The sequence below is a fragment of the Callithrix jacchus genome, chromosome 12, assembly GCF_049354715.1.
Source record: "Callithrix jacchus isolate 240 chromosome 12, calJac240_pri, whole genome shotgun sequence".
In the NCBI taxonomy this organism is placed as follows: domain Eukaryota; kingdom Metazoa; phylum Chordata; class Mammalia; order Primates; family Cebidae; genus Callithrix; species Callithrix jacchus.
Window position 1 is genome coordinate 126,702,666 of NC_133513.1, and position 139,226 is coordinate 126,841,891.

At 51.9% G+C, this 139,226-nt stretch overlaps 6 protein-coding genes and 1 pseudogene across 8 annotated transcripts; 6 read left to right on the forward strand and 1 right to left on the reverse strand.

Moving 5' to 3' along the window:
* The first annotated feature begins 886 nt into the window (after positions 1-886).
* On the forward strand, positions 887-13,190 carry PAOX (polyamine oxidase). Of its 2 annotated transcripts, XM_002756731.6 has the most exons (7): positions 887-1,113; positions 1,513-1,999; positions 2,646-2,845; positions 6,756-7,008; positions 9,172-9,284; positions 9,785-9,942; positions 12,433-13,190. In XM_002756731.6, the coding sequence occupies exons 1-7, from the start codon at positions 933-935 to the stop codon at positions 12,574-12,576; spliced, it is 1,536 nt and encodes a 511-aa protein (XP_002756777.4). In that variant the 5' UTR covers positions 887-932; the 3' UTR covers positions 12,577-13,190. The 2 variants fall into 2 exon arrangements, with proteins under 2 accessions (XP_002756777.4, XP_008977213.4); XM_008978965.5 differs by lacking the exons at positions 6,756-7,008; positions 9,785-9,942; positions 12,433-13,190 and having other exon boundaries at positions 9,172-9,282.
* A 1,542-nt stretch (positions 13,191-14,732) lies between these two features.
* Positions 14,733-15,332, forward strand: LOC144578792 (mitochondrial import inner membrane translocase subunit TIM14 pseudogene; annotated as a pseudogene).
* Positions 15,333-15,495: 163 nt separating this feature from the next.
* On the forward strand, positions 15,496-41,678 carry MTG1 (mitochondrial ribosome associated GTPase 1). Of its 2 annotated transcripts, XM_035269597.3 has the most exons (11): positions 15,496-15,691; positions 16,712-16,776; positions 20,164-20,268; positions 22,766-22,846; positions 23,927-23,983; positions 24,259-24,349; positions 25,917-25,978; positions 26,514-26,610; positions 27,033-27,114; positions 40,640-40,752; positions 41,187-41,678. In XM_035269597.3, exons 1-11 carry the CDS (start codon positions 15,580-15,582, stop codon positions 41,324-41,326), a joined length of 1,005 nt encoding a protein of 334 aa, XP_035125488.2. In that variant the 5' UTR covers positions 15,496-15,579; the 3' UTR covers positions 41,327-41,678. The 2 variants fall into 2 exon arrangements, with proteins under 2 accessions (XP_035125488.2, XP_035125489.2); XM_035269598.3 differs by lacking the exon at positions 20,164-20,268 and having other exon boundaries at positions 16,712-16,833.
* A 131-nt stretch (positions 41,679-41,809) lies between these two features.
* SPRN (shadow of prion protein) lies at positions 41,810-45,642 on the reverse strand. The gene is made up of 3 exons (XM_035269599.3): positions 45,494-45,642; positions 45,197-45,232; positions 41,810-44,750 (listed from the first exon to the last, which is right to left on the reverse strand). Exon 3 carries the CDS (start codon positions 44,732-44,734, stop codon positions 44,291-44,293), a length of 444 nt encoding a protein of 147 aa, XP_035125490.3. The 5' UTR covers positions 44,735-44,750; positions 45,197-45,232; positions 45,494-45,642; the 3' UTR covers positions 41,810-44,290.
* Positions 45,643-50,448: 4,806 nt separating this feature from the next.
* Positions 50,449-53,749, forward strand: LOC144578791 (uncharacterized). The gene is made up of 2 exons (XM_078346838.1): positions 50,449-50,679; positions 51,377-53,749. The coding sequence occupies exons 1-2, from the start codon at positions 50,596-50,598 to the stop codon at positions 51,626-51,628; spliced, it is 336 nt and encodes a 111-aa protein (XP_078202964.1). The 5' UTR covers positions 50,449-50,595; the 3' UTR covers positions 51,629-53,749.
* A 26,457-nt stretch (positions 53,750-80,206) lies between these two features.
* LOC108587815 (scavenger receptor cysteine-rich domain-containing protein SCART1-like) lies at positions 80,207-93,944 on the forward strand. Its single transcript, XM_054243544.2, is given in 13 exon segments — positions 80,207-80,380; positions 82,575-82,892; positions 83,630-83,926; positions 84,753-85,061; positions 85,422-85,727; positions 85,892-86,319; positions 86,321-86,597; positions 90,349-90,480; positions 90,483-90,653; positions 90,861-90,929; positions 91,006-91,320; positions 93,101-93,295; positions 93,769-93,944. Coding segments are annotated over 13 exon segments (2,946 nt in total). The 5' UTR covers positions 80,207-80,313; the 3' UTR covers positions 93,831-93,944.
* Positions 93,945-94,477: 533 nt separating this feature from the next.
* On the forward strand, positions 94,478-110,016 carry LOC100396819 (scavenger receptor cysteine-rich domain-containing protein SCART1). Its single transcript, XM_078346867.1, has 19 exons — positions 94,478-94,534; positions 95,057-95,176; positions 96,387-96,520; positions 96,716-96,843; positions 97,288-97,611; positions 98,075-98,180; positions 98,375-98,544; positions 98,730-99,041; positions 99,160-99,299; positions 99,428-99,968; positions 103,468-103,773; positions 103,938-104,255; positions 104,329-104,643; positions 104,721-105,035; positions 105,512-105,580; positions 105,656-105,970; positions 106,660-106,806; positions 107,519-107,629; positions 108,151-110,016. Exons 1-19 carry the CDS (start codon positions 94,478-94,480, stop codon positions 108,264-108,266), a joined length of 4,044 nt encoding a protein of 1,347 aa, XP_078202993.1. The 3' UTR covers positions 108,267-110,016.
* Positions 110,017-139,226: the final 29,210 nt, after the last annotated feature.

Here is a 139,226-nt window from a genome sequence, read left to right on the forward strand (position 1 = left end):
AAGGGGAAAGCTCACACCAGCAAACTTGAGCGCGCCGCCCCTCCGCAGAGGATGGGGGCTCAGGAGGCGGGGACGCGCCTGAAAATCGGGCAGGAGTTTCCAGCCCCTGCGGACTGCGATGCAGTAGAAAACGCAGCCGCCGGCACCGGGGGAATTCCAGAAATACAGGCGTGCCTGGGCGTGCGCCCAGCTTCTCCAGAAGCTGCGAGGGGCGAGAGGCGTTTCTGCACTTGCTCTTGGCTTCTCCTGAACTCGTGCCTCCTTGTGCGGTCGTCCCTTGTCCCCGCAGGCCTGTGGCCGCCCACGCACAAGCAAACCGAGGGGCGGTGGCCTTGCTGGAGGTTCTCAGGGCGCCCTCTGGCCGCGTCAAGCTCTCCCAGGTCCCACCCCTGACACTGCGGCAGCCCCAGACCCACTGCACCCTCGCTCTAGGCGCAGGTCCCGAGGGTCCCCGGGGAAGCGCTGGCTGCGCCTTAGGCTCCCCTGGAGGAGGCACTGCCCGCCCGGCCCACCGGCTTCTCTCTTCGTGGGGACGCTCGCGCGCACCACCCGGCAGCGCAGGACGCTCCCTGAAGCCCGTCCTCGCGGTTTCTCGGGCCCTCCCCCGAGGGGCGCTTCCCTCTGATACCCGAGCTCAGTAGCTAGGCGCCCGGTGGGGCCGTCCCCTCCCCTCTCCGCCCCGCCCCTCCCCTCTCCGCCCCTCCCCTCCCCTCTCCGCCCCGCCCCTCCCCTCCCCTCTCCGCCCCTCCCCTCTCCGCCCCGCCCCTCCCCTCCCCTCTCCGCCCCTCCCCTCCCCTCTCCACCCCGCCCCTCCCCGCCCCTCTTCCTGCCCTCTCCCCGCCCCTCTCCGCCCCCCGCCCCGCCTCCGGCCTCCTCCGAGAGCTCCAGACCTCTCAGCTACTCCGAACCCCGCCGACTGCCGGGACCGCGCGATGGAGTCGACTGGCGGCGACGGGAAGGCCCCGGGAGGCCCCCGGGTGCTGGTGGTGGGCAGCGGCATCGCGGGGCTGGGCGCGGCGCAGAGACTCTGCGGCCACCCTGCCTTCCCGCACCTGCGCGTCCTGGAGGCCACGGCCCGTGCCGGGGGCCGCATCCGCTCGGAGCGCAGCTTTGGTAACGCCCCTCCCGGAACACCACCAGCTGCGCCCCGCTGACCAGCCCGGCCGCCTCTCCCGGCTCCCCCGGGAATCCCCCGCTTGACCGGCCCGAGTTCACCGCCCCGAAACTCAGGGCACAGTCGGGAGGGCGCCGGCCTGGGAAGGCGACCTACGGCCCCACGCGGCCGCCCTGGTTCTGCCCCTCGGGGAGCGCCCGCAGCCCCGGGTGGCCCACCCTGCACCCCTCCCTCGCGTCCGGACCGCCCGACAGGTGCCCTCCTGCCAGGTGCTCCCCTTACACCGGGTCTGACCGGTCACATCCTACCTGGGAAGGGCAGCAGCTACGTGGCCCAGGATAAGGGCCAGGCTGGCCGTTCTGGGAAAGGGACCAGGTGGCATCTGCTGCCCCTCGCAGGTGGCGTGGTGGAGGTGGGCGCGCACTGGATCCATGGGCCTTCCCGGGGCAACCCCGTCTTCCAGCTGGCTGCTGAGTACGGGCTGCTGGGGGAGAAAGAGCTGTCGGAGGAGAACCAGCTGGTGGAGACCGGGGGTCACGTGGGCCTGCCCTGCGTCAGCTACACCAGCTCCGGGGTCCGTGTGAACCTCCAGCTGGTGGCGGAGATGGCGACTCTGTTCTACGGCCTGATCGACCAGACCCGAGAGTTCCTGCAGGCGGCGGAGACCCCGGTGCCCAGCGTGGGGGAGTTCCTCAGGAAGGAGATCAGGCAGCACGTGGCCGGCTGGACAGAGGACGAGGAGACCAAGAAACTGAAGCTGGCCGTCCTGAACGCCTTCTTCAACCTGGAATGTTGTGTGAGCGGCACCCACAGCATGGACCTGGTGGCCCTGGCGCCCTTCGGGGAGTACACCGTGCTGCCCGGGCTGGACTGCACCTTTTCTAAGTGCGTGCCTGCGCCCCCCACCCCCAACTCCAGGCTCCCCAGGGCCCCGGGGCTGGCCAGACTCTGCTCTCGCTTGGGTGTGGGAGAGATGGGAGACCATTTGCTCTCCCCATTCAGACAGACTGGTTGCTCCTTTCTCTGGTTTTGCTCATTTAAGCCAAAAAAGTTATTTCTGAGAGAGGGTGGTTAGAAGGAAAGGCTTCTCCTGCTCCTGCATTTACTGAGGCCTGTTTTGTGCCTCTGTTTTGGCTGCAGAGGGGGCCAGACGGGCCCTCTCTGTGTGGCAGGGTGGCTGCTGGGTACCAGGTGCAGGTGAGACCCTCACTCTCCCAGGTGTCACCCCTGGTGTTCTCGGCCCCGAGGCTCCTGCCCAGGCGGTGGACATTTGTGAGTTAGGAAGCCCTGGTTCCAGCACATTGCCTTGAGAGCTCTGTGCCCACGGAACCCTCCCGTATGCACGGGAGGGCAGGTATGAGCATCCGTGTGGTGGAAAACCACAGAGTGGAGCTGCTCTCCCTGCTGGCCAGAGCAATGGAGCTCCCAGCAGTGACGGTTGATGCGGGTGGGAACTTGGAGCACGTATTTCCACGAGTTCTGCCCTTCCAGGGACTGGGCCTCTACGAAACCAGCACTTCCATCTTCCTAGGGGCTACCAAGGGCTCACAAACTGCATGATGGCCTCCCTGCCAGAGGACACAGTAGTTTTTGAGAAGCCCGTGAAGACCATTCACTGGAACGGGGCCTTCCAGGAGGCAGCCTTTCCCGGGGAGACCTTTCCAGTGTCGGTAGAGTGTGAGGATGGAGACCGGTTCCCAGCACACCACGTCATTGTCACCGTGCCCTTAGGTAGGCCAGGTGCCCCTTCCTCTGCCCTTATCCTGCTTCTGTTGGCTCTGGGACGTCTGCTTGGGTACAAAGCTCAAAGCTCATGTTTTCATTCTAATAATTTCCAGATAGGTGGAAGAAATGACTCATGTTTTATAGCAATTGCATGCTTTGGAATTAAGGGTTTCACTGTGAGAAAAAATGCAAGTAAGTGTGTGTCCTACTTGTTTGGAGGGAATCGTGAGGGTTGGGATGGGCTTGGTAGTTAACCAGGCTGCACTTTGCTGGAGACAGGAAAAGTCATGAGAAACCCAGTCTCAAGGTCAGGCCTAGGGTGACCTGTTGAAGGAGCCATGTGTATAATTCTATTCAATTCTAGATCTGGTGCTTGAGGGGTGTCCTTGAGTAGAGGTGGTTTGAAGCCGTTTTATAAACGGTGGAGATGGTTGAAAACGGAGTTACTAGGGTAACTGCTGTCAGCTGGACATTTGCTTCTCACGGTTTCACGCCGCTGTCGGTCTCTGCCTGAGTTATCTCATTGACTCCTCAGGCAGCCTTGGCAGGTATCTGGCACCGTCCCCCATTTGACAAATTTGAACATCTAGGCAGACAGAAGTCACTTAACTGCCCAAGTTCACAGAGCTAGCAAGTGCCAGAGCTCACTTGGAGTTCTAGGTGTGATTGAAGGGTGTGTGATGAAAAGCAAGAGCCTCCCCCTTGCTTTTCCTGTCTCCCCCTTGCAACTCCTGTCTCCAAGGGGTGGCTGTGCCCTCCCCACGGCAAGGATGAGCACTCAGACCCCACTGCTGTTCCCCACAGATGCAGTCATGGTCCACATACAAACACCTGCTGCTCGGCCGGATACGGTGGCTCACGTCTGTAATCCTAGCACTTTGGGAGGCTGAGGTGGGCAGACCACCCGAGGTCAGGAGTTTGAGACCAGCCTGGTCAACATGGTGACATCCTGTCTCTACTAAAAATCCAAAAATTCTCTGGGTGTGGTGGCGGGCACCTGTGATCCCAGCTACTCGGGAGGCTAAGGCAGGAGAATTGCTTGAACCTGGGAGACAGAAGTTGTAGTGAGCCAAGATTGTGCCACTGCTCTCCAGCTTGGTTGACAAAGACTCTGTCTCAAAAAAAAAAAAAAATGTGGTACTCAGTTTAACCGTTTTTCCCCCGTAATGGAACTTGTCAGTGTTTCTGAATCAGCACTCTTAGATCTACGGTCTTTTTCATTTCCCTCTGGCGGCTTTGATCATTCAGGTTTGGAGTAGGCACTTCCTGGGCCTGCTAAGTGCTGACCACCAGGGACGTTGCCAGTAGATACACTGTTACAGCTGTGAGCATTTTGTTTACAGGGAGCCAGTTCACAAAAATTAGCTGGTGGGTGCCTGTGATCCCCCTGCTTGGGAGGCTGGGGCTGGAGAATTGCTTGAACTGGAGAGGGGGAGGCTGCAGTGAGCCGAGATGGCACCATTGCACTCCAACTTGGGCAACAAGAGCAAAACTTAGTGTCCAAAAAAAAAAAGGAGCCAGTTCACTTGCCATGAAGTGTTTTCTTGTCATTATTTCATAAGTATTGATGGAAATTTAGGTGGTCTTCACTTTTTCTATATCATGCAGTTTTACATTTGCACATAAAAACACTGCTGGGTTGGGTGAGGTGGCTCACACCTATAATCCCAGCACTTTGGGAGGCTGAGGTGAGCGGATCACAAGGTCAAGAGTTCAAGACCAGCCTGACAAACATGGTGAAACCCCGTCTCTACTAAAAATACAAAAATTAGTCGGGTGTAGTGGCCACACCTGTAATCCGAGCTACTCAGGAGGCCGGGGCAGGAGAATTGCTTGAACCCAGGAGGCAGAGGTTGCAGTGAGCTGAGATCACATCAATGTACTCCAGTTTGGGTGACAGAATGAGAATCCATCTCAAAAACAAAAAACAGAAAACACCTGTGTGAAAGGTGGGGAATGGTGGCTCAGGCCTATAATCCCAGCAGTTTGGGAGGCCAAGGTGGGAGGATTGCTTGAGCCAGGGAGGTCAAGGCTGCAGTGAGCCCTGATCTCGGTGCTGCCTGCACTCTAGACTGGGCAACAGAGTAAGACCCTATCTCAAAAACAAAGAAAAGGAAGTAAAAATGCTTGTGTGAATGTGTCTGTGGGATAAATCCCAGCAGGGGAAATGGCAGGATCTGAGGTCTGCACAGAAAGGCCTTCTATGGAGGGCACGGGGACCCTTCATGGGCACCTGTGGCCACAGCCTGTGGGGCGCCTCCCCACTGGTCTCTGGGCTTTCGTCTTCCTCTGACTGACTTGCCGGTGTCTTAAGACTTGAGATCTGGTGCCGCAGGACTCCGTCCTGTCGTTTGACTTTTGTTCATCTCGTTACTGTCTGCCTTTGGGCGGAATGTGTGTTTTTGCTACACAGATTCGTTTTTATGTAGCTTCTGGATAAAGCCTGTGTATTTAACCACTAGGCTAAGCTAATTCCTGAGCAGCATGTTGTGCAGAGGTTGAGAGGCAGAGGTTGAGGGTGAGTGGCTCCGACATCACAGCTTCTGTGGTGGCCCTGACTGTTCCTGTGTGGCCAGTGGTGACCACTGGGCCATTTTGCCTGCCCCTGTTGCGGTTTGTCTACCCCAGTCTGTGGGTCCTGACAGCCAGAGTGGCCTCAGCTCTGTGTCCCCAGGGCCCTGAGTCAGCCTGGGCCTCACAGGAGGCAGCGTGTCTGGAAGTTTCTTTCTCTGACTTCTCTGGTGGACTCAGGTTGGGCTCCTGGGGGTGTGGGTAACCCCCATATAGGCACCGAGGAATAAGAGCTAAGCAGAACCCTGGCACAGTTAGGGCCTAAGGAATAGCTCACTTTATAGTGTTACCACTCAGCTGTTTCCTTTTATATAATCCTTTACATAATCATATACTAGTTTATAGAATTAGGGCTTGAAGAATCCCTTTATATAATCCTCTACTTATAATCATATAATAGCTGATAGTATGAGTGCCTACAGAATATTTCCCTACATATATACCTATAATTATATCTTAGTTCATAATCGGAGGAATGCCTAGAGCGGACACAGTGCAGAGCATGATTTAAGGGAAGAACAGTTATGCCAGGACAAGAACCCATGGCCCAGGCGGCAGCATTCAGTATCGTAGAGATACCCGCTGTATGGCAGGCTTGGGGCGAGAGCCACTCCTCCTGATAAAGGAGTTGTAGGACCCCGCTCCAGTTCTTGGTGAAGGCCGCCCTCAGACCGGCAATCCACCTTGGTGACTGTGAACTCTCTCAGCTCTTGCTACTGTGCTGCTCGAAAAGCATCTTCCCATAGAACCCACTGGAAGCTGCCAGCAGGTGGTGGTAACCCTGACAGCTCTGTCACTGCTCTGTGACTTAAAGCGTCCTCCTATAAATCTTCTTAGAAGTAGTTTCCCATAGATAGAAGTATTGCACACTGCACCCTCTGCACTGTGCACGGCCCACCTTCAAGCCTCGGTGACCTAATGGGGGTGGACCCCTTACTGCGCACGGCCCTTGCCTTCATGGGAACGGTCCCCTTGCTGCGCACTGTCCACCTCCTGGCCTAGGTGACCTAATGAGGGTGGACCCCATGTTTTATTGCTCACGACCCTATCACTACCCTTGAAGATGACTTCACTCACTGCCCTGCCCCCTAACCTATACACAACAAATACTCAGGCTTCTGGACATTTGGGCCCTCGCCTGACTCCACTTATAGGTGGCGTGGCCCTGAGCCCAGCTGCGTTTTCCTTGTACTTCTGTGTCCTGTCTCTACTTCTCGGACCCTGCGCCTCAGCACAGCATAAGGCTCACCCCACGGCCCTGTGGGGCCCTCAGCCCTACAGTGGGCGCTCCATTCTAGCTGAAGAGCTTTATGTGATGTAAGTCGAGTCCTGTTCTGCATTCCAGGCTTTCTTAAGGAACACCTGGACACCTTCTTTGACCCTCCGCTGCCGGCTGAGAAGGCGGAAGCGATCAGGAAGATCGGCTTTGGGACCAACAACAAGATCTTCCTCGAGTTTGAGGAGCCCTTCTGGGAGCCAGACTGCCAGCTGATCCAGGTGGTGTGGGAGGACACATCCCCGCTGGAGGACCCTGCCCCCGCACTGCGGGACGCCTGGTTCCGGAAGCTCATCGGCTTTGTGGTCCTTCCTGCCTTTGGGTACGTTTGCTCTTGGGAGGCTCCAGGAGGGGCTGGCTTTTTCGACCTTCATCTGATGGAGGATGCAGCAGCGTGTCAGTTCACGGCAGGGCATTTCTGGGGGGTTTAATGGGTAGGGATCTCATGAGCCCCTTCAGGTGCTGGCGGCAGGCACCCTGGGCCTGACCTCTGTGGGGACAGATGGCGCCCTGCTGTATGTTGGTTGTTAGCACCCCTCGGGGCCCAGAATGTGTCCGTGGACTTGCAGGCAGGCTCAGTCTTCCGTCCGTGGGAACGTGTTTATTGGAAGGCTGCAGGGAGCTGGGGCTTATAGATACAGAGGAACTCTGGAACACAATGTGCCCATACCTGGGGAGACGATACTTAAACAGGGATGAAGTAATTGAGGAAGACGTGCCTAGAAGTAATGGGATCAAAGACCCGTAGAGGAAGGGCCCTCCATCTTAGAAACAGCATGTATAGACCACGTGCCAGCTCAGGAGAGAATCCCATGAGTGACGTGGGGGATGGAGGGACTGACTTTTCCAGCCAGATTAAAACACAAAGCCAGCCTGTTGTGTTCCGATGGCAGATCTAATCCCACACTTCCACCGACAGTTGTGGCAGGGGGGACACAGTTCTTGTCATGAAAGACCCAGATGTAGTGGGAGTGCAGGGCACACCTGCCAGATGGTTCATCACTGCTGTCCACTGGGAGCAGGAGGCTGCTGACCAGCCCTGCACCTGTGACCGGGGAAGCCTGTCTGCCTCCTTCACATTAAAGAGGAAACTGGCACTCTGGCTGGGTGTGGTGGCTCACGCCTGTATTCCCTGCACTTTGAGGGGCTGAGGAGGTGGGTGGATCACCTGAGATTAGGAGTTTGAGATCAGCCTGGCCAACATGCTGAAACCCCGTCTCTACTAAAAATACAAAAAATTAGCCGGGCGTGGTGGCAGGTGCCTGTAATCACAGCTACTCAGGAGGCTGAGGCAGGAGAATCGCCTGAACCCAGGAGGTGGAGGTTGCAGTGAGCTGAGATAGTGCCACTGTATTCCAGCCTGGGCAACAAGACCAAAACTCTGTCTAAAAAAAAAAAAAATGGCATTCCAGGTGTTGGGACAGGCCTGGGTTGCTGGTGGGCAGCCGGGTGGGTGACTGTGTGTGTGGCCACCTGCTCCAGGCCCAGCCCCACCGCCTGTGCTCTCTTGCTTAGGACATCAGTGGGATCCCGGGTGCCCTGGTGGGAGCCTGTCTGTGGCACGGGGTGGCAGCTGTCCCATCCTTTCATATGCCTGCAAAGGGTGAGGGATCTCAGAGAGCTTTTGTCAACGTCGCATCTGTAAACTTACCACATGATAAATTATTTATTATTTGAGATGATAGTAAAAAACCTATTCCATGTTAGCATGAATCACATTTTAAAATGAATATTTTCTTAAAATTAAATGAAGGTGGCAGAGTTGTCTCTTTTGCAAGACTCTTTTTTTTCTGATACAAGTTCTCCCTGTGTTGCCCAAGCTGGAATGCATGGAGTGCAGTGGTGGGATCTCGCCTTACTGCAACCTCCGCCTCCTGGGTTCTAGCAATTCTCCCGCCTCAGCCTCCGGAGTAGCTGGGATTACAGGCCTGTGCCACCGTGCCCGGCTAATTTTTGTATTTTAGTCCAGACAGGGTTTTGCCATGTTGGCCAGGCTGGTCCTGAACTCCTGGTCTCAAGTGATCCACCCACTTCAGCCTTCCGAAGTGCTGGGATTACAGGCGTGAGCCACTGCACCCGGCCTGCAAAGCTCTTTAATGTCACACCTAATAGAAGATTCTGGGTTCTCAGGCCTGCCTCTGCATTCATTGTGTTGTGATGTTTTATTTTGGTTGAAACAGAGGAGGCAAGTCTGGGTCGACATGGATAGGTGGGTGGAAGAAGGAGTGATATTTCAATAGCTTTTCAAGTGAGTGTGGGTATTCTTTGAGGCTACACCAAAACTACAGAATCAGTAGTTCCTTAAAGGTTGGCCACATGTGGAATCTGAGACCACACCGGCGAATTCTGTTGTGTTCTGTGACACTGGAACCTGTTTGTCTGTCTTGCCCTGCTGCATCGTTGGCACCTTGCTGAGAACTGCGGGCAGAGCTGGGCTAAGAGCTGGGCTGGATGCCTCGACCCAGGGGTCTCTCTCTCCATGCAGGTCTGTCCATGTTCTCTGTGGGTTCATTGCTGGGCTCGAGTCTGAGTTCATGGAGACTCTGTCGGATGAAGAAGTGCTTCTGTGTCTCACCCAGGTGCTCCAGAGAGTGACAGGTACTGACTGCACATGCCAGCTCCTGCCTCTGCTCGTTACTGGCTGATCTCTAAACAGAAATGAAGCTTTTCAGAACAGGGAAAAACTAAATTTGGCCGAGTCTGTACGTTTCCAGGGACAACCCTTCCTCGTGTCAGCAGGGTCAGTAACAGTTCCTACCTCCAAGGAACCGAAAGGGCTTTACAGACACTTCCTACCTCTGCCACCAAAATAAACGCAGTTGTCTTTGATCAGATTTTTACAGAGGAGGAACCCAGGGCCCGGAAACAGTAGCGTGCTGCTGTCCCAGGCCCTGGTCCCGGGGGTCCCTCGGCCGGCCTGGCGTGGTGGTGCCTGGCACAGAGTCAGCAGGAAGGGCTCCTCCGGACACGCTCTGCTGCTCGATTTTCTCCCGGCGTAGCCTCCTCCACCTTAAACTGCTCAATCTTTAAAACGACGAGAACAGCTGCAGATGTGTGGGTGCGAGTTCTCAGTTAACAGCCGTGTCTCTGCGACTCAGGAAATCCACGGCTTCCTGCACCCAAGAGCGTCCTGCGGTCTCGCTGGCACAGCGCCCCGTACACCAGGGGCTCCTACAGCTACGTGGCCGTGGGCAGCACGGGGGACGACCTGGACCTGCTGGCTCAGCCCCTCCCTGCAGATGGCACCGACGCCCAGGTGCGTGGCCTACCTGGTGTTGGAGGGGGCGCGGGCGCGGGTCTGGCTGCAGAGGCCCCCCTCGGAGCCTCAGAGCTGCAGGAGCATGAGCCAGGGAGGGGTGGGCTGGGACCCCAGACTCAGAAACCATTTTCTTTTTGAAACTAAGAATAGTTTTTAAATGTATTATTTTTGTGAGAATTATATACATACACAGCTTAAAGAGTCAGAGAATTCTGCAGTTCTCACTAACAAACACAATAAACAAACAGCAGGTGGAGCCCCATTTGCCCTTCCCGGGCTGTGCTCGCAGCTGATTCTGATCGATAAATTTACCGCATGTCTAAAAACATGTTTCTTCAGCCACGTTTTAAGAAACGTTTCCTATGTAAAATGCCAAACACACAAAAGTAGGTAGAACCTTTAAGTGCCCAGCAGACTCCCCCTAAGCCAAGCTTGCTCCCCCCACCCCCCATTCCTGTTAAGCATGTCTCACACAGGACATCGTTTCACCTGGGGGCATTTCGGTGCATGTCTCTAAAAATAAAGACATCCTTGCAAATACTTAACTACGATGCTGAGGGCTGAGGCTCACACCTGTAATCCTAGTGCTTTGGGAGGCTGAGGCAGAAGGTTTGCTGAGGCCAAGAGTTTGAGACCAGCCCGGGCAACATAGTGTAACATAGTGAGACTTGGGCTCCACAAAATAAATAAAGGTAGCCAGGCATGGTAGCGGGCACCTGCAGTCCCAGTGGCTTGGGTTTGGCCCAGGAGGTTGAGGCTGGAGTGAACTGTGACTGTGCCGCTGTACTCCAGCCTGGGTGTCAGAGCAAGACCCTGTCCCAGAAAATATAAAAGTAAGGGGGCGGGTGGATCACGAGGTCAAGAGATCAAGACCATCCTGGTCAATATGGTGAAACCCCGTCTCTACTAAAAATACAAAAAATTAGCTGGGCATGGTGGTGCGTGCCTGTAGTCCCAGCTACTCAGGAGGCTGAGGCAGGAGAATTGCCTGAACCCAGGAGGCGGAGGTTGCAGTGAGCTGAGATCGCGCCATTGCACTCCAGCCTGGGTAACAAGAGCAAAACTCCGTCTCAGAAAAAAAAAAAGTAAAGCATGTATCCAGGATACTGTTTACCCAGTTAAAAATTGACTGGGTAAAAAGTGATTCCTCAGGGTTGCCCAGTATTTAGTCAGTGCTCGGTTTTCCGATCAGCTCATGAGCTTTTTTCAGCTAGCCTGCTTGGAAATGTTACTCTTGACTTTTCAGTTTCCGGTGTTACTGATTGACTTCTCATGATGTGGGATAAGATTTAGCTACTTTCCACCCCTCAGGGCTCTCCCCGCCCTCCTCATTTGTCATTCAGGAGCTGTGGCCAGATCACTCCTCAGTGTTTACAAGATGTTGTTTTCTCTAAACATGTTTACACCTGCGCTCCAGGGTGGAGTAGCTTCTTTTCCCGCCTGCTGGTGGATGCGTGTGAGCTGTGTTTTCCCGTCTGCTGGTGGATGCGTGTGAGCTGTGTTTTCCCGCCTGCTGGTGGATGCGTGTGAGCTGTGTTTTCCCGCCTGCTGGTGGATGAGTGTGAGCTGTGTTTTCCCGCCTGCTGGTGGATGAGTGTGAGCTGTGTTTTCCCGCCTGCTGGTGGATGCGTGTGAGCTGTGTTTTCCCGCCTGCTGGTGGATGCGTGTGAGCTGTGTTTTCCCGTCTGCTGGTGGATGCGTGTGAGCTGTGTTTTCCCGCCTCCTGGTGGATGCGTGTGAGCTGTTCTCCGCCTGCTGGTGGATGCGTGTGAGCTGTTCTCCCGCCTGCTGGTGGATGCGTGTGAGCTGTTCTCCCGCCTGCTGGTGGATGCGTGTGAGCTGTTCTCCCGCCTGCTGGTGGATACGTGTGAGCTGTTCTCCCGCCTGCTGGTGGATGCGTGTGAGCTGAGCTGTGTTTTCCTGCCTGCTGGTGGATGCGTGTGAGCTGTTCTCCCGCCTGCTGGTGGATGCGTGTGAGCTGTGTTTTCCTGTCTGCTGGTGGATGTGTGTGAGCTGAGCTGTGTTTTCCCTCCTGCTGGTGGATGTGTGTGAGCTGTGTTTTCCTGCCTGCTGGTGGATGCGTGTGAGCTGTGTTTTCCTGCCTGCTGGTGGATGCGTGTGAGCTGTGTTTTCCTGCCTGCTGGTGGATGCGTGTGAGCTGTGTTTTCCTGCCTGCTGGTGGATGCGTGTGAGCTGTGTTTTCCTGCCTGCTGGTGGATGTGTGTGAGCTGAGCTGTGTTTTCCTGCCTGCTAGTGGATGCGTGTGAGCTGTTCTCCCGCCTGCTGGTGGATGCGTGTGAGCTGAGCTGTGTTCTCCTGCCTGCTGGTGGATGTGTGTGAGCTGTTCTCCCGCCTGCTGATGGATGCGTGTGAGCTGTGTTTCTCTGCCTCTTGGTGGATGTGTATGAGCTGTTTTTTGTGTGTTTCTCTGCGCAGGCCCAGCTGTCTCAATCGCGGCCCAATTCTAACCCTAGCTCTTCTTTGCAGCTCCAGATCCTGTTTGCAGGGGAAGCCACACATCGGACGTTTTACTCCACGACGCATGGGGCTCTGCTGTCGGGATGGAGGGAGGCTGACCGCCTCCTCGGTCTGTGGGCCCCGCAGGCGCAGCAGCCCAGGCCGAGGCTCTAGCAGGCCAGCCTGCGCTGCTCCTCCGGTGCTGGGGGAGGCTGGGACTCTCGTTTCCTCTGATGATTTCAGCCTGGATTGAGATTTGAGGATGTTAATGAGAGCCTTCTGGTTTTGGTGACTTTCTCAGTTCTTGTGTCTGTCACTGGAGTCTGGTCGGCGCTGACTTGAGCTGAGATGCCGGATGCTCAGAGATGCCGGCACAGAAGGCATTTTGGACCACAGCATCCAGAGCCGCCTTCCCTGCCTCTGCTGCCTTCCATCCTTCCTGCCTTGGGGCTCCTGCATCTGCTGCTGTTGTCTTTGCCTTGCTCCAGGCCCAGGTTGCACAAGGCCCTGTGTCTCCAGCCCCCACAACTACACGTGGCCCCGAATTCTGGGTTCCGTGAACTCTGGGTTCCCTGAACTCTGGGTCCTGTATTGCTTCTCATCCCGCTGCATTCTCATGGCTGCTGCCTGGGATAGCGTAGCTGACAACCCTCCTCTTGCTCATCGACCGATGCTGCATCAGGCACCCACTTCGCAGGGCACTGGGAACATGAGGGGTGCCCTGCTCTGCCCTGAGGCCGGGGGTTTTCTGGCGGAAGTGAATAGATAATAAGGCTTGAAGTGAGAAACAGGGTGCCTGGCCCAGTGGAGTGTGTGGGGTGTGGGCAGTGCTGGGGTGCTGGACCGTGTTGGGGTGAGTGTGCTGGGGTGCTGGGCAGTGTGGGGTGTGGGCAGTGCTGGGGTGCTGGGCCGTGTTGGGGTGAGTGTGCTGGGGTGCTCGGCCGTGTTGGGGTGAGTGTTGAGGTGCTGGGCTGTGTTGGGGTGTGGGCAGTGCTGCGGTACTGGGTGGTGGTGTGAGTGTGCTGGGAGGCCAGGTCCCTGTCTGGCCCCTTCTCACCCTCCTTCCTTCTCACCCTCTGGTCTCCGTTCAAATCGCCCCTTCTAGGGTGTTCCCTGACCCTGAACCTCCCTCCAGAGCCCCAGCCTCCCTCTGCAGCCAGCAGCCCCACCTGCCGATGCTGCGTCACTAGATTGATCTCTCAGGGGTTACCTGCCCATTAGATGCCTGCGAGAGAAATTCAGATTTCACAGGTTGTATTGTGGTTTTATGCTCCTGGGACCATGAGGGAATGCAGCTTCCTTCATTCAAGTACAAAAATCTTTATCATTGACAGTTAGGGTTTCATCAATTCTGTATCCCAGGGACAAAGGCAGCAAGACCCAGGCTGCCCCCTCTGGGTGTGAGGGACTGGCTTGGTGAGGAGGGGGCTGGGAGGCACTGACCTAGCAGGAGGTCCTGACCGTCTTGCTCATCCCAGAAACCACCTGGGCGTCTTCTGTCTTCCCTGGAGGGGCCACGTCTCTCATGCCCAGGAATGTTGACAGCTGGGCCTTAGGGTATTAGGTGGTTTGAGAACATCGAAACCATGGCAATACTTTTTACTTAGAATTTGAGCATGTTTGCTATTTCAGTAGCTTGTTTAAAAAATTCCAGTAGAGTAATACTCTCGTAAAGCAGTGTGCAATTGAGGAGTTGCTGACTGCTGATTTAAAGTTGAAATCTGCCTACATTTATGTCTAGTCTTGGGCAGTGGAGAATATTTCAGACTCATCGTATTAGTTTACTTTAGCAGAACTGCAGTCAGTATTTGGAAATGGTTTGTTATATTAAACCCTGAAGTACTTGAGGCCGTGCATGGTGGCTCATGCCTGTAATCCCAGCACTTTGAGAGGCTGAGGTGGATGGATCACTTGAGGTCAGGAGTTTGAGACCAGCGTGGCCATCATGTTGGAACCCCATCTCTACTAAAAACACAAAATTAGCCAGGTGTGATGGTGGGTTCCTGTAATCCCAGCTACTTGCAAGGCTGAGGTGGGAGAATCCCTTGAACTCCGGAGGTGGAGGTTGCAGTGAGTGAGATGGAGCCACTGTACTCCTGGGCAACAGAGTGAGACTGTCTCAAATAAAACAAAAACCCTGATGTACTTAAAAAGAAAATGAAGAGATTACATTTGTAAGGTAAACTTAAAGTAAATGAAAGATTTTAAGCAAATTTATAAAAAGATTGCTAAATTTTGTTATACTTACTCAGGATATGCTTAAGGGAGAACGAGGATTTTTAAAATTTAATGAAAATAAATCTGCAAATTACCTAAAACCCCCACAGGCGTAGGGCCGCCTTTGCTCGGCAGTTCTCGCTTGCAGTCACGGGTGTCCCTCTGTGGTCCAGGCCTGCAGGTGTTGGCTGTGACCTCCGTGCTGGGATGAGCCGTGCTCCCGGTGCAAGCAAGGGTGCCCAGCAGGGGCCATGGCCAGCACCGTGGTAGCAGACGACTGGCCACTGCAGCTGCAGGATTTGCAGGCCGTCACGCTTTGCCAGCCATGAAGCATAAGGAGCCTGAAGTAAAGCAAGTTTTTCAAGTCTGCCAAAATGTGCCTTCAGTGGTGGCTATTACGGAGGTGGGTTTGAACCCAGTGACAATACTAGGTGTAAGCCCTACTGCCAATAAAGGGAAAATAAGACGCTCATCAACAAATTATGCTTTTAAATCATCCTGACAAAGGACGGCCTCCTCATATAGCAGCCAGAATCAGTGAGGCTCAAGATCTACTAGAAGGTCAAGCTAAAAAATGAAGTAAATGTATGATGAATTTTAGGTTCATATTAGTTTATGTAAATGGACCCTAAGTTTTTATAGTAAAATAAAAACTTAAGAGCTAAAAGAAAACCCCACAAAACCCAGGAACCCTGGGAACTCCCGGGTCCTAGCCCCGCCTCCTAGCCCCGCCCCGGCGCCCTGGCGTCCCGCCCACCATTCACCCCTCCCCCTGGCGGCGAGGGTCACGCCTACTCCGGGCTGAGCAGAGGGCGGGGGCAACGTCGTGCGCACGCGCGGGCCGTGCCGCGGGATCCTGGAGAGCCGGAAGCCGGCAGAACCGGAAGCCCCGTGGCGAGTCGCGGCGCTGCCGAGGAAGTCCGCCTCCGCCGCGGGAGAGTTTCCGTGGACTGCGCCGCCATGAGGCTGGCCCCGCGCGCGCTGTGCAGCGCCGCCCAGGCCGCCTGGCGGGAGAATTTCCCTGTGCTTGGTCGCGACGTGGCGCGGTGGTTCCCGGGCCACATGGCCAAAGGTGAGGCCCGGCGGGAAGGGGCAGGGTCCCGCCCACCCCCGTTTCGGTCCTGGGCTGCCCCGCTCGGCCTTGGCTGGCCCCGCCCCTCTGCCTCGGTTTCCCCTCCTTCCCCGCTTTCCGCGGCTCCCGGAGCCACCCGGGCCTCTTCCCCTGCGCAGCTGCGGGAAAGGCCCTTTCCCGAGAGTGCCCCCGCGGAGCCGCCCCGGCGCTCTTGTCCTCGGCGGTGCGGGCCCCGGGCCTGCTTGACCCTGACCTCTGGCCCGCCGCCCGGTACTCTGTTCCAGCAAGTGCCTTCTGCCCCTTTAATCCCCCGAAGCCTCCGTTTCCACAAGTTCTTGACAACTTGTGGGCTTTTCTGAGGTTTGTGGGGACTGAATGAAATAATCGGTGTGAAGGCACCTGTTCAGCTTTGACTCATGTTGAGTCGTTCTTTTCTTCTGCTTAAACGTCCTTGGTAATTTCTTAGTGTTTTGTTTTTTTTTTTTGTCACAATTCGGCCCCAAGAAGACCTCTGGGGCCGGCCCAGCCCCTCTGGGTGTTGAGATGGCCACTCCTGCGTCGGCTCCGCGTGCACTGAGGGCCGAGGAGGAAGAAGGGCCGGCGTGGCTGTCCTCGGTCCTCCGAGAGCACTGGAGGGGAAGGAGCTTTGTTATCTTGGTTGTATTCCTGCTTAGGGGACCCTACAAGGTGGCAGGGGCGAGTCACTCTATTTTATAGCCCAGATTAAGACCCCTGGAAGTTAAATATTTCACCTGTTGTCACCCACGAGTCAGGTGGTGGAGACTGCATCTGCGTTTTGACACAAGGCCCACCGTCGGGCAGGGCACCAGTCCATCTCCCATTCCAAGGGTGTGGAACTTGGAGGAGGAGCTCAGCGGAGGTCATTACTGAGTGCGCTTCACCCAGATGTAGTCTTTTTAGGTTATTTATGGCGGCATGTCATTCTGGACGATTCACCTTGAATTGATCACTCTTGAAAGGTGGTGAGCTCCTTTGCTGAGGCATCCTTCTGTTTTCCAGGGCTGAAGAAGATGCAGAGCAGCCTGAAGCTGGTAGACTGTATCATCGAGGTCCACGATGCCCGGATATCCTTTCACAGCAGGGAAGGCTGTGTAGGGATGAGGGCCCCACAGGGTCGTGGGGTGAGCCTTATGCTGTGCTGAGGCGCAGGATCCGAGAAAGAGATAGGACACAGAAGTACAAGGAAATCGCAGCTGGGCTCGGGGCCACGCCACCTGTAAGCAGAGTCAGGCGAGGCCCCGAATGGCCAGAAGCCTGAGTATTTATTGTGTATAGGTTAGGGGGCAGGGCAGTGAGTGAAGTCATCTTTAAGGGTAGTGATAGGGCGTGAGCAATAAAACATGGGGTCCACCGCCATTAGGTCACCTAGGCCAGGAGGTGGACAGTGCGCAGCAAGAGGCCCGTTCCCATGAAGGCAAGGGCCGTGCGCAGTAAGGTGTCCACCCCCATTAGGTTACTTAGGCATGGAGGTGGGCTGTGTGCAGTGAAGAGGATGCTTTAAGTCACACAGCAGTGACAGAGCTGTCAGGGTTACCGCCACCTGCTGGCAGCTTCCAGTGGGTTCTGTGGGGAGATGCTTTTCGAGCAGCACAGTAGCAAGAGCTGATAGAGTTCACAGTCACCAAGGTGGATTGCCGGTCTGAGGGCGGCCTTCCACAAGAACTGGAGCAGGGTCCTACAACTCCTTTACCAGGAGGAGTGGCTCTCGCCCCAAGCCTGCCATACAGCGGGTATCTCTTCGATACTGAATGCTGCCGCCTGGGCCGTGGGTTCTTGTCCTGGCATAACTGTTTTCCCTTAAATCATGCTCTGCACTGTGTCCGCTCTAGGCATTCCTCCGATTATGAACTAAGATATAATTATAGGTATATATGTAGGGAAATATTCTGTAGGCACTCATACTATCAGCTATTATATGATTATAAGTAGAGGATTGTATAAAGGGATTCTTCAAGCCCTAATTCTATAAACTAATACAAGATTATGTAAAGGATTATATAAAAGGAAACAGCTGAGTGGTAACACTATAAAGTGAGCTATTCCTCAGGCCCTAACTGTGCCAGGGTTCTGCTTAGCTCTTATTCCCTGGTGCCTAAAAGGGGGGTTACCCACAGGCTGGACGCGGTCTCACACCTGTAATCCCAGCACTCTGGGAGGCCGAGTTGGTTGGATTGAGAAGTCAGGAGATCGAGACCATCCTGGCCAACGTGGTGAAAGCTCATCTCTACAGAAAATACAAAAATTAGGCATGGTGGTGTGGCCCTGTAGTCCCAGCTACTCAGGAGGCTGAGGCAGGAGAAATGCTTGAATCTGGGAGGCGGAGGTTGTAGTGGGCCAAGATCATGCTACTGTCCTCCAGCCTGAGTGACAGAGTGAGACTGTCTGAAAAAAAAAATTATCTGGGGAGACTTTTAAAAATACCAATTGCTAGGCCCCTTTCTAGACCAGTTAATCAGAATCCGTGGTGTGGGGCCAGGCTGCCTGTGTGAAACTTCCTTGTTAATACATACGTCTGGGTCACTCGAGCCAGCAGTGGAATTCTCCAGATAGGCTGTGAAACCGTTGTTTAAATGTTCCTGCCAACTGGGACTTTCCTCCTATACTTGAGGAATGAATTGGCAATATGTGATGGTTTGTTCATTGATGGGTGTTCTTTGCAGAGCTGTATTTTGCTATAATTGAGTGATGTTTAGATTCTCTTTATATGATGAAGGGTTGCTGGGACCTCTGCAGTAAAGCATTGGGTTTCTTTGCTGTGGGGTATAAATGTATCAGTTCATATAATATGCCAGTCCTATGTTTTATTTTTAAAAAATAATGGAGTGTAGTGTATGATGAGTGTATATGATTAGAAGGCATTTCATTTCCCCTCTAGCCTGGTCTGCCTTCCTATCTAAGGTGTGCCGAGAAGCCAGAAGGCTGTTGTTGGCCTCTCACATCCAAGAAGAGTCCAGAGGAGGGGGTTCTTTTGCATGGGCTCAGGGTTGGCTGGCCTCTGAGGGAAGAGTGATTTACATCAAGTTTCTCTACATGGATGTGGACACACTGGCTTGACTGGGTGCTCAGACAGGACATGCCAGAGCCTTGGGAATCTCACAGCTAGACTCAGTAGGAAAGATGAAGTGCCAGGCAGGGCAGAGAGTGAAGGAGGTGAAGGTGACAGTCCCCATTCTGCCTGTGTTAGTGCGGCAGGAGATGCGTCCTCACGGCGAGGCCCAGGTCCCTGGCTGAGGGGAGGAGGCCTGAGGATGGTCGTAAGGAGGCAGGCCTGCCGTCTGCAGGTGCAGCTGCAGGGCCCTGGGCTGCTGGCACCCTTTGTGTTCTTGGTGGTCACAGGGTGGCAGTGGTGGTTTGAAATAATCTATTAGGATTTTATGGGGGGCATGTTTTATTTGAATGATTATTCACTTTGAATATATGTACCATGGCAACTAAGCGATAACTTAGCTATAAAATCATCTTCTGAGCTTTGGGTTTTTAATTTTTTTGAGTCATGGTCTTGCTGTGTCATCTAGGGTGCTGTGATGTGATCATAGTTCAGTGCAGCCTCGAACTCCTGGGCCCAAGCAGTCTTGCTGCCTGATATTTTCTTTTTAAATCATCACAAGTGCTTTCACTAGTCGCTGCTTTTAAGTGATATCAGTGGTTGCTTCTGCCTGTAAAATTATGACTCTTTTTAGACTGGTAGTTGACTGTCTAGTATAGGGGTACAGCAGTGTCTCACCTGGTCTGAAAAATGCCAGTGCTTGTGAAGAATTGTGAGAGAGGTTCACTTGTCCTTGGATGGCCCTGTTTCTGCCTCCCCAAGTGGGGACACTTGAGTGCGTTTACCACCCAGAGGCAGCCTCAAACTCCTGGGCCCAAGCAATCTTGCTGCCTTAGCCTCCTGAGTAGCTGGGACTACAGGTGTGTGCCACCACACCCAGCTAATTTTTTTATTTTGTAGAGATGGAGTCTTGCTGTGTTGCCTAGGTTGGCCTCAGACTCCTGGCCTCCAGTGTGTTCCTCCCGCCTTGGCCTCCCAGTGTGCTGGGATGGCAGGTGTGAACCTCTGTGCCCAGCCTGGGCTTTGTGTTTTGCCACTATCATTCCTGTCTGGGAAGCCATGTGACAGGCCTGCCCTTGTGGCCTTCGAACCTGTGGTGGTGGGTGGGGGTGCACCCTTTCCCCAGCGAGAGGGTGAGCTTGGGGACAGTCTGAGGTCAGGTTATCCATCCACCTCGGCTTCCCGGAGTGCTGGGATTACAGGCATGAGCCACTGCGTGTGCGCCCCTACCCCAGTCTTAAAACCAAAGGAAAGTACATTGTCTCATCTGAGTTCCTTTCTCTGAGACTGCTTCCTCCTCACCGTCAGCTCCTTCTTACAGTGGTCCCAGTCTGCACCACAAGACGAGAAAACAAGCTGATTGGCTGGCAGAGCTTTGGAGGAATTTTTGCCTTAATTTTGCCACATCCCACTTTCAGGCCGCAACCCTCTGTTTCAGGAAACCCTTGGGCTTAAGCCTCACTTGCTGGTCCTCAACAAGATGGACCTGGCGGATCTTACAGAGCAGCAGGTGAGGCCTTTCTCTCGGGTGCCTTCAGCAGTGTGGCTGTGCTTTCCCCAGGTCGCTTGTTCTAACTGAAGAGTTGCTGGACTTAACACTGAGTGTGAGTTTACCCAGACAGGCTCTGCTTTGGAAATAGCCCTTTGCTCTGCAGAAGTGTACCAGCATCGTTTCTTATATGGCGTGCCTCCCTCTAACGTTTGGGTCGTGATCCAGATACTCTGCGCGCCTCCCGTGGGACGTGGCCAGGTTGTGATCCAGACACTCGGTGTGTGTGCCTCCCATGGGACGTGGTCAGGTTGTCCTGCCAGAGCCCAAGTGATGGCCACAGTGGTGCTGTGGACCTTTCCTTGCTGGTGGGGGTCTCTGCTCTGTCTCACGTGGTGGCCACCTGTGAGCACCTGACTTGTGACTTTCACATTTTGCTTGATTAGTTTTAGTATCTACATTCAGCCAGTCTGGTCTGAGGTCTTCGGTGGTGACTGTGGTGCCCCTGGGTGTCTGGCTTGCCACTGTGACCCAAGGGCTTGTCTGCCAGCTGCCTTATGCACACCGTGGGATTCAGAAGCCGAGATTGCTGTTGGGAGGCCCAGAGGAGCTAAAGGGTTTCTCCAAAACAGACTGAGTCGGGTACAGGTGACCCTGGGCAAGGTGTGTGGAGTAAAAAGCACAGATATGGAACTGGACCGTTGTCCCACACAGCTGATATTTATGGTTTCTTTTTAATAAACAAAGAAATGGACCCCCTGCCATTTTTTTTTAGACAGAGTTTTGCTGTTGTCACCTAGGCTAGGGTGCAGTGATGAGATCTTGGCTCACTGCAACTCTACCTCCTGGATTCAAGAAACTCTCCTGCTTCAGCCTCCCAAGTAGCTGGGATTACAGGTGCCTGCCCCCATACCCAGCTACTTTTTGTATTTTTAGTAGACAGGGTTTTACCATGTTGGCCAGGCTGGTCTCAAACTCCTGACTTCTGGTGATCCACCCGCCTCGGCCTCCCAGAGTGTTGGGATTACAGGGATCAGCCACTGCATCTGCCCCACACCCCAGTCTTAAAACCCAAGGAAGGTACGTTTGTCTTATCTGAGTTCCTTTGTCTGGAAACCAATCATTAGGTCCCCCAGATAACGTCAAGGAGCTGAAACTTCCCAGGTCACCGTGCTTGGACAGTGAGACTCCAGACCTCTTTGTTTGTCGTGACTGCTCTCATGCCTTCCCTAATTCCTGTTTTCCTGACTGACCAACTCTTTTTCTTTACTCCTTCTTTGTTTTCCTGCACATAGCTGCACTCCTTCACCGCTGTATAAACCCTGACTTCTGTGGCTGGGGAGATGGATTTCAGATTGGTCTCCCATCTCCCCAGCTACAGCCCCTGAATAAAGTCTTCATCTCTGGCAGTGCTCGTTGTCTCAGTGATTGGCTTTATGTGCAGTGACAGCAGGACCCAGACTGAACCCCTGGTGTTTCGGTAAAAAAGACTGGAAGTGTTGCTTTGAGGTGCTCATATCTGCTTCTCTTGCTCTGTTGGCAAATCCTGAAAGAGTAGGTTTCAGAATCTTTTGACTTCAAGCCATTTTTTTTAAGTTGTTAATGATGCAAACGTTTTCTGTCTGTCGCAGCAGCAGTAATGCCTTTCAGTGTCTTAGTTGACTCTGGTACTAAATCCCAACCACAAGACTCTCCCATGGGTTTCCAGGAAAATGCTACCTACCAAAGTCACCAGAGTTGCTTTGTTCATTAAGAATCCAAGCCATAGGCATCTTCCCATCATGAGAGCCCATGTCCACTGCACGCCTGCAGGTCTGACTGTTCCTAACCCCTGCTGTGCAAAGGGAAGCAGAATGGTGGTTTTACCTGCATTTACATCTTTCTTTCTTTTTTTTTTTTTTAAATAATCACAAGTGCTTTAACCAGTTGCTACTTTTAAGTTGTATCAGTGGTTATTTCTGCCTCTAAAAATGTGACTTTTTGTAGACTGGTGGGTGACCATCTAGTATGGGGGCACAGCAGTGTCTTACCTGGTCTGAGACATGCCAGTGCTTCTGAGGAATCGGGGGAGAGGAGTAGACTTGCCCCTGTGTGGCCCAGCTTTCCTCCTCCTGGAGCGGAGATAGCCGAGTGCATTGCCACCCAGACTGTGGCTTCAGGGGTGTTGTGCTTTATCTCGCTGTCCATGTCACCTTGATGGACAACTAAATAAAACCAATAGTGCTGGTGATATTTTAGGGTAGCTGGTTACACAACACTGATTTTTTGAATTATGATATAGTTTTACACTGGTTTCACTGCATGTTACAGCTAGTAAATTAAAAAATTAACTGGGTGTGGTGGCACACACTTGTAATGCCCGCTACTTGGGAGGCTGAGGGCTGAGAATCCCTTGAACCAGGGAGGTGGAGGAAGCAGGGAGCTGAGATCGTGCGACTGCACTGTAGCCTGGGTGTCAGAGTGAGACTCTGCCTAAAAAAATAAAAAATGTAAAATGGAAATGTTTTGTCTCTTTCAGAAAATTATGCAACGCTTAGAAGGAGAAGGCCTAAAAAACGTCATTTTTACCAATTGTGTGAAGGATGAAAATGTCAAGCAGGTAGGCTTTTTGTCTGTGCTGTTTCTGCCTCCGCAGGTTCAAGGAGTATTGTAAACTCATGCTTTAGTGAGAAGCAGAGCTTTGGAGAAGATCCTGGCGTTGGTTTCCAGCTGCCACACGTGGATGTGGTCTCCCAGCAAGCGCTTCCTGCCACACGTGGATGTGGTCTCCCGGCAAGCGCTTCCTGCCACACGTGGATGTGGTCTCCCGGCAAGCGCTTCCTGCCACACGTGGATGTGGTCTCCCGGCAAGCGCTTCCTGCCACACGTGGATGTGGTCTCCCGGCAAGCGCTTCCTGCCACACGTGGATGTGGTCTCCCGGCAAGCGCTTCCTGCCACACGTGGATGTGGTCTCTCGGCAAGCGCTTCCTGCCACACGTGGATGTGGTCTCCCGGCAAGCGCTTCCTGCCACACGTGGATGTGGTCTCCCGGCAAGCGCTTCCTGCCACATGTGGATGTGGTCTCTCGGCAAGCGCTTCCTGCCACATGTGGATGTAGTCTCCCGGCAAGCGCTTCTCCCTGTCCTGAGGGCACAGGGTCAGTCAGGCTCTAGCACGTTCCAGGGCCGTGGGTGGTCAGAGTCTTTTGGAGACTCACAGATCGTGTTTCTAGTTGTATGTGGCAGAATTTTCTGGCTTCTTCATTAGAAGGTAGTTACAGCCACAGCTGTCACTGAAGCCCCGGGCCTGCCTTGCTTGTGTTTGATGTGGGGGCGGGCACCGGCAGTCCCCGGGCCCCAGAGCTCAGTCTGACATCTGTGACCTGGACTTCCAGCACCTCCACATTAAGGATGGCGCTCCCTTTGCCTGTGAAATGTTGGTTAGAATTCCGGATATGAGGCCTCTGTTTTCCTAACCAATGTGTGGAAGTGGAGACATTGGAGTCCCTAATCCTGTTCGGAGGTGGCAGGAGGAGCGGGTCTGCATGCGAGTCAGGCCTGGGGCGGCTCCGTGTTCTGAGGTGGGGGCGGGGGTCCGCGTGGCGTCAGGCCGGGGGCAGGTCCGTGTTCTGAGGTGGGAGGAGGGGGTTCCGCGTGGCGTCAGGCCGGGGGCGGCTCCGTGAATGGGTGTTTGTTGCAGATCATCCCGATGGCCACTGAACTGATTGAGAGCAGCCACCGCTACCACCGAGGAGAGGTTGGTTGTGGGACCCGGAGCTGGGAAGTGGTCGTGGGATGGGCGAGCCCATCCTGCCGGGACTCTGTGGAGAAGGTGCTGTGCCCCAGACGGGGAGGCCCCTCCTTTGTCCTCTCATTCTCTACAGTGGAAAGGACTGGGGCCGTCCCCGCTGGGTGGGTTAATCTCCCTTCCCTGAGCTGGCCTGGCCTGGGGTCCGCTTGCCTGGGTGGGATTGGGAAATCTCAGGCTGCAGTGGCCGGGGTGGTCCCTGTGACCCATCTCTGCCCCCGCAGAACCTGGAGTACTGCATCATGGTCATCGGGGTCCCCAACGTGGGCAAGTCCTCCCTCATCAACTCCCTCCGGAGGCAGCACCTCAGGAAAGGTACTGGCGCTTGTGGCTGGTGTGTGACGCCTCATCTTGGGGACGTGCCCTGTGCCCGAGGAGTGCAGTCAGTCTCCTGCTGACCCCGCAGCCCCACAGCGCTTGGGGCTTGTCTCGTTAGTTCAGTTCACAGGAGGGCTCAATAGTGGGACGGGGTCATTCTGCTGTGATTTTCACACACAAGTTTTCTCTTTTTGAAAATCTTTAATATGAGGATGACTTTTATAAACTTTGATACTTTTTCATTCATTTAAATCCCTTTGATCCAGAGATTTCAAAGTGTGTGAAGTCGTAGGCAGGGAGGCTGAGCAAGGCCTTCCTGAGATGGCGCCTCTGTTGCTGTTTTGGAGGCTTCCTGGACTCTGGGGTCACAGGCGCGCCTCTCCTCCCTCCCCTCCATGCCTGTTCTCAGACTCTGGTTCAAAGCAGAACCCCACCACCCCTCACTGTGCCCCGTGTTAATGTGTTATTTTGAGTGTTTTAAAGTTGAATTCATTCTTTCCTGGCTTCATTTTCCACATTAATCAGGTGTTTATTAACAAGCCCATTGTTGATGTGCAAATCTGAAGGCTTTAAACTACGGGGACGGTTACTTTACGAAGAGGGTGTTTTCGGTGCTGATTGGAGAGTTGTTACAGTCATTTATTCTTTCTTTTAATTTTTATTTTTTTCTTTTGAACATCAGGAGGAATATTCTTTTATTTTTAATCAGTGGCATTAAGTACATTTATAGGGTTATGCGACCAGCACCACTATTTTCAGATATTTTGGTTACCTGAAAATGAAACTGTAAATACAAAGAGTCAGTCCCCAGCCCCTACACCCCTCGTTCCACGTTCTCTCTGAGTTTGGCGACGGTAACTGCCTCCTACCAGTGGACTCTCAGTACTTGGCCTTTTGTGACTGGCTGATGTCACTGATCTTGAAGTTCTCAGGGTTTGTCTGTGTTGTCGTGAGTGTCAGAATTTTATTCCTTTTTAAGGTTGATCACCCCGTTGTATGTACAGACCACATCTTGTCCATTCATCTGGCTGGACACTTGTGTTTTTTAGTCTTGAGTCATTTGTCCACAGTAGAGTGGTCAGACTCTTGGGATGCACCCTGAGCTGGGTCCTAGAGAAGCCACGGGGTTCAGAGCCCAGGTGGGCTCCTAGTCAACCCTCTGTGGGCAGTGCTGTGGGAGGCAGGCTGACCCGGGTGCAGGGGTGGGTCCAGGAGGGAGATGGGGGACTGTGTGGAAGGAGCAGCTCTGGTCTGACCGCCAGGCTGACGGTGCCTTTCCAGTCCTGGAGAGGCAAGTTGTGGTGCATTTGTTGAAGACGGTCAGCCTCTGTGTGGCTTGGAAAGTGCCCCTGCTGTGAGCTGGTTTGGGACTGAAAGTGGAACACATTAGAGCCTTTGGAAGCTCATTTGGCGTTTAGGTTCTCCATTTTGCTGTCCAGTTGTGCTAGTTATATAGGTTCTCCATTTTGCTGTCCAGTTGTGCTACTTATATGTATCTCCCTGCTTGTTCTGCAGTTTATGTGTTTAGTAAATATCTGAGCCGCCTTTTCTCCTTTTCCTACAGGAAAAGCCACCAAGGTGGGCGGTGAGCCTGGGATCACCAGAGCTGTGATGTCCAGAATTCAGGTGGAGTCCTCAGGGGCCAGGTCCAGCACTCTGTTGAGAGCTGTGCAGGCTTCTGGTACTTGCTGACCTCTGTGTGGCTTCCTGTCGCTGACCATGCTTCCCTCCCCTCCACTCAGTGTCCCCGCCAAGCACCCCCGTGGCAGGCAGTGCCCCCATCCTGACATCGTGGCTTAGAGTCTTTATGTCAGACCTTTGGGGAAGGCGCTCTCTTTTCCCCATTTCCAGATGAGGAGGCCACTGTCCAGGGCCACACAGTGGTCATGGCAGAGCTGAGCGGCCCCCTAACCCCCACTCACTCTCCTGTATTCTTCTCAGGAGTAGAAGACAAGCTGTTGGGACCTAATGCTTTTATTTATTCTCCAAATTAAGTGGGAATTAGGAACCCTAGAGCTTGGTGAGAGTGCTGCTGCCTTGGGGTTGGATCCCAGAGGCCTCCCTTGGAACACTGGGTGTCAGGGGCTGTCCAGGCTTCCTGAGCAGCCTGCCTGGCTGCGAGGCTGCCACTGTGCCTGATTGCGCCCTTTGTGCCACACAGGTCTCTGAGCGGCCCCTGATATTCCTGCTGGACACTCCTGGTGTGCTGGCTCCTCGGATCCAAAGTGTGGAGACAGGCCTGAAGCTGGCCCTGTGTGGTGAGCCGGGCTGGGACAGGGGCCCCTGTCTCCCCGTGTTTGGGGCTGACTGACATGGGCCTCTAGACTGGAGTTGTTACTGCCTTTGACCTGGTTGCTGCCAGACCTTCCCTGAAGCTTTGTGTGAGAACTGTGGTAGTGCGCAGCTGACAGGCACTGGTCACCACTGGACCCTGCCCCACGAGTGGCTTTTGCTTTCCCCATTTGATGGACCAGGGCAGGTCGGTCACAGATGCTAGGCCGGAGTTGGGGCTGGGAGCACAGCCGAGTGCCACCCTTTGGCAGAGTGCCTTTGTCGCTGGGTGGCCTCTTCCTCAAGAGCATGGTGTCTTTGGGCTGAGACTGGAAGGGATGTGTTTGAGCTTGATGGGAGCACAGATGTGGGCTGTTTCCAGTGCTCACCTCGGCTGCTGCTTCCACAGGAACAGTGCTGGACCACCTGGTGGGGGAGGAGACCATGGCCGATTACCTGCTGTACACCCTCAACAAATACCAGCGCTTTGGGTGAGTGCGGTGAATGCAGGGCGGCTGGGGCCCCTCCTCCTAGTCACCTTATTAAAAAAACAAGAACAAAAACAAACCAGCATTATAAAGGTATTATGAACACAGTAACCTGCACAGTATTTAAAGTGTCCAGTTGGACGAGTTTGGGAGTACGGTCACATCTGTGAAAGCAACACACGGTCACAAAAATGAGTGTTCCCGTCACCCCAAGTCCCTTGCGCTCCCTTGTGATTGCTCCTTCCTGCCCAGGCAGCCGTTTCCTGGAAATCCACATAGATGGAATTGTGCAGGATGTGCACTCCTGTCGAGCTCGTCACTCGGCACAGTTGTGTGATCCTGTGTGTTAGGGTTGGGTTATCGTTTTATTGATACAAAACAGATATTTTCAGGGCACATAGGATATTTTGATACATTCATATGTGTAATGATCAAATCAGGGTAATTGGGATATCGATCATCTCAAACATTTATCTCTATGCTGGAAACATTTGAATTGCTTTCTTCTGGCATTTGAAATAACACTGTAGAATCCTTTTAGCTGTAGTCACCTTACCGCCTTTCGAACAGTGACTCCCCCTTCCTAACTGTTCATTAACCAACCTCTGTGTGTCTCCTCTCCCCGTCACCTCTGGTAATCACCGTCTACTCTCTGTCTTCATGAAGTCCACTTCTTCAGCTCCCACGTTTGAATCAGTGCGTGCATTATTTGTCTTTCTGTGCGTGCTTATTTCACTTACCCTCCAGTTCCTTTTGTGTTGGTGCAAATGACGAGATGTCATCCTTTTTTATGGCCAAATAACATTTCCTTGGGTTCTGTGTACCACATTTTCTTTACCCCTCATCCTTTGGCGGACACTTAGGTGGACTGCATATCTTGGCCATTGTGAGTGGTACCGCAGTGGACATGGGAGTGCAGGTATTTCTTCATTATGTCCATTTCCTTTCTTCTGGATCTGTACCCAGTAGTGGGATTGCTGGATCATATGGTAGTTCTGTTTGTAGTGTTTCGAAGAACCTCCATACCGTTTTCTGTAGTAGCTGTACTAACTCACCTGCCCACCAACGGTGTATGACGGCTCCCCTCTCTGCACGCCCTCAACAGCATCTGCTATTCCTTGCCTTTTTGAGAAAAGCCGTTTTAACTAGGGTGAGATGAAATCTCATTGTGGTTTTGATTTGCATTCTCTGGGGATTAGTCATGTTGAGCGTTTTTCATACACTTGGCCATTTGTATGCCTTCTTCTTCTAAATGTTATTCAGGTCTTCTGTCCATTTTTTAATCAGCTCGTTTTTTTTGCTATTGAGTTGTTTGAGTTCCTTGTATGATCTGGCTATTAATTCCTTGTTGGGTGGATAGTTCGTAGATCTTTTCTCCTGTCCTGTAGATGGTCTCATCATTGCTTTGATAGTTTTGTTGTTTGCTTCGGGTCTTGCTGTGTCGTCCAGGCTGCAGTGCAATGGTGCGTCATAGCCCACTGCAGCCTCAAACTCCTGGGCTCAGGAGAGCCTCCTGCCTCAGCCTTCCAGGTGCTGGGACTGCAGGCATCCCCGTGCCCGGCCACTTCATTCATTGTCTCCTTTGCTGCACAGACACTTTTCAGCTTCATGTACACTTTTTAAATTTGCCTTTTTTTTTTTTTTTTTTTTTTTTTGCTTTTGTAGCCTTTGCTTTTGAGGTCTTATACAAAAAATCCGGCCCAGACCAATTTCCAGAAGCGTTTCCCCCGTTTTCTTCTCGTGGTTTCATCGTTTTCAGTCTTAAATTCAAGCGTTTAATCCCTTGTGCTTTGGTTTTGCGTATCGTGAGAGGTGGGGTCGAGTTTCATCCTTCTGCCTGCGGTTACCCAGTCTTCCCAGCACCCTTTGTGGGAGGGGCCGTCTTTTCCTCAGTGCATGCTCTGAGGAGCCAATCCTCTGTTGAGCGTGACTTGGTTATCAATGTGTGGATCTATTTCTGGCTTCTCTAGTCTGTTCCATTGGCCTGTGTATGTGTTTTATGCCAGTCACTCCCATGCTGTTTTGGTTACTACAACTTTGTAGTATATTTTAAAGTCAGGTGGTGTGATGCCTCCAGCCTTGTTCTTTTTGCTTCAGGTTTACTTTGGCTATTTGGGGCCTTCAGTGGTGCCATACAAATTTTAGGGTTGTTTTTCTGTTTCTTTGCAGTGTCATTGCTGTTTTGATAATAATTGCATTAAATCTGTAAATTATTTTGTGTGGTATTAATAATTTAACAGTATTCTTCCAACTGATGAGCATGAAATCTAGGTATTTTATATTTTTGTAACTATTGTAAATGGGATTTTCTTGATTGTTTTTCTGATTATTTGCTCTTGGCATGTGTATGTGCTACTGATTTTTTTAAGTTGGTTTTGAATTCTGGAACTTTACTGAAACCTTTTCATTAGTTGTAATAGTTTCTTTGGCGGAGTCTTTCAGTTTTTCCAAATATAAGATTATGTCATCTGTGAATAAGGATGATTCTGACTTCTTCCTCTCCAATTTGGGTGACTTTTCTTTCTTTCTCTTGCTCTGGGTAGGACTTCCAGTATTATGTTGAATAAAAGTGGTAGAAATGGGCATCTGTGTCTTGTTCTAGATCTTAGAGAAAAGCTTCTTTTCCTTGTTCCTGTGGGTTTGTCATATATGGCCTTTATTGTTTTTTAAGGTATGTTTCTTCTGTACTCAGTTTGCTGAGAGCTTTTATCATAAAGGGATGCTGAATTTTATTGACTGCTTTTCCAGCATCTATTGAAATGATCGATCTCTTTCCCCCTTGGTTCTGTGTAATATTATATGTTCATTGATATGCACATGTTAAACTGTCCTTGCAACCTTGGGACGCATCCCACTTGATCATGGTGAATGATCTTTCTAATGTGTTGTTGAATTTGGTTTGCTCGTCACTTGTGGAGGATTTTTGCGTCTGTGTTCATCAGGGATATTGACCTTTCATTTTCTTTTTCTGCTGTGTCCTTGTCTGATTTCTGTAGCAGGATAATGCCTTCTGCAATGACTTTGGAAGTATTCCCCACTTCAGTTTTTTAAAATAGTTTGAGTACAGTTGACACTAGTTCTTCCTTAAATGTTTGATAGTTCAGCAGTGAAGCCATCAGGACCTAGGATTTTCTTTGATGAAAGAGTTTTTATTTAATTAATTAATTTATTTGAGATAGAGTTTCACTCTTGTTGCCCAGGCTGGAGTGCAATGGCATGATCTCAGCTCACTGCAGCTTCTACCACCTGGGTTCAAGAGATTCTCCTGCCTCAGCCTCCCGAGCACCTGGGATTATAGACATGCACCACCACACCCGGCTACTTTTGTATTTTTAGTAGAGATGGGGTTTCTCCATGTTGGTCAGGCTGGTCTCGAACTCCTGACCTCAGGTGATCTGTCCGCCTCAGCCTCCCAAAGTGCTGGGATTATAAGTGTGAGCCACTGTGCCTGGGGATGAGAGTTTTTATTACTGCTCTGATCTTGTTACTTACTCTTGGTCTGTTCAGGTTTTCCATTTCTTCATGGTTCCGTCTTGTAGGGTGTTTGCATGCAGAAATGTGTCAGTTTCTTCTTGGTTTTCCAGTTTGTTGGTGTGTAGTTGTTCATGTTAGTCTCTAATGATCCTTTTTATTTCTGTAGTATTGGTTGTAATGTTTCCTTTTTGTTTTCTGATTTTATTTATTTTGATCTTCTCTTTTTAAAATTCTAGCTAAATGTGAATTTTGTTTATATTTTTGAAATAATTTTTTGTTTTATTGGTCTTTGGTATTTTTTTTTTAGTCTCAATTTCATTTATTTCTGCTCTGATCTCCTGATCTCTATTAATTCTTTTCTTCTACTGAATTTGGGTTTGGTTTGTTCTTGCTTTTCTGGTACCTTGAGGTTCTTGCTTAGGTTATTTAAAGTCTTCTGCTTCTTTTGGTGTAGCTGTTTATTGCTGTGAACTTCTGTCATAGCACTGCTGTTGCTGTATCCCATAGATTTGGATATATTGTGTTTCCATTTCCATTTGTTTAAAGAAATTTGAAGATTTTCTTTTTCATGTCTTTATTAACACATTGATTATTCAGGAACATGTTTCATGTCCATGTGTTTGTGTAGTCTTTGAAGTTCCTCTTACTGATTTCTAGTTTCGTTTAATTGTAGTCAGAAAAGATACTCAATATGGTTTCAGCTTTTTTGAATCTGTTGAAACCTGTTTTGTGGCCTAACCTATGGTCTCTTCTGGAGAACGTTCCATGTGCTGATGAGAAGTGTGTTCTGCAGCAGCTGGGCGAAATGTTGCGTAAATGTCCGTTAGACCTGTTTGATGTAGTGCGTAGTTCACTCCAGGGTTTCTGTTGATTTCTGGCTGGAAACACCCTACCGAGAGGGGGCGTTGTAGCTCCCAGCTACTATTGTGTTGCAGTCTGTGTCTCACTTTCAGTCTCTCAGTGTTTGCTTTAGATATCTGGGTGCTCTGGTGTTGGGTGCATAGATACTGAGTACAGTTGACACTAGTTCTTCCTAGATAATTGTTGTATCTTCTTGCTGAATTGACCCTTGTAACATCATATGGTGACTTTCTCTGTGTCTTTCTACAGTCTGACCTGTAGTCTGTTTTGTCTTGTATAAGTATAGCTGCTCCTGCTCTTTTCACAGTCTTTGACTTGTAGTCTCTCTTGTCTTCTATATCTACTCTGCTCTTTTTTTTTTGGTTTCCATTTACATGGAATATGTTTTTCTACACTCTGACTTTCAGTCTGTGTGTTTATTTATAGGTAAAGTGGGTTTCTTTTTATTTGAAATGGAGTTTCACTCTTGCTGCCCAGGCTGGAGTGCAATGGTGCGATCTCAGCTCACTGCAGCCTCCGCCACGCAGGTTCAAGCAGTTCTCCTGCTTCAGCCTCCTGAGTAGCTGGGATTACAGGCATGCACCACCACGCCTGGCTAACTTTGTATTTTTAGTAGAGATGGGGTTTCTCCATGTTGGTCAGGCTGGTCTCAAACTCCTGACCTCAGGTGATCCACCTGTCTCGACCTCCCGAAGTGCTGGGATTACAGGCATGAGCCACCATGCCTGGCCAATAAAGTGGGTGTCTTATAGGTAGCATATAGTTTGATCTTGTTTTTGTTATCCATTTAGCCACTGTATGTTTTTTGTTTGTTTTTGAGACAGGGTCTCACTCTGTTGCCCAGGCTAGAGTGCAGTGGCGTGATCATAGCTCACTGTAGCCTTGAGCTCCTGGGCTCAAGCAGTCTTCTCACCTCAGCCTCCTGATAGTTAGGGTTACAGGCATGTGCCACCACACCTGTTTTTTTTTTTTTTTTTTGTAGAGAAGAGGTCTTGCTTTGCTTCCCAGGCTGGTCTTGAACTCCTGGCCCCAAATGATCCTTCCACCTTGGCCTCCCATAGTTCTGGGATTCCAAACGTTGAGTCACTGTGGTTGGCCTACTCTATGTCTTTTAGTTGGAGAATTTAGTACATTTGCTTTCAATATTATTGTTGATAGATAAAGACTTACTGTTGTCATTTTGTTGCTTGTTTTCTGATTGTAACTCCTCTCTTCTCTCTTCTCACCATCTTCCTTCCTGTGTGGTTAAGAGATTTTCTCTGTTGGGATGTTTTAATTTGTTCCTTTGTATTTTTAGTGTATATATTATATGTAGTGTACCATCAGGCTTACAAAAGGCATCTTGTATTTATAACAAGTTGTTTAGTTATTTTAGCTGGCCACGGTACTCTGTGACTGTACCCAGGTACTCAGCAGGCTGAGATAGGAGGGCTTGAGCCCAGGAGTTTGAGGCTGCAGTGAGCTATGATCATGTCATCACAGTGCAGCCTGGATGACAGAGTGAGACCCCCTCTCTTAAAAAAAAATTATTTTAAACACATGACACCTTAACTTTGATCACAGAGGAAAGAATAGAAACCAAGGAAAAACTGAACAACTCTATACTTTAACTCCATCTTTCCCCAACATTTGCACTTTCTGTTATCTCAATTTATTTGTTTTTATATTGTCTATCTCTTTATAGGTTGCTGCAGTTACTATTTTTGATGCATTTTTCTTTTAGTTTTCATACTAGAGATGTGAATGAATGCACCACAGTCACAGTATTATTCAGAGTCTATTTACTTTTCTCAGTGGGTTTTATACCTTCACACGTCTTCTTTTTGTACGTTAGTGTCCTTTTCTTTCCGAGAGAACTTTTTTTTAGCATTTCTTGTAAGCTGGGTCTGATGAATTGCCTCAGCTTTTGTCTGTCTAGGAAAGACTTTGTCTGTCTCAGTTTGAAGGATAGCTTTGCTGGGTACAGTGTCCTCAGTTGACAGTCTCATTTTTTTTTTCTTCAACACTTTGTATCATCCCATTTCCTCCTGGCCTCTGGTTTGCCTAGACAAGTCTGTTGCCAGATACATTGGAGGTCTCTTATACATATATTTGCTGCTTTTCTCTTACTACTTGTAGGATTCTTTGTCCTTGATTTTGAGGTTGATGATGATATTCCTTAGGATAGTTTTATTTAGATTAAATTTGTTGGGTGATCTCTGATCTACCTGTACCTGGACATTTATGTCTTTCTGAAGGTTTGAAAATTTTTTCTGTAATTATTTGTTTGAATAAGCTTTCTGCCCCTTCCTTTTTCTCAATTCCTTCTTGAACCATAGTAATTCTTAGGTTTGCTCTCCTGAGGCAGTTTTCTGTATCTTGCAGGTGTTCTTCATTCCTTTTCATTCTTTTTTCTTTTTTCTCTTCTGTATATTTTCTAATAGCCAGTCTTCAAACTTACTGATTCTTTCTTCTACTTGATCCATTCTGCTGTTGAAAGCCTCTAATACGTTTTTCAGATCAGCAAATGTATTTTTTAGTTCCAGGATTTCTGTTTGATTTTTTTTTTTAATTAAATCTCTGACAAATTTGTGATTGTTTTTCTGTTTTATTGGAGTTTTCTGAGTTTTTCTTTTTTTTGAGACGGAGTTTTGCTCTGTAGCCCAGGCTGGAGTACAGTGGCACCATCTTGGCTTACTGCAACCTCTGCCTCTTGGGTCCCAGTTCAAGCAGTTCTCCTGCCTCAGCCTCTGAAATAGCTGGGATTACAGGCACGTGCCACCATGCCCAGCTAATTTTTTTGTATTAGTAGAGATGGGGTTTCACCATGTTGGCCAGACTGGTCTTGAACTTCTGACCTCATGATCTGCCTGCCTTGGCCTCCCAAAGTGTTGAGATTACAGGCGTGAGCCACCACACCTGACCAAGTTTTTTTTTTTTAAACTGTCATCTTGAATTCTTGATTTGAGAGCTCACACATTGCCATCTCATTAGGGTCAGTCACTGGCTCTTTGTCTGTTTGAGGAGGTCATGGTTTTCTGTTAGCTGCTGTTTCTTGTGCACATATGTCTATGGTTTTGCATTGAAGGATTTGTTATCCAGGTCTTTTCTATCTGGCTTGTTTTATTTTTTCTTGGATGTTTGCTTAAGGGTTCTTTGTAACTTACTATCTGGAGTTCTTCCACTTCTCTGGTCTCATCCTCAGATTTGAGTTCTGGAATATTGCTGGGGATGTTCTTGGTGCTGGATATTTGGTTTTGGTTTTCTTTGGGCTGGTGAGTGAAGCCAGATTGCTTCTACTTCTCTATTTTGGTTAAGTCATTCCCTCTATCAACTCTTTAATATTTTTGCTGCTATTGTAAATGGTATTGTTTTTATTTCCATTTTTGATTTTTATTGCTAGTACATAGAAATAGAATTGATTTTTGTGTATTGATCTTGTATCCTGTAACCCTGCTAAATTTATTCATTCCAGTAGTTCTTCGAAGATTCCAATTCCATTTTCTACCTAGATGATTACGTCATTTGCAAATAAAGATCCTCTTTCTTACTCTTTTCCAGTCCAGATGCCCTATTTTGTTTTCTTGCTTTACTGCACTGACTACAGTCTTCAGCACAATTGACATTTTTTTTTTAGTACTTGAGATGTAGTGAGAACAGACATCTTTTTTTTGTTCCTGATCTAAGGTAGGAAGCTTTTAGTCTCTTACCATTCAGTGCGATATTAGGCGTGGGTGTTTCTTAGATGCCCTTTATCAGGTTGAAGAGAACAATCTGGCTAGAGGCTTATTAATTTTATTGATTTTTCCCAAATAATCAGCTTTTGGTTTCATTGACTTTCTGTTGTCCTCATTTTTATGTCATTGATTTCTGTTTGATATTTACTTCTACTTTGCTGACTTTCTGTTTGTACTATCAGTTATTGCGAGAGGGGTATTGAAATTTCCCACTAAAGCTGGATTTCTGTCTTCCTCCTTGCTGTTCACTCAGTCTCGGCTCTGTGTGTTTTGAAGCTATCCTGTTAGGCACAGAAACTTTCAGGAGAGCATGTCCTTTTGATTTGATGCCTTTATCATTATGAAGTGGCCTTTTGTTTAACCTTCAGAACATTCTCTGTTATGAAATTTGTCTTGTCTGATGCTCATATAGCCACTCCAGGTTTTTTTGAGATGGAGTCTCACTCCTGCCCAGGCTGGAGTGCAACAATAGTGCAATCTCAGCTCCCCGCAATCTTTGCTTCCTGGGTTCAGGCGATTCTCATGCCCCAGCCTCGCGAGTAGCTGGGATTACAGGCATGCGCTGTCGTCATGCCTGGCTGCTTTTTGTATTTGTGGTAGAGATGGGGTTTCCCCTCCTGGCTGCAAGTGATCTGCCTGCCTCGGCCTCCCAAAGTGCGGGGAAGATAGGTATGAGCCGCGCTGCCTAGCCCACTCCAGCTTAGTGTGATCAACAGTAGCAGGGTACATGTTTTTCTGTCCTTTTATTTTTAGCGTGTTTGTGTCCATATTTAAAATGTGTTTCTTACAGTCTGCATATCATTGGGTTTTGCCTCTTATCCAGTCTGACAGTCTCTTTTAGGTAGACTATTTACATTTAATCATTTATGAGATTATTTATAGGTTTAAATTTATAAATCTATAAATAAAAGCTTTGCTATTTTTTTTATTACCTTGCTATTTGTTTTTCATTTGTCTCAAAAATTTTTTTTTTGAGATGGAGTTTTGCTCGTGTCACCCAGGCTGGAGTGCAGTGGTGCAATTTTGGCTCACTGCATCCTCTACCTCTGGGTTCAAGTGATTCTCCTGCCTCAGCCCCCTGAGTAGCTGGGGTTACAGGCACATGCCACTATGCCTGGCTAATTGCTTTTGTATTTTTAGTAGAGACGGGATTTCAACATGTTGACCAGGCTGGTCTTGAACTCCTGACCTCAGGTCATCTACCTCGGCCTCCCAAAGTGCTGGTATTACAGGTGTGAGCCACTGCGCCCGGCCCATTTGTCTCAGTTTTTGTTTTCTTTTTTCGTCTCTTGTACCTCTTTAGGATTGAATATTTAAAAATGATTCTACTGTATCTCCTCTGTTAGCTTATTGTCTGCAGCTTTTGGGAGAGGTTGCTTTAGGGTCTGCAGTGTGTCTCAGGGACAACCTTACAACAGTGTGTTTGATCATTCTGCCATCATCATCATGATGTATTTACCTTTACATATTTATAACCCCACTTACACTTTTTTTCATCCATACAGCTATCTTTTAAATACAAAATACAGAAAAGTTTTATATGTTTTCCCATCAGTTTACCATCCACACCTTTTCATTTCTTTGTGTAGGTCCAGGTTTCCTTCTGCTGTGATTTTACTTCTGTCTGAAGGACTTCCTTTAACATTTACTGTGAGGCGGACCTGCTGGTGATGAATTCCTTCCTTACATTTACTGTGAGGCGGGCCTGCTGGTGATGAATTCCTTCCTTACATTTACTGTGAGGCGGGCCTGCTGGTGATGAATTCCTTCCTTACATTTACTATGAGGCGGGCCTGCTGGTGATGAATTCTTTCAGCTTTTGTTTGACTGAAGACATGTATATTTCACCTTTGTTTTCAAAGATATTTTCTCTATGTGTGGAATTACAGATGGAGGGCTCACCCTGTCACTCCGATGGTGTCTGATGAGCTGCCCTCATGTTTGTTTTTGTTCCTCTGCTTCTTCTAGGATTTCTTCTCAGTGCTTTTGAGCAACTTGATCACGACAGACCTTGGAATGGTTTTCTGTATGTTCCCTGTGCTTGTAGTTCATTGAGAGTTTTGGATCTGGGGCTTTGTAGTTTTCATGTAATTTGGATCATTTTGAACCTTTATTTCTGCAAATGTTTTTTCTGCTCCTCTCTGCTCCTCCAGGACCCCAGGCACACAGGTACAGGCTGCTTGGCTTGGTCCCACCACGGCTCAGGAAAGCTTTGTGCTTGCTTTGCGGTTTCTGTTGCTGTGTCTTCAGGTTCGCTCATCTTTTCTTCTGCAGTGTCCAGTTTGCTGTTCATCCCATGCAGTGGTTTTCACGGTTCTCACTTCTGCACATTCAGTTTGGATCATTTAAAAAATATCTTTCGTGTCTCAGCTGAGATTTAATATTTTGTCTGTTAATTATAACATTGGGTCAGTTTCAGTTGACTGATTTTTCTTCTCATTAGGGGTCTGTTTTCTTGCTTTGTAGGTCTGGTAATTTTTGGATGTCATAAATATATACATACATACACATAGACACACATACATACACATATATATAAACACATACATATAGACATACACATATATAGAGACACATACACATATAGACATACACATATAGACACATACACATATATAGACACACAGACATACACATATAGGCACACATACATACATATATAGACACACATAACATGTACACGTAGACACACATATATAGACACACACACACATATAGACACACATACACATATAACACATACGTATACATAGACACACATAAAAACAGACACACATAAACACACACATAGACACATATATAGATACACATGCATACATATATAGATACATGTACACACATACACACATACACAAACACATACACATAGACACATACGTAGACACATATACATATAGATACACATGCATACATATATAGACACACACATATAACATGTACATATATACACATACACATACATATAGACACATACACATATATAAACACAGACACATATATAGACATACACATATAGACACATACACATATATAAACACATGCATATACATATAGACACATGCATACACATACAGACTCACACATACACATAGACACACATAGACACAGACATATATAGACACATACACATAGACATACACATAGACAGACATACATATATAGACACATGCACATATATAAACACATACACACATATAGACATACACATACATATACACATACACATATAGACACACATGCATACACATATAGACTCATACACATAGACACAGACACACAGACATACACAGACACACACATAGACATGCACACATATAGACGCACACATACACACATATACACATATATAGACACACACAGACACACAGACACATATGTAGACACACACACATACATATATATATATATTTTTGTTGTTGTTGGTTTTTGTTTGGTTTTTTCTTTTTTTGAGATGGCGTCTCACTCTGTCACCCGGGCTGCAGTGCAGTGGTATGATCTCAGCTCACTGCAGCCTCCACATCCTGGGTTCAAGTGATTCTCCTGCCTCAGTCTCCCAAGTAGCTGAGATTACAAGTGTGTGCTATCGCACCTGGCTAATATTTTTTTTTTTTTTGAAATGGAGTCTTGTTATGCCAGCCAGGCTGGAGTGCAGTGGCTCAATCTCCGCTCGCTGCAGTATCCACCTCCCAGGTTCAAGCAATTCTCTGCCTCAGCCTCCTGAGTAGCTGGGATTATAGGTGCCTGCCACCATGCCTGGCTAATTTTTGTACTTTTTTGTAGAGACGGGGTTTCACCATCTTGGCCAGGCTGGTCTTGAACTTCTGACATCATGATCCATGTACCTCAGCCTACCAAAGTGCTGGGATTAGTTTTGTTTTTTTTTGTTTGTTTTTTTTTTTTAAGACAGAGTTTCGCTTTTGTCTCCCAGGCTGGAGTGCAGTAGCGTGATCTTGGCTCACCTTAGCCTCCGCCTCCTGGGTTCAAGTGATTCTTCTGCTTCAGCCTCCTGAGTAGCTGGGATTACAGGCATGTGCTACCACGTTCGGCTAATTTTGTATTGTTAGTAGAGACAGGGTTTCTCCATGTTGGTCAGGCTGGTCTCAAACTCCTGACCTCAGGTGATCTGCCCATCTTGGCTTCCCAAAGTGCTGGAATTATGGGTGTGAACCACCCCTGGCCCACACCCAACTAATTTTTGTATTTTTAGTAGAGATGAGGTTTCTCCATGTTGGTGAACAGGCTGGTCTTGAACTCCTGACCTTAAGTGATCCACCCACCTTGGGCCTCCCAAACTGCTGAGATTACAGGTGTGAGCCACTGTGGCTGGCTGGATGCAGTATATTTTGAGTTTCATCTTGTTAGGTGGTGGACAGCTACATTCCTGTCAAATTTTTGAGCTTTGCTCTGAGCAGTTAGGTTATTTGGAAACAGTCTTGTCCTTTGGGGAGTTCTTACCATTGGAGGTCTGGGGTGTGGTCAGGGGCATCTTCTCCAGGATTGCTCCTCTTTCCTGGGACAGCTTTTCTGGAGCACCAGCGCCCTTGAAGCTGCTGATTCAGAGCTCACACTTGGTGGCTCCCACCTGCGTCCCTCAGGGTTCTCATGCTCCCATGGGCTCTGAGCTCATGTCTTGTTTTGCTGGGCTTTGGTGTGAGTCCTGTGTTGCTGGATCATGCTGTGACCAGGTCCGAGGGCAACAGCCTCCTTAAGGCTGAGCCTGTCCTCGTGGGAGCCGCGAGACAGGTTCCCCTCACCCCTGCCAGTCAGGAAGGTTGGGAGGGTGTTGGGTCTAGGTTAGTCAGGCTCCTAAGGCTCAGGGCGGTGTTTGTCTCTGTGAGTTGCTGCTTTGTGTTGGCTTTTCCCTCCAGGCCTGTCTGCCCAGAGCCTGCACTGAGAGGAGTCAGGGCGCCCATGAGAATCACCGGGTGGTGCTCAGCAGTGGTGGGTGGCTAGTCAGCCCATGCTGGTCTGTGTGCTATGAAAACACCATTCAGACATCTGGCCGGGTGGGAAGGATGCAGGTGGACTGGCTGCCTGGAGTCACCGAGTGCCATCCTTAGCGGCAAACGGGGTGGGTTGGCAGGTGTTCTGTGCTGCCCTTTTGGTTTCCAGGAGCTGGGCCTGCACAGAGACCTGCCTGTCCCCGCTTCTGGATAGGGAGGCTGAAGCCTGCATGTGAACAGCTGTTACTCTTTCCGTTGCAGCAAGGGCTCTAGTGGTGGGAGCTGCCCTCTGTGCTGCTGGTCATGGCCACACAGGACACAGCTCAGGGATTCTTAGACAGTGGCTCTCCCCTGGTGCCCAATCTATCACCCCTGGTTTCATCTCGGTCATCCACAGTGCCATAGTCACTGTTATCCACAGGAAGTGCCTGGCCATGGCCTTGGTGGCATTCAGGAGGGAGGGAGGCTCTGGCCTGGCTGTCTGCGCAGTGTTGGTGCTGGGCCCCTTGGCACTGACCTGCAGCTTGTGTGCAGGTACGTGCAGCACTACAGCCTGGGCAGTGCCTGTGACAACATAGAGCGCGTGCTGAAGAGTGTGGCTGTGAAGCTGGGGAAGACGCAGAAGGTGAAGATACTCACAGGCACCGGTGAGTGAGGCTGCTGATGCAGGCACTGGAGCCTCACCACTTTCCCCAGGGGGACCCGACTGTCCCGGAGGAGACAGGGAGGAGAGGAGAACATGTCGAGGAGTATGCGGGTGGCTCTTCTGGGAATGCGTTTCAGGGCAGGGGAGCTACAGAAAATTGTGGAGAGGAAGGGCTCGTAGTCCAGGCTTCCAAGGGCGGGACCGGCCCTGCCCCGTGCTGGGCAGTGCTAGGTGGACACCTGCAGGCCCCGCATGCCTGGCCTTGGAGGCTCCAGGCAGTGCAGCTCAAGCTGTTTTGTTTCTGAGTGTGATCCCGTTTCCCAGGCTTCCCTGATGCTACCCTAGGGTCTCTTAGGGCTGGTCCCTTGGGTGGGTGGGGGCTGGGCCCATCCTGCTGTGAAGGCTCCTTCCTCACTGAACCCTCCCATCCCCTAGGTGACGTGAACGTTATTCAGCCTGACTATGCTGCGGCAGCCCGTGACTTCCTCCACACTTTCCGCCGTGGGCTGCTGGGCCCCGTGATGCTGGACCTCGACGTCCTGTGGGGCCACCCCCCGGCTGAGACTGTACCCTGAACCTGTTGTGTGGGGAGGGCACCTGAGGCCTGTGGCCTCCCAGACCTCCTGACCGGGGTGGTTGAGTCTCAAGACAGCTCACCTGGTCCAGAAGCTCCACGCTGGCCACTCGGGTGCTGTGCTCTCTGGCACCCCCATGGCCTGGTCAGCTCTAGGGGCCTTGGTTCCAGGGGCGTAGCGGGTGGGAGTGGACACCAGGCTTCCCAGTCGGCTCCCGAGCAGCCCCACATGCTTGGTTCTCCCGGAGCTTCTTGCCCAGTGCCTCCGTCTCAGGAGTTCAAGCTATGACCTGTAACCTTTAAAATCTCCAATTAAAGGGCCTGTTTGCTATTGGCCAGGGAGGTGCACCATAGTCCTTTGGGCCTGTGTGTGGAAGTTGGTCTCACCAGTGGAACCTAAGAAACGAGCAGGTTGGCAACTGGGGCTTGTGTTGGAGGCTTTCAGTCCGGTTTCCTGCAGTCCTGCAATAAGGAAGAGGCTCACTGCCAGCAGAGGGGTTTATTTCACACTTAAAGGCGCACACAGACAAGGACAAGAGACTCCCAGCAGCAGAGCCTGAGCGCTGGCTTTGCCCCTCGGTGCCCTGGGTCTTATTCCAGGGCAGGGCTGAGGGGGACGCCCTGTACATGGCTTTGCTGTGCCCAGACTGGAAGGTGCCCGGCGTGGGCAGCAGAGACCCCTGGCCTCTGAGTACCTTCTAGCCCATGGGGTAGTGGGATTCTGCAGTAGTGGGGCTGAGGGGGGTGGGGAAGAGGAAGGAAGGCTGGTGGGGCTGGTGCTGCAGGGCCTGGGGCCAGGGACATCCTGTGCAGAAGCTCTGGCCGCCTCTTTCCAGTGGTGGCCTAACCTTCCCACAGCAGCCTCCACCATGGCCCTGGTGCTCAGTGGCCCCTCCTTGCTGGCTGGTCGCCTCTGCTGCCCCAATCCCATACACTCGGCAGCCTGAAGTTAGCCCCTGAGTTCCACCTGCATCCTGCTGTTACCCTGACCACCCCTGACAGGAAGTATTGAGGAGAGTGGATGTGTCAGATGCTCATGTGCTGAATAATGAGCATGGTGTGTCCACATCTGGAACGTTCCATCAGCTTGCGGCGCTGTGGTGTGTGAGGATCTGGTGCAGCACAGCTCATTTTCCAAGTGGGTGTCTGCAAAGTCAAGGGGGGGCTCTGGTGGCTTTCCCTTCCTTCAGAAGACTCAGACCACTCCCTGCCTCCTGGGGGAGATGGCAGAAGGGCTCCTGCCTGTGAGGCTCTGCTGGCCTTGGTGCATTGAGCTGGATCTGAAAGGGTGGAGGCGCATCGGGCCAGGGGCATTGCTGGCAGTGTGGATGGGAGGCTGCAGGGTGCTGCCTCCTGTGGCTTAGTGCCCCTGTGCTAGAGAGCAGTGCTTGGTCCAGAGTCCTGCCAGCAGCTTCCAGATCCTCACCTTGGCTGGAACCCAGGCCAGCTGGGGAAGGCAGAGGCCAGTAGGGCCTGTGGCAGGTGCTGGTCTCGACTTTCATGTCTACTGAGGCCAGGGGCTCAGGTCAGGAGGCTGCAGCCTGCTGTGGTGAGGCTCTCACCAGGGTATGGTGAGGGTGAGATCCCAAGGCCACGGGGGGCCAGGGGGAACCCATGCTACCTTGGATGAGTCGGGCGGCTGGAGAGCTAGATAATGTGGCAGACCTGAGACCCCTCAGTGCTGAGCCCATGGAGGATGCTCCAGGCTGGCAGGACTGGGAAGCAGGGGGTCGGTCTTACACATAAGTGTCCAGTGCCAGAGGCAAGTCTTTGTCAGGATGCCCAGTGCCTCCTGGAGGCCACTCTGTGTCCCTCGTGTCCTTGGATGGCCAGAGACCTTGGAGATGTTGGGGGGCTCAGCCTCTTGCATGGGTGTCCTGTGGGGCGCTGGGCCTCGCTGCTGGCCTCCTGCTCGCTCTGTGGTAGTTGGCTCCTGGCTCCACTGAGCAGACCGTCAGCTGCTGTCCTCCCACGCTGACACCCAGGCCCCTGTCCCGAGGCCTAAAGCAGCTGCTTCCGAGGAAGGGGCTGCCTGCAGGGAAATCCGGAATGGTGCAGCCTGAGCTGTGCCCAGGGAGGGCTCTTCAGCGGCATGGATGAGTGCCACTCATCTGTGCCAGTCATCATTCAGGGCAGTTGCCGTGCCCTGAGTACAGGCAGAATGTGTGATCCCTGAAGGTGAACCTAAAGTTCAAAGGAATTGGAAAACTCTGGAATGTGTCGGGATTTTTTCCCCCAAAATGAGAGTAAATGACTGGTTTCAAGTTGCTGGAGCAAAATGGGTCTCAGGGATCTCTGCCTGAGGTGTGGGGGACAAGGCCTGGGCAGCCCCTCTGGGGCAAGGTATGTCCTCCCACGAGGGAGAGAGCCAGGATGGACGTTCCTGGGATGGACCCGTTTCCTGCTTGGGAATGTTCCTGGGTTGTGAGAGCCTCAGGGTCTTGTCTTGTGGGCAGGTGGTTAGCACCTAGCGTGTTCCCCTAACTTCCCCCCCCAAATCCCAAAGTCCTTTGGTCCATTTCATTGCTGCTTTTGGGGAGGGCCGTGGTCCTCAGGGCCTCAGTGGCAAAACCAGCCTGAGGTCGCCTCCCTGCCATGGGTCACCAGGGCCCCTGGGCAGGGGAGGGGAGCAGGGGTGGCTTGGATGCCTGGTCTGGCACCTCCTTTTGGGTGGCTCTGGAGCATGGCTGGGCCGATGATACAGGAGCCACCGGCAGCTGCCTTTCTGGCCGGGGGGGACCCTAATATCCTGGAGCTGGTGGGGCAGGACGCATGGTCCCCTGGAGGTGGGAGATGGGGGCGGCGTAGGCAGGACGGTGGATGGCGGGTCCACAGGGACAGCCTGCAGCTCCTGTCCCCACTGGGGCTCAAGGCTGTGGGCAAGGGAGGGAGTGGAGTCCCGGCCTGAGAACTTGGGGAACGGCATGGGCCGGGAACCAGATGTGATCCCCGTGCCCAGCCTGGCTTAGGGCCGCAGCAGCCCCAGGAGGGTGCCGCCCAGCACGAGGCAGAGGCGCGGGTGGCACGTGGGCCCAGCGCCCGAAGTCCACGCCCGGTAGCTGTAGATGCCGGTCCCGTTGCTTCCGGGAACCCCGTCCTCGTCGTCCTCCAGGCCGCGCTCCCCGGGCCCTGCGGCCCTTCTCCAGCCCGAGCCCGTCGCCAGGCCCGCGGCAGCTCCCGCCGCCGCCCCCGCCGCCGCCCCTGCTGCAGCCACGCGCAGGGAGGAGCCCGGAGCACCGTAGCGTGGTGCTGGCCTCACGCGCACCCTCGAGGCCCCACGCGCCCCCCCGCGGAGTCCTCCCCGGGCGCTGCCTCGCGCCCCTCCGCGGCCGCCCTTGGCCGCGCCGCTGTCGCAGAGGAAGGCGGCTGCCAGCAGCAGAGCCCAGCACGTCGCGGGTGCCCAGTTCATCTTCGTGGGGCAAAACCTGCGAGAAGACAGGGAAAGGGCCCTCAGCGTCCATGAAGATCGGGTGCCCGGGGCCTGGGGCGGAGGGACCTTCGGCTTTTGTGGGGTCAGGGAACCCCCAGCATCTTGGAGGACTGCTCAGGCCTGGGGTGGGGCTGGGGGCGCAGTTGAACCTTTAGCGTCAGGGACTGAGGCCTCCGTGGAGGCGCTGGGAAGTGGCGGGTGGGGCGGGAGGGTTTTGCGCCTGAAGGTTGTGCACCTGGGTGGGAGCGTCCAGGCCCTGGCGCGGGGGGGGAAATACCTGGGGAGGGTGGCGCCATGCTCCTGGGTTCTGCGCGCGGTGCTGGGGTGCGGGGTAGCACGGGGGGAGGGGTGATGTGTTTGGAGGACGCGGTTGCGGAGACCAGGGGCTGCCTCAGATCAGGTCTGGGGCAGGGACGGGCCGTGCCTGGGCCCGGCGCGCACCTTAGGGTCCAGAGCCTGGTGCGGACCTTGCTGGGGCTGTGGAGGACGCGCGGCTGCTGACCCCGTGCGGACCCTGCCCCCGCAAGCCGGTACCCCGGCGCGCGCCCCGTGCTCGGCGCCTTCCCCGGCCGCCCGGTTCAGCAGCTGGCGGGGGACAGGCCTGGGTCGAGTCTCCGGGCCGCCTCCGGGCGCAGCTATTCGGGCGACCGCTGGATCCCTCCTGGCCCCGCCCGGCGCTCCCGGCCTTGCATCCGCACCTGCACCCGCCCCGCACCCGCCCCGGCCTCCCGGCCTTACCCGCCACAGGCCTCTGTCGGAACCTCACACCGGAGTATCCGCCCCAGGGGCCGCGGCCGAGCGGGAGGGAGCAGGCGGTGGCGCAGACCCTCAGCCGGAGCGCGGAGCCGCGGCGCCTGGGTTTTGCGCGAGGCCTCCGCCCTGGGATTGGGGCGGGCAGTCGCGGAGGCTGGTGGGAGGGGAGAAGGCAGGCTCCATCCTGGCCCCCTCCTCGCAGCCTCCCATCCTCCGTCACCGGCCACCTCTGTCTCCCACCTCGCAAGGCCCCTCGCCCCGTCCCGGCTGTCCTCCGCCCCCGGCCCCGCTCCAGCCTCCCCGCTTCCCCCCTCCCACCTGGACCCATCCACCTGTGCGCCCCAGTGCCCTGGGACGAGGCCTGAGGTCCCGAGAGGAGAGGGCGCCAGCGCCGGCCCCACGCGGCCGGAGCCCACCCTGCGGCCCCTCGCCAGGCCTGCGCCGCTTCTCCACTGGCTGAACGCTGTGGGGTCGCGCGAGGACCTCCTCAACTTCCCGCCTTGTTTTAGTGCGGATGGGGTCGACCCTTGTGGCTCCCGTGGCTTCCGATGCCCTCGGGGTCTTCCCAGCCCTAAGCGACGGCGCGAGGCCAGCTCCGAGCCTGGCTCTGGGGGCAGCGGCCTCTGCTGTCGGTGTGGGGGCGCCCACAGTGTTTTTAGAGCCTTCGGCAAGAAGGGCTGGAAAGAAGGTGTATTTGAAAGTGATTGATGGGTTCTGGCCGGAGGCGCCGCCCGAGCAGGTCCACCCAGCGTCCCTCCAAGACCTGATGAAAACCTCAGAAAGTAAATTGACAAGGAGAGCCGGAAGGGCCCTAGGTGCTGCCCATCAGTCAGAAGGAGCTTGGAGGGGAGGGGCCGCGGCAATGGCGCGTGGAGGTGGAAGCAGGGGTCCTCATAGGTGTGCACACACTGGTCGAGCCCCCTCCCTGTTCACACACAGAACAGCCAGCAGTGAGCTGCTTACCCCAAGGAGTCAAGGGGGTTCTGTGCAACCCCTGGTGCTGGAGCTGGCAGTGGACAGCGCTCAGACCTCCCTTAGTTTTGGCTCGTGGGGAGTGTCTGTGGCCGTTCCCTCCCCTGCCTAGGAGGGGATTTTCAGCTCAAGATGGCTGTGCAGCTCCATCCCTCCATCCCTCCCAGCACAGGCCCAGGACTGCCAGCCCAGCGGCTGGGAGGGGCCCCTCACCCCTAGACTCTGCAGTGTGAGGCCAAGTGTGCAGCCTCACAGGGAATCTGAGATGGGAGCAGCCAGAAGGGACAGGACCCAGTGGGAGAAGAGGTCCTGGTGACGCTGGGGATCTGGATCCAGCGTGCCAGAGCCGAGCTTCTGGGGTGAAACGCCTCCTTTCATGGAAGCACTAGTCTTTCTGTCACCTGCGGTTAACAGCCCCCAGCCCGTGGCTGGTTCCCTACCTCCTAGTCCTAGGGCCCAAATACAGAGCGCTCCCAAGCAGCACCCCCAGTGGCTTCATTTTAAAGGATGAAAATTTATCATACATTCAAGGAGAGCTGCATCAAGTAAAAGAAAGAGCAGGCAAAGAAACAAAACAAATGGATCTAGATAAGTGAATGAATCGGAGGAAAACTTAAAAAATACTGAGTCCATAGACTCAGACTGGGTCGATACATTTATATAATAAGAACAGGAAATCATGAAGATGGAAAGACAAAAAAGGCAATTTTGAAATTAAAAAATTGTTGCAAAAAAGAAAAACAGAAGGATAGAATTGTACATGTCAGGAAATCTTTCTGGCAACAAGACAGCAAATATGAAAGAAGCGGATACACCCGGGGGATGCATTTTGGGCTCTAACATCTGACAGCTGTTCTGAGACCACAGAACAGGAGGAGGAAGGGGGAGGTGGGGCTCTGGCTGATTGCATGATTCTGGAGGCCTCCTGTCTTTTTTTTTGTTTTAATTAAAAAAAATTTTTTTTTTGAGACAGAGTTTCACTCTTCTTACCCAGCCTGGAGTGCAATGATGCGATCTCGGCTCACCGCAACCTCCGCCTCCTGGGTTCAGGCAATTCTCCTGCCTCAGCCTCCCGAGTAGCTGGGATTACAGGCACGCACCACCGTGCCCAGCTAATTCTTTGTATTTTTAGTAGAGACGGGGTTTCACCATGTTGGTCAGGCTGGTCTCGAACTCCTGACCTCGGCTTCCCAAGGGAGCCACCGTGCCTGGCCTGCCTCCTATCTTAACATGCGCAGGATGTTTCTAGGGAGCATAAGAGAAGCACGAGGGAAACATTTAGGCTGTTTTATGTTTGAATAGAGACATGATAGTTTTAAATAAAGTCGTAGCAAAATGAATTCAGCGGCACATCAGAAAGCAAATCACCATGATCAAGTCAGGCTCGGGGTGGTTTTATGTCAATGTGCTTTACCCATTGGTGAACCAAAGGCAAAAAATACGGTTTCCACCGAGGAAGACAAGGCCTTTGATTTCAGTCAGCCTTCTTTTGTGGTGAAACGCGTCGAGAAAATTGGTCACAGAAGTAGTTTTTTCCTTGACAAAGGCTAATCTCAGAAGACATAGGTAGTGGAGAGCTTTTAAATGTGTGTTTAAAAATATGAACCAAGAAAAGTGCCTACTTTTACCACTTCTATTTAACACAGCAATGGCAGAACTGCCAGTGAGAACACAGACATTGAAGGTGCAGTGGCTCCTGCAGCGGCAGCCCTGACCCTGTTTCTGCAGCCAGCAGAGGCCAAGGCATAGGCGTAGCTGTTGAAACCTGCAGCCGAGGGTGCCAGGGTGCCGGGGGTTCCTGGGAGAGCCTCTGTCCCTGCTAAGCTGGGGGCGGGGAGGTGCGTGCAGAACCTGTGTGCTCCTGTCCTTTTCCCCATTTTCCTGCCTGGACTTGGGGACTTGGTGCCGAGGGTGGCTCCTGCCATCAGAAGACCCCAGGATATTGGGTCAGGTCGGGGGGGCGGGAAGGCCTGTCATCCCTGGCACATGGGGCTGCTCTGTGCTCTGCACTGCTGGGTGCCCTCCCTCTTGTCCCTGTATTAAGCAGTTACTCCCTGGACTGGCAGCCAGATGTGTACTTTAGACTTAAAAGATTGTAGAATTTCTCTACCAGAACAAGAAATAGCTTTAGAAAATATAAAATAAAAAGCCATTTATAGCTGGGCATGGTGGCTCACACCTGTAATCCTAGCACTTTGGGAGGCCGAGGTGGACTAGTCAACACGGTGAAACCCTGTCGCTACTAAAAATACAAAAATTAGACAGTCGTGGTGGCGTGTGCCTATAGTCCCAGCTATACGGGAGGCTGAGGCACAAGAATCACTTGAGCACAGGAGGTGGAGGTTGCAGTGAGCTGAGATTGCGCCACTGCACTCCAGCCTGGGCAACAGAGTGAGATTCCCTGTCCAAAAAAAGAAAAAAAAAAAAAAAGAAAAAGCTGTTTACCACAGCCCACAATGTAGAAGACCTCTATGGAGAACATAAAAAAATTATTAAAGAATATAAAAGAAAATCTGCATAAATGGAGGAGGACCAGGATATTGTGAAGGTGACAGTTCCCTACAAATTGATTCATAAATTTAATGAAATTACAATAAAAACCTTGGCATAATTTTTAAAAGACTGTTATGAGCAGAACTGTGTCTCCCTCATATTCATGCATTGAAGTCTTAAGCCCCAGTACCTTTGGGGGTGGGTGCATTTGGAAGTAGGACCTTACAGAGGTGACTAAGGTTAAGTTAGCCGGGGCAAGCCTGATGTCCTTAACAAGAGGAGCTTAGGACCCAGACACCCACTGAGGGACCGCCCTGGGAAGGCATAGGGAGAATACAGTGTCTACAAGCCAAGAAGAGAGGCTGCAAGAGAAAGCATTTCTGCCAAACTGTGAGAAAACAGATTTCTGTTGTTTAAGCCACCCCATCTGTGGCACCTTGTTATGGTAGTAACAAAATAACACAGAACCCAAAAGTTTCTGAAGTCTATAGGGAAAAATAAAGGCATAAAATAACTATTTATAACATAATTTTGAGAAAGAAGATCAAAGAGCAACTCACCATGTCATCTTAAGACTCTGTAGAAAGCCAGAGTAATAACCCAGTCTTGGCAAGGAATAGACAGAGACCACCACAATAGAGCAAGGGTAACATTAAGAAACGCATGTAGGAACCTGTACATGTCTACAGAATTTTGGTAGAGAATGGGAAACCAAAAAAGAACAAAAAGGAAATTCTAGAATCAAAAAATACATTTTAAAACACAGAAGATTAGACATGGTTAGAGAGAGAATTAGTAACCTGGAAGGTCAGAAAATATCCAGAAGAAAAAGAGCATGTGGAATAGGCTGTTTGGAGGCAGGGGGTTCACTATCAGGGGGTCTGACATGCCGTAAGGAAATAATCACTAATGATTTCGAAAAACTGATGAAAGAAATTAAATAATGAATTCCAGAAGCCTTACACACTCTCAAGTGCAATAGATACAAAAAGAAGCATACCTAGGTAAGACGGTTGTAAACAAAACAACTTCCAAATGCAGGGGAAACTCAAATTACCTACAAAAGAGTAGAAGTCAGTCTGGCAGCTGACTTCTCAACAGAAAGAGGGAGTTGGTGGCGAAGAAGAAATGTGGTTTGTCAAGTCCCTGTTCCAGCATCACAGAGCTGGCTGTGAAGCGTGGTTAGAAGCTAAGAGACAGCAGGTTAATAATTGGCGTAGATTAAAAAACAGATACCATGTAAGAACTAACTCAAAGGAGGCTGGTGCAGCTATGCTAATGCCAGACAAACTAGACTTGACTTAAAGGTTGAAGTAAAGGATTCCTAGGGACAAAGAGTCATGTTTCTTAGTGATGAAAGGTTACATTTACCAAGATGGTAAAACGTTTCTAAATCTGTATGCACTTCACGACATAACCTCAAAATATACAAAACAAAAATAGTAAGAAAGGAGATTTATTGACATAAATTTAGAACTCACACACGACACGATGTATCAGTTGAGTAACCCTCTCTCCAAGGACACATGCTGGACACATCACCCTGGGTGGCTGTGATGAGGGAGGTGAGATCGGAGCATGGAAAACCGTGAAACCAACTGAGGGATGCCTCCCCATGACCAATGCTGCAGCCCAATAGAAAGAGACGTGCTCAGTCAACTTCGTTTCTGCCCTCAAGCACCAGAGAGAAAAGGCAGAGAAACCAGGTAAGGGTTTCTATTCAAGGTCGTCTGTTCATTAGACCCATCAAGTTTTCAATAAAAGGACACAAAATGACGTTCTTGTTTCTGAGGAAAGGGGCACCTGTGTCTGATGGTGCTGCCTGGATGTGCCAGAGCCCTTTGCCCGCCTGGCCTCAGGCTCTGCTCAGAGGAGCTGGGATCTCAATGCAAGGCCACCATCCTGTGGGCCCAGGGAGCCTGGCGGAGTGGCTGCCTCCACAGCAACTGTCCATCTGAGGGGTCAGGGGAGCGGGCGTGGAGAGGGGCTTCCTGTGAGCTCCAGGGCCGCTTCTCCCAGCTGTCGTGGCGAGGAGCTTTCCTGGCAGTGCTGAGCCCAGGTCTGGTGTCTCTACCTGTCCCCTGCTCATGGGGATGCTTGCCCATGGCCACTCTGTGCTCTTGGCAGCTCTGACTCTGGGTGATGTGGGCGAGGGCAGGGCTTGCTGACTGCGCTGGTGGGAGAGGGCTGTGGGTGCCCTGGGTGGCGGCCAGTGGCTGTGAGCACAGGGAAGGAGGAAGAGGGACTGGGCAGCTCTCCTGCAGCTGGTGCTCCGAGGGGGCGGGGCCTGGAGGAGTTTGGCCAGGGCCTCGAGGATGTTGTGGTTCCCCAGGCAGTAGATGTTGGGTTTAAGCAGAGGGATCCCAACAAGGAGACCTCTGACACCAGTTCCATGCCGCCCAGGTGGGAGACCCCCAACACCAGCTCAAGGCTGCCCAGGTGGGAGACCCCCAACACCAGCTCGATGCCGCCCAGGTGGGAGACCCCCAACACCAGCTCGATGCCGCCCAGGTGGGAGACCCCCAACACCAGCTCGATGCCGCCCAGGTGGGAGACCCCCAACACCAGCTCGATGCCACCCAGATGGGAGACCCCCAACACCAGCTCGATGCCGCCCAGATGGGAGACCCCCAACACCAGCTCGATGCCGCCTAGGTGGGAGACCCCCAACACCAGCTCAAGGCTGCCCAGGTGGGAGGCGTGGGTGAGGAAGGCCTTTGGCCTGGAATCCTCAGCATCATGGCCAGGATGTGGGTGTAGGAGACTGTGGCTGCCTGCTGGGAGGCCGCGAGATAGCCAGGGCTGCCTCGGAGTCCAGCATTTTTATGGCGGTGGTGCTGGAGCGAGACAGACATAGTAGGAGTTAGATAGGGGTTGGGGACGTTGGGGCTGCAGAGCCTCAGGCTGGAGTTGAGAGCCATGGACACAAAGGAGGCCGGGAAGCCGCTGAGCCAGGCGCTGAGGGCCGGGTGCAGGCAGAGCCTGCAGTCCATGAAGGGCTGGGTCCCAGTCACAGGCCATGGTGGCCGGGAGGAAGCACTCAGAGGAGCTGAGTGAGAGGAAGAGGAGAAGCCGGGTGAAGGGCCCCAAGAAGGACATAGATGGTTCTCACTCATGCCAGGAGGCCAGCCAGCAGCTTCAGGATGGTGACTGAGGTGTACAGGGTCTCCAACACCAAGAGGTTGGCCAGGAAGATGGGCATGGATGTGTGCAGGTGGTGGCTGGCTGCGCTGGTCCCCACAATGGCCAGGTCCTCTAGGACGGTCACTGAATAGATGATGAGGAATGGCTGAATAGCAGCCCCGGAAGGTGGCCCAGCTGTGGGAAGCCCAGAAAGACAAACTGTCACCATAGTATCGTTGAGTTGCACATGGTTCTCTGGCCACGGAGGTCACTTCTGAGCACTCTGGAACAGTGGAAAGACTGGATGTGATGTGTGATGGGGTCAGAGCCCTGCCTCACCGGTGAGAGCTAGGTAAGAGCATGGTAGCCCCTCCTGGGATCTTAGGGGAGGGACTCAGGCTCACAGGCAGGGAGGGTGACCTTTGGGACCTGCTGCCATACCTACCTGTTCATCTCCACCTCTCAGCCCAACATGCACACTTACCCAGAGCTAAGCCTGGCCAAGAGGCCTTGGGACCTGTACACACTCATGTGATCAGATATACCCTCTCACACCTATTCGCCCTGAGGTGCATAATCTTCCCTGCCCCAACACACAGGTCCATACCCAGCACATGTCCCTCCCCTGGTGCACACCCACACCCCGGTGCACACACACAGTGCAAGGGAAGACCCATTCTGCCTGGCGTGCCTTCTCAGGGGCTATGTGCCCTGGGGCCTTGCCTGGGCCTCATTCCAGCTGGCTGCCAGGGGCCAGGGGCCAGGGGCACCCTGTACGGGTGAACAAAGCTTCCAGGGGTTTTGCAGAGGGAATGGAGGCTCCTCCCCACCTTTTGGGTCCTGACATCTTTATCTTGTACTTTCTGAGCTGCAAAGGGGTGATGAGGGAAGGGTGGGAGCTGTCCACTGAGAGCTTCGCATGGGTCTGTGAGGGGTGGGTTTTGGTTCCCAGATGTGCCTGTAGTTGGGTGTCTGAGGGCAGGTGGGCAGGTTGTCGGGGGTGAGCTGGGACAGTGGTGGGGGAAGGAGCTCCGCAGAGCCGCTGCAGCAGCTACTCTGGGAGGTCACCACCCCTCTCAGGGGGAGTGAGCCCCCAGACCCCGACCTTGCAGTCTGCCTCCGGGTCAGCCTGCGCCTGGACAGTGGAGGGTTCCCCGTGGACAAGTGAAATTCCCAGGTGACCCTTGACCCAGCCTTCTTCCAACCCCTCCTCGCTGGCATTCTGGGTTTGGAGCTGGTGCTGCCCCAGGCTCACCTGGTGAGGCAGCTTTAGAGACCCTCACCCACGGTGGCGGCCAGGACAAAGCGCTGGGGGGTCTTGGGGGCCCCATGGGCAGCCTTGGGAGGTGCATGGGCTGCGCTCCAGGGAGGAGCTGGGCTGATCACATCTCTGTGCTGAGGAACGTCTGCAGCCCCCCAGTGCCTTGGGCGATGTGGAATGGTCATCGAGGCAGCTCAGGGCTCAGGGCCGGGGACTGGGCCCAGGTTTGGTCCTCACAGCCTCCCCCAGGCCTTTGCTGGAGATCAAGGTTGCAGCGGGCCCGCCTTCCTCACAGGTGCACCTCCCCCAGCCCCCCTGCACCCGCCGCTGGTGTCTTTTATTCAGCTCCTGTGTGACCTTGCCCTCCCCACCCTGTAGCTGCTCCCCATCCCAGAAGGCTCTAATTGCAAATTTTCACTCCAGTGGAACTCCCAGAGCAATGTGTAACTCGCTCTGCAGGCCCATGGAGGGGCCTGGGCTGAGCTGGGAGGCCCCCAACCTCCACTGTGCTCAGCGGCAAATAGGCCTTTCATGCCACCTGCCTCCCACTGCCCCGGCCCGGAACAGGTCTCAGACTCTGGGCCTTTCTCTGATGCTGCCCAGTAGCCTTCGGAACACCCATTTCATTTTATTTTTTTTTGGATGCACGGCATTTATTCACCGATTTACAAAGTTATACAGGGAGCACATGAACCTCCCCTCCACACTGGACTGAGCCGATTGCCAACCAATGAGCTCAGTTCCTCCCCCTCCCACCCTCAGAGGAAACGTTTGTTGGAATTCTCTGGCTGCTGAAAGAGGTTTGGTGGATTTGAGCTTCAGAACCCTCGGGCTTGTCCTCTAGGTCCTGCTCTTTTCTGTCACAGCAGCTGCCCCTCACCCACTCGGACACCTGTGTAATACTCTACGGCGTGACTGCACCACATGTCACAAACACTTCCTTTGTCCACGGGCACTTGGAGCGATTCCCAGTCCTCTGTCACTGTGAATGGCACTGGCGACGTTCCTGTGCCTAGTTCCTGGTTGTCGTGTGTGTGTGAATATTTCTCTTGAATCCACCTGTAAGAATGGGAATGCTGAGGTCAAACCAGCCTGGCCAACATGGTGAAACCCCGTCTCTAATGGAAATACAAAATTAGCCAGCTGTGGTGGTCCCAGCTCCTCGGAAGGCTGAGGCAGGAGAATTGCTTGAACCCGGGAGGCAGAGGTTGCAGCGAGCCGGGATCTCGCCACTGACTGCACTCCAGCCTGGGCGACAGAGCGAGACTCCGTCTCAAAGAAAAAGGAAAGTACTTTTCCTGTGTCCAGAATTCTAGATGGATAGTTTCTTCCTCGTAGTCTTTAAAAGATGCGGCTCCACCGTGTTCTCACTGCATTACTTCTCGAGCCACCTGTGGTCATATTGACTTCTGTTTCTCTGGCTGCTTTTTAGGTTTTCCCTTCATCACTGGTACCGAGCAATGTAACTATGATGTGCCTCAGTGTTCTTTGTGTTTCTTATCTTGACATTCATTGATGTCAAGATGGACTTATGAGTTTGTAGTTTCCATCAAAGTTAGAAACATTTTGGCTGTGATTTTTTCAAATATCCCTGTTCTCTCTTCTTCTTAGTGGATTCAGTTACATGAATATGAATTTTTCTTGATTCAATTCAATTCAATGTATATAAATCTTAGTTGATCCAGTTACATGTTTATAAATCTTATAAACATGTTGTTGACCCAGTTACATGTTTATAGTTGTCCAGCAGTTGTCACTGATGCTCTGTTTCACTTCAGACGTTATTCTCTTGTCTCTCTGTTTCATTTTTCAGTAGTTTCTATTGCTATGCCTTTAATTTATCTATCCTTCTGCAATCTCTGATCCGTTGGGTTTTTGTTGTTGTTTTGAGATAGAGTCTTACTCTGTCACCCAGGCTGGAGTGCAGTGGTGCGATCTTGGCTCACTGCAACCTCTGCCTTCCAGGTTCAAGCGATTCTCCTGGGATTACAGGTGCCCACCACCACACCTAGCTAATTTTTGTGTTTTTGTGTTTTTAGTAGAGACGGGGTTTCACCATGTTGGCCAGGCTGGTCTTGAACTCCTGACCTCAGGTGATCTGCCCGTCTTGGCCTCTGAATGTGCTGGGACTACAGGCGTGAGCCACTGTACCTGGCCTCAATTTCACTGATATTTTCAAAGAACCAGCTTTTGGTTTTGTTGATTTTCTCTACTGCCATTTTTGTTTTTTATTTTGTTGATTTCTGCTCTGATCTTTATTATTTCCGTTGATTATTTTGTGCTTGTTGTATTTCCAGTTTCTTAGGGTGGAAACCGAGGTGATTGATTTGAGACCTTTCTTCTTTTTTATTGGTTTGGTGTGACACATTTTCCTCGAAGTACTGCATTAGTAAAATGCAATAATTTTTTGATATGTTGTGTTTATTTTCATTTCAAAACATTTACTAACTTCTTTTTTGGTTTCTTCGACTAATGCGTTATTTAGAACTGTATTTTTCCCACATATTGAAATATTTCCCATAAATCTTTTTCTTCTATTGATTTCCATTTTGATTACTGTGTATTACTTTCAATTCTTTTAAGTTCGAGACGCCTTTCTTGGCCTAGAATATGGGTCTGTCTGGGTTAGGGTTCCATAACTGCTTGAAAAGAAGGCACACCCTGCTGTTAGAGGCGGACCGTCCTGTAAACATCACCTAGGCCAAGGTGGCGGCCGTTCTGCCTTCCATTCCCTTCTGACTTGTTGCTTGTCCTGCCTCCTTGGATCTTGTAAGTGCCGTGGTCTCGAGTCTGTCTGTGGCGGCCGGTGCCTGCTCTTCCCGCCGTCTCTAGGCCTCCTTATCCTCCGCTGTGTGCTGAGCACTGGGCTTGAAGACTTCCCGGAGGGGCTGGGTGGAGCTGGCTTTGATGCTCTTCCTCGAGTATTTTTGCTTGTTTTTCCTTCTTCCGGACACATGGTGGCGGTAGTTGTCCAGCACCATGTGACTCAATTCAGTCTACACTTCATGTTCCAGCTGAGGGTTCAGCGTTGTCCTGGACCCAGGGGCGGGGGCTTGTCGGGTTCATCCTCGTTCCCCCGGGGCATAGATGTGGGTTTTCAGGGCTGCTGTGTGGGCAGGACCTGGGCTGCAGGAGCTGGCCCTGGACCTGAGTGCTGGGTGCCCGTTGGCTGCTGCCCCAGCCCAGCAGCTCCTCACTCATGTCTACCCCTTGGCTGCTTTTAAGAAGGTAAGACTTGCCGGGCGCGATGGCTCACACCTGTAATCCCAGCACTTTGGGAGGACGAGGCGGGCAGGTCACAAGGTCAGGAGTTCAAGACCAGCCTGGCCAAGATGGTGTAACCCCATCTCTACTAAAAGTACAAAAATTAGCTGGGCATGGCGGTGGGCGTCTGTAGTCCCAGCTACTCGACAGCTGAGGCAGAGAATTGCTTGCACCCGGGAGGCAGAGGTTGCAATGAGCCGAGATCGTGCCACTGCATTCCAGCCTGGCAATATAGCGAAACTCTGTCTAAAAATAAAAAGTTAAAAAAGACGATTAGACTCATCCCATTGTCTTCCAGGAAAGGGAGGCTCCGGATGACTAAGTATTCTCCGGACGTCCGGAACTCTCTCCTGCTTAGATATTGGACCTACTGGGTGAATTCTCTGATCTGAAGACATATTTAGTCTCCATTTTCCATATCACATTTTGGGTTAACTTTTGGAGTGAGTTCTTCCCGTCCTTCTTCAGTTTATTTCTGGTGTCCTGTTTCTGATTTGTGAGTTTCGGTCTGTCTTTCTCTGACCCTTTCCTTTTCTCTTGGTGTTCTGTTGTTTCAAGGGTGCATGCAAAATCAGCAGCACACACACAAAAGGGTGCAAGCAAAATCAGCAGCACACACACAAAAGGGTGCAAACTCCATGTTCTGCTGTCCATGAGGATATTCATGATTTCACCGCCCTCCAGCCTCTCCTCATTCTCTCAGCCTCTGTCTGTCTCCCCTGTTGGAGGCCTTCTGCAGATGCTGCCCCGCAGTGGGGTTGAAGTGTATTTGCCTGGAAGAATGGCTCAAGTCCAGCGGCTCCTTTCGCTGTAGTCAGGGGGACTGCTAGGGAGGGCGGCGGGGAGGGGCCTAAGGGTGGGGCACCATGTGTGAATCCCTGTGGGGACCCCTGGTGCCTGGGACAGGGTCCATGAGTGCCTGGGTCAGTGTCCACTGGGGTCTGGATCAGTGTCTGTCAGGGCCTGGGTTAGTGTCCACTGGGGTCTGAGTCAGGGTCTGTGGCGGTCTGGGTCACTGTCCATCGTGGTCTGGGTCGGGTCGGTCGGGGTCTGGGTCGGGGTCCATCAGGGTCTGGGTCAGGGTCTGTGGGGGTCTAGATCGGGATCCGTCGGGATCTGGGTCACTGTCTGTCATGGTCTGGGTTGGGTCCGTTGGGGTCTGGTTGCGGTCTGTTGGGGTCTGGGTCAGGGTCTGGGTCGGGTCCGTCGGGGTCTGGGTCGGGGTCTGTTGTGGTCTGGGTCAGGTCCATCGGGGTCTGGGTCGGGGTCTGTTGTGGTCTGGGTCAGGTCCGTCGGGGACTGAGTCGGGGTCTGTTGTGGTCTGGGTCAGGTCCGTTAGGGTCTGGGTCGGGGTCTGAGTCAGGGTCTGTGGGGGTCTGGGTCGGGGTCTGTCAGGGTCTGGGTCAGGTCCGTCAGGGTCTGGGTCAGGGTCTGAGTCAGGGTCTGTGGGGGTCTGGGTCGGGGTCTGTCGGGGTCTGGGTCAGGGTCTGAGTCAGGGTCTGTGGGGGTCTGGGTCGGGGTCTGTCGGGGTCTGGGTCAGGTCCGTCAGGGTCTGGGTCGGGGTCCGTCGGGGCTGTGAGCTCAGGTTCCAGCCTCCCTTACCCACTGGCTCTCTCCAGCCGTCCGTGGAGATGGGTCACAGGTGGGCAGGGGGTGGCCCAGCAGCTTTGTTTTTGTTTGGGACGTTCTTGGCCACCCGAGTCCTATGTCCTATTTTTCTCTTTTTTCTCCTCCCCACCCCCTGGTCCCTTGTTTTAAAGTGAGTGTATTGGTGTGTAGTGTGGTTGGGCTTTTCCTGCTTATTTATCTGCACAGTAAGTGCCTCTGGTGAGCCCTCCATGCATCCTCCACTTAACCTCAAGGTGAAGCTCAGCCAGTTTGGTAAATGAGCTGGGCCAGGAATGGCTGACGACGAACCTGCAGAGCTGAACTTGGGGCATGGCAGGTGGTGTGGGGTGACCCCTCCACCCCTGGGCCATGGGGGCCTCTGAGGCTGGCCAGCTAGTAGGTCGCTATGAGGGGTGGCTCACCCTGCCACTCCCCAAGGAGCCCCCGGACCAAGAACCCTGCAGGATGACTTGGGAGCGCGGCCCCAGCCCCGGCCCCCACCCGCACCTGCCCTGTGCGTCCACTGCCTCTCCTGCCTCTGCGCCTGGGCTGCCCAGACCCCTGTGCCGTTCCCGCGCCAGCCTGCTTGGTGCCTGAAAATACTATGGGAGGAGCAGAGCTCTTCAGAGTGTGGGTTCCGAGGCAGGGGCTCCAGTTCAAATCCTGGATCCACCCTTGCTTTGTGACCTTGGACCTTGGAGTGGGAGAGGTCAGTAGACTGTGAAATTGAGGCCAGGTGTGGTGGCTCAAGCCTGTAATCCCAGCCCACCCCTGTGCTGGTCCCCCATGCATGAGCTCGCTCTGGGGCTTCGGGTGTCTGTCGGGGGTGGTGTGAGGCTGCGCCCCAGGAGGTTTCAGGTCAGGTCTTACTGAGGTCAGACCCAGTGTGGCCAAAGCCCTCAGCTTTGCACCACCCCCATCCCTGATGCTCCGGTCTCCCAGGTGAGCTGGGTTGGGTGAAGTGCAGCCTGGGCCCCTCACCGCCTGCGGCTCCTGTGGCAGGTGACCACTGGCTTCCTCTCAGAGCTGCCCTTCCGCAGCTGTGGGGTGGGAGGCACACATCTGCCTCTTTCAGTCCCAGGCTCCCTCTCCGAAAGATACAGCCAGTGTTGCCTTATCTGATAGAATTTGAGGATAGATCTACAGTGGAGACCAAGTTCTCCACTTGAGGCAAACTGGAAGGTCCCTGTGCTTTGCTGCCCTGGGGCCATGAGGCCATGGGGTGTGGGGGATCCCAGCTGCTGCCGAGTGTGGAGCAGGAGAGCTTCATGCCCTATACACCGAGGTGCCCAGGAGAGCCTGGCATGCAGGCCCTGAAGAGATGCTCTCCCACAACACATTTGCTCCTGCACACCCAACTGAAGTGCAGAATCACATGCCCTGACCCACACCTGGCTTCACTCGCAGGGCACCCAGGTACCTGCATCAGAGCCACACCCATCCACACCCAGACACATGTGCCCCCCACGCAGACAGCAGGCTCCCAGCAGGCAAACGAAAACATACACACAACAGATCCAGACCCGGCACACAGATGTCCACGCAGACATGCTGCCCCTGCCCGGGAGACAGGCAGGCACCACCCTCCCCTGCCCGGGTGACAGGCAGGCACCACCCTCCCCTGCCCGGGAGACAGGCAGGCACCACCCTCCCCTGCCCGAGAGACAGGCAGGCACCACCCTCCCCTGCCCGGGAGACAGGCAGGCACCACCCTCCCCTGCCCGGGAGACAGGCAGGCACCACCCTCCCCGGCCTCTGAGGCCCTGTGCTTTCCACAGAAGCAAGTGGACAAACAAGGCCATGAAACACATGTGAAGCCACAGACATGCTGCCACTCCACGTGGCCGCCTGCTTCAGGGAAGCTTGTTGACCAGCACACCCCAGACAGCTCACTGCCCAATGCAGTTATAGGCAGAGGTATGTGAAGATGTACTTTGGTGACACAGTTATACACAGGAGTTCACACAAGCACTCAGACACACAGGAGCTCACACAGGCACTCACAGACACACACAGGAGCTCACACAGGCACTCAAAGACACACACAGGTGCTCACACAGGCACTGACAGACACACAGGTGCTCACAAAGTCACTCACAGACACAGGAGCTCACACAGGCACTCACAGACACACAGGAGCTCACACAGGCACAGACACACAGGAGCTCACACAGGCACTCACAGAAACACAGGAGCTCACACAGGCACTCACAGACACAGAGGAGCTCACACAGGCACTCACAGACACACAGGAGCTCACACAGGCACTCACAGACACACAGGAGCTCACACAGGCACTGACAGACACACAGGAGCGCACACAGGCACTCACAGACACACAGTAGCTCACACAGGCACTCACAGACACACAGGAGCTCACACAGGCACTGACAGACACACAGGTGCTCACACAGGTACTCAGAGACACACAGGAGCTCACACAGGCACTCACAGACACACAGGAGCTCACACAGGCACTCACAGACACACAGGAGCTCACACAGGCACTCACAGACACACAGGTGCTCACACAGGCACTCAGACACACAGGAGCTCACACAGGTACTCACAGACACACAGGAGCTCACACAGACACTCACAGACACAGGAGCTCACACAGGCACTCACAGACACACAGGAGCTCACACAGGCACTCACAGACACACAGGTGCTCACACAGGCACTCAGAGACACACAGGAGCTCACACAGGCACTGACAGACACACAGGTGCTCACACAGGCACTCAGAGACACACAGGAGCTCACACAGGCACTCACAGACACACCGGAGCTCACAGACACACAGGAGCTCACACAGGCACTCACAGACACACAGGAGCTCACACAGGCACTCACAGACACACAGGAGCTCACACAGGCACTCACAGACACGCACAGGAGCTCACACAGGCACAGATACACAGGAGCTCACACAGGCACTCACAGACACACAGGTGCTCACACAGGCACTCAGAGACACACAGTAGCTCACACAGGCACTCACAGACACACAGGAGCTCACACAGGCACTCACAGACACACAAGTGCTCAAACAGGCACTCAGACACACAGGAGCTCACACAGGCACTCACAGACACACAGGAGCTCACACAGGCACTCACAGACACACAGGAGCTCACAGAGGCACTCACAGACACACAGGAGCTCACAGAGGCACTCACAGACACAGGAGCTCACAGAGGCACTCACAGACACACAGGAGCTCGCACAGGCACTCACAGACACACAGGAGCTCACACAGGCACTCACAGACACAGGAGCTCACACAGGCACTCAGACACAGAGGAGCTCACACAGGCACTCACAGACACACAGGAGCTCACACAGGCACTCACAGACACACAGGAGCTCACACAGGCACTCACAGACACACACACGAGCTCACACAGGGACTCACAGACACACACAGGAGCTGACAGAGGCACTCACAGACACAAAGGAGCTGACACAGGCACTCACGGACACACAGGAGCTGACACAGGCACTCAGAGACACACAGGAGCTGACACAGGCACTCAGACACACAGGAGCTCACAGAGGCACTCACAGACACACAGGAGCTGACACAGGCACTCAGACACACAGGAGCTGACACAGGCACTCAGACACACAGGAGCTCACACAGGCACTCAGACACACAGGAGCTCACACAGGCACTCAGAGGCACACAGGAGCTCGCACAGGCACTCACAGACACACAGGAGCTCACACAGGCACTCACAGACACACACAGGAGCTCACACAGGCACTCACAGACACACAGGAGCTCACAGACACACAGGAGCTCACACAGGCACTCACAGACACAGGAGCTCACACAGGCACTCAGACACACAGGAGCTCACACAGGCACTCACAGACACACAGGAGCTCACACAGGCACTCACAGACACACAGGAGCTCACACATGTACTCACAGACACACTCAGGCATTTACAGAGGTCATTTACAGACAGACACACAGGCGCTCACAGACACACAGACACACACAGGTGCTCACACAGGCACTCACAGACAGACCCAGATACACAGGCCGTCACAGACACATAGACAGGTGCTTACACAGGCACTCAGAGACAGACACACACAGGTGCCTGTTCAGACAGGGACACATGAGTACACATAGGTGCACATGTAGACAAACAGGTGAGCACACAGGCACACACAAGTATCCCCAGGTGCACATAACCAAACACAGGTGCATACACAGGGACACACAGGTATACCTGCCGTTGTACAGACACTCGGATATGTCCAGATGCATGTCCAGGTGATCATGGACATGCATATGCACACAGACACACACAGATATATACAGGCACACACACAGGTGGGTGCACAGATATACACAGGCATACACAGGTGCAAACACAAGTGGACACACAGAGACACACAGGTGCACCTCATGTACACAAAGCACTCACAGCTTCACGCCTCACCTGTGCAGAGGATGATGTGGTTTGTAGGTGGTGGACCTGGGTTGCTCTGCTCTGACCTGGTAGCCCATTTCCTCACCTGTGAGGTGCTGAGTCGGGGAGTTTGGAGTTTGCTCTTGGATGAAGCAGGGCTCCCTATGACCACTCAGGTCAACAAGATCAGGGCTTGGAAGATGCAAAACCAGAGGAGCCTGGCTGCGAAGATGACCTCCCCAGTAAAAGAAGCCCCACAACATAAGAGAAGCAGCAGCTGCCGGGGCCGAGCAGGCCCCTCTGTTCTTCAGAGGGTGGGAGTCAGGGTGTGTGGAGAAGCCTGCCTGCCTGGCAGGTCCACGTGGGTCCGGTCCTCTTGTTGTGGGGGGCTGACGGGAGCTGACACCTGTCTGGACCAGAATCAACTGTCCTCCACCCTTACTTATACCCATCTCAGAAGAACTCACAGAAGACAGAAGCTGTTCAGATGGGGCTTCTCTCTGGGGGTGCTGAGTGAGGGAGCAGAGGCTCTTCCCATCTGTCTGGGGGTGGCGCACACAGGTCCCCCTCACCTGCCCAAGGGACCTGCCTCCCCTGTGACCAGGCTCATCAGCCAGACTGGCTGGAATCGGAATGGGAGGCCAAAGGGAAACCTGCCTGCCGGCCCTGCCGAGCTGTCTCCATAGGACAGGCCAGGTGTGATCTGCCTGAGCAGGCTGTGGGGTGCTGACGAACACCCTCACACCCCAGGGCAGCCAGAGGAGCAGAGGGAGCCCTGCATGCCCCCCAGACTCCGCAAGCCCAGAGCAGAGGTGCTGGTCCCTCGGGGCTTCCCACAGGCGGGCTCCACCTGCCTGCTCAGAGCAGTCGGGGCTGGAGGTTGATGTCTGTCTCCCACCTCCTGATCTCTGACCAGGCCACTGTGAGGGGCATAGGGTTGACTGAGGAAACCCATTCACGAGCTGTGAAAGGGGCAAAGGCACCAGGACCTTCTGCCCTCCTCACTGAGACTTGCGAGGACCACAGCCCTGGGGAATAGCACTCCCCTGGACACCAAGGTCCTCTGGCTGCTCCCACCTGGCTGGCTGAGCCTGGCTGATGCTCCCCAGAGGGGTGGTCCAGGTTGGACAGCTCAAGGTGGCACGGGGCAGTGGAAGGTGAGGAGAAGGTGCCCAGGACCCACCGAGAGGGCTTTGGCCCCGCCTTCTGCATATGGTTGGAGAAGGGACTTCATTGGCCCTGGAACAGCTGATCAGTCCATCCAGCCTGGTGGGGGTCCTGGTCCACACACAGCGCAGACCTCCAGGGTTGCTGGGGGCAGGTGTATGACTCTGTGTTCCCGTGTCCCAAAGCCACATTCATAAATGTCACATCTATTCACATTCAGCCATGTCTGCAGGTCCTCATTGGGCCTCAGCACTGGCTCCTGACCCAGCAGTGGATGGATGGGTTTTTGCCTGGGGGATCAGGTTCTACAGCATGTGGGTGGTGCGTGGCATGGAGAGGAAGGCACTAGAAGGAAGGTGTGGGAGCAGGGCCACTCTCACACACAACACCAAAGGCCAGGGTCGACCCTGCAGGTGTCAGGGAGGAGAGTGACAGGGAAGGGGACAGTGGCTGCAGAGGCAAGGGTGGGCATGGGCCCTGCATGGCAGAGGACCCAGCAGTGGGCAGGAAAGGCTGAGCTCAGCGGTGGTGGTGGCACACGGGCCTGGGATGGGTCCTTGGCTGTCACCGACCGAGTGGCTGCGGGGCGGTGAGGAGAATGGGGATTGATAGGGCTCTGCTTTCCAGGAGGCCCCTTGACCTCTGGGTGCTGGGGGGAGCATAGGGCAGGGTCCAGCTGGGGTCTGCCCTTGTAGCCGAAATCATGAAGACCCCGCCCGCGTGCAGCTGGATGGATTTGCTGATGGATTGGATGCGGGTGTGGAACTCAGAAAAGTCCAAGGCTCTGGGGTCAGCGGGATTTTGGGGGTGGGGGAAATCCCAAGTAAGGTTTTGTGGGTGGGCGGAGGTGTGGACCCAGGCGTGCCAGCGGGGGCCTGGGCTGGAGGTGGGCACTGGGGGACATCAGGACAGAGCCTGGGCCTCCAAAGGGCGGGCTGTGGGTGGGTGGGGGAGCTGTGGGTGGGGGAGAGAGCTGTGGGTGAGGGGGGAGCTGTGGGTGAGGGGGAGCTGTGGGTGGGGGGGAGCTGTGGGTCGGGGGAGCTGTGGGTGAGTGGGGGAGCTGTGGGTGAGGGGGAGCTGTGGGTGGGGGGAGCTGTGGGTGGGGGGGAGCTTTGGGTGGGGGGAGCTGTGGGTGAGGGGGAGCTGTGGGTGGGGGGGAGCTGTGGGTGAGGGGGAGCTGTGGGTGAGGGGGAGCTGTGGGTGGGGGGAGCTGTGGGTGGGGGAGAGCTGTGGGTGGGGGGGGAGCTGTGGGTGGGGGTCTCCATCGCTGAAGGCGCCATTCTCATCTCGTTTCGTGCCTGGGGCAGCCCGGGAGGTCTTCTGGGCCTGTGGCGGCGGCAGCTCCACTCCGCTCTGCGGTGCCCACAGGAGGCTTTGTGCGGGCGCCAGGACCCTCAAGGGTACCTACACTGCCCACTCCTGCCAGCCCGGCCCTGGAGCGGCCCCATCTCTCGAAGCAGCTTCGAAGCGCGACCACCCGCCCCATGCAGAGCACCCCATCTGGAGGCCACGGGCTGAGGCATCTGCAAGCGCCGGAGACTCTTCCGGGACCCAGCGCGCCCCCCACGCCCCTGTGCCCCCGCGTCCTCGAGCGCCCCCCACCCCCGCGCTCCCGCAACCCCCCGGGCGCCCCCCACATGACCCCCCGCCCCCCACATGCCCCCCCGCCCCCCGCAATTCCCTAAGCCTCCCGCCCCTGCGCGGGCCACCAGCCCCTCTGCGCTTCCACAACACCCCGGGCGCCCCCCCACGTGCCCCCCACACCCCGCAATTCCCCGAGGCCCCCACTCCCGGCGCCCCGCCTCGGGCCAGTGCAGACCCCAGGTCCTGCCGGTTTCTCGCGGTCGCCGTCCCCAGGACCCAGGCCCGCACAGCGCTCGCGTCCACAGGGCCTGGGCCCGGCAGCCTCCTGCCTGCGGTCCGGTCCACGCGGGTCCCCTCCCCCCACGCCGGGCTGTCAGGGAGGAGCCCACTCCCAACACGGCCCTGCGCCCCCATCACACCGTGCCCGGGAGGACCCACGAGCACGGGTGTGAAACCCGCAGCCTCCTCCGCTCTGCGCCGTGGCCGAATTTCCACGTAAATCTGAGGTCAGTTGGTCACGTCCCGTCTCCCCTACATTTGCCTCGGGGGAAATTTCACGTCTTGACCACAGGAAGGTTCCCACCCAGAAACCTGGTGCGTTTCCACGGACTGAGATCTTCCTTCCGCCTTCACTTCTCACATCTTTCGCTGGATTCATCCTGGATATTTGGTATCTTTGTTGCCTTCGTAAGTGGTAGCTATTTAAACAAGTCATTTTCTGTTCATCGCTTCTGTGTAGAAAAACAAGTGACTTTTGTGTACTGATACATTCAGTAAACTCGCAAACTCCACGTCCTGCCTCCTCCGGGGTCCCGCGGATTTGCATTCCCCGCGGCCTGAGGCAGGAGGGTCGTGAGTGTCACTCGTGGAGCATCGGCCCTTTTCGGCTTCATCCGCCTGTGCTGGGTCTGCCCCTCCCCCGCCCCGCCCCAGTGCAAAGCGGACCGCAGGTGGTGGGAGTGGGAATGCGGGTTCTGTGCTCCCCTTATCAGATTAAGGAAGCTCTGTCCTATTTCTAGTTTGCAAACACTTTATTATCATAAATGGTTACTGAATTTTATATTAAATTTTACGTCTCTTAAGATGATAAAATGATCGTTCCCCATTAGCGTTTGAGTGTGGAAACTGCAGCGGTTGGTTTTCTAGTGTTAACTTTTCCCTAATGCAGCTCTTGAGACCTGGAGAAAACCAGGGTTCGCATCACTGCCGCGCTGATTCTGTGACTCCTGCGTCTGCGGTTTCCTCTGTGGGAACTTTTTCTTTCTTTAGAAATAGCTTCGTTAAGAAAACAGAAGAAGAACAACAAAAAGGAAAGAGCTTCATTGCAGTATAATTGATGTGCAGTGGACCGCGGTTTTTAAAGCGTTCCGGTTGATGGGTTTTGATGGGCACGAGTCAGTGAAGCCGTCACCGCAGTCAAGACAGCGGACGTCTCATCGTCCGGTTTCCGCTGCCTGCCCCACTTTTACCCTCCTTCCTGCCCCTCCCCACATCCCGTCTCCCGGGACCTCGGATGCGCCTCTGTTACCGGAGCTGTCTGCACTCTCTGGAGTTCATATACACAGGATCGCCGCCTACACCCTTTCCTCCGGCTTTCACTCCAGAGATTCATCCGTGTGGCTGTTGTGTCGCTGCTTCATTCTGCCATCTCCGCGTTGCATGCGTTCCACGGTCTGGATGCCCCACAGTGTGTTTAATCCACCCACCTGTTGGTGGACATTGGAGTTGAATTATTATTATTTTTTTGAGGCGGAGTTTCGCTCTTGTTACCCAGGCTGGAGTGCAGTGGCGTGATCTCGGCTCACCGTAACCTCTGCCTCCTGGGTTCAGGCAGTTCTCCCCCCTCAGCCTCCTGAGTAGCTGGGACTACAGGCACGCGCCACCATGCCCAGCTAATTTTTTGTATTTTTAGTAGAGACGGGGTTTCACCATGTTGACCAGGATGGTCTCGATCTCTTGACCTCGTGATCCACCCGCCTCGGCCTCCCAAAGAGCTGGGATTACAGCTTGAGCCACCGCGCCCGTCCTGTTTGGGTTTTTGACTGTTGTCAGTAAGGCCGCTGTGAACGTTCAGGTAAAGTCTTTTTAGACGCAGATGTCTCCGTTTTCTTGGGTAAATACCTAGGAGTACAATGGCTGGATCATATGGGAGGCGCATGTTTAGCTACTTATGAAACCTCCAAACCATTTTCCAAAGTGCATTTGCTATTTTGAGTTCCATATTCTCCACATCCTCTCCAACAACCGGTGTGGTCCATGTTTTAATTTTAGCCACTGCGATAGAAGTGCAGTGGTTTTAATTTGCATTTCCCTAGACTAATGACCCTCACCTCGTTGCCATTCATGTGTCTTCCTTGGTGAAGCTCAGATATTTTGCCTGTTATTTTACTGGGTTCTTTCCTTATTCCTGAGCGTGAGCATTCATAATATTTTATGAATATAAGTCCTTTATTAGATACATAACGTGCACATTTTTTTCCCAGCCGATGGCTTATCTTTTTGTTCTCTCAGCAGTCTATTTCGGGAGTAGGTAGGTTTTCATTTTGATGAAATACAGCCCATCTATTTGTTCTTTTATAGTTTGTGTTTTTGGTGCTCTATTCAAAAAAATCCCATAATCTAAGATCACAAAGATTTTCTCCCATATTTTCTTCTAGAAGTTGTATAATTTTAGCTTTTCCATTTAGGTCCATGACATAGTTTGAGTTAATTTTTGCATATGGTATGAGACATGGCTCAGAGTTATTTTTTCTCTACTGAATTGTCTTTGTCCCTTTCACAAAAATCAGTAATCCATATTTTTGTGAGTCAATTTCTGGTCTGTCTATTTAGTTCCATTAGTCTATTTGTTTATCTTGACGCCAGTGCCATATTTTCTTGGTAACAATGGCATTATAAGTCTTTAAATCTCGTGGTGTGAATCCTCTGAATTTGCTATTCCTTTTCAAAGTTGTTTTGGCTATTTTAGGTCTTTTGAATTTCCATATGCATTTTATAATGTTTGTCAATTTCCACAAAAAAACTTCTGGGGTTTTGATTGGCACTGAATTTAATCTGTGGATCAGTCATATGAGAATCGATTTATTAATATTATTTCTTCCTATCCACAAACATGGTGTATCTCTCCATTTATTTAGGTCTCTGATTAGTCTCAGCAGGCACTGGTAGTTTTTGGTGTATAGGTAGAGCTTTCATGCCTTTTGTTGGATGTATCCCCTAAGTATTTCCTATTTTTGGTGGCATTGATGCAGGACAGGCAAGCCCCAAAACTGGGGCTTAGCCTGGGAGGGTTCTTGGCTTTGCCCAGGAAAGAATTCAAGATTATCACAACTGATGTGGGAAATGCATGTGACAAAATTCAATACCTATTCATGCTGAATCTAAGATTTACATGGACATACAAAGAACCTAGAATGGCCACAGAAAAATCTTGGAAAAGAACAAAATCTCAAGACTTAGAATATTTAATTTTAGTGTTTATCATACAGCAACACGAGCAATGGCAGTGTGGTGTTGGCGTAAAGAGAGACGAGCAGACAATGGAACAAGCGGAGGGTCCGTGAATGAGCTCATGAGGGACACCAGGCGGTTTCCAGCCAGGAGCAGGTGAAAGGAGAGACTCGGACACGTTGTGTTAGATATCCACATGGGAAAACAGAAGCCCTGACATCCACGTCACACCAAGCACAAAAATGAACTTGAGATGGATCCTAGACCTGAATGGAAAGGCTGACACTGGAGAGTATCTAGGAGAAAACGTGGGAGAACACCTTCACAACCTCAGGAAGGCCAAGCTTTCTTAAAGAAAAGATGAAAACAGCTGACAAATTGCATACTTCTTGTGCATTGGGTTTGGGATAAATTATACCTCAGTTAAAAAACACTTTGTGAGGTACTGTTGTTTCTGTATTTCCAGGCACATGGGAGTTTTCTTGTTATCTGTTGTTGATTTCTCACTTAACTGCATTGCAGTCAGAAACTATATTCTGTATGATTTCAAAGCCTGACAGTTTGAGACTCTTGCCTGATGACACTGTGCTGTGGTTCTTTTATTAACATCCGCTTGAGTCTGAGATGAATGTGTATCTGCAGGTGCTGGATTCCATGTTCACAAACATTACTCATTCTTAATCGCTCTTTCAAATCTTTTGAAAATCTATGATTTTTTTCTGTGCCTGCTGTGGGTAACTTGCTGATAGATGTGTTAAAATCTCCCACTATGACTGCCTCTTTGTGTTTCTGTCAGTGTTTAACATACACATAAACACACATACACAAACACATACACAAATACACAAACATAAAAACATAATGCACACAAACACACAAGCACACATACACACACAAACACATACACAAATATAAAAACAATACACACAAACACAAACACACACACACAAACATAATACACAAACATAAAAACATACATGCACACACACAAGCACATACACACACAAACACATAAATACACAAACAAAAACATGCACACAAACACAAGCACACATACACACACAAACACATACACAAATACACAAACACATAAAAACAATGCACACAAACACACACAAGCACACATACACACACAAACACATACACAAACACATAAAAACAATGCACACAAACACACAAGCACACATACACACACAAACACATAAATACACAAACACATAAAAACATACATGCACACAGACACACGTACAAGCCCACAAACATTTTGGGTCATTTCCGTATGTGCTTGTAACAATACAACAATCACCTCTGAGAATTGAACCTTTATATTATTATAAAATAATTCTTTTATCCCTAGTAATGCTTTTAAATTGCTTTCTATGATATTAGTATCTGTACAAATTAACAGCTCTCCGTTATATCTGATTAGAGCATCTGGCTAGTCCGATGTTAAAGTCTCTGCTGTGCTGGGTGAGGCTCCGTCCTAATCGCCTTCTCTGCGTTCCTGGGACACATTCACTCCATGACTGGGCCCTGACTTAGATTCCATTGTTACCACAGTTAAACATGTTTAAATGTATTTGTTTTTATTGATATATCACAGTTTTTATTGATATATACTTGGAAGCCAAGTGTGATATTTTGGAACAGGTGTACAATGTGTCATTATCTCATCAGGACAATGGGGCATCCGTCCCCTCAGCCGTTTATCTTTCCTTTGTGTTGAAAACATTACAATTCTTTTCTTTTCTTTCTTTCTTTCTTTTTTTTTTGAGACGGAGTTTTGCTTGTTACCCAGGCTGGAGTGCAATGGCGTGATCTTGGCTCACCGCAACCTCCACCTCCTGGGTTCAAGCAATTTTCCCGCCTCAGCCTCCTGAGTAGCTGGGATTACAGGCACGCGCCACCGTGCCCAGCTAATTTTTTGTATTTTTAGTAGAGACGGGTTTCACCATGTTGACCAGGATGGTCTTGATCTCTTGACCTCGTGATCCACCCTCCTTGGCCTCCCAAAGTGCTGGGATTACAGGCTTAAGCCACCGCGCCTGGCCCTACAATTCTTTTCTAATTATTTTGCGTTATCACATATTTTTATTTTTATTTTTTTTGAGACAGAGTTTCGCTCTTGTTGCCCAGACTGAAGTGCAATGGTGCGATCTTGGCTCACCTCAACCTCCGCCTCCCGGGTTCAAGCAATTCTCCTGCCTCAGCCTCCTGAGTAGCTGGGATTACAGGCACACGCCACCATGCTAATTTTTTGTATTTTTAGTAGAGATGAAGTATCTCCATATTGGTCTGGCTGGTCTTGAACTCAGACCTCAGGTGATCTGCCCACCTCTACCTCCCAAAGTGCTGGGATTACAGGCATGAGCCACCATGCCTGAGTTATCACGTATTTTTAAATCACACATTTTCATGTTCTAGAGATTTCAAACCCTGCAACACATAAGTATTATTGTTCCAGATGGTCCTTGTTCACTTTGATTTACTTACTCATCTACTGCAGGAAGAGGGGATGCTGCTCTAAATGCAACACCCTGAAACCCTGAGGGTGAGACACACTGAGAATGTTCACAGTAGGTGCAGGCAGGGCTGCCTCCTGACACCCAGAGGGCCCAGCTTCTCCCTGCCCCACTTGCACAGGCAGAGAGCCGCCTAGGGGAGATCCTCCAGCCCAAGGTTTGGCCCTCTCCCTGAGCCTCCTGCCCCGAGGCCTGGCCCTCTCCCCGGGTGTCCAGCCCCGAGGCCTGGCCCTCTCCCTGGGCCTCCTGCCTCCAGCCCTGAGGCCTGGGCATCTCCTGTGCAGGACCCCGGTGGTCGCACCTGGGGGTGGACGGTGGCCACCTCTGCCTGCTATGTTGCACTGGGGGCTGCCCAGAGGGTACCAGGGCTGTCCTTTGGCAGTGTAGGTGTATTCCAGTCCCACCCAGCCCTGCCGTGGGACAGCTGCATGTCTAGAGTGGGTGAAGCTGCCGAGCAAGTGTCTGTGGCATCATGGTGCTGGGGCCGTGTGGGCCCTGGCCTGGCCTGGCTCTGATGGAAGTGTCCAGGTTTGATGCCTCTTGCCCAGAGGGCATGGGACTGGATGGACAAGGGCCTTCCTGCATCCTCCACTCCACTGGGCTGGGTGCCACAGAGGGGCTGAGGGGCTCACACTTTGGATGTGGGAGGATGCCCCCATCCGGCCATTGTGCCACGCATGGTGAAGGGGGCTGCTTGGGTGACTCCTGGCTGCCTGCCGCCCGTTCGTCCCCACTCGCACTGACGGAAAGAAAGCTCACCCTCGTAAAGGCTGCAGAGTCAGTGCTTACTGAAAACATTCCCGGCCATGGGAGACACAATCTTTGTGAGGTGCAAGAGGAAGGGCCTTGCTGAGTCGGGACATCAGTGGCAACCATGGCCCAGGGTCCACCTGCCGCAAGCATGCAGCGACAGAGGGAGAAGGCCTTGGCGTGGCCCCCTCAGAGGCCCTGGTGGCTCAGGTGGCACTCGCCTTCTGGGAGTGTCTTGGGTGTCTCTTGGCAGCACAAGACCGCAAATGCCTGGGGCCAGCGTGGGGTCTCTTTGTCACTGTGCAAAGCTGGAGTCTCTTTGCAACTGGCCCCGTCGTCCCATAGAATTGATGTTTGTGGATTCTTTTAAATGAACATAGTGACTGACCCTCCAAGTCTAAGCTCGAGAAACTTACGTTTGTCTTATCTGAGTTCCTTTCTCAGGAAACTGACCGACCATCAGGCCCCGCAGCTGGCATCAAGGAGCTGAAATTCCCCAGATCACTGCAGCTGGACAGTGAGACTCTGGACCCCTCGCCCTCAGGGCTGCCTGCTGACGACCCCTCTTCCTCACCCTCCTTGGTTCCTGTTCTCTTACACGTTGTTACATTGTTTCCCGGCTACATAAGCCCCTGATTCTAGCTGGCTGAGGAGATGGATTTGAGGCTGAGCTGGCGTCCCCTCCGCTGCAGTGCCTGAGTCAAGCCTGCCTTCCTGGAGTGCCCGTTTTTCAGTGACTGGCTTTCTGTGCAGTGAGCTCCAGGGAGAGCGGGCTGGGGGTTCTCCTGGAGAATATTGACAAGAGTCGGTGAAATTCACTCTTTTAGGTGTCCCGTTCCAGGACTTTTGACAAAGGCAGAGTCGTGTAACCACTTCCACAGTGTTTGGGTCTGAGAGGGCTCTGGTCTCAGGGTCTCAAGGGAAACCGTCCTGGAGTGGTGGTGACTCCAGGCCTAATGCACACATGCCGGCCTCGTGTGTGTGAGTGTATGTGTGTGATACATGCACACCAGCCTCGTGTGTGAGTGTGATACATGCACGCCGGCCTTGTGTGTGTGTGTGAGAGATACATGCACACTGGCCTTGTGTGTGTGTGTGAGATACATGCACGTCAGCCTCGTGTGTGTGTGTGAGAGATACATGCACGCCGGCCTCGTGTGTGTGTGATACATGCACGCCAGCCGTGTGTGTGTGTGAGATACATGCACGCTGGCCTCGTGTGTGTGTGATACATGCACGCCAGCCTTGTGTGTGTGTGTGAGATACATGCACGCCGGCCTCGTGTGTGTGTGATACATGCACGCCAGCCTTGTGTGTGTGAGATACATGCACGCCAGCCTCGTGTGTGAGTGTGATACATGCATGCTGGCCTTGTGTGTGTGTGTGAGAGATACATGCACACTGGCCTTGTGTGTGTGTGTGAGATACATGCACGTCGGCCTCATGTGTGTGTGTGTGAGAGATACATGCACGCTGGCCTCATGTGTGTGTGATACATGCACGCCAGCCTTGTGTGTGTGAGATATATGCACGTCGGCCTCGTGTGTGTGAGTGTGTGTGATACATACATGCCGGCCCCATGTGTGTGATACATGCACGCCGGCCTTGTGTGTGTGTGATACATGCACGCCGGCCTTGTGTGTGTGTGTGTGATACATGCACACTGGCCTTGTGTGTGTGTGAGATACATGCACGCTGGCCTCGTGTGTGTGTGATACATGCACGCTGGCCTTGTGTGTGTGTGTGAGATACATGCACACCAGCCTCGTGTCTGTGTGTGATACATGCACGCCAGCCTCGTGTGTGTGTGATACATGCACACCAGCTCGTGTGTGATACATGCACGCTGGCCTCGTGTGTGTGCGCGATACATGCACACCAGCTCATGTGTGTGAGATACATACACACCAGCTCATGTGTGTGTGTGATACATGCACACCAGCTCGTGTGTGTGAGATACATGCACACCAGCTCGTGTGTGTGATACACACCAGCTCGTGTGTGTAACACGTGCACACCTGTGTGTGTGATACATGCACACCAGCTCATGTGTGTGTGTGACACGTGCACACCTGCTGTGTGTGTGATACATGCACACCAGCTTGTGTGTGTGATACATACACACCAGCTCGTGTGTGTGTGACACGTGCACACCTGCTGTGTGTGTATAACTGTGAGTGTGTAAGACATCAGTCCAGAACTAGCTGGGCGCAGCTTTGGCACTTTTCCTGCCTGGACGCGGTTATTTACCACTCCATTCTGCATTAAATGCTGCGGTTGCTGCTGCCACACTGGGCTGAGTGAGCCAGCGAATTTCCTGGTGGCCTGCTCCATGTGCCTGGCACAGTAGAGACTAGAAATGTGCACAGTTATTTCTGCCATGACAACGTGAGCCCAAGACGGAGAGGCATGGAGGTTGATAACACTGTTGTTAGTGGGTTTGCATTTGGAAAAATCAACTCTGACCAAACCTCACTGCAAAAAGAGTGCCTAGTGAATCAAATGTCTAAATACAAAAAGAAAACACTGAAAAGTTAGTAGAAAATATAAAACTTATGTGGAGGAATGGTAATTTTCTTAATTTCAAAATTATGAACGCCACAAAAATGTCAACACGTTTGACTAGAGAAAAACTTAAAAAATGTTCAGTGATGAAAAAAATTCACAACTAAAGCCAAAATGAAAAGATGCTGGTAGTAAAAGTCTGGTTATAGGTGGTACAGATGCCAGAGGCAGGGATGTGTGCCCGTGACATCCGAGCAGAGGGAGAGGAGGGCCTGGCTGCTCCCACCCACAGAAACGCTGCCCGTGAGCAGGAACGAGAGAGAACAGTGCAGAGTGCGTGCCGCCCACCTGAAGTGAAGATAAGAACCAGTGTTGAAAAAGTTGTGTTGATAACCTTTTTGGGTATTCAAAAAATATTTTTAAAATTTAGAGTCAGTAAAATTCACTCTTTTTGGTGTCCAGTTCCAGGACTTTTGACAAAGGCAGAGTCGTGTAAACACTCCCACAGCCAAGACGCAGACCAGCAGCCTCAGCTCTGCTCTCCATCCCTGCGATGCGCCTTTGCCAGAAGTCGCAGAAATGGGATTGTTCTGACATAGCCTTTTAAGGCTGGCTCCTTTTATGTATGATAGAAAAACACATCTGGGGGTCGCCATCCAATGCCTGTCCACAGTTTACGGAAGTGAAGGGCATCTGCAGTGTTTTCAGGTTTTGGTGATTATGGATACGGCTGTCATAAACATTTGCATACAAGTTTCTGCGTGAACGTAAGTTTTCATTTCTCTTGAGGTGTGGGATTCCTGGGTCGTATGGTGTACTTTTAACTTTCCCAGACACTGCCAAGCTGTTTTCCACAGTGGCTGGTCAAGTTTTTCATTCCCACCTTAATATAGGAGGGTCCCAGTTGTTCTGTGTGCCTGTTACCACCTGATATTGTCAGGTGTTTTTTTTCTTTTTTTGCGTTGGAATAGATGTGTCGTTGTTTTAATTGGCATTTCCCCAAAGGGTGAAAATGTTGGGCATCTTTTCATGTGTTTATTTGCTGCCTGTATGTCTTCTTCCGTGAAGCATCTGTTTAAATTTTTGGCCCATTTTGCTTTCGGGTTTTTCTTATTCAGTGTTGAGGCTTCTTTACTCAGTCTTTTGTCAGATATCTGTGTAATATTCAAATGTTTTCTTTCTCTCTTTGTTTCCCCTTTTGATTCACCTTGAGGGTGTCCCTTGTACAACGAAAGTTTTAATTTTGATAAAGTGAATTTGGATTCATTTTCTTTTCTTCTTTTTTGAGATGGAGTCTCCCTCGGCCACACAGACTAGAGTGCAATGGTGCAGTCTCTGCTGACTGCGACCTCTGCCTCCCGGGTTCAAGTGATTCTCCTGCCTCATCACTTGAATCTGGGAGGCAGAGGTTGCAGTGAGCAGTGATTCTCCTGGGATTACAGGAGTGTGCCACCACACCCAGCTAATTTTGTATTTTTAGTACACATGGATTTTTGCCATGTTGGCCAGGCTGGTCCTGAACTCCTGGCTTCAAGTGACCTGCCCGCCCCGGCCTCCCAAAGTGCTGGGATTACAAGTGTGAGCCACTGTGCCTGGCTGATTTTTTTTTACTTCATTTTCAACTGTTGCACAGCCTTTTATTCTTGAGATAAATCCCACTTGGTCATAATGCATCATTTATTTATTTTAATTTATCATAATGTATCATTTATCTGTATCCCAGACATTTTGATATGCTGTATTTTCATTTTTACTTAGTTCAAAAGGTTTTCTGATTTTTCCTGACACTTCACTTTTGACCCATGGATTATTTAGAGGTGAGTGCTTCAAATACCTGGGGATTCAGCAGACATCTTAGATTTATTGCAATATGAATTACACACCACAGTTCGTCAGTTTTTTCGCTTGTGGATGATGCCTTGGGGTCACAACTAACAAGTGTTTGCCTAATCCACGGTCACAGATATTTCTCTCGTATTTTATCCTAAAATCTCAATCTTTGTGTCAATTTTTGTAGAAAATGTGAATTATGAATAGTTTTATCTGCATACAGACGTACAGTTGTTCCAGCGCCATTTGTTGAAAAGACTGTCACTCCCACTGAACCAACTTTGCACCTTTAAAACAACCGGTATCCTATAGTTGTATGGGTCTACTTCTGGTCTCCATATGTTTCGTTTCCTTACGGGTTCATTCATTTACCAATTCAGCAGGGCCTCGGTGCTGTAGCGTTATGGGAAACCTTGAAATCAGGCAGTGCAAGCCCGTTAGCTTTGTTATTCTTACTCAGATTTATGTAGAATACCCTAGTTCCTTTGCCATTCCGTAGAAAGGTTAGAACCAGCTCACTGGTGTCTATGAAAAACCCTGCTAGAATTTTGGGTGGGACTGTGTTACATCTGCAGGTCACTTTGGGGAGAGCAGGCATCTTAATTAACTGTCTGTGGCTTCCATGTGGCCCAGTCGATGAACCTGCTGTGTTGTCTGCATGTTTTTGATTTATTTTATCAGGGGTTTATAGATTTCCACATACAGATCTTGCACATACGCTGTTAGATTTACCCCTCATGGTTCATTATTAAGTGCTATTGTAAATGGCACTTGAAGCAATTTCGTTCTTAGGGCGTAGAAGCAAAATGGCTTTTTCTGTTCTGATCTTGCATTCTGTGAGCTTCTAAACTCAGTTATTAATTCCAGGAGTTTTTCTGTAGTTTCCTTGAGATTTCCTACTTAATTATTTTGTCTGGGAATAAAACGTTTAATTCCTGACTTTCCAATCTGTACGTTTTCATTTTTTCCTCCCTGTTTTGTGCTGTTTGGGACTTCCGCTAAGACTGACGAGTGATGAGTGGCTGTCCTTGCCTCGTTCCTTATTTTATGTGGGAGCGTTCCGGCTTCCACCATCGGGATGTCGGCTGTAGATTTTTGTAGTCGCTCTTTGTCGGACTGAGTTCGTTCCCTTCTGTTCCTTGGTTGCTGACGGGTTTTTCTCAGAAGTCCACGGTGAACTTTGTCAAGTGCCTTCCTCACATCTGTTGAGATGTCCATTGCTTTTTCTTTTTCAGTCTGCTGGTGTGTTGAATGACGTTGATTCATTTTCAGTTCTGCTGAAATTGCTTTCGATTGCTGCCCAGACTTTCATTCCTGGGCTCATTCCCACTCGGTAGCATTGGATCATTTTCTTTATTCAAAAAAGGACTTATTGCAGTATAAGTTACATACCATAAAACTCACCCATTTAGGTGTCCAAGTCAATGATTTTTGAAGTAAAGGTATTGAGTCACGCGTCATTGCCTCAGTCCAGCTTTAGAACATGTAATACTGGACTTGGTTTGCTCATATTTTGTCAAAGATTCTTACATCTCTGTTCATCACGGATAATATCTCTTTTCCTTGTAATATTTCTGTCTGCTTTTAGTATTAGAGTAACGATGGCTCATAAAATAGGTAAGAATTATTCTATCTTGTCATATTTTCTGGAAGAGATTGTGTGAAATTGGTATTTCCTTTCTAAATATGTGATTAGAATTAACCAGTGAAACAATGTGGGCTGATTTTTGGAAGGTTTTTAGCTAAGCATTCAAGTTTGTAATAGATATGGGACTATTCAGGAAACATATTTTTTCTTTAGTGACTTTTGTTAGTTTGCTTCTTTTAAGGAATTGGTGTATTTCTTCTAAGGTGTCAAATTTATGGGCACAGAATCGTTCCTGGTATTTCCTTACTACTTTTAAGTGTCTGTAGACTCTGAAGCGATTTCATCTTCTTAATTTCTGATGTTGGTAATTTGCGTCTCCTCTCTCTTTTTTTTTTTTTTCTGTTCAACATTCTGGCTAAAGATATGTCCACTTTATAGATCTTCCTTAAGAACTGGTTATGTCTCATCAGTTTTCTCTATTCTATGGTTTTCAGGGTTACAAACCTCTGCTCTTATGCTTATTATTTACTCTCTTGTACTTGCTCTTGTTTTTCTAGTTGTTTAAAGGAGGAAGTTAAATTATTGATTTGAGAAGTTTCTTCTTTTTGAATATAATTATTTAATGCTATGAATTTTCTACTAACCCTGCTTTATCTGTGCCCCACACATTTTGATATGCTGTATTTTCATTTTTACTTAGTTCGAAAGGTTTTCTGATTTTCCCTAACGCTTCACTTTTGGCCCATGGATTATTTGGAGGCGAGTGGTTTAATTTTCAAATATTTGGGGGATTCATCAGATTTTTTTTTGTTATTGAGTTTAATTCTGATAGGATCAGAGAACACACTTTATACAATTTCTATTTCTAAAAATGTGTTTTTTAACTTTTGTTAAGACTTATTTTGTGGCCTAGAGGATGTTCTCTGCTGGCGAACGTTTTATGTACACTTGCAAGGAAGCGTATTCTGATGTCGTTAGTGAATGATTTGACCAAATTAAGCCAAATTGAGTGGCTGTGTGGTCAGGTTTTCTGTATTCCAGCTGCACGAACATTCACGTGGAGATCTGTGTGTGGACATATGTTTACGTCGCTCTTAGATATGTACTTAAGAGTGGACTTGCTCTTCCTGGCCTCAAGTGGTGTCTTCTGGAAATCTCCGTTGAACATTTTGACAAACGGCCAAACTTTCTCAAAGCAGTTGCGCCATTTTCCAGTCTATCAGCAAAACCCGAGAGTTCCCATTTCTCCACATCCTCACCACTTTTTCATTTTTTAAAGACAGAGTCTTGCTCTGTTGCCCAGGCTGGAATGCGGTGGTGCCATCTCAGCTCACTGCAACCTCTGCCTCCCGGGTTCAAGTGATTCTCCTGCCTCAGCCTCATAAGTAGCTGGGATTACAGGTGGGTGACACCACGCCCGGTAGTTTTTGTATTTTTAATAGAGATGGGGTTTCACCATGTTGGCCAGACTAGTCTCGAACTCCTGACCTCAGGTGATCTGCCTGCCTCAGCCTTCCAAAGTGCTACGATTACACTGCACCTAGCCTGTTTCGTTTTTATAACTTCTGTTTCTTTGCTGAGATTTCTATTTTTCCATTTATTTCAAGAGGATTTGTCTTCCTAGTGCTGGCTTCAGTCGACTGTCTCTTACTGAAATGCTGGTGTCCCTGGGTCTTCTTGTGATGAGTGATTCTTAACTCTTATCTTCTTTCACGGGCTTTAGTTCCAATGACAGTTCAGTTCTTGCAAAGCTCTTCTGTGTCATTCTTCTGGTGCTGCTGGGACTCCCACTGAAACCTAACCCTACCCCTAACTCTGTTAGTGCCACCTGCCGGCGCCGAAGACGCCTTCCTGGCTGTCTGGTGTCGCTGCCTTCTGTGGTGGTAGCACAGCTCGGCCGACGGGCCCAGGTGGAGGGCAGAGACGCAGGGCTTCTCTGAGGCCCTGCGATGAGCAGGTTGGACCACCTGCCTGATGGCTGGGTCTAGTCCCATCAGCAGCTATCAGTGTGGGAGGAAACCCACAGCCTCCACCCTCCCCATGTCTGGTGATGCTCAGGCTGGCAAGGCATTGGCTGCTCTGCTCACCGCTGAGAGGCGGAGATGCTGATTCGCTCTGGAAAGACTGTGACTGGCCCCATTGGCCCCAGGAGGTCCTTGGCAGCTCCCACCTCTGTATATGTGACTCTGGGCTGTGACCTCCGCCATTGCCCCAGCTAAGCAGTGAGAGCTTGCTGAAGTCCAGAAGGCTGTGGGACCATGAGGGCAGCTCTCTGGATCCTGGGACTTGGGCCTCTTCTTCTCAATCTCTGGGCAGTCCCCACTGGTAAGTTTCTCCTTCCTTCATCCATGGACTCTTGGGAGGCGGCGGCTCTGTTGAGGCCCAGGCCCTTGGGCATGAGTGTGTCCTCTACTGTGAATGTTTTATGACCCGCCGTCTGCCTGGGTCTCACTCAGCCCAGAGTGGGTGGGACATGCTGGGCCAGGAAGCGGGTGGCTCCACATGGCTGGATCCCTGTGAGCTCAGGGCCCCCAGCCGCTAACCCACTGCTTGGAACCCAGGGTGCAGGGCTGTGTCACACCCTGGACAGGCCCAGTGTCTGGTCCCAATGACCCCGATCAAGAGTCCTGATGGGTCCTGTGGGGGCTGCTCCATCTGTGTCCCCTGCAGCAGGGCTGGGATCCCAGGAAGGACATGAGAGGGCTGGCTGCATCTGGCAGTGAGGTTGGGCATGGGGTCCCATGGAGATACAGCACCCAGTTGGGGACACTGCAGTCTGGGGCAATGTGGAAGGGCTGCTGGGTCAGGGGCAGGCAGTTGTAGAGACAGGGTGTAGCCAGAAGGAACAGCAGGAGAGGATGGAGGTGAGAGGGAGCCCTGGGGACCTGCATACGTGGGCATGGAGCCATGACAGGGTGGGCATGTGAGTGAAGGGCTGGGCGGGAGGCAGGGGAGGGTGTTCTCGAGGCCCAGGAACACTTCACTGGCAGGGTGGGGCCAAGGTGTGCAGCAGGGTGGTGACCCAGGGCTGGACAGAGCTGCACCCCCCATGGTGGGGTGGGAGACTGTGGGCAGCTGCAGAAAGGGCGGAGGGATTTGGAGAAAAGGCAGCAGTGTAGTCACAGCTGGGATCTCTGGGGTTGAAGGGATTTGCTTTTGTGTTGAAGATCGAAAGCACAAGGGCCAGAATTCTCTACAACAAGAAATAGCTTTAGAAAATATAAAATAAAAAGCTATTCACAGCTGGGTGTGGTGGCTCATGCCTGTAATCCCAGCACTTTGGGAGGCTGAGACGAGTGGATCACCTGAGGTCAGGAGTTCAAGACCAGCCTGGCCAAGATGGTGAAACTGAGTCTCTATTAAAAATACAAAAATTAGCCAGGCATGGTGGTGGGTGCCTGTAATCCCAGCTACACCGGAGGCTGAGGCAGGAGAATCACTTTGAACCCTGGAGGTGGAGGTTGCAGTGAGCTGAGATCGTGCCATTGCACTCCAGCTTGGGTAACAGAGTAAGACTCTGTCTTAAAAAAAAAAAAAAAAAAAAAAAAAGATGGCAGACACCAGTACACATCCATGTCCTGAGAGGACGCAGGTGGGAGGGAGGTGAGGAGGATGGGGGTGTGCAGGGACAGATGAAGACTGAGGCAGGGGATTTAAGGCTCCCCGGGAGGTGGGAGGGAAAGGTCTTTGTCTTGGACCAGGCGGGGTCCCCCCTGCCACCGACTGCCATTTGGGAGGCTGTCTCCTGGGGTCCTCCAGGGGCCTGGAGGCTGCTCTGGGACCACATGGCTCCACCCACATGGACTCCTTCCTAGTGGTTGCTTCATTTCCCTCGGGTGGGAGTGAGGCAGGAGGGAAGGAAAGGGGCTGTTTTGATGTAGGGGTGCAGAGGCCTGGAGAGGGCGGTTAGAGGTGCCTCCCTGGGGGGTGGGAGAGATGGTGCTGGGGCAGCTGAGATGCTGAGACCGTGGGGGGTGAGATCCTGGCTGGAAGCCCATATGGGTCGGTAGGGGGGCTGGGTTTGGTTGTAGTGGGAGGGCAGGCATGGGAGGTTTTCCTGGATGCTCCGGGTTGCAGAGGACAGGAGGGAGGGGTGAGCAGCCCTGGACAAGGGGTGTGGACAGCCACATGGGCGGGGCAGGGGGTGACAGTGGTGGGCTGGAGACCACAGGGCCTGCAGTGGAAATGGGGGAATGATGCTTGGGAGGCAGAGGGTGGGTGGGAGCTGCGGACCCAGGAGGACAGGGGACTTCCATGGCTGGGGGTGGGGTCCTCCAGGATGTTGGGGCTCCAGAGGGCCAGGGAGGGGAGCAGCCCCAGGGAAGACACATGGAGTGAAGGTTTCTCTCTTCTGAGAGCCTCACCTATCGCCTCTCTGGGACCGCTTAAGCTTGGTGGGTGAGAGGAACCCGACTTGCTGCTGAGGCCTTGCAGGCCGTTCACAGGGCTGTTGTGCTGTCATCCTCCTCCTGAGCCTGGGTTGGTTCTGGCCCCTCTAACTGGACCTGTCTGTCTGAAGGTGGACCAGGTGCTCTGAGGCTGGCGTACAGACCCAGCACATGCGACGGAGTGGTGATGGTCCGACACCAAGGGACGTGGGGACATGTGTGCAGCCAGGACTGGTCGCTGGCAGAGGCCTCTGTGGTGTGCAGGCAACTGGGCTGCGGCTCTGCCGTGGGCGCCCCCAAGTACGTCCCGCTGCCTGGAGAGATGGCCCCGCCCTGGCTCCACAACGTGTCCTGCCAGGGCAATGAGCCCTCTCTCTGGGAGTGCAGCCTTGGCTCATGGAGCCAGAGCCCATGCCCCCACGCATGGGTGGTGGTCGCTCTGTGCTCCAGTAAGTAGGGCGGAGTGAAGGGGTGGGGCTGGGGGAGGAGGAGGGGGAGGACAGGGAGGGTCTTGGAGGGGGTGGGGGCAGGGGGTGTGGAGCTCTCTCTGGCAGGGACTCCTTGCTGGGCACTGGAATCATCCTGACTGTAAGATTCAGCTCTGAAAAAACCACTGCCAGGGAGATTCAGAGAGTGGACTAGGGAAGCAGAGGGCAGCCCAGGCTCGGAGAGGTATCAGCCGAGGTGAGCCTGGGGTCTATGGATGCCCGAGGCCCACGCAGGCAGCTGGTAGTGATTTCTTACACAATATCAGAAAGCTACATGCTTTTCCGTCCAGGTCTGGCTGGAGGGTCCTCAGCTGTCCCTGGGCACTTTATGTGGCTGTGAGGACTCCCTCATAGTGTCCTGCCTCTGAAGCTGAGCCACCTGGCCAGGACCTCCTATTTTAGGGTCCAGTATGAAGGGACCCTGCAGGGACCCTAGTTTCAGGAGACCCACAGCAGAGCATGAAGCTGGGCACAGGGGCCTCTCTCAGCCCGTGCCCTGTGTGACGGCCCGGTCACCTGCCCCTGAAGCTGGCCCTGACTCAGCCCAGCACTGCCCTCCCTGAAAAAAGGAGCTGCCTGGTCTCAGGCCCAGGGTGGACTGCCATGGCCAAATGGAAACATCTGGAGTCACCCAGGCTCCAAGCGACCATGTGGCCAGCTGGGTCCACACCTTATGGCAGGCGGCCTGTACTCCGCAGATGGCACTTTTCGGGAGCTTCGGCTGGTGCAGGGCCAGAGTCCCTGCGCAGGACTCCCCGAGATCAGAAACGTGAATGGGGTGGACCGCCTCTGTGGCCTGCATGTGGAGGAGGCCATGGTGTTCTGCCGGGAGCTGGGGTGTGGCCCTGTGCTCCAGGCCCCCCGCCGGGATGTGGGCGTCGTCACAAAGTACCTGGCCTGCAAGGGTACCGAGCCCACCATCCGCAGCTGCAGACTGGACAACAACTTCCGCAGCGGCTGCGACCCACGGCTGGACGCAGAGGTGGTCTGCTCAGGTGAGGCCACCACCCGACGCTTCCAGTGACCCCTGGGTAATGCTGGGCCTGGATGTGCTGGGGCTGGACTTGGGGAGAGCAGGGGGAAGTGGGGTGGGTGTTCCCACGGACGGGCCCCCTGTTCTGCCTGAGACATTGGGTGTAGACGTGGTGCACCTGTACGCTGGAGGGAAAGGGCCTCAGTTCTCATGGTGGGTTCTCAGGAGAGTGGAGCTGAGTTTCTGGTGGCCCCACAGAGGAGTCCTGGCTCAGAACCCGCAGGCCATCTGGGGGTCCTGGCTGCTGGGGCAAGTGTGAGCTGTTTCAGCTGTGATTGCTGCACGTCTAACATGGATCTGGGGTGGGTAGAAGACACTTCCTCCCAGCCCTGCCTCCGTTGTGTGTAAGCTGCCCTGGCTGCACAGCTCCTGGCCTTGTAAGTATGAGGAGCAGCTGAAATGAGGTGGACAGTCACCTGTGGCAGAGGTGGTGCTCCAGAGGTCACCACCAGAGAGGGTGGTGCTCAGTGGACCAAGGGGTGCCTTGACCTGGCCTCAGGGATTGCAGAAGGTGTGGATGTCATGGCCGTGAACAGAGGCTGTGAAACAGGTTTGCACCTGCAGAAGGTGACCCTGACCCTGACCTTGGTGATGCGGCTGAGGGCGCTTCTCTGCTCTGGGTGCAGGATGGAAGGGCCTCTGGCTGCAAGTTCCTCCCTGTGCTCGGTAGACCCTCTGCCTAGATGCAGATGGTTTTTCCTGGTGGAACCCTTCAACAGATTGAGGCTCAGAGCCGAGCTATCACCTGATGACACGTGTCTTCTGCCTGAGAGAATGTCTGCCCCCAGGACACACCGAAGCCCGGCTGGTGGGCGGTGAGCACCCCTGCACCGGGCGCCTGGAGGTGAGGCGGGGCCTGACGTGGGGCACTGTCTGCGACATGGACCTGGACTTGGCCACAGCCCACGTAGTGTGCCGAGAGCTGCAGTGTGGGGTGGCCGTGTCCACACCTGGGGGCGCCCGCTTTGGCCAGGGCTCCGGGCCGGTGTGGACAGAGGCCTTCCACTGTGCGGGCAATGAGTCACTGCTGTTCTACTGCCCACGGGGGCGCGGGAGCCAGTGTGGGACCGGCCACAACGCGGGGCTCAGGTGCTCAGGTGAGGTCCTGTGTGTGGGCTCTGAGGGCTCAGCCCTGCCTTATTCTCTGCCAGATCCCTTCCTGCCCTAAAGGTGCCTCTGGCCAGTAGGTGTGGGTGCTTTTGATGTTTGCTTCTGTTGGTTGAAAGAAGCGGAGTGAAGAGGCTGGGTGTAGGGTGAAGTGCCCAGGCAGCAGCTCAGATCAGATTCTTCTGCAGAGCTGTGTGGGCTGGATGCTGACACAGAGGAGGGCGGGGGAGCTGGAGAGAGCAAGGCTGGGCTCTGTGCCCATCCCACTGGGTGTGAAGGAAGGAAATGACCACAGACAGCCATGTACCAGGTCTGTGTCCCCAGCCACACTGACTCCTCCTCTCCCCCAGAGTTCAGGCTGGTCAACGGCAGCAGCAGCTGTGAGGGCCGCGTGGAGCTCCAGGTGCAGGGGTCCTGGGCGCCCCTCTGTGCCACCCACTGGGACATAGCAGACGCCACCGTCCTCTGCCACCAGCTCAACTGTGGCAACGCGGTGGCCGCACCTCGAGGAGGCCATTTTGGGGGCGGGGACGCTGCCATCTGGCCTGACGCATTTCACTGTGAGGGGACAGAGTCCTACTTGTGGAATTGCCCAGTAAGCACCCTGGGGGCCCCGGCCTGTGGCCCGGGAAACTCAGCCTCCACAGTGTGCTCAGGTGGGTGCAGCCAGGACTGTGGAGGAGGAGGAGGGTGAGCGAGAGCTGTGGACAGAGGGTGCAAGGAAGGACAGAGGGGCTGAGAGGGACCGGCCTGCCTGGGGGTGGTGGTCCGGGGTCCCTCCTCCTGACACCCTGAGGCCCCCGTGCGTCCCCATCCCCAGGTCTCCCCCACGCCCTGAGGCTGAGGGAAGGACAGAGCCGCTGTGACGGCCGCGTGGAGGTCTCCCTGGACGGCGTGTGGGGCCGCGTCCTGGACGACGCCTGGGACCTGCGCGGCGCGGGCGTGGTGTGCCGGCAGCTGGGGTGCGGAGGGGCCCAGAGAGCCTACGACGCGCCTGCCCCCAGCCGCGGGTCCGTCCAGGTGGCGCTGAGCCGCGCGCGCTGTGTGGGCACCGAGACCCGCCTGACCCAGTGCAACGTGTCCGCGACGCTGCGGGAGCCCGCGGGGACCTCGCGGGACGCCGGCGTGGTGTGCTCGGGTGAGGGTGGAACCGCGTCCCCCTTGGGCCGTGGCCGCGCGGCGCGGGGCGCCCTGACTCTGTCTCTCCGCAGGGAGCCTCGGGGTGCGGCTGGCCGCGGGGCCGGGGCGCTGTGCGGGGCGCGTGGAGGTGCTGCGCGGGGGCGCGTGGGGCACCGTGTGTGACGACGCCTGGGACCTGCGGGACGCGCACGTGGTCTGCAGGCAGCTGGGCTGTGGCCGCGCCCTGAGCGCCCCGGGGGCCGCGCACTTCGGAGCCGGGGCAGGGCGCATCTGGCTGGACGAGCTGGGCTGCCAGGGCCACGAGTCTGCGCTGTGGCAGTGCCCGTCGGCGGGCTGGGGCCAGCATGACTGCAGCCACAAGGAGGACGCCGGCGTCTTCTGCTCAGGTGTGCGGCCGGACATCAGATCTGCTGCTTTACTACATGTGATCACGTGCACCTGAGCTCCAGAATTCCTTTAAAATACCAGGAGCTGTTCTCTTCCTTGAACGCAGAACTTCCTCGGTGTATTGGGCGGGCTTCCTCTTGCTGGCAAAGGGCAGGACACAGCGCTTTGGGTCCTGTGCCTGGACCTGGTCAGCTCCCTGCTGCTGGTTGTCCCTGGAAAAGCCCTGGCTGGGCTCATTTTCTGCTGTTGCCAGCTTAAGCGTGCTTGGTCTCTATCCGGGATTCCCGGGTATAGATTTGTTTTGAGATGGTCTCACTGTTTCCCAGGCTGGAGTGCAGTGGCACAATCACAGTTCACTGCAGTCTTGACCTCCTGTACTCCAGGGATCCTTCAGCCTCAGCCTCCCCAGCAGCTGCGACCACAGGAAGGAGGCACTGCCACTGGCTTCAGATTCTTAATTTTGATCCGTATTTGGTGATATTTTGTGTACTGGAGACCTTTTTGCAGACTGAGCAAGGGTGTGTTCTCTGGAGAGGTCTGTGAGCTGGTGACAGGCTCCCCACAGTGTTTCCAGCGACCTCGGGGAGAGGCTGGACTCCTGCTGAGCCTCCAGCAGCTCATCCAAGTGTGGGCTCTTCTCATTGGCTTTGGTTTATATTTTTCTTTAGGAACATTTTCTGCAGCGATTTCTTGGATTATTACGTTTATTTCCATTACCGTGTTCTTTGTATGCAATGCTTGAGTCTTGTGAGGCTGAGTCTTCCCTATGCTTCTAAAATGATTTTTGGCATGACTCTTTGCCCACTCATTCTCAGGGCGTTTCTCCAGGTGGCACCCATGTCACGATCTGGTTTCTGTCGGTTCTGCTCTCCAGTCCCTTGTGTGTTTTGCCCCGTCCGTCCATCAGTCAGTCAGACAAGGAGCCTCCTCACCTCGTCCGTCGCCCGTTCACCTCATCTTAGTGTCTTTTTTCACAGAAGCTTGTTTTCTTCTAATGACGCTCTGCTCTGCTCTCATAAAAGGCCGTCTTTGGCATCTCCGTGAGAATGACAGGTCATTTTCTAGAACATTCTGCTAGTTCCCATGGAAAGTGGCTGTTTTAGCCTTTCCTCTGCTTCTCCCACGTGGTGCTTGCTCTCTAGGTTGCAGCATTTCCCTCTGGTGGCTGCGTCATCTGTTTATCTGTCTGGGAAGCTTCACCCTGGCGACCCCACCTGAGCCAGCATCTGCAGGCACCAGCCGTCAGACCGTCTGCTGGAGCCAGCATGTTGGGCGCGGTCAGTTCAATTCCTGGGGCTGCCTCTTTTTCACCTCAGCTATGCCTTGGTCACTTCTGACAGGGCTGCATCCCCAAGAGGGGCAGGGCACTGGTGGCTCCTGCTCTCCCATTTGTAGGCACGTGGACAGGCTGATGTCCAGGGTGCAAACTTGCATTGTTTTGGGAAAGCAGATGAGATGGTATCTGAGGGGCAGGAGCCGTTTTATTTTATTTTTCTAGACTCAGATGAGATACAGGAGCCATTTTAAAGAAGCATTAGAACAGTAACTTCTGGATGTAGGTAGAGGAGTTCTCTTGATAGACTTTACAAAAATTGTTGATAATATCTTTGACAGAGTGAGATATAAAGTATGTTACATGGTGTTAAAATTTGAGTCCAAAAAATTTGAACAACAAAACAAATCTAATCCCGACATCCAGACAGTGTCTAATGTGTGTGATCTGCTTTCGAAATTAATGCTGAGTGACTAGCGCCGCCACAGACAGCATGATGTGTGTGGCTCCAATTTCTGTGGTCACTGCCTTTGGCTGTGCTCAGCCTGGCGGTTCTCTGTCCCAGCTGGGCTTCCTCAGAGCCTTCAGTCACTTCATGGTTAGGTGGAGCCCCGCTTCTGGGCCCGGGCTGCAGGCAGGAGTGGTGAAGGCTCTGTTTCTGTCATGATCCAGCCTTGGTTCCAAAAGTGACAGCAGAGTTGGCCTAGGAGCAGGCACAGAGTCTCGGAGCCTATTCCACTGGCCCAAGTCCCAAGCCAGCTGGGATTCAAGGGCTGGGGCACGGACTCAGTGAGAGGGTGTGGGAGCAGGCTGCGGATACTTGTGGACACTTTTTGATTCTATTACGATGTGTTTCTTTCCAGTACTTTTTCTAAGCGTATTTTAATTAGATGTGATCCTTTCAGTTGCAATTTATACCTAACGTTCTCCAATTATCCTGGCCTAGGCATTTAAAAATGTTATTACAGTGCTTCATGGCCTAGCTCTAAAGGATCATCAAACCTGCCATCAGGCCACTGTATCAGTCTTTTGGACTTTGCATTGCTCCAAGGGTAACATGGAACATATCTGGGCACTGGTCAGTCAGGACTGACGCTCTCTGAACACGGGGCTGAGGCACACGCATACAGCCACGCTCTCTGAACACGGGGCTGAGGCACACGCATACAGCTGCGCTCTCTGAACACGGGGCTGAGGCACACGCATACAGCTGCGCTCTCTGAACACGGGGCTGAGGCACACGCATACAGCTGAATAATTTCTACAGTCAAGCTAGTGAACGTCCCTCCATCTCACGTGGTTACATTTGGCTTTGTAGTAAGAGCACCTAAAGTCTACCTTCCTAGCAAATTTCCAGTGTACAGTGCAATACTAGCTACATTGCCCCTGCTGCATTTGGGGTTCCAGATTTCTTCAACCTGCGTAACTGTGGACCCTTTGGCCTTCCTCCCCCCCATCCCCCGCCACCTGCCCCTGATAACCACATTCTATTGTTTTGATGCATTTGACTTCTTTTTTTTTTTTTTGCTTTCATATATAAGTGGGATTATGCAGAATTTGTCTTTTCATTCCTGGTTTATTTCACTTCACATAATGTCTGCCAGGTTTGCCCGTGCTGTCACGAAACACAGAATTCCCTTCTTGTTGAGGCTGAACAGTATTCCATGGCATAGATGTACCATATTTCTCTTTTATTTTTAAATCGACAGTCTTTGTACATCTGTATGGGATGCACAGTGGTGTTTCAATCCATGTAATGTGTATGGTCAGGTTAGGGTAATTAGCAAAGCCATCATCTCAGACGTGGATCCACGTTCTTCCTCCACAGATCTGAAACCCCGCAATGTACTGTTAATGACGGTCATCCTGCAGTGCTATAGAATGCTAGATTTCATTGCTCTTATCCAGCTGTGATTTTGTGTCTTTACAAATCTATGATTCCTCCCTCCCCGAGCCCTTCCCAACCTCTAGCACCCTCTGTTCCGCTTTTTATTTCTAGGAGATCCACCTCTTTTAAGCTTCCATTAATGAATAAGAACATGTGGCATTTAACTTTCTGTTCCTAGCTTGTTTTCCTTAACATAGTGTCCTCCAGTCCATCCACATTCCTGCAAATGACAGGATTTTATCGCTTTTTAAGGCTGAGTAGCTCGTGTGTATGCGCCATGTTTTTGCCATCCACGTATCTGTGGTTGGACATCCAAGCTGATTCCACATCTTGGCTGTTGTCAGTCGTGCTGCGGTGAACCTGGGCAGGCAGACGTCTCTGCTCTGCTGATTTCATTTCCTCTGGGTCTATACCCAGCAGTGAAATTGCTGGATTGTGCAGTAGCTCTAGTTTAAATTTTCTCAAGAGGCTCCATACTGTTTCTGTAACTGATCTCGGTGCTGGGACCCCCTGACTTTAGCCCCCTCCTCCTGAGACTGCCCAGAGTGCCAGGCAGGGCTCTCCCTGGCCTGATGTGCTTGCTTTGCAGAATCAGTGGCTCTGAGGCTTCGAGGTGGGACCTGCTGCTGTGCTGGGTGGCTGGACGTGTTCTACAATGGGACCTGGGGTGCCGTGTGCAGCAATGCCCTGAAGGACTTCTCCTTGTCCATCATCTGCAAGCAGCTGGGGTGTGGGGAGTGGGGCTGGCTGGAGAACAAGCCCTTCCCCTCCGCTGGTGCCAGCATGGGCACTGCCTGGGTGGACAATATCGAGTGTCGCAGGCTGCCCAACTCCACTCTGTGGCAGTGCCCTTCCCGCCCGTGGCACCCACACTCCTGTGACCTTCAAGAGCAGGTCTGGATTACCTGTGCAGGTGGGCATTAGAGGCCTCTGGGGGTGTCTCTAAGAGGTTTATCTTCCTGACAAGTCACTGGCAGGGGATGCTATTGAATCAGAACTTGGGCCTGGGGTGGGGGTGGGTCACAGAATGAAGGATCCACAGCCTTTGTTCTGAAGCTTCTCCCAGCACTGACGCTCTCAGAGCTGCTGTTTAACCTGCAGGATTGTCAGAGGACGGGCCACAGGCTGCTGGGGAGACCCTCAACTGCTCCTCCTCGCTCAGCTGCCCAGGTACCCCTCTGTCCTTGTCCCTGTCCCCCTGCCCACCCCGGTCCAATCCCCTTAGTGACAGCAGCCCCTTTTGCAGAGGAGGGCGCAGTGCGCTTGCGCGGGGGCCAGGACCGCTGCTCTGGGCGCGTGGAGCTCTGGCACACGGGCTCCTGGGGCACCGTGTGCGATGACGCCTGGGACCTGGCGGACGCGGAGGTGGTGTGCCGCCAGCTGGGCTGTGGTCCCGCCGTCGCCGCCCTGGGGGCCGCCGCCTTTGGCCCTGGCTCCGGGCCGGTGTGGCTGGATGAGGTGGGGTGCCGGGGCAGCGAGGGGTCCCTGTGGGGCTGCGCTGCGGAGCGGTGGGGACGCGGAGACTGCGCGCACAAGGAGGATGCGGGCGTGCGCTGCTTGGGTGAGTGGGGGAGCGCTGGGAAGAGGGGCTCTGGTTCAGTCCTGTGGTGGTATCTGTCCCCTTTCACCTCAAGCAGATCCCCAGCACCCAGCCCTGAGGCTGCCCCAGGCATGGTTCCTCATGGCTGCTCCTGGCCAGGCTGCTTGGGACCAGACCTGTCAGCTCAGGCTGAGTGGGCTGGGCTGCTGCTGCGGTGGTCTGCGTGAGGGTCTGTGCAGCTCAGGGCTGTAGCTCCCTCCCTGTCCCGGCCCTCACATGCCACCATTTACTGCAGGTGACTCGGGGACCACAGTGCTGCCACCGCTGTCCCTGGGTAGGTGGTTTTCTCAAGCTCACGTCCCTGGTGTGTGTCCCCGCTGGGGACTGCACTGGGGCTCAGGGCTGACTATGCTGACCAGGGCACCCCCTTCTCTGATGGAAAGTTCTCTCCTTCCCCGTGCTCACCTGAGTGAATACATGGGGATCTGGGGGTGTCGGGGACAGAGGCCTCAGGCCCCTCATAGCCACTTCTCTGGGGTCTTTGCCTTGGCAGCTGGGGGGCTTGGCCCTGGAAAGCTGTGGCCCCTTGGCCACTAGGTCTGTGTCCAAGGCAGAGCTGAGGGCAGTGGGCAGTCAGGACAATAAGCACATTCCACAGGCCCAACCCCTCCCCAGAGCATCACTCTGCTGCTCCTATCTGGGCCCACACACCTGGATTCTCCCACCTGCCTTTTCCCGTCTGAGCCCTACTCCTTTGCCTTCCACCTCTCTGCCCTGCACTCCTGCCTCCCCACCTGTGCCCTCCCAGCTGTACCCACGGTCTGGGCCTACACAGCTGGATTTGTGCACCTGTGTTCTCCCACCTGGGCCTTCCTCGCTTGTACCCACTGTCTGAGCCTGTCAGCCTGGGTTCTTCCACCTGCACCCATGACCAGGGCTCACACACCTGGATTCTCTCACCTGGGCCTCTCGTGCCGTGGCCTCAACCTGTCTCTCCAAGGAAGGAGCACCTGTTCAGGCAGCACAGAGGCCCACCTCTCCTGGGGTGCCCCCATCCCTGTGAGGCTAAGGTCCTCCCAGGCCAGGGTCACAATGGCCCAGGCAGCCCAGCTGCACAGCAGGCCCCGCCTCTCACTGTGCCCCACAGCCCCTCCCTCGGCCCCTCCACCTGCCCACATGGCCTGGGCCTTGCCTGAGTTCACCTGCCTGGTACTCGGCTCCCTCCTGGGCATCATCTCTCTGTTCCTGGGGATGAAGTGGTGCCACCGCAGAGCAGCCTGCAGGGGTAGGTAGGCGTGCCCAGGCGTGGTGAGCAGGGCCCTGGGGTAGGGAGGCTGGGGGCATGCTCTGTGGGACCCGGTCATTGCAGGTCACTGCCCTGCATGCTGAGTGGCCTTCCCCATGGTGACTGCTCAGCGACTCTCTGTGGACCCATGAGCTGTTGGGGGCTCAGGGACCCTATGTCTGAGTCTTACTTTGCCCCCAAGATATGCTGGATCAAGAAAATCCACACTCCCAGGACTGCTTGGAGTGAGAACTGGCTCCAGGGTTCTGCTGACCCCCTATGACTTGTGCGCAATGGGGGTCTTCCCTGGGTGTGTTCAGAGGCTGAGACCACTGGCCCCACCCTAGGACACAGCCCTGGGTGCCCAGAGTAGCAAGTGGCCCCTAAGGGAGTCTTTGCTCTCTGTGGGGGCTGTTGACAGAGGAGCCAGGGGTGTTGGCGTGCACAGGGGCCAGGCACGGTGGGCTTAGACTGCAGGAGCATTTCTTCTAGAACATTCTGGTGTGGCCTTTGCAGGTTGTGGCATGTCAGAGCACCTGTCCTCAGAGGGTATCTATGAGGACATCGGAGCCTTCCCCATGGAGCAGAAAGATGAGGGACCTGCAGCGTCTGGGGACCTGGGCCTGGAAGAGACCTATGACGATGCAGGAGAGCCTGAGGATGCTGCTGGGGAGGAGGCAGAGGAGGCCGGGGTGCTGCTGAGCCCCACAGGTATGCACCTCTGCACCCTGGCGTCCATGGTGCTCTTCCTCCTGTACTGCTCCTATGCAGAGGGCTCTGCTCAGGACAGTGCCTTCATTTAAAGTGAGGGCTGCTTCTTGTGAGTCTGTGAGTCTGTGACCCTCTCTCCTGTCTCAGGCTGGAGCATCAGGACTTCTGGCTGTTATCTGCATGTTAGGCTGCATCTCCCAGTGGGCAGATGTGGACTTACGGAGGTCATTGGTCTATATTTGGGTGACTTTTGCAGCTGTGCAGTATCCTTCTGGCACCTTGTCCCAGTGGCTGCAGGAGGGACCCTGGGCAGCCTGGGTCGCTGTGAGAAGCCATGTCGATCTCTCCCGACCCACCGTGCCCCATCCTTGTCCCTTGGTGGCTTTGCTTCCCAGCAGGAGATGAGAACCCCTGAGGCTGTGAGAAATCGCTCAGAGCCCCAGTGGACCCTGTGTCTGTCTCCTTAAACACAGGCGGGGGTCCCGAAGCTGAGGCTGGGATGGAAGACGGTGGTGGCCTCTGCCCCAGGACATGACCTGAAGCTGATGGTGGGGATGTCAGAGTGTTGAGCGATCGGATAAACCCGGGGGGCTGGGGCCTTCACTGGCCTCACTCTCAACACAGATGTTATTAAACTCTCTTTGAACTCACCCGTCCGTCGTTAATTCAGCCCAGAAACATTGAACAGACCCGCCACGGCCCAGGTTTTGTTCTGTGCCTCACCCTGGTCCTCTGTCTTCTCGTCTGAGGGTGACTTGGTGTGTTTCCAATCCAACGTTGTTTTCACCACTTTATTGAGTTGGGGTGTGGGCTGCTCCTCCTGGAACTCAGGGTTAGGGTCAGGGCCCCCAGTCAGGCAGGAGGGTCAGGGGACCCCCAGTCAGGCAGGAGGGTCAGGGGACCCCCAGTCAGGCAGGAGGGTCGGCAACCCCCAGTCAGGCGGGAGGGTCGGGAACCCCCAGTCAGGCGGGAGGGTCGGGGGTCCCTAGTCAGGCGGGAGGGTTGGGGGCCTCCCAATCAGGCGGGAGGGTCAGGGGCCCACAGTCAGGCGGGAGGATCAGGGGTCTCCCAGTCAGGCGGGAGGGTCAGGGGACCCCAGTCAGGCGGCCTCTTGGACCGTTCCTTTTTTCTGCTCCCATCTAACCTCCAAGGTTGGGGCCCTAAGCATAGGGTGGTTCCCCGATGAACTGTCCCTGGGGGCCCCACCTTTCATCTGAACACACAGTGCTGCAAAGGATGGTGAGGGCTCAGCTGGGGGCTTGGAGCCAGTATCTCCATTTCTTATAGCTACACTGCTCTGATAGGCCCCCAAGCTCTTCCTGACCATCCCCACTGCTGACCACACCCTTCCAGGACCTGACCTGCCAAAGATCACACCCACCCAGGACCCCCCCCACCCAGGACCCCCCCAGGATCCCCCCCAGGACCCCCCCATGACCCCCCACCCAGGACACCCCACCCAGGACACCCCACCGAGGACCCCCACTCAGGACACCCCACCCAGGACACCCCACCCAGGACCCCCACTCAGGACACCCCACCCAGGAACCCCACCCAGGACCCCCCACCCAGGACCCCCCACTCAGGAACCCCCCACTCAGAACCCCCCACCCAGGACCCCCCCACCCAGGACCCCCCACTCAGGACTCCCCACTCAGGACCCCCCCTCCCAGGACCCCACCAGGCATGTCTGCATCTTTTCTGACTTCGTCCTCTCAGTGTTCGGCACCTGGTAAAACCCGGTGAGTCCGTTGTCTGTAGGGTCTTTCGGCCGCGTGGGCCCGTCCGGCCTCTGTGTTTGCTTTGGCCTGTGGGCGGTGTGCTATGGCCTTCACTGATAGTGGCTCCGTGAGCAATGAGGACCTCAACTATGCCCCTGGGGTCTCTCTGCACACTGCCTCCCCTCCCCCAAAGCTCCTTCTCTGTCCCAACTTCCAGGGATGAGAGGGGGCCCCTGTTTGGGTCCAAGGACCCCTTTGGGTGGAGAAGATAAACTAGAAGCCCCCTTCCTCAGACAGGAAGCTCAGTGAGGGAGCCACAGCGAGGTCCACAGCATGTGGACAGGGCGTCCGGACAGAAATGTGGTGCCGAGGAGGTGTGGCCAGCTTCTTGGGGTGCAGCTGGAGCAGCTCCTGACAGAGCTGGGGGCGGAGGGCTAACCTAACGTCTCAGCATACCTTGCCCTCTGAGGACCGGCAGGGCCTCCTCTCAGGGAACCTCTGATCAAGGGTTGCCAACCTGGCTTGACTCTGTGCGAGGCATGTGCTTGGGGCCAAGGTCGGGGGTAGGGGATGTGGATCATCCCTGGGGTGGGTGGGGGAGGCATGAGAAGGTGTGTGGAGTGGGCCGTGGGGCGAGAGAAACACGGTGGCAGGAAATGGGGTGAGGTCTGAGCATGAGACATGGACCCGGAGGACACTTGTGGAGCAGAGGACCCTGGCGTCGCTGCACGTGCAGCCTTGCCCTTTGCGCTGGTCTTGGCCCTCCCATTTATTTCACTAGGTCCCCCAGCAGCAGTGTGGGGAACTCCTGGGGCAGCTGCAGGGCCCGGGCGCTGGGCTCTGGCACAAACAGCCTGGCAGAGGGGTCTGCGGTCTTCTCTGGAAATCTGTTTCCCTCTCACGCTCCTGGCCTCCTACAGAGAGGTCTAAAAACCCGAGTCGCTCTCTCCTGATCTGGCTCTCTGGTAGATCTATTGGAAATTAACCTTCATTAATTTTATGCTCCTTACAAAATAATACATCCTTAATTATTATAAATTTTAAAACAGGTCAGATGCAGTGGCTGACGCCTGTAATCCCAGCACTTTGGGAGGATCACCTGAATCCAGAAGTTTGAGACCAGCCTGGGCAGCACGGAAAACCCATCTCTAAAAACGTGTAGCTGGCAGGCTGACTTGCTCAAATGCAAATGTTTACCCCACAGTGTTTAAGGGTGGCCTTTCCGGGCTCGTCACAGGGGCTGCGTCTGATTTAATCCTTTGCTGCATCTGGTGGCTTCCCACGAACACAGTCTCACAGGGAGGCCACATCTCTTACACATTCGGGTCATAGGGCATGCACATTTTTCAGGATTTTGCTCCCATTGCTAGGTCTGTGTGTTCACAGCAAGTGAGCTTGGCATGACCCTAGGTCTTCAGCCACACCCTTTGTGTGAGGCAGAGAAGTTCCATCCCTCCCCTCCAGGCCCTGGTCTTAGCACCTGTGGCCTCCGGGGCCCTCACTGGTCCGTCTCACACGTGGGGCTGTGTCGGGCAGCAGCTGCAGGAAGCCCAGCCTGGCCTTACCACATGCTGCTGGCACCGTCCGGGTTGAGGCATGGGTGACAGACGACAGCTCTGATGTGGGGGAGGAGGCAAGGGCGTGCACAGGCTTCCTTCTCAGAAAGGCTTCACACTGAGTCGCTCCACCTTCCGTACAGGGGCAAAGCACACGTCCCTGCCGTGGGAGCATCGGCCTGTGGCACAGCAGCAGCAGATTGGCCAGGCATGGTGCTGTCCACTCTGGGGCTGTGGCCGCTGCTCCTGGCCTGCTGGACCCTCTCTCCCGGTGAGTGTGTGTGTCGCTGTCTGCAGGGCGCTGGGGGTCGGAGCACGGGGGAGGGGCCCCGACACAACAGTGGACCCATGAGCTCCTTGGTATGAATCCTGTGAGCCTCAGCTGGGGACCCAGAGGGCTGGGGTGTCGCCTCAGGGCGCCTGAGCGGGCAGTGACCAGAAGCTTGTTTTCTGTGTGGCTTCCACGTGCGTGTGAAAGGCTGGGACCTTAACCTCGTTGAAGTTCCTCAGAAAATGGTCTTTAGGACACTTTGGTTAATGTTTTGTTCATTTTTGTTGGCATTTAAGTTTGTTAATGTGATTGGTGATATCCTAATGAAGTGAGAAAATGGGAAGGTCAAGAGCAAGGGAGGTGAAAGTTGGATTTCTAACACTGAGACTTCTGGACGTAAAGTGCTCAAGGGCCCTTTGCCGTTCTATGCTCTTTTCCCCGAAGCTCCTGCTGCAGAGTCCCTGGCCCTGGTGAGGAGCGGAAACCGCTGTGAGGGCCTCCTGCAGGTGCAGTCCCTGGGGCAGCAGGGCCCGGTGTGCGGGGACCACTGGGGCCTGCGGGAGGCGTCTGTGATTTGCAGGCAGCTGGGCTGCGGTCACGCCCTCTATGTCCCCACGTATGTGGTGTGGCCCCAGGAGGCCCAGAAGTCCCTGCTGCGGGGCGTGCAGTGCCGGGGTGTGGAGGCCTCGCTCTGGGAGTGCTCCCGGGGGGAGTGGGGGTCGCTGCACAGCTGCGAGTGTGAGTGCATCGGCGCAGTTCACTGCTCAGGTAGGGCGCATGCCCGGGAGTCGCTTCTGCCAGCCTTTGGCCCTGCCCCCACCCACTACCTTCACTCTTGGGAGGAGCGGTGCTGCCTGAGCTCCCCAGGGTGGAAGACAACACCCTTCTTCCTGGGGTGACCCTCAGACCCTCATGGCACTGTATGATCCCACAAGTGTCCCCCCCGAAGGCCCAGACAGCACAGCACAATTGAGGAACACATTTCACACCAGGCAGCCCTGGCGGGGACCCCAGCCTGAGTTCAGTCCTTTCAGGTTCATTGACTCCTGGCGACCATCAAGCACTGGGCCAGTGGTGGCCACAGGACCTTCTGGAGTGAAGGGGCCCTCTCTTCCTCCCGAGTGGCTGATATGAGTGGAGGCACCAGCCTGGGGGCTCAGGCAGGTGCAGAGTGAAGGGCTTTCTCCTGGCCCTCGTCTTGGCTTTCTGCCCCTGCGCTGTCCCTTGCCAGGGCCCACTCAGGGCTCTGAGCTCCTGGATCTGCCCCAGATTTCAACACCGTGGTCCCACTCAGGCTCTGGCTGGGACCCTGCCCTTTCCCCTCCGCTGGATTGTTGGTGAGAAGCAGAGGCTCAAAGTGGCATATTTGAGGAGAGAGATGAAGGGTGTTGACACAGGTGAGGAGGGGCCACTGGCACCAGAGGGCCCTGGCCTGCAAAATCCACGGCATGAGCTCCAGCACCAGAGACAGCTGGCCCTGTGCAGAGACCCCTGAGGGGTGTGACCAAGGGCCTGGGATACTGGCCTGCAGGGCTCCTCAGAGGAGCAGACGGGCCCATCTCCCATCTTCTGTCCTCTCCACCAGAGGGGCCCTCCCAGTGGGCAAGGCCCCAGATGCCAGAGGGCATGGAGCTTGTTCTGCCATCTATGCAGGTGGCCTCAGGCCCAGTGTGGTGGGGAGAGGGGACCTAAAGTGGGCAGGTACAGTCTCTGGCTGCGTCCTCTGGGGTCCTGGGCCTGAAAGAAAGGCCTCTGCTGCAGACCGGCACACGCCTCCTCCTTCCACGAAGCCCTCTGCCTCAGTCCTCTGGAGTCCACGTGTTAGGGGTGGGAGGCTGTCCCCAGCAGAACTGAAGTGGAACCAGATTGGGCCTCTGTGTGTACAGGAGGAAATCTGGCATCCTTGGGGCTGAGTGGTGGAGGCAGCCCCTGTGCGGGGACCCCGGAGATCCGGATAACCAAAGGCCCTGCGATAAGGTGCGGCTTGCACCAGAAGGAGGCCAGCGTCTTCTGCAGGAGGCTGGGATGCGGCCTGGCGCTCCAGGCATCCAGGCCCTACCTCTCAGGACACCCAGGCTGGCTGGGTTCGAAAATCGTCTCCTGCCAGGGAACAGAGTTCAGCATCTTCAACTGCAGATTCAACCTGAACTTCCTGGACCACTGTGACCTTCCAACAGACTCTGAGGTGGTGTGTGCAGGTAGGGACGCCTGTCCCGAGGATCTCCGAGACGGGAGGTGTCCACTCAGAGCAGCATCCGGGGGCTGAGGGGATGGCCCCGGCCTGGGGGAGAGGGGACTTGTCCCCTGGGGCTTCAGTGCCCGCCCAGCAAGGCCCCTATGCTGCTGCCCTCAGACTGCACCCCTGTCGTGGGGAGGGAGAGGGGCTGGTGGCCCAGGGGTCACCTGGGGAGATGACTGACACTGATGGCAGCTCCTCCCTCAGGGCCCTGGCCAGGGTGTGGCTGGGCACTGGGCTTAAAAGTGAACAGTGATTAAAGTGGCCTTTCAGGGACCAGGTGCAACCCTGGGAGTAGGCTCCATGACACAGATGGGGGGGAGAGGGGGAACCTGGGCGCTGGGATAGAGATCCTTGCTTGGGGTGGGGGCTGTTGTTGTGGGAGCCAGGACCCCAGGAAGACAGAAGGGTGGGAGAGGCCTTGGCCTGCACACCCCAGGACCTCTCCTGCCAAGGGCCGGGCCAGCTCAGACTGTCCTTCCCGTGGGACCCGAGGGCAGTGGTCAGGTCACTCTGCCCAGAGGCCTGCACCGAGCCCGTCCTGCCCAGCGCTACATCCAGCGTCTGCCCCCAGGACACACCGAGGCCCGGCTGGTGGGCGGCGAGCACCCCTGCGCCGGGCGCCTGGAGGTGCGGCGGGGCCTGACCTGGGGCACCGTGTGCGACGCGGACCTGGACCTGGCCACGGCCCACGTGGTGTGCCGGGAGCTGCAGTGCGGGGCGGCGGTGTCCACGCGCGAGGGCGCCCGCTTCGGCCGGGGCTTGGGGCCGGCGTGGACCGAGGCCTTCCGCTGTGCGGGCACCGAGCCGCTGCTGTTCCACTGCCCGCGGGCACGCGGGAGCCCATGTGGGCCCGGCCACGACGCGGGGCTGCGGTGCGCGGGGGAAAGTAAGTCGCGGCGCGGGCTCGGGGCTGGGGCCGTGGGCGGGACGGAGCTGGGGCCGGTGGGGCTCGGGGCTGGGGCGGTGGGTGGGACGGAGCTGGGGCCGGTGGGGCTCGGGGCTGGGGCGGTGGGTGGGACGGAGCTCGGGTCCGTGGGGCTCGGGGCTGGGGCCGTGGGCGGGACGGAGCTGGGGCCCGTGGGGCTCGGGGCTGGGGCGGTGGGTGGGACGGAGCTGGGGCCGGTGGGGCGGGCGCTACTGCTCCGGGACTTGAACCCGCGCGCCCTGGGCCTGCGCTGCCGCCGCCCCGAGCTTCCGTCCCCGGCCCTCGCGGGTGTGTGGCCGCAGGTCGGTCATCTCCGGAGCAATGTTTGCTCAGGACCCTTTTCCACGCGGACCCCACATCCCAGTGTCACCGGCAGGTATTTCCTCCAGCCCGTAGGAGTCTTTTTCTTCTGATAACCTCCCTGCACGCACAGCGTTTAATTCTGAGGAAGTCCCGTTTACCTATTTATTCCCCTTTTGTTCCTCGAACTTTGTTTGTTTGTTTGTTTTGAGACGGAGTTTCTCTCTTGTCACCCAGGCTGGAGTGCAATGGCGCGATCTCGGCTCACCGCAACCTCCGCCTCCTGGGTTCAGGCAATTCTCCTGCCTCAGCCTCCCGAGCAGCTGGGATTACAGGCACGCGCCACCATGCCCAGCTAATTTTTGTATTTTTAGTAGAAACGGGGTTTCACCGTGTTGACCAGGATGATCTCGATCTCTTGACCTCGTGATCCACCCGCCTTGGCCTCCCAAAGTGCTGGGATTACAGGCGTGAGCCACCGCGCCCGGCCCTGTTCCTCAAACTTTTAGTGTCATCTCTAGGAATCCACTCTCTGATCCGAGGTCGTGAAGAATATTCCCGTGTTTTTTTCTCGCTTTTATGGTTTCGGCTCTTATTTGCTCTTTGATGGATCACGTTTTGTACACGGTGTAGGGAAAGGGGCCGTTCGTTCTGAGCATGTGTCTATCCAGCTGACCATTTGTTGAAGATGCTATTCTGTCCTCACTTTTTAAAACATATGTATTTATTGTTCTAAAATGACACATAATAATTGCACAGGGTGAAGTCTGAATACACACACACCTTTGGTGATGATTAGCTGGTCTCTCCCTGGTGACTCTTCCTCACACCGTGTGAAGATCTGTTGCCCTCGCGGGCGTAGAGTGACTTTGGGACATTCAATCTGCTCTGTTGACTTATGTGTATTTTTATGCCAAGGGCATACTCTGTTGATTTTCGTAGTTCTGTCGTAGTTTTGAAATAGGGAATGAGTCCTGTAACTTTTTCTTTTTCAGTATTGCTTTGGTTATTTAAGGTCCCTTGAAATTCCATGTGAATTTTACTACCAGTTCTATTTCTGAACAAAAAATGGCTGTTGGGATTTTGATAGGGATTTTGTGAAATCTGTAGATTGGCTTGGGAGTATTTCAAGCTTAACAATATTAAATCTCTCAATATATGAACACAGGATGTCTTTGCATTTGTTTAGATTTTCGCTGATTGTTTTAAAAAAGGTTTTGTAGTTTTCAGTGTACAAGTCTGTCTTGGACCTCCTTGGTAAATATTATTATTATTATTTCATTCTTCTTTAAATGGACACATTTGGACACATAGTAATTAAACCCTTTAGCATTCCGTGAAGGACAAGTCTAATAGCAGTGAATTTCCTCAGCCTTTGTTTAAATTCCCCTTCATTTTAATACAGAATTTTGGAGTGATGAGGTTTTCCTTTCGGCACTGTAAATATGCTACCCCACTGCTTTCTGGCTTCCGTGGTTTCCGATGGGAAGGCAAGTGCTGGCTTTACTGAGGGTCCCTTGTACATGATGAGTCACTTGTCTCTTGCTGCTTTGAAGACTCTTTCTTTTTATTTGGCTTTTGAGAGTTTGATTATAGTATCTCACTGCACATAGTTTTCAGTATAACTTGAGGTTTGTTGGGCTTCTTGGATGTAGACTTCTGTCTTTCATCAAACTTGGAATTTTTTGAAATATTTTTCTATCACGTTCTCTCTCTCTCTCTTTTTTTTAAATTTCTTATTCTCTGGAAGAGCCAGTATCCTCTGCTCTTTCTGTGACTCTGATTATGCATCTGTTGATATACTTGATGGTGTCCCACAGGTCTTTTGGGATCTACTGATTTTTCTTCATTCTTTTTTCTTTCTGCTCCTCAGGGTAGATAATCTGAATTGACTTATATTCAATTTCACAGACTATCTTTTGCCTGCTCAAGGGGTCACTGTTGAACCTTTTAGTGAACGTTTCATTTGTTATTGAACTTTTAAGCTCCAGAAAATCTACTCGATTCCTTTTTATTAGTATTTATTTATTTTTATTAGTATTACTTATTTGGTGAGATATCATTGTCTTGTTTCCCTCAGGTCTTTGAGCATATCGAAGACAGTGAGTTTAAAGTATTTGTCTAGTAAGTCTAATGACTCGGCATTCTCAAGCACTGTCTCTATTTCCTTTTTCCCCGTATAAATGCATCATAATTTCTGATTACTTTGCCTAACGTTTTTGCTAGAAGCCAGGGTTAGTTGTTGCTGATAGTTGCTTGTTTAATGACTTTTCTAAACTCCTTTTATAAAGACTCTTCTTTGTCACCTGTGACCACTGGTCTCTTTTCTCTTGGTGCAGTGGGAGTTAGTGATTAGACATATTTCCTTAAATGCATAGTAAAAAACAGACAAGCACTCCTGAGTCTTCCAGTCTTTGCAAGTCAACCCTTTGCTGGGGCTCACCCTCAATACTAAGGCAAATCACTGTCTACTCTGCATTGTTCTTCTCTCCTTCCTTATGCAGAACCAAATCTGCCTCTTATTTCTTCGTTAAGTGTTTCCAGGTTGTTCCAAGATACTGGAATTTCAACAAAATTGGTTATGAGTTTTACTACCTAATCATTACATTAGTTACATTAGAGGGAGACGAGCTGTGGGGTCCCTTACTCACCATGTATATTGTTGCTGCTTCCTACCCACACATTTCCTCCCAGGTGCAGGGTGTGAGTATTTTTAACCAGGCACACACCAACATCCAGGTGCAGCAGCATGGTGGGGTCTGAGTGAGCAGAGGTGCTGCCCGGTTTCCCAGAGCTCTGGCTGGCTAAGAGAAGCCGGCTGTGCAGGGCGTGTGGGGCTCCGTCTTGGTGCGCACCTCCCGCTTGTTGAGACAGCATTCAGCACCGTCTTTATTAGCATTGCTCTGTGATGGATGCGTTCCAGAGCACTACCCAGAGCACTGACTATATTTTGATAGTTTTCCCGGCTTAATCACGGCTTAAGTGAAGGCATACATTTTGGATTTCCCAGGCAATTTGTGGTGACCTCACTCACCAAAGCTGTTCTGAGCCCTCAGTCTGTCCCCGCAAGTCTGGGAGCGGACTGTGAAATAGGCTGGCATGAAGGCCCAGTGAAGTCGGGTCTGTGTCCCCAGCCACACTGACTCCTCTTCTCCCCCAGAGTTCAGGCTGGTCAACGGCAGCAGCAGCTGTGAGGGCCGCGTGGAGCTCCAGGTGCAGGGGTCCTGGGCGCCCCTCTGTGCCACCCACTGGGACATAGCAGACGCCACCGTCCTCTGCCACCAGCTCAACTGTGGCAACGCGGTGGCCGCACCTCGAGGAGGCCATTTTGGGGGCGGGGACGCTGCCATCTGGCCTGACGCATTTCACTGTGAGGGGACAGAGCCCTACTTGTGGAATTGCCCAGTAAGCACCCTGGGGGCCCCGGCCTGTGGCCCGGGAAACTCGGCCTCCGCAGTGTGCTCAGGTGGGTGCAGCCAGGACTGTGGAGGAGGAGGAGGGTGAGCGAGAGCTGTGGACAGAGGGTGCAAGGAAGGACAGAGGGGCTGAGAGGGACTGGCCTGCCTGGGGGCTGTGGTCCTGGGTCCCTCCCCCTGACACCCTGAGGCCCCCGTGCGTCCCCATCCCCAGGTCTCCCCCACGCCCTGCGGCTGAGGGAAGGACAGAGCCGCTGTGACGGCCGCGTGGAGGTCTCCCTGGACGGCGTGTGGGGCCGCGTCCTGGACGACGCCTGGGACCTGCGCGGCGCGGGCGTGGTGTGCCGGCAGCTGGGGTGCGGAGGGGCCCAGCGAGCCTACGACGCGCCCGCCCCCAGCCGCAGGTCCGTCCAGGTGGCGCTGAGCCGCGCACGCTGTGTGGGCACCGAGACCCGCCTGACCCAGTGCAACGTGTCCGCGACGCTGCGGGAGCCCGCGGGGACCTCGCGGGACGCCGGCGTGGTGTGCTCGGGTGAGGGTGGAACCGCGTCCCCCTTGGGCCGTGGCCGCGCGGCGCGGGGCGCCCTGACTCTGTCTCTCCGCAGGGAGCCTCGGGGTGCGGCTGGCCGCGGGGCCGGGGCGCTGTGCGGGGCGCGTGGAGGTGCTGCGCGGGGGCGCGTGGGGCACCGTGTGTGACGACACCTGGGACCTGCGGGACGCGCACGTGGTCTGCAGGCAGCTGGGCTGTGGCCGCGCCCTGAGCGCCCCGGGGGCCGCGCACTTTGGAGCCGGGGCAGGGCGCATCTGGCTGGACGAACTGGGCTGCCAGGGCCACGAGTCTGCGCTGTGGCAGTGCCCGTCGGCGGGCTGGGGCCAGCATGACTGCAGCCACAAGGAGGACGCCGGCGTCTTCTGCTCAGGTCCGGAAGCCTGTCCACCCTGTGGTCCCCACCCACACTCTTAGCTGGGCCTTGCTGACTGGCTTTTCTCACTGCAGAGTTCACGGATCTGAGGCTGCAGAGCCACAGGCAGCCATGCGCAGGGCGGCTGGAAGTTTTCTACAATGGGACCTGGGGTGGTGTCTGCCGCACCTTGAGTCCGGCCTCCCTGCGGGTCCTGTGTGAGCAGCTGGGTTGTGGGTCTCACGGGCAGCTGCAGGCCGTGGCAGGGAGCCGGTCGGCCACTGAGTTTCTCTGGGTGGCCTCCATCCAGTGCAGGGACAGACATGACCAGTCCCTGTGGCAGTGTCCGTCAGCTCCCTGGGACCAGCATTCATGCTCCAGCGGAGAGGAAGCCTGGGTCCTGTGCACGGGTGAGTGGGTGGGCCTGAAGTTGGTGGAGAGGGTCTCCGAGTGGCCCCACACTGTGTCTGCATGGGCCCTTTCCTGGGAGAGGAAATGTCAGTTTCCATTGTCCTCATTCTGTATGACTGCCCTGTGCTGGTCCAGTGAAAGGGGACCGTCCCTGCTCCGAGGCTCTGCGCTGGGGGGGGCGGGTGGGGGGGCGGGGAACATCTGGAGATCTCCCCAGTGAGGGAAGCAGGGCCCCTGCACTTCCTGGTATTGTCTGAGGACATCCTGCAGGGAGACGTGCCCCTTGGAGAGTCTCAGGCACAGTCTGTGGAATCTAATTCCATGTGGAGAGCCTTTGCTTAAACAGAGTTCTCTCTTTAGCCAGCAAAAGTTGCTGTGCTGGGGAGACAGAGAGAAAAAGGAAATGAAAAATATTTTACAAAACTTAAGCTGCTGAGCTGGCAAATACAGAAACGGGTCCCAATTTCCTACGCAGAAAAGGCAGGAGAAGTTCCTCAGGACCCTGGGGAGACCCTCAACTGCTCCTCCTCGCTCAGCTGCCCAGGTACCCCTCTGTCCTTGTCCCTGTCCCCCTGCCCACCCCGGTCCAGCCCCCGAGTGACGGCAGCCCCTTTTGCAGAGGAGGGCGCAGTGCGTTTGCGCGGGGGCCAGGACCGCTGCTCTGGGCGCGTGGAGCTCTGGCACGCGGGCTCTTGGGGCACCGTGTGCGACGACGCCTGGGACCTGGCGGATGCGGAGGTGGTGTGCCGCCAGCTGGGCTGTGGTCCCGCCGTCGCCGCCCTGGGGGCCGCCGCCTTTGGCCCTGGCTCCGGGCCGGTGTGGCTGGACGAGGTGGGCTGCCGGGGCAGCGAGGGGTCCCTGTGGGACTGCGCTGCGGAGCGGTGGGGACGCGGAGACTGTGCGCACAAGGAGGATGCGGGCGTGCGCTGCATGGGTGAGTGGGGATGGTGGGAAATGGGTCATGGGGCAAGCAGAGGGCACTGGGATGGGAAGTCAGCCTTGAGTCCTGCTCTGTCGCTTCGCTTGGCCGGAGAGCAGTCCCCAGGTTTAGTGGGTTTGTATCCACCCTCACGTTTTTCTGGGATAAGCCGGTTTGCTGTGGAGGCCTGGTTGGGACATGCATCTCCTGGGATGTCCTTATAATCTTTTTTTGGGAATTCCCTTTTGTTTATCCCAATCCTTGTTCATCTGGGGTTTAAGTGTCATCTGGGTGTTTGCTGGTTCACCTGTTCCCAAAGCCTGCCCCTCATTCTCTTTGCAGAAAACAGTTAACCACAGAAATGAGCTTAACAAAAATGGCAGCAATGGGTAACTTGACCTGAGCTGCTCTGTGCTCTGCTCACCTCTTGTGACTTGCCCTGGCATCTATCTGCTTGGGGGCCATGTCCCTCACTGTTTTACCAAGGAAGGAGGATGTCCCTTGAGAGCAGTTGCCCACATGGACACCAGCCATTCTGGGTTGCTCCATGCCCCTAAAACCAGAAGATAACCCCCAGCATTTCCAACTTGCAGGTCCCCCATGAGGGTGAGGGTGTGGCTTGGCCCTCGGAGCCACTCTGTCCTGCCGAGGGTGTGCATGCCCCCCCTTGCCACCCTGCTGGCTCAAGACCTCTCCTTCCTCAGAACCTGGCCCAGGCTCCCCACCGCCTGGAGCACCCTGCTGGACACTCCAGGCTGTCAGTGTCACCCTGGGAGCCCTTCTTGGTCCTCTCCTTCTGGGCCTCTTGGCCTTTCTGATTCTACCTCGAGTCACACAAGTCATGCAGAGGGGTAAGCACGAGCCTACCCTGACCCATCAGCTGGTGTGCAGGAGCAAGAGGAGCTCACAGCGCCAACATGGTGCTGGGGTCTGGGCAGGCGGGGTGCTCTGCAGTGCTCAGGCCTATGCAGACCCGTCCCCAGAATCCAAGGAACTGAGAAGCTGAAGAAAGAGGCAGACAAATCCAGTTTCTTAGAAAGAAATGCTTAAAAGGGACTTGTGAAGACAAGCCATGTCCATGCCTTGGATGGCTTCCAGCTGAGACGGCAGATGCCCAGGCTGTCATCCCCCAGAACTGGAACTTACATACCCTAGGGGAAGGGGACGTGTAGAACAATTGCTTAAGGGCAGGATTTACAGTGAGTGCATGATCTTACCAAGAAACAGTAGATAAAATGGAAATCTTAGAGGAGTTCCCAGAACTAGAGTTAATCAGAAGTCAACATGGTGGATCAGCATCCAAGGCAGAGTTGCTTCAGCCTCGAGGCAGGTCTCACTTCGGGCTCCTTTTATAGGCCACAGAGTATGGCAGACATGTCAGCCTCCAGCCCTCAAGACCCCAGAAGGTCCCCCTCAGACAACACATTGGGGCCCACTGGGAAGCATCATGTGGTTTACTGGCCAGGGATGGGAGGGCTCTGGGGGTCTGGCCTTGTGGCCATGGTTCCCCCAATCCCAGCCCACACTGAGGGCCTGCGTGTGACCACGCTCACCTTGCCTCAGGTCTGGGAAGATCCGAGGAATCTCCTGGAGAAGCCATCTATGATGTCATTGGGGAAATGCCATCAGCAGGACTGTATGAGGAAATCGTGGAGGCTGAGGCCATGCCCCAAGGTGAGGAGGATGGGGTGTGGTAAAGGTGGATGCAGAAGCCACAGGTGGGTGTGTGCCCCAGCTCAGGGGTGAGCTCTGGGGTGGGCTATGGATGCTGACCACAAGATGCAATGAGAGGGGACGCTGACCATAGGGCCTTGGCCTCAGAAGGCTGCTGACCACAGGGCTCATGGATGCAAGGGACCCATGGGCAGGGGAGAGCAGGGCCACACCAGTGAGGGCAGAGTCAGCGGCTGCAGTCCCCATCGGAGAGGCCTGCCCCGTGGTGGGAGAAGAGGGCTGGGAGCCGTGGGTCTGGCAGGGCCATATTCCAAGCTCTCTGTACACGTGCAGCTGACTCGGCCTGTTTCCTCACCTGTGGGAACTGTGCTGCTGTCACAGGGCGCTTGAGGCGCTTCCGTGTCGAGATGCCTCCAGCGCTTTCTGGCTGACATGTTTCTTTCCAGCTTGCCAGATGTGCTTTGGGGACAACTCGCACGTGTGCGGATTTGGTCATGTGGTGTCTCTTGTGCCAATTTCAGGGGAGGTGTCTAACCTCCTGGAGGGACAGTCTACACGTGAGGAGGGAGGAGGCAGCAGACCTCTTTCTCATGGATATGACGAGGCTGCCTTTCCGCTGGAGGAGATGACACCGTGAAGCACCTGAGGGTGAGGTACACCAGCTGGTCGTCAAAATCACAGTTCTTCATTGTCTTCTACAATTGTAGCGGATTTCGTGAGAACATCATGGGTGCCTTTCTCTTGCTGTGTCCCCCACATCCGTATAAAATTCCATCCTTCCAGGCCCTGCCTGGCTCTAGCCCCCTGTCCCCTTCGAGCGCCATCGCTGTGGACAGTCGTGCTGTGTAACCTTCATATTTCCCACGCATTACAGCAAATGCAAATGTGTATGGAAATCAGTGGTTGTGTTCGTGGTTTAGAGCCACATGGTGCCGTGTTCATCTTCTGCTCCACAGCTCGCTCCTGCTGCCCAGAAGTGTGTTGGCGAGCTCCCAAGCCAGAACCTTCTTCTTTCTTCTTAATCGAATCCAGAGTACCTTTTAGATGTCCTACTTGTGCAGTCGCCGTGGATATTCAGATTTGTCCTCACCTTCCAACCGGTGTCCCTTTAATTTCTCTTTCTGTGCCTTCTTTCGTGGGCTGTGACTTTTGTCCCGTGTTGAACAGAGGTGGCCTTGTCTCATTCATGGACTCAAAGCAAACCTGCTCCATGTTTCATTTAACTATTAAATATAATATTTGATGCTTGGTTTTGTAGATGCTATTTATCAGATCAAGGAAAACCCAGCCTATCCCTAGTCTGTTAAGGGTTTTACTTTTTATCATAAGTGTTGACTTTTATCAAATTCTTTTTTGCATCTATTAAGATGATATATGATTGATTTCATATGTTAAATTAACCTTGGGTTAAACAAATCTAACTTTGTCATGATATATTATTCTTTTTATATTTCACAGGAATTAGTTTGGTAATATGTTGGGTCACTGTTTAAAACAGAAATTGATATCATTTTTTTCTTTTGTTGTAATATTTTTGTTTAATTTTTGGTATGAAGATTATTCAGGTCTCATAAGAGTTAGAACGTATTCTCTCTTTAAAAAAATATTTGCTCATTTATACTCCCACAACAGTGTAAAAGCATTTCTATTTCTCCACATCCTCTCCAGCATCTGCTGTCTCCAGATTTTTTAATGATCGCCATTCTAACTGGCATGAGATGGTATCTCATTGTGGTTTTGATTTGCATTTCTCTAGTGACCAGTGATGAGCTTTTTTTCATGTTTTTTGGCCACATAAATGTCTTCTTTTGAGAAGTGTCTGTTCATATCTTTCACCCACTTTTTGATGGGGTTGTTTGCCTTTTTCTTGTAAATTTGTTTAAGTTCCTTGTAGATTCTGGTTATTAGCCCTTTGTCAGATGGATAGATTGAAAAAATTTTCTCCCATTCTGTAGGTGGCCTGTTCATTCTGATTACCCATTAATGATAGACTGGATAGAGAAAGTCTGGCACATATACACCATGGAATACTATGCAGCCATAAAAAGGATGAGTTCATCATGTCCTTTGCAGGGACATGGATGAAGCTGGAAATCATCATTCTCAGCAAACTAACATAGGAACAGAAAACCAAACACTGCATGTTCTCACTCATAAGTGGGAGTCAAACAGTGAGAACACATGGACACAGGGAGGGGAACATCACACATGGGGCGTTGGGGGAGGGGGTTAGGGGAGGGATAGCATTAGGAGAAATACCTAATGTAGATAATGGGTTGATGGGTGCAGCAAACCACCGTGGCATGTGGATACCTATGTAACAAACCTGCACTTACTACACTTGTATTCCAGAACTTCAAGTAAAATAAAAAAAAACATAAAAAACATTTGCAAGAGTTTATGCAGCATTGGTTTTATTTATCCTTAAATGTTTGGAAGAATTCACTAGTAAAGCTCTCTATCTGGGTCTGGAGTTTCCTTTTTAGGAGGGTTTTTTTTTCCAGATTTAATTTTTAAAAATAAATAACTGACACATTCAGATTCTCTCTTTCATATTTGTTGGCAATAGATGTTTGGTGTCACAAAGAAAAGTTAGCACTGAGACAAAAGACTTTTCAGCAATGCAGTTTTTACATCCTGGACCACAGAAAGCGTACCCTCGCTAGCCATCCTGCCACGAGAGTACAAGGAGCAAAGGTAAAGCAGACACATTTATCCCTTATGCATTTGGGGTTGTCCTTACTGCTGTGTCTGATCTCCGTTGGTTGGAGCCAGGGCTCACAATCTAAATTAAAACCCTATTGGCTGATAACTTAAAACTTTTCTAGGCCGGGTATGGTGGCTCACACCTGTAATCCCAGCACTTTGGGAGGCTGAGGTGGGCAGATCACGAGGTCAGGAGATCAAGACCATCTTGGCCAACATGGAGAAACCCTGTCTTTACTAAAAATACAAAAATTAGCCAGGTATGGCAGTGCGTGCCTGTAATCCCAGCTACTCGGGAGGCTGACACAGGAGAATTGCTTGAACCTGGGAGGCGGAGGCTGCGGTGAGCTGAGATTGCGCCATTGCACTCCAGCCTGTGCGACAGAGCGACACTCAGTCTCAAAAAAGAAGAAAAACTTTTCTAAACAGGTAAAAGCAACGGAGAGCTGGGACATGCCTGTGAGCCCGTCCAGCACAGATATCTTGGTTAAAGTGCAAGGACATAGAATGTACTACATGCCTGTAAGCACGGCATGTCTAACAGCTACATAGGATAGGGCTTCACAAAGTTAGTAGCACACTTTTTCTTTAACAAGAAAGGAAACTTTAAAAACGGACCTTCCTCCTTCCCACACTACTAGCTCTGCTTTGCTCAGCGCTTTTTAAAATGAATCGTACATATAACCTAAGTTTTCAGGTTTGTTGGTGTGAATTTGTGCATTGTGTCTTTCTATTATCCTTCATGTCTACAAAGTCCCCAGTCATGTGCATTTTTCAATCCTGACAGCGGCACTTTGTGTCTTCTCTCTTTTGTTCTTTTTTTCTAAGAGACCAGGGTCTCACCGTGTTTGGGACTGGATTCAAACTCCTGGGCTGTAGGATCCTCCCTCACAGCCCCCCGCACAGCTGGGACTCCGGGCACTCTGCTGTTCTTGACCCGTGCTGCTGACGGCTTCTTCACCTCATTAGTCTTTTCAAGGCCTGTGGAGCCTGTGCCTTGGTTTTCTTGATTTTTCCTAGTGAACATCTGCTTTCTGTTTCATTAGTTTCTGCTCCCATCTTTGTGATTTGCTTCTACTTATTCCAGCTTTTCATGTGGACATTCAGATTGTTGATATTCAGCCTTCTTTCTGTTTTAATGAATATATTTTAGGTTACAACTTTCCCTTTTAGCTGCATTCCAAGAGCTTTCGTACGTTGTGATTTTGTTTTAATAGGCGTATTGAGGTATGATTAGCATAGAGTGAACTTCACATATTTAAAGGATAGTTTGCAGTAAGTTTTGACATGCGCCTGCTCCCTGAAAGGATCGCAGCATCTATGAGAATTGACACATCCATCACCCCAGCGCTTTTCCTGTATGTTTGAACGTCTGTCTTTGCCGTCCCTTCCTGTGCCCTACCCCCCGGGTGACCAGGTTCAGCTTGCTGACACTGTGGACTGCTTTGCACTACTTGAATTTTATGTAAATGGTTATATAGCATGTACTCTTTGGGGGATGAAAGTCCGGCTTTTTTCGCTCAGCACGATGACTTGCGATTCATCCGGGTGGTGAGAAACCGTAGTTCATTTCTTCCTCTTGATAAACAGTGCTCCGTTGTGCTGTTTGTCTGCTCACTTGTTGATGGGCATCTGCGCTGCTTAAAGTTTTTAGCTATTGCAAAACAAGCTGCTACAATGTTCATGTGCGAGTCATACGGACAGGTCCTTTCATTTCTCTTGGCTACCTGGGAATGGAACGGCTGTACGGCAGGTGCAGGGCTCACATTCTATAGACCTTTCTGGAGTGGCTGCACCACGTCGCATCCCCCAGTGATCTCTGAGTGTTCCACTTCCTCCACAAGGTTGCTGACACTCAGTTGATAGTGTCTGACATTCTAACGGTATAGAGTGATGTGTCCTTGTGGTCTTCGTTGGCATTTACCTAAGGACTAATGATACTGAATATCTTTTCGAGTCCTTATTTGCTGTCTGTATATACACTTTGTTGAAGTGTCTGTTCAGAATTTTTGCTCATGTTTTATTGGGTTGTTTGAGTTTTGAGAGTTCTCCTGAGTTCCTCCGGAGTGGTCCCTTCTCAATGGTGGCCCTAGCGCCAGGGTGTTCTCCCCACAGCAGGAACACAGGAAGAAAGTGTTCAGACAAGTTCTGCAGGACAGCCTCAGCCAGGTCCAGATGTGGGCCTGGGGGCCGGGCCACACTAAGCACCTTCCTCCCCTCTGGGGCTCTCTCCCCACAGGACTCAGAGCCCAGCCAGGTGTCCCGTTGGGCACACAGGGGACCCCACCCCTGACAGAGGCCCCCATTGTACTATGGGCCACTGCTGATCTTTGTTCTAGGTGGGCTGGTGGCTCAGATGTTGCCCAGGAGGCTGTGGGTCAGGAGCAAAGGTCAGAGATTGGGAGGCTCTGGCTCGTAGGAAGCACCGTAGGACACCCAGGCAGGTGGGAAGAGGTGTCCTGGAGAGGAAAATGGCAGAGGGAGGGGTGTCTGCTGGGTCGTGTGGGGCTGGAGAGTGGGGGAGAGAATGGCTCTGTTGCGGTAATTCAGTGTCAGAGTCCATGTGCCAGCAGACCACCCCTCAGCCTTGGCGCTACTGACTTTGGGGCTGGGTTGCCCTCTGTGTGGGGCTGCCCTGTGCATCACACGTGCTGAGCAGCATGCCCAGCCCCCACCCGCCAGGTGCCAGGGCAGCCCCCTTCCAGTTGTGACAATTAAAACATGTCTCTAGACGTCACCAAGAGTGCCCTGAGGGCAAAATCAGCACAGTTGGAACCTGTGGGTTAGCAGCAGATTGGATAGGATGATGGTGAGGGACTGTGAGCCAACACAGGAGGTCTCCTTACTTATAAGTTTATTTGTGTAATCTTAAAAGTGTGAAGATATTAGCTCAGTAATTACTTTACCGAAAAGAATAGTATGTAGAAAAAATGAGAACGTTAGCAGGATTATGAGATGGTGATGATTTTGCTTCCCTGGAACTTGAATGGGAGACTCAGTTTACTCACTGGGGTTCTCGTCAGCCTCTACGGCAGATCTTGGTGTTTCATGGACAGCATTCACTGATGTGCCCCTCACGTCCTGAAATGGTTCGTCTTTGAGAATCTCAGCAGTGGCACGGGAGCCTAGAGAGGATTCCAGCACTTCAATTATATTCAGAATATTCACATTGTTGTGGATGGAAATTCCCACTTGCTCTTACTCATCAGTGGCCCACAGTTACATTGTCCTTGTTCAGTTTTAATGAGCCAGCATTTGATATAATTTAAGGGAAAAATATTCATCATAGAGACTGACCCACAAAAAAAGTAGAATGACGTCTGACTCCTCTTCAGGTCATTACCTCAGGGCACCGTTTCAGAGGTCCCAGGAGGATTGAGGTCATTAGAAACGCTTGCTGGCAACTGAGGGCATTCAGTCACAGTGGGAGCATCACCCTCAAGGCTGTATTCCACGGCTCTCCGGGAAAGGCGACTTCAGACGTTTCCCGCTTAAATTCTGGTCACGTGCACCTTGAGGCGCAGTCGGGCTCTTGGCACCTGTCTGCTTCTGTTAGAATCACTGCGTCCCGGATTCCACCAGAGGGTGGCTTCCTACCCAGCAGAAGCCAGGGGACCTGTGGCCAGCCCTGCCTCCTGGTCTGTGGAGAGGCTGTGGTGACAGCACTGCCCAGTGCTGCCCTGGAGGAGAGTGAAATACTGTTTCAAACGTACATGGCAAGTGCTGGATACTCCTTAGCTACCGTTACTGCAAACGTGGCACCGTAGCCGCTAATAGTTAGAATATGATGAATTTTCACCAACATTCTTTGCGATTATCTGACAGTTTCCGGAAGAGATTCTTAGAATGCGTATACTTGGAACTTCCACAAGTAGCATTCATGTTGCGGTGGATACTCCCCAAAGTGGGCCAGTACTCAATGGAAGCTGTCGTCTGCAATGACTACAAGCACTTTTCAGCCGCTTAATAAGATTCTCATGTTCACAGCCCTGACAGACTGGGCTCCCCACCACCCAACCAAGGCTCTATTTTCCTCTCTGGAACCTCTCAGTGAGGGGTCTGTCAGCATTCCCATTTGACGGGTGTCAGGGACATAGGGAGGTCCCCTGCAACATAATTTATGAACAGATCCTTGAAAGATGAGTGGACTTGCATGGTGCAAACCCGGAGCCCAAGGACCCTCCGTCAGAGTGGGGAGCAGAGCCAGGATGACCTTCCCAGAGCCCCTCTGCACCCCGTTTCTGATGGCAGCAGCCCCCATGTTGAAACGTGGGCAGAGCTTGGCTGTTTGTCCATTCACTGCCTGACTGCTGTGTCCATCCACAGCTGACTGCTGCCCAGTGCCGGCTCCCAACAGTCTGTCTAAAAACAAGGCAGGAAGGGCGGGGCTCAGGGAGCATCTCATGGAGGTCGGAGGCAGTAACGGAACAAAGCAGAAACGTGACAGATAATGACACACGCTGAACAGCGATTTAGAATGGGGAGAGGAGACGGGGAGAGCCGCGGGACCTCTTTGGGTCGGGCCCTGTCTCAGCCCTCCTGTGACCTTTAGACCAAAGCTTCCTTGATGAGATGGGACTGGACGTGCAGAGCCTGGAGCAGGGAGGAGCCGGGTGCTCACAGCGGCGGAGGACGGTGCCAGGCAGGCCCTGAGGACACACACGACCCGCACCCTCTCACCTCCGCTGCAAGGCGTGGGGGAGGTCCGTGGACTGAGACAGCACCCTTGCATCTCCAAGCGTTAATATTTTTGAAATATCCACAGGATATTTGAAAAACCTGATCATGTTTCAATTCTCATGTTTAACTGAAAAAGACCGAGAGGACCCTGCAGCACGCGTGTCATGTTCGGCTCACGCGCGGACCTGGGCAGTGGGGGCCCAGCCTTTGTGGCTGGTTGTGCTCTGGGCCACAGGAAAGCCTCAGCCAGTTTTGAAAAGTAGACCCAATCTAGTCATGCCCTTTGACTGCAGGTCCACACAGTTGACACGATTTGACCTTCACAATGAACAGTCTTGATACTTAAAAACATTCAGGCAAGTAATTTGGGTCAAAGAGAAAGTCAATATTGATGTTTTGGACCATGTAGAAATGAACAATCACAAGGTCACTGCCCTCAGCTTCTGGGGTCTGCACGGTTGCAAGCATTTCACTCTCTGTGTGAAGTTTATCTTGGTGTCTGGCCTGAGGGTGAGTTTCTGCCTGAGTGCCTTCCCAGGGGCTCGGCTGAGGAGGCCAGGAAGGTCCAGGCCATGGGCAGCTGGAGGCTGGGTCCCCCTGCAAAGCCACAGGCCAGCGAGTGGTACAGACGTGTGGCCACCCCTCCTCGCAAATGAGAAACTGCATAGAGTCGCAAAATAGGCAGGAGCTGATCACGCTACGCTGGACAAGCGCTCGTGCTCAGGGCCGCAACTTTACGCTGCATGCATTTATCCCTGCGACTTCCACCAACATTTTCAATATTTCAAAAAACAAATGAAAACTTATTACTATTTTCAGCCCACGACCAGAAACAAAGAGACCGTGGTGGATGTCAGAGTCCCAGCAGGAAGCAGGCGGCAGGCCAGAGGGGCTGAGGAGTTTAATGAAGGGCTATCAGGAGGGTGGGACAGGGTTTAAGAGACTACCCCCGCGTCCCCTGAGGTGGCGGCAGTGAAGACTGCAGCAGGGGTGGTGGGAGGCCGACTGGACTCCGAGGAGAAAACCAGCACGGCCCAGAAAGGGCCCAGCAGGAAGGGAGCCCACAGCCACTGCCCTGTGTGGGTCAGCCTCCTGGCAGCGCTGGGCGAAGTGCAGAGCCGGCGTCTGAAGGCAAGACAGACATTCCCCAGGGCAGGACGCCGAGCTCCTCAAACGCAGGGAGAGCGGCGGGTGCAGGAGGGGTCCGTGAAGGGACTGATTCCCACCTCCCTGAAGCTATAGAGTGAGCCTACTGGAAATGTCTGGATTTAGGAGGGTGTCAAATGTGTTAAATTATTACTGCATTTCAATTTGCCTAAGAAGGAATTCTAGCCACACCCTTGCACTTTCATCCATTTCATTCTCTGGTTCTGAATTCTGTTTTTCTTTGGAGATCATGACTAAATGGAATCCCAGGGGGTTTTTAACATAGTAACTGTCAGATGGGAAAGGTTTTACCGGGAACAAATTGGTCCCCAGACTGAAACTAGGCTCAGTTGTGGAACCACAATTAACACCCAGAGCACCCATCGGGGCAGCCCGGGACCACACCGCAGCTGGGGTGACCCGCCTCGTACCTCACAGGTAGAAGGAAGTGTAAACCCTGACGATTTCATACACCTAACATAGAAAGTTCAACCTTTCTCTGGTCTGTGGCTCTAGGGCCCCCAGCCCCTCCTGGCCTCTAAGGAGAAGGGTGGGGGGGATGAGAGCAGCTGCTCACCTCAGTGGGGAAGGGCCCTGCCTTCAGTGGGCCCCGGGGCCTTCCCTTCATGCTAGTGGTGGGACCTTGGACCTCCCTTGGCCTGTTTGCACACCTACAAAGTAGGGCTGTTAGTGGGATGGAGGTTGCTGTTGGGTTTGGAGGGTTGGAAGAACGCCCTTCACACGGTGAGCGCCACAGCAGTGGACTCCCCTCTGCCTCCTTTCTGTCACTACTGTTCACAGATTTTTCTCTTATTACTCGTTGTGATCCTGAGCGAGGCCTGTGGTTGGACTGAGACGCCTCTGGAGGGGCTTCACCCAGGACACTGTGCATGGGCCCTGGGCACACGTGGGACCCCAGGCCCTCAAGGACGAGGACCACCCGCACTGTTTCTAACGTAAGTCTAGGAGGGTTCCCTGAAATAAAAATTCACTGAATTTCTTTGGTAACAGCTTTACTGAGAATTAATTCATACACCACACAATTCATCCAAGTGTAAAATCTGATAGTTTTTAACATATTCACACACACAGTTCATCCAAGTGTAAAATCTGATAGTTTTTAACATGTTCACACACACAGTTCATCCAAGTGTAAAATCTGATAGTTTTTAACATATTCACAGAATGTTGCAACCATGACTACCATTAATTTTAGATCATTTTTATCACTAAATAAAGAGCCTGTACCCATTAACCACCACCGGCCCAACGCACCACCCCGCCTAGCCCAAAGCAACCACGGACCTGCTCTTTGTCTCTACGGATTTCTCTATTCCTGGACATGTCATATAAATGGGGTCATATAATATTTAGCATTTTGTAACTTTTTTTCACTTAGCATATTATTTTCAGGTTCATTCATGTTGTAGTGTGTATCAGAACTTCATTTTTTTATGATGAAATGATGTTTTATGGTGTGGCAATGCCACATTTTGTCTGTTTATTAGTTTATTGAAATTCGGGTTGTTTCCGGATTTTGGTTATTATGAATAATGGTTCTAGGAATATTCATGCACAGTTTTCTGTGTACACACGTTTTCGTTTCTCTCAGGTGTATGCGTACAAGTGGGATTGTCAGAACAAGTGGAAACTGTGTTTGACCCATCGGGGAGCTGCCAACCTCTTTTCTGACGTGGCTTCACCATCTGCTCTTCCCACCAGCAGAGCCTGACTCCTCTCCGGCCTCATCAGCACTTGCTGCTGCCTGTCCTTTCTCATTATATCCGAGCTAGGGGGTATGAAGTGGTAACTCGTGGTTTTGGTATGAATTTCCCTGGTGACTAATTATGTTGAGTATCTTTTCACGTTCTTAGTGGCCATTTGTAGGTCTTCTTTGGAGAACCTTCTATTCAGATTCTTTGCCCATTTTTAATTGGGTTATTTATATTTTAAGACTTACAAAATCCTAGATACAAGTCTCGATGAGATGCGACCTGCAGATATTTTCTCCCATTCTGTCGGTTGCCTTTTCACTACCTTGGTAGTGTCCTTTCTCCCATTCTGTCGGTGGCCTTTTCACTGCCTTGGTAGTGTCCTTTCTCCCATTCTGTCGGTGGCCTTTTCACTGCCTTGGTAGTGTCCTTTCTCCCATTCTGTCGGTGGCCTTTTCACTGCCTTGGTAGTGTCCTTTCTCCCATTCTGTCGGTTGCCTTTTCACTGCCTTGGTAGTGTCCTTTGACACCTACGGTTTTCAGGTTTGAAGTTCAATTTATCTATTTTTCTTTGGCTGCCTAGACTTTTGGTGTCATATCTGAGAAAACAGCATCAGACCCAAGGAAATGATGATTCATCCCATGTTTTTTCTAAGCGTTTACACTTTAACTCTTATAGTTGGGTCTGTGACCATTTAAAATAAATTCTTGTATATGATGTGAGGTAGGGGTTCAACTTCATTCTTTTGCATGTGGCTAACCAGTTGTCCTGGCACCAGTTGTTAAGATTATTCCTCCCACTGAATGGTGAACACTGAGGAAATGGGGAGCAGCCATAGATTGCAGTTGGCACAGTAATGTGACACATTTGTGCTCATGTGAGATGCCAATAACGGGGGAAACTGGGTGGGGGCAAATTTAAAACTATCTAAAAAAATTAAGTCTATTTAAATAAAATTCCATCCTCCTGCAGAGAGGGTTGCACGGGGCCCTTGTGTGCCCAGGGCAGAGGCGCGGGGAGAAGCCGCCAGCTCTGGCTTCCTTCTCCCCAGGTCTGTCACCCAGAAGCCCTGCAGGTGCCCAGGCCTGTCTCTGCCCAAGCCTGGGGACAGTTCCCACAAGGATCCCTCTTTACCTCCAGGTGGGGTAATTGCTGCCTGAGAGCCGCTCCTGGGGGCACATGGGCCTCTATAGCAACCTCAGCACCCACCCTGAGGGGACTGACTTCACTCAAAGGTCAGCATCAAGCAAAGGAGACACTGAATGGGAAGAGATGGGCGCCAGCCTTGAGGCACCATCGTGTCCATGGATGTGTGGACACCCGTTTAGACAGGAGCTGTCCCAGCCACGCTCCACACTCAGTGAGTGGCTGTGTCCCCCCATGCCTTACTTCCACATGGATGAGCCACCTAATTTTCCTTTCAATGTTTTTAAAAAGTCAGATCTGATTCTACCCTGACCTGACCTATTTTAATGTGGAAAATACATTGCTGAAATTGCTTTGCTGTTGCCTTAAGGGTTTCAGTTTGAAACTGTAAGTGCCCAGGAACCACTGTGGGCCTGCTCTGTGCCTATCTGTGCCCTCGATCAGGGGAGCAAAAGCCAGAGCCCTGTGGTTTGGCCTCTAAGGCAGATCAGGATCTGTAAGTGAGGCCTGGAAGCTTCCTGTCAATCTGGTGCAAGGCTCAGTCACGAGTCAGCCCCTCCCTCAGCTCCGCAGGCAGATGGGGCTCCTATGAAGGAGAATGGATTCGGGGCCTCAGACAGGGCAGCCAGGGGTCTTTGGGACCATCTGAGCTGAGAGCTGCCTGGGCTTGGGGCTCCCTGGCTGGGAGCTGCCTGGGCTAGGGGGACTGCCTGGCTGAGGGCTGCCTGGACTGGGGGGCTCTGTGTCTGGGGCTGCCTGGGCTGGGGGGCTGCCTGGGCTGGGGGCTGCCTGGGCGGGGGTGCTGCTGCTGAAGGCTGCCTGGGTTGAAGACTACCTGGGCTGGGAAGGAAATTAGTTCGGCCTTGTTTCCTCTGATGTTGTCTGAGCTGCTTCTCCTTGCCCTGGCTGGGCCTGTCCTGGCTGAGGAGGCTAGGTGGTCAGAGATGGGTGGTGGGAGAGGCATGTGAGGTTGGTTGGGTGGGGGCACTGGATTGGGAGCTGGGCCAAGGCTGGGTCTGTGCCTTTATTTGATATATCCTGTGTCTGACACAGCCTGACACCCACTGAGGAAACAAACCTCCCGCCCTGCCTGGAACAGGGATGGCCCGTCCCCGCCTGCTTCTGCATGGAGTCTGCCCTCCCAGGGGAGCAGCCTGGGGTGGCTGAGGAAGGGCCACGGTCGTGGTTTCCGCTAAAGAACTGTGGCCAGATCAACTCGTAGCTGAAAGCTGACAGCAGAAGGCACCTGACCAAAAGAGTTGGAGTTTGGCCTGGTGGTGTCTGCAGCCACTCACTGCCCTGATGTCCCCACGTCCCGCTTGGAGAGCGCTCCTTCCAGCTTCTGCAGGTGAAACCTGCCTGTCCTAGGGCCATACAGCCTGGCCCACTCCTGCTGTATGCTTTTTCTTCTCTGGGACCCAGAGTCCTGTGCCCAGTTCACTAACTTGGTCTCCACCTGCCTCAGGGGCCTGGCACACTTGCACACCACTAGCTTCCCTGTGTTGGGGTAAGGGAGGAAATGTTTAAAATCAAAGCAATGAGAGTCTCTGCTACACTTTTGCTATTTACTGTGATGTCAGCCCTGCTGCAGACAGGCAGGGAGCACTGGGCTGGGCTTGTTGACCCCCTGCAGAGTGGAGGGTTCATGCCCTGATTTCTTCCTGGGCACAGGGACCCGTGTTAACATCTTAATTATGTACTTTCTGCAGCAAAGTTACGAACAGCAAAGTTTCCCAGAGTCTGCAGGACAGTGAGCAAGGGGACAGCTTCATGGCCACCCTCTTCCTGCGCTGTACCCAGTGACCCCTGGGGGCCTCGCACCCCTAATGGCAGCGAACAACCACAGCCATAGAAGACTGTCCTGCAGGGTTTCTCCAAAGACCCTCAGCTCCAGGGCTGCTGCTTTGCTTTTTTCCTCCTCTTTGACCTGATGGCACTTGCGGGAAACATCCTCATGGTCATGGCCATCAGCCTGAAATCAGGCCTCACACTCCCATGTACTTCCTTCTCACCAACCTGGCTCTTTTACACATTGTCTGCACATCCATCGTCCTCCCCAGATTGCCAGAGGGGCTGGTGGCCACCAGCAGCACCATCTCCTCCCAAGTCTGCACAACCCAGTGCTTTGTCGTGACGTGGTTTCTGGGCGCCAAGCTGCTGTGGCTCACGGCCATGGCCTAGGACTGCTACGTGGCCAACTGCTACCCGCTGCACTGTGGCACACTGGGGCGTGGCCAGTGTAGTCAGCGTGCATGGGCCTGATGGCACGGCTCAGCTTCTGTGGCCCCAATCAGATCCACCACTTTCTGTGTGAGGGCCCCACCCTGCTGCCACTGTCCTGCAGCCCAACAACCTTGAGCAATGTCATGATCGTAGTTGCAGACATTTATTTCCTGCTAACCATGGCGTCCCACGGCTGCATCATCGCCAGCACCCCAGCATCCTGCACATCCGCACTGCAGAAGGCAAAGCGCAGGCCTTCTCCACGCGCTCCTCCCATCTGCTGGCTGTGTGCATGTGCTACTCCACCGTCATCTACACGTACATCCCCCCGCTTCCGCTCCTCCATGGACAGCAGCAAAGTGGTGGCTGTGCTGCACATGGCGTGGTCAGCCCCACCCTGAACCCCCTTACCTGCTCCCTGCGGAACTAGCACATGACAGTGGCACTCAGGAGAGCGTTTTCTTGCATCGGGTAAAAGGAAGGGGCCATTGTGGAATGTTCCAGGTATTAACAAGCTAATTTCAACAAACGACTTTGAGACTCTCGTACAAGCAGCAAGGAACAAGAAGGTAATTAATGAAGTAGATTTATAAATAATGAGCTCCCCCACAGGGCTGCCATTATTCATCGTGGAACTTCCAACATCCCAAGGCCCTATGAGTACATGCAATCAGGGCTACAGGGCAGGAGGGAGCTAAGGGAGAGCCAGCGGCTAGCTGAGCAGGAGCCCAAAAGGGTCACTTAACACCCCCTGACATCCCATGCACCTACTTGACTCCCTTTGACTGGCAGCTGGGCCCCAGGAGCAATGCGGGAGCATTTGCTTGTGGGGAGGGTGCCGCTGGCCACGTCTTCCTTTAGTCAGGGGTTCTCGTTCAGGGGTGAGATATGAGAGACAGATATGCCTCGGTGCACACTGGGGGGCGGTGGGGGGAGGTTTCTCAATATCCTGTTTTCGAGAAAATCATCCAAACCCTGACTCTCCAATTCAGCTCCTCTTGGTGTGAGGTCGGGGAAAACACAAGAAATGCTCTCCTCCCTGTGTGAGGTTTCGAGTTCCTGGCACCATAAAGGGTGAGAGATGGTGTTATCCAGCCTTTCTTTTTAATAACCTGCAGGAAATACATGAGGTTTTTTAATTTTTTTGAGACGGAGTTTCGCTCTTGTTACCCAGGCTGGAGTGCAATGGCGCGATCTCAGCTCACCGCAACCTCCGCCTCCTGGGTTCAGGCAATTCTCCTGCCTCAGCCTCCTGAGTAGCTGGAATTACAGACACGCGCCACCGTGCCCAGCTAATTTTTTGTATTTTTAGTAGAGACGGGGTTTCACCTTGTTGACCAGGATGGTCTCGATCTGTTGACCTCGTGATCCACCCGCCTCGGCCTCCCAAAGTCCTGGAATTACAGGCTTGAGACACTGCGCCCGGCCTCATGAGGTTTTATTGATTTACTTCCTTTCCGAGAAGGGCATTGTCATTCTTTAATTTATGCACCAATCAACTACATTCTGTTATTGACTTATTACCTTTAATTGATTATCTATCCTGTGTCCATCCACCAATCTATCTTATTTTATGCATTTCAAAGCCAGTTGCAAACATCAGTCCACCTCTTAAACACTTCTGCATACATGTCATTAAACATTTGTTTATAGTTATTTTTCCTTTTAAGGTAAAATTTTCAAACAATAAAATACATAAATAAGGGTGTACATTTGCTATGTAAATATCAAATCAGATGCCCATGTGTAATGATGAAATCAGATACCTGTGTGTGATAATCACATCAGGTGCTGGTGTGTGATGATCAAGTCTGGTGCCCATGTTGAGTGTGATGATCAATCAGATCCCGTGTGTGATGATCAGATCCTTCTATTTATGTTTGTACCCCTTAACAACCTCTCTTCAAACCCTTCCCCCACACCCTTCCCAGCTTCTGGTAACTATCATTCTATGCTCTACCTCCATGAGATCACCGTTTTAAGTTCCCATATGTGAATGAGAACAGGCAATATTTGTCTTTCTATGGCAGGCTTATTTCACTTATCATAATGACCTCCAGTTCCATCCATGTTGCTGCATCCATAAGATTTCATTCTTTTTCATGGCTGAATAATATTCCTTTGTGCATACATACCACATTTTCTTTATCCCTTCATCCGCTGATGGACACTTAGGTTGATTCCGTATCTTGGCTATTGTGAACAGTGCTGCAATGAACATGGGGGTGCAGGTGTCCCTTTGATGTACTGATTTCTCTTGCTTTGGATAAATACCCAGTAGTGGGATTGCTGGCTCATACAGTAGTTCTATTTTAGCTTTTTGAGAAACCTCCATAATTTCCCATGATGGCTGTACTAATTTACATATCCACTAACAGTGCATGAGAGTTCCCTTTTATCTGCATTCTCACCACAATTTGTTGTTTTTTGTCTTTTTGATAATAATTATCCTAATTAGGGTGAGATGACAGCTCGTTGTGATTTTGGTTTGTGTATCCCTGATGATTCATGATGTTGAGCATTTTTTCACATACCTGTTGTCTATTTGCATGTCTTCTTTTGAGGAATGTCTGTTCAGATCATTTGCCCATTTTTAAATCTTTTTTTCCTATCGAGAGGTTTCAGCTTCTTTTATATTCTGGATATTAACCATTTGTTGGATGATTGGTTTGCAATCAGCCAACCATGCAATGGTTTTCTCCCATTCTATAGGTTATCTTATCACTCTTTTGATTGTTTCCTTCACCACGTAGAAATCTTTTAGTTTGACATAACAGTATTTGTTAATTTTTGCTTTTGTTGCTTGTGCTTTTAAGGTCTTATTCATAAAATCTTTTTTTCAGACCAATGTTCTGAAGCGTTTACTCTGTTTTCTTCTAGCCATTTTATAATTTTGGGTCTTACATTTAGATCTTTGGTTCATTTTGAATTTATTTTTGTATAGGGTGGAAAGGGGTCTAGTTTCATTTTTTTGCATGTGAATATCTAGTTTTTCTAGTACCATTTATTAAAGAGACTGTCCTTTCCTCAGTGAATATTCTTGGCACTTTCATCAAAAATCAGTTGGCTGTAGATATGTGGATTAATTTCTGGGTTCTCCATTCTGTTCCGTTGGTCTATGTGTCTGTTTTTATGCCAGTATCATGCTGTTGCTGTTTTGGTTACTGCAGCTTTGTAGTATATTTTGAGGTCTGCTAATGTGATGCTAACTCCAGCTTTGTTCTTTTTGCTCAGGATTCCTTTGGCTATTTGGGGTCTTTTGTGATTCCATACAAATTTTATGATTTTTTTCTATTCATGTAAGAAATGTCATTGGTATTTTGATACAGATAGCATTAAACCTGTAGATTGCTTTAGGTAGTATTGTCATTTTAACACTATATTCTTATCCATGAGCATGAGATATCTCTCTATTTGTATCCTCTTCAGTTTCTTTCATCAATATTTTGTGGTTTTCCTTGTAGATATATTTTACTTCCTTAGCTAAATTTATTTCTAGGCACTGTTTTTTTTTTGTATCTATTGTAAATGGGATTGCCTTCTTGATTTTTCAGCTAGTTCCTTGTTCATGTGCTTTAATCCATTTGTGTTGCTACAAAGGAATACCTGAGGCTGGGTAATTTGTGAAGAAATGAGGTTTATTTGGCTTACAGTTCTGCAGGCTGTAACAGAAGCATGGAACTAGCATATGCTTCTGGTGAGGGCCTCAAAGCTTCCACTCTTGGCAGATGGCAGGAGGGAGCAGCCTCATATGGTGAGGGGAAGGGGGAGAGAAAGATGGAAGGAAGGTGCCAGGCTTTTAAAAAAACAATCAGTTCTCGCTCATTACCATGAAGATGGCACCAAGACATTCATTAGGGATCTGCCTCCATGCTCCAAACACCTCCCATTAGGCCCCATCTCCAACATTGGGGAAGAAATTTCAACCCGAGATCTGGAGGGAACAAATATCTAAACCGTATCGTCATGTATAGAAATGCTACTGATTTTGTTTATTAGAATCCTGCAACTTTACTAAATGTATCGGTTCTAAGAGTTAGAGTGTTCTTTTCCTCTAAAAACTGAAACAAGGATGTCCTCAACTTTTCTTCATTCAGACGTTAACTCTGGGTTTGTCATATATGGTATTTATTACGTTGAGTTACTTTCATTATATACCTTGTTTATTAACAGTTTTTTTTTTTATCATGAAGGGATGTTGAATTTTATCAAAACATTTTTCTGCATCTGTTGAGATGATCACATTTTTTTCCCTCCATTCTACTGATGTGTGTTTGATGTCTGTTGAGTTGTGTATGTTGAACTATCCTTGTGTTCCTGGGATAAAGCCCACTTGATCATGGATATTTTTTGATGTGTTGTTTAATCCAGTTTGCTGGTATTTTGTTGAGGATTTTTGCATCTAGGCCTGTAGTTTTCTTTTTGCTGTTGTTCTGTTCTTATCTGGTTTTGGTATCAAAGTTATTTTTGTCTTAAAGAATGAATTAGGAAGAATTCCCTCTGCTTCAATTTTTTGGATAGCTTAAGAGGAAGCAGTATCAATTCTTCTTTAAAAATTCTATAGGTTTCAACATGAAGCCATTCAGTCCTGGACTTTTAGTTGTTGAAGGACTTTTTATTACTGATTCAATCTTGTTACTTGTCTTGGTCTATTCAGGTTTCCTATTTCTTCTTGCTGAGTTGTATGTGTCCAGAATAGTTTCCTATTCAATCTTGTTAAGTTGCATGTGTCTAGAATAGTTTCCTATTCAATAGTTTTATGTTGGATGTGTCCAGAATAGTTTCCTATTCAATCTTGGTAAGTTGTATGTGTCCAGAAATTTATCAATTTCTACGGTTGTTCATAGTAGTTTCTAATGATCCTTGGTACTTCTGTGATATCCATTGTGATTTCTCCTTTTTCAGTGCTGATGTTATTTAATTGAGTCTTCTTTTTTTAAAAGTTAGTCTAGCTAACAGTTTACATCAATTTTTTTTTCAGAAAACCAACTTTTTGTTTTTTCATTCTTTTGTATTGTGTTTTTGTTTAATTTTGTTTATTTCTGCTCTGATCTTTACTATTTCTTTTCTTCTACAAATTTTGGGTTTGATTTGTTCTTATTTTTCTAGTTCCTTGAGGTGCATCATTAAGTTATTTGAAATCTTTCTAGTTTTTTTAATAGAGGCATTTATTGCTGTTAACTTGCCTGTTAACGCTGTTTTTCCAATGTGTTTCAATTTTCATTTGTTTCAAGAAGTATTAAAATTTCATTCTTAATTTCTTCCTTCAGCCATTGTTTGTTCAGGATTATGTTGTTTAATTTCCACGTGTTTTTATAGTTTTGAATGTTTTTCTTGTTATTGATACCTACTTTTATTCCATTGTGATCAGATATCTGATATAATTTTGATTTTAAGAATTTGTTGAGACCTGTTTTATATCCTAGCATATGACCAATCCTGGAAAATGTTCCATGTACTGATGAAAAGAATGTATATTATGTAGCTGTTGGGTAAAATGTTCTATAAATGTCTATCAGGTCCATTTGTTCTATGGTGCAATTTAGAGTCAATGTTTGTTGATTTTCTGTCTAGATGATCTGTCCAGTGCAGAGAGTGGGGTGTTGAAGTCCCCAACTATTACTGTAGTGTGGTCTACCTCTCACTTTAGATCCAGTGATATTTGCTGTATATATCTGGGTGCTCTAGTGTTGGGTGCATATATATTTATAATTGTTATGTTCTCTTGCTGAGTTGATCCCTTTATTATTATATAATGTCATTCTTTGTATCTTTTTACGGTTTTTAGCTTGAAGTCTGTATTTTCTAATATAAGTACAGATACTGCTGCTTGTTTTGGCTTTCATTTGCTTGAAATATCTTTTTCCATTCCTTTCTTCACTTTCAGTCTTTCTGTGTCTTTACAAGTAAGGCAGAATATAGTTGGGTCTTGTTTGTTTTTTAAAATCCTTCAACCTGTCTATACCTTTTAACTGGGCAATTTAATCTGTTTACATTCAAAGTTATTATCAATAGGTGGCAATTTACTTCTGTCATTTTATTGATTGTTTTCTGATTGAGTTGTATATTTTTGGTCCTTGCCTCATCTGTTATTATTTATTTTTGCAGTTTGGTGATTTTCTGTAGCGATAAGGGTTGATTCCTCTTTTTCCTTTGAATACCAGTTAGTTTTATAGTCTTGCATATTTTCATGATTGGTTATTGTCTTTTCACTTCCAAATGTAAGGTTCCCTTGAGCATTTCCTGTAAGACTGGTCTAGTGGTGATGAATTCCCTTAGTTTTCCCTTCTCAAGAAAAATTATTTCTCCTCCATTCCGGAAGGATAGATTTGCTGGGTATAATATTCTTGATTGACAGGTTTTAAAAAATTTCTTTCAGTACTTTGAATATATCATCTCATTCTCTTCTGACCTGTAAGGTTTCTGCTGAGAAATCAGCTGTTAATCAAATTGGGTTTCTCTTATATCTTTGTGCTTTTCTCTTGCTACTTTAGAAATTCTTTATGTTTGACTTTTGGCAGGTTGACTATAATGTGCCTTGGAGAGGACCTGTTTGGGTTGAATCTATTTGGGATTCTTGGCTTCCTGAGTTTGGATGTTCATCTCTATCCCAAGACTTGGGATTTTTCTGCTGTTACTTCATTAAATGTGTTTTTCATTTCCCCTCTTTTCTCCTCCTGGAATGTCCATATTTGTTTGCTTAATGGTGTCCCCGAAATCCTGCAGGCTTTCTTATTTAAATTTTTTTGTTTGCCTGTATTATTTCAAAAGACCTATCTTCAAGTTCAGAAATTCTTTCTTCTCCTTTGTTTAATCTGTTGTCGAAGCCCTTGATTGTATTTTTTAATTTCATTCATCAGCTTTAGGATTTCCATTTGGCTCTTTTTAATGATATCTACCATTTTGTTAAATTTCTTATTCAAATCATAAATTATTTTCTAGTTTCATTGAATTTTATATCTGTATTCTCTTGTAACTCACTGAGTTTCCTTAAGATTATTATTTTGAATTATTTTTCTGGCATTTAATATATTTCCTTATGATTGGGATCTGCTACTGGAGAATTATTTTTCTTTTGAGGTGACATGTTTCCTTGCTTTTTCATGGTTAATGTGTTGATGTGTCTCTATGTTGATTTCTAAACATCTATTGGGAAAAAAATCACCTTTTGCTTGTATGGAGTAAGTTTTGAAGGGAAAGACTCATTCATATAAATGGGTCTTAGGGTGTTGGTTCAATAGGGTGCATTGTCCTGGGTTCTAGATGGATGCAGTAATGTAGTCTCTGTGTAGTTTTTTCCAGCTGTAATCTACATTAGCGGGGGTTTCAAGTTTCTCAGTGGCTAAGTCTGAGAGAGTCTTGGGCACTGGTAGTGCAGCTTTGCCTCTCCTTTTCAAAGAGCTTGTGCGCTTAGGTCAGGCTTACCAGGCTGTTTCTCAGATTGGGGTATGTGTGTATATACACTGTGTGCTGGTCAACTTGAGGTCTGGCTCACTGGGGTTGGGAGCACTGGGCTGTTACACTGGCCAGGAGCATGACCATAGATACTTGGCTACCTTGTGGGCATACTCAACATGGGTGGCCTACAGGGCTGTTTCTCAGGCCTGGTATGCAGGCAAAGGGCTTCTTGGCTGGCCTGGGGGGTGTGTCTGCTGCAGGCAGCCTATGGGGCTCTTTCTCAGACCCAGGACACAGCTGCATGACTGCTCAGCTGGCCTGAGTGTGTGTCTGCTGGGGGTGGGTCACCAGGCTGTTTCTTGGACCTGGGATGTGCGTATGCATCTGCTCAGCTGGACTGGGGATTAGCCCACCAGGGGTGGGCCAGTGGAGCTGTTTCTCAGTCCCAGGGCACACACTGCTTGGTTATTCTGGGGGTGTTTTTGCTAATGGCAGCCCCTGGAACTGTTTTTCAGCCTCTGGTTGTGAACAAAGGGTCATTGGGAAAGTCAGGGCCTTGTCTGCAGGGGACAGAGCATCTCAAAACTGTTACTCAGGCCCTGAATACAGGCACATAGCCACTTCACTGGCCTGGAAGTATGTCAGCTACTCAGAGACTTGAGGGCCTCTCCCACTTGGAGGAGGGCATGCAGCAGTTTGGCTGGCTTGAGGGCAGTTTTGCCCTGGGTGGGACTGCCAGACTTTTTTTTTTTCTCTCTTAGCAACTACTCAGTGTTTTCACTTCTCTGTGGCCCTGGAAAGGTGTCATCTTTATATTTGAGTTCTGGGTTATTTCTGGTGATAATCTTGGTGCCGTATATTTGTTTTTGGTTTTCTGTGGGAGAGAGTGAAACCAGCTTGCTTCTAGTCTACAGTGCCATTTTGAAACTGGAGCAAAAACTCTCCTTTTAAAAGTTTGTGCACTTAGATCAGGCTTACCAGGAAAATCTCACTATCTCAAGGTTAACTATGCTACTTGCATTAATAAGTGAGTTTATCAAGGTCGCATAAAGTAAAATACACAAAAATTGTGTTTTTATGAACTAATAGCAAGGATTGGAAATTGCAATCAAATAGCACTATTTGCAAAAGCACTGCTGGAAATGAGAGCTTGGAGTTCCAAAGAAAATAACCACTCCATGAAAGGATTTCTCAGCAAAGTAAATTTACTTCTGCAGAAGAGTGCTGCTCATTCTTCCAGTCACTGCAAGAGTACACGGACAAAGGAGGGGAGAGGTTTTTATCCTTAACGCAGTCAGTCCCTGCTGCTGCATCCAGTCCCCATTGGCTGGGGTCAGACTGCACACTCTAAGCTGATTCCAGTTGGCTACTTCAGATGGAGCAGGGCTGGGAGTACAGCAGGGGGAAGGGTAGTTTTGGAACTAGGGGCACCACATAAGGAATGGATGTGGATTACAGATTGGGAATATTGGACATTGTTTTCAGGGCATTTGGTAGGTTCAGTGGGAAAGAAAACTCTTGCACCCATATCTACTGGCTGGTGCTTAAAGTTTTTGTCTCAATTGTCTTAGTCCATTTAGTGTTGCTATAAAGGAATAGCTGATGCTGAGTGATTTGTAAAGAAAAGAGGTTTATTTGGCTCATGGTTCTGCAGACTGTACAGGAATCATGGTGCCAGCACTTGCATCTGATGCTTTCATCAATGGAGGAACGTGAAGTGGAGCTGTCATGCAGGGATCATATGGCAAGGCAAGAGTGGAAGTGAGTGAGTGAGTGAGCAGGGTTGGGGGGGAAGTGTATTAGTCCATTTTCATGCTGCTGATAAAGATATATCCAAGACTGGACAATTTATGAAAGAAAGAGGTTTAATTGGACTTACAGTTTCATGTGGCTGGGGAAGGTCTCACAATCATAGTGGAGGGTGAAAGGCATCTCTTACATGGCAGTGGCAAGAGAGAGTAAGGAGGAAGCAAAAACAGAAACCCCTGATAAACCCATCAGATATCATAAGACTTATTGACTACCACGAGAACAGAACAGGAAAGACCAGGCCCCATGGTTCAATTACTTCCCACTGGGTCCCTCCCACAATATGTGGGAATTCTGGGAGATACAATTCACGGTGAGATTTGGGTAGGGACACAGCCCAACCATATCATTCCACCCCTGCCCCTCCAAACCTCATGTCTTCACATTTCAAAACGAATGATGCCTTCCCAACGGTCTCCCAAAGTTTTAACTCATTTCAGCATTAACGCAGAAGGCCACAGTCCAGTGTCTCATCTGAGACAAGAAAAGTCCTTTCTGCCTATAAGCCTGTGAAATCGAAAGCAAGTTAGTTACTTCCTAAATACAGTGCAGGTACAGGCACTGGGTAAATACAGACTCCAAATGGGAGAAATTGGCCCAAACAAAGGGGCTACAAGCCCCAAGCAAGTCCAAAATCCAGCAGGGCAGTCAAATATTAAAGTTACAAAATTATTTCCTTTGACTCCATGTCTCCCATCTGGGTCACACTGATGCAAGAAGTGGGTTCCCATGGTCTTGGGAAGCTGCTCCCCATGGCTTTGCAGGGTACAGCCTCCATTCCAGCTGTTTTTATGGGCTGGCGTTGAGTGCAGCTTTCCTAGGCACACGGTGCAAGCTGTCAGTGGCTCTACCACTGGGGTCTGGAGGATGGTGGCCCTCTTCTCACAGCTCCACTAGGTGGCGCCCCAGTAGGGACTCTGTGTGGGGCTCCGACCCCACATTTCCCTTCTGTACTGCCCTAGCAGAGGTTCTCCATGAGGGCCCTGCCCTTGCAGCAAACTTTTGCCTGAGCATCCAGGCATTTCCATACATCTTCTGAACTCTAGATGGAGGTTCCCAAACTTCAGTTCTTGACTTCTGTGCACCCACAGGCTCAACACCACTGCCAAGGCATGGGGCTTGCACTCTCTGAAGCCTTGACTGGAGCTTTACCTTGGCCGTTTTAGTCATGGCTAGGGGAAGATGGGAAGCAGGACACCAAGTCCCTTGGCTTCACACAGCACAGGGACCCTGGGCTTGGCCCAGGAAACAATTTTTTCCCTGCATGCCTCCGGGCCTGTGATGAGAAGGGCTGCTTGAAGACCCCTGACATGCCCTGGAGACATTTTCCCCATTGTCTTGGGAATTAAGATTCTGCTCCTTATTACGTATGCAAATTTCTGCAGCTTAGGCTTAAGTTTCGCCTCAGAAAATGGGATTTTTCTTTTCTATGGCATTGTCAGGCTGCAAATTTCCAAACTTTTATGCTCTGCTTCCCTTATAAAACAGAATGCCTTTAACAGCAGCCAAATCACCTGAATGTTTGCTGCCTAGAGACTTCTTCCACCAGATATCCTAAATCATCTCTCAAGTTCAAAGTTACACAGATCTTTAGGGCAGGGGCAAAACGTCACCAGTCTCTTTGCTAAAACAGAGTCACCTTTGCTCCACTTCCCAACAAGTTCCTCATTTCTATTTGAGATCACCTCAGCCTGAACTTTATTTTCCATATTTCTATCAGCATTTTGGGCAAAGACATTCACCAAGTGTTTAGGAAGCTCCAAACTTTTCCACATTTTCCTGTCTTCTTCTGAGTCCTCCAAACTGTTCCAACCTCTACCTGTTACTCAGTTCCAAAGTCACTTCCACATTTTTGGGTATCTTTTCAGCAATACAACACCCCTCTCTTGGTACCAAAATCTGTATTTGGGTTCTAGAGGGACAGAACTAATAGAATATCTATCTATCATCTATAATACACACATATATATGTAAAGGGGAGTTTATTAAGTATTTACTTACATAATCACAAGATCCCACAATAGGCTGTCTGCAAGTTCAGTAGCAAGGAGAGCCAGTCCAGGTCCCAAAATGGAAGAACTTGGAGTCTGATGTTTGAGAGCAGAAAACATCTAGCATGGGAGAAAGATGTAGGCTAGACCAGTCTTGCCTTTTCACATTTTTCTGCCTGCTTTCTATTCGCTTGAAGCTGATTAGATGGTGCTCACGAGATTAAAGGTGGGTCTGCCTTCCCCAGCTCACCGGGGACTCAAATGTGACTCTCCTTTGGCAACACACTCACAGACACACCAGGATTAATACTTTCACAGTCCTCATTTCTGCAGCTTGTCACAAGGTCATAGTTAGTATTGACCACCTTCTTCTACTGCCCATTCTGCATGCCTTTTGTGTAGGGCTGTGGAGGCCCCACAGGGTCGTGGGGTGTCCTTTATGCTGTGCTGAGATGCCGGAGCCAAGAGGTAAAGAGACCGGACACTGAAGAACTGGTGAAGAGCATCTGGACTCAGGGGGCTATGCCACCTGCAAGTGGAGATGAGCAGCAGCCCCCAAATACCCCAGAGCATCTGTATTTATTAGGTACAAGCAGGGGGAAGGGTCATGAGTGAGGTTATCATCTATAGACTTAGTAATAGGGCATACATAATCACGTGACTTACAAGTGAGGGGACCACCCCATTATGTCACCTGGACAGAGAGGTGGGCCGTGTGCAGCAGGGGGTTGTGCCATGTGTAGTAGCAGAGGGTCAAGTTCAGAAAAGGGGTCCCACCCCATTAGGTCACCAAGGCATGGAGGTGGGCTGTGTGCAGGTGTCGTGCGCAATACTTCTTATCTGGGGGCTGGAGACTTCAAAGGATTTCTAATAGAAGGATACTGTAAGCTTAATGCAGTGGGAGCTGACAGACTTGTGCTCTTCTCTTAAAATATTTATGGGAGGATTCTTTGAGCTAGCACAGAAACGAGAAAAGACTGACAGGGTGTACAGCCTCTGTGACTGGTCACACCAGAGGGGTTCTTTTCCCTCAGTTACTTCCAGGATCTCAGGCCTGAGGCCGACTTTCCACAGGAACTGGATGCAGGTGCTACAACTCCTCTATCAGGAGGAGAGACACTTGCTCCAAGTCTGCCATACAGTGTATGCCCTTTCAGGCAGGGACGCCACCGCCTGGGGCTTTGGTTCTCATCCTGGTCTGGCTGTTTTCCCATGTACTGCTTCTGTTCTGTGACTGCTCTAGGCATTCCTCCTACTACAAACTACTATATGGTTATATAGTAGGATTCCATAAATCAGCACTAAATGTGTCGGTGCAGCTCCGACTACAACACCTATATGATTATATAGAACTAAGTATTCTAGATATATGTAAGCAGTCAGTTATACTTCAAGCACTAATTCTATAAACTAATATATGATTATATATGAAGGGTTATATAAAGGAAACAGCTGAGCAATAACACCATAAACTAAGATATTCTTCAGGCATTAGTTGTGCCTGAGGTCTGGACAGTTCTCCTTCCTCAGTGCCCATGGGGGGTGTTACCCACACCTTTGTCTTCAGCAAGCACCTCAGCAGGTCATTCTTTTTTTCCTGGTGAAATGTCCAAAACCTTCATTCCTGAAGGGTCTGGACCATTTGTAGTCCTGCCTGGATTGGGCTGTTGCAGTTTCCCATTGATCTTCATCACAGGGCACTGTAATACTAAGAGACACCCCAATGGATCGCCTGTATCCCATGCATACTCTTCCTTAGCTCTGCTGTATAGTAGCAGACTGATATCGTTTTGATAGTCTGGGTCAATCACCCCAGCCAACACTGTACCTCCCTCCCTAGCCTGTTGAAATAAAGGTAGGAGAATCCCAAAGTGTCCAGGTGGCAACTTAACTTCCAGTTCAGTGGAATCACTGTTGTGTCTCCTGGTGGCAGTGTTTCTCCCTCTGGAACTAAGACCTCTAGGCCAGCAGAATGTAATGTCGTAGGAACAGGAAGCAACAATTTTGCTAGTGGATCACTAGGGGTGGTGGTGAGTGGTGCCACTTTCACTTCCACCTTGTGATTCCTGGACCCATGATTCCTGGCTCTGGGAGAAACAGTACCATATATTGGATGCTGATTCAGAGCATACAGAGCCTTCTGGAGTGCTTTGTCCCAGCCCTGCAAAGTATTGTCTCCTAATAGACATGGTAATTGTGCCTTTGAAAGGCCATTCCACCGTTCTGTCAATCCAGCTGCTTCAGGATGACAGGGAATGTGGCAAGACCGGTGAATTCCATGAGCATGAGCCACTGCTGCCCTTCTTTAGCAGTAATGTGAGTGCCTTGGTCAGAGGCAATGCTGTGTGGAATATCATGACGGTGGATAAGGCATTCCGTGAGTCCACAGATGGTAGTCTTGGCAGAAGCACTGCATGCAGGACAGGCAAACCCATATCCAGGGTAAGTATTCCAGTGAGGACAAACCTCTGCCCTTTATATGATGGAAGAGGTCCAATGTGATCAACCTGCAACCAGGTATCTGGCTTATCACCCTGAGAAATGGTGCCATGGAAAAAAAAAAAAACCTCCTAATCTTGGGGAAATAAACTGAAATCAAGATTGAGAAAGCTCAAATGATACCAAATAGGAAAAATCCAGAGACACACATTGAGATACATTATAATCAAATTGTTGAAATTCAGACAGAGAATTTTGAAAGCAACAAGGGAAAGCAATTGGCTACATAAAAGGGACTCCCACTCTATAAGATATCCATGGATTTTCTTTTTCCAAAAACCTTATAAGCCAGAAAGGAGCTGGATGACATATTCAAAACCCTAAAATAAAAAACAATTACTGTTCAAGAATACAATACCCGGTAATATCATCTTTCTAACTAAGACCTCTAGGCCAGCAGAACATAAATGAAGGAAAGAATAAGACGTTCTCAAACAAACAAAAATTGAGGAAGGATATCACCATTTGATGTGCCTTATAAGAAATTCTAGGAGTTCTTGAAGCTGGAGAAAAAGGATACTAATTAGTAACATAAAAAATGAAAATAAAAACTTACTGGTAAAAGTAAGTGCATTGTTAAATTCAAAATACTAATCATGCAATGGTGCTGTGTAAAACAATTCTATCTCTAGTATGAAGGTTAAAAGATAAAACTATTCAAAACAACTATAGCTACAATAATTTGTTGAGGGATACAAATGATAAAATGATGTAAATTGTGATATCAAAAGCATAAAACATGAGGCGGGGGAGTAGAAATGTAGAGTTTATGCAATCAAAATTAAGTTTCTGTCAGCTTAAAAATAGCTAGTTATAAACATCAGATGTTTTCTGCAGGCCTCAAGTAACCAGAAAGCAAAATCTATAGTAGACACACAAAAGAGAAAAAGAAAATGGTCAAAGCATATCACCATAGAAAGGTGTCAAAGCCCCTAAGATCAGGAACAAGACAAGGATGCTCACTTTCACCACTTCTACTCAACACAGTACTACGTTTAATTCTTAGCTAGAGCACTTTCGCAAGAGCAAGAGAGAAAAGGCATCCAGGCCAGGCACAGTGGCTCATGCCTGTAATCCTAGCACTTTGGGAGGCTGAGGCAGGCGGATCACATGAAGTTGGGAGTTCAAGACCAGCCTGTCCAACATGAAGAAACCCATCTCTACTAAAAATACAAAATTAGTCGGGCATGGTGGCACATGCCTGTAATCCCAGCTACTCGGGAGACTGAGGCAGGGTAATTGCTTGAATCGGGAGGTGGGAGTTGCAGTGAGCGGAGATCAAGCCATTGCACTCCAGCCTTGGCAACAGAGCAAGATTCTGTCTCAAAAAAAAAAAAGGATCCAGATTGGAAAGGAGGAAATTAAATTGTCCCTGTTTGAAGGTGACATGATATTACATACAGAAAACCATAAAGATTCCATCAAGAGGAGAGGGACGCCGTTTCCTCACCGCCCGAGTAAGTGCCCCCACTTCACTGAGACCTCTGTGCTCCCTTGGCCCTGCGGGGCAGGCCTGCCATCCAGGAGGCCCCATGGAGGTGCCCGTGAGGGCCTGGCTGTGGGATGCCGGTGGAACCGCTTTAGGCGCTTCCACCTGGGCGATGCGTCGGGCCGCGCTACTCGCTGGGGCTGCTCTGTGCCCTGTGCGGGGACTGGCTGCTGCCCGAGGTGTGCACAGAGGCGCAGACGCTGGAGCTGCGGGTGCTGGGGCAGTTCCTGAGCGTGCTTCCCGCCAACACGCAGGCCTGGGTGTGAGCCGGCAGCACAGCTGGGAAGGAGGCGGTGGCCCTGCTGGAGGAGCTCTGGGTGAGCCTGGCGGGGCTGCGAGGTGGGAGGGGAGCGGGGAAGCCACGAGGAAGCGGAGGGAAGAGCAGCGCTTAAGCCCCCAAAACCAGTGTGACCCACGGTGGGGAGGCCACGGCGCAGCGAGAGGGACAGTCCACGTGGGGCACCCTCCATCCCAACACCAGCTAGGCGTCAGGAGGGCACCAGGACCCTGGCATACTTGCGCAATCTCCGGAGGGACTCACCATGTCCCCGGTCACAGCTTATCGCGGAGAAGGACGCGCTGGATCAGCCGGGAAAGGGGCCGGGAGGGCAGTTGTCGGCTGCCGTCTCACTCCTCCCGGGAGGCACGCAGGGAGTCTTGCCAGCCAGGGCCCCTCCTCAGACCGTGTCCGCCTTCTTCCTGGGGACGTTCCCCGCTCTGGGTGGCTGACCTCAGCCTCCAGTCCCCGAGGGTCGAGGACACTACCGGGCCGAACTCCACTCCGGATCCCTCTTGCTGTGCGGCCGGGCTGAGGCCCCTCCAGGCTGGCCTCGTCATGCGTGAGGGAGCAGGGACCTCCAGACGACTTACCAGGGGCGGAGGGCCGAAGCCAGGCCTCTCTCTGGGGACGTTGGATTAGTCTTTATTTTTTATTTATTTGCATTTTTTGAGACGGAGTTTCCGTCTTGTCTCCCAGGCTGCCGTGCTGTGGCGCCATCTTGGCTGAACGCAACCTCCGCCTCCCAGGGTCAAGCGATTCTCCTGCTTCCGGCTCCCGAGTAGCTGGGATGACGGGCAGCCGCCACCACGCCCGGCTACTTTTTTGTATTTTTAGTAGGAATGGGGTTTCTACCGCACGTGCCACGCACAGTCTGGGCCTCCCACCCAGCACCGTTCTCTGCGTGTCGGCGCACGGACTCCCGTTCGCTGACGTCATCTCTGTGCGTCTTGGCGTACGATTCCTGCCCAGTGACGTCATCTGCGCGTCTTGGCGCATGGACTCCCGCTCAGTGACGTCATCTCTGGCTGACTCTTGCCGCCGAGACTGCGACAGGCGGCCCGAGAAGCGCGAAGCCTTGACCGTGCCGCCCTGTAGGGGAAGTTTGAGGCCTGGCTTTGAGTCCGCTGCCCCGGGGGCGTGTGACGGGGGCCGCAGACGCCGTTTTAAGGGTTCCAGTCGCCACGTTAAAAAAGATGAAAAGAAGGCGGGGCATGGTGGCTCACCCCGTAGTCCCAGCACTTTGGGAGGCCGAGGCGGGCAGATTTGCCTGAGCTCAGGAGTTCGCGACCAGCCTGGGCAACACGGTGAAACCTCGTCTCTACTGAAAAAATACAAAATGTTAGCCGGGCGTGGCGGTGTGCGCCTGTACTCCCAGCTACTCGGGAGACTGAGGCAAGAGAATTGCTTGAACCCGGGAGGCGGAGGTTGCAGTCAGCCGAGATCCAGCGTGGGCGACAGAGGGAGACCCCGTCTCAAAATAAATAAATAAATAAAAACGGTGAAAAAAAGGTGAATTTAGTTTTGATAACCTTCGTCGATTCTGATGTCTTCAAAATACTGCCTTTTTGATAGGTGGCAGTCTCACGTAGCCCGTGGCTGCTGTGTGGGCCCTGCGTGATGAGCAGCGGGCACCCACGCAGAGACCTCTGAGAACAGTGGTCCAGGCCATGGGGGCAGCCAGTGCAGAGGCCCTGAGGCGCCTGGAGCAGCAGAGGGGCCCGTGAGTGAGGGCGTGTTAGCCGCGAGGCCCGAGTCCCCAGTGGTGGGAGGGTGAAGAGTCAGAGAGGTCAGGTGTTCATCATATCTGCATACCCTGTGCCTGCTGGGTGCTGGATGGAGCAGCAGAAGTGTGGCATCTAGATGAGGCAGAAAGAGCAAAAGCCTTCAGTCCACTGCAGCCGGGCGTCCTTCCTTTCTTCCAGAGGGAGCAGCTCCTGTCAAGGCTGCCAGTTGCCTCTGTGCCACCCAACCATCTCCCTTCTCATGCAGCCTGACCAGCCCCCAATCACTCAACCCCTCTTACTGTCTGGGATACAGCTCGGCCCTCCTCTGCTCCCACTTCCTGGCACCTCTGTGCTGACTCTGGCTTCTCTGTCCTCACCCTCCTTCCGGGTCATTGTTCCCCAAAATGGGTTGTAACAAATCCTCACAAACCCAGTGACTTACAAATAACACAAGTCTCTTACAGTTCTGGAGGTCAGAAGTCCAAAATGGGTCTCATGGCCCAAAATCAAGGTGTCTGCAGAGCCACATTCCTTCTGGAGGCTCTAGGGGAGAATCCGTTTCATGCCTCTTCCAGCTCCTAGAGGTTGCCTGCATTCCTCGGCTCATGGACCTGTTCTCAGAGTGCTGGGCTCCAACCTCTGCTTCTGTCTCCCTATTAATCCTCTGACCTTGACCCTCACTTCTTAGGATGACTGTGATGACATTGGGTGCATCAGGATAGTTCAGGATCAGGTTCCCCGTGTCAATGCTTAATTCCCTCCCATCCAGAGTTGCTGTTGCCCTGTGAGACAG

Bases quoted from the DNA above. Each gene is read 5' to 3' on its own strand.
- PAOX (XM_002756731.6), top strand. From the start codon at position 933: ATGGAGTCGACTGGCGGCGACGGGAAGGCCCCGGGAGGCCCCCGGGTG. The intron at 2,846-6,755 runs GTAGGCCAGGTG...TCTGCATTCCAG, and splicing joins CATTGTCACCGTGCCCTTAG to GCTTTCTTAAGGAACACCTG. The intron at 9,285-9,784 runs GTACTGACTGCA...TCTGCGACTCAG, and splicing joins GGTGCTCCAGAGAGTGACAG to GAAATCCACGGCTTCCTGCA.
- MTG1 (XM_035269597.3), top strand. From the start codon at position 15,580: ATGAGGCTGGCCCCGCGCGCGCTGTGCAGCGCCGCCCAGGCCGCCTGG. The intron at 15,692-16,711 runs GTGAGGCCCGGC...TCTGTTTTCCAG, and splicing joins CCCGGGCCACATGGCCAAAG to GGCTGAAGAAGATGCAGAGC. The intron at 24,350-25,916 runs GTACTGGCGCTT...CTTTTCCTACAG, and splicing joins GAGGCAGCACCTCAGGAAAG to GAAAAGCCACCAAGGTGGGC.
- SPRN (XM_035269599.3), bottom strand. From the start codon at position 44,734: ATGAACTGGGCACCCGCGACGTGCTGGGCTCTGCTGCTGGCAGCCGCC.
- LOC144578791 (XM_078346838.1), top strand. From the start codon at position 50,596: ATGCTGCAGCCCAATAGAAAGAGACGTGCTCAGTCAACTTCGTTTCTG. The intron at 50,680-51,376 runs GTAAGGGTTTCT...CATGCCGCCCAG, and splicing joins AGAAAAGGCAGAGAAACCAG to GTGGGAGACCCCCAACACCA.
- LOC100396819 (XM_078346867.1), top strand. From the start codon at position 94,478: ATGAACTGTCCCTGGGGGCCCCACCTTTCATCTGAACACACAGTGCTG. The intron at 103,774-103,937 runs GTGGGTGCAGCC...CCCCATCCCCAG, and splicing joins GGCCTCCGCAGTGTGCTCAG to GTCTCCCCCACGCCCTGCGG. The intron at 105,036-105,511 runs GTGAGTGGGTGG...TTTCCTACGCAG, and splicing joins AGCCTGGGTCCTGTGCACGG to AAAAGGCAGGAGAAGTTCCT.